General features: G+C 41.0%; 2 protein-coding genes, 1 long non-coding RNA gene, 1 other non-coding gene and 1 pseudogene across 8 annotated transcripts; 2 read left to right on the forward strand and 3 right to left on the reverse strand.

Moving 5' to 3' along the window:
* Positions 1–3,065: 3,065 nt before the first annotated feature.
* LOC114087744 (heterogeneous nuclear ribonucleoprotein M pseudogene) lies at positions 3,066–5,583 on the forward strand (annotated as a pseudogene).
* Positions 5,584–29,571: 23,988 nt separating this feature from the next.
* On the reverse strand, positions 29,572–56,641 carry Chaf1b (chromatin assembly factor 1 subunit B). 2 transcript variants are annotated; one of them, XM_027929256.2, is made up of 14 exons: positions 56,586–56,641; positions 55,812–55,984; positions 55,011–55,143; positions 53,195–53,312; positions 52,722–52,825; positions 48,988–49,084; positions 46,967–47,051; positions 45,443–45,536; positions 40,776–40,845; positions 40,590–40,681; positions 37,040–37,202; positions 35,237–35,668; positions 31,898–31,992; positions 29,572–31,398 (listed from the first exon to the last, which is right to left on the reverse strand). In XM_027929256.2, exons 2-14 carry the CDS (start codon positions 55,935–55,937, stop codon positions 31,304–31,306), a joined length of 1,704 nt encoding a protein of 567 aa, XP_027785057.1. In that variant the 5' UTR covers positions 55,938–55,984; positions 56,586–56,641; the 3' UTR covers positions 29,572–31,303. The 2 variants fall into 2 exon arrangements, with proteins under 2 accessions (XP_027785057.1, XP_071471155.1); XM_071615054.1 differs by lacking the exon at positions 56,586–56,641 and adding an exon at positions 56,085–56,148.
* Positions 50,520–50,591, reverse strand: LOC114087851 (small nucleolar RNA SNORD101). The gene has a single exon (XR_003581909.1). It is a non-coding gene; the product is annotated as a small nucleolar RNA SNORD101 (small nucleolar RNA).
* A 4,098-nt stretch (positions 56,642–60,739) lies between the features above and the next one.
* Morc3 (MORC family CW-type zinc finger 3) lies at positions 60,740–108,596 on the reverse strand. Its single transcript, XM_027929260.2, has 17 exons — positions 108,519–108,596; positions 90,515–90,587; positions 88,258–88,390; positions 87,283–87,497; positions 86,471–86,618; positions 84,895–85,042; positions 82,674–82,802; positions 82,348–82,467; positions 78,432–78,529; positions 73,726–73,830; positions 70,855–70,977; positions 70,676–70,750; positions 69,716–69,761; positions 68,072–68,235; positions 65,598–66,489; positions 64,212–64,369; positions 60,740–62,240 (listed from the first exon to the last, which is right to left on the reverse strand). The coding sequence occupies exons 1-17, from the start codon at positions 108,555–108,557 to the stop codon at positions 62,087–62,089; spliced, it is 2,820 nt and encodes a 939-aa protein (XP_027785061.1). The 5' UTR covers positions 108,558–108,596; the 3' UTR covers positions 60,740–62,086.
* Positions 108,597–108,693: 97 nt separating this feature from the next.
* Positions 108,694–117,583, forward strand: LOC139706762 (uncharacterized). 4 transcript variants are annotated; one of them, XR_011708410.1, is made up of 4 exons: positions 108,694–108,722; positions 108,861–110,417; positions 116,157–116,437; positions 116,768–117,583. It is a non-coding gene; the product is annotated as an uncharacterized lncRNA (long non-coding RNA). The 4 variants fall into 4 exon arrangements; XR_011708409.1 differs by having other exon boundaries at positions 108,700–108,994; positions 109,766–110,417; XR_011708408.1 differs by having other exon boundaries at positions 108,700–110,417.
* The last annotated feature ends 4,313 nt before the right edge of the window (positions 117,584–121,896 follow it).

Raw genomic sequence — 121,896 nt, forward strand, 5'->3', positions numbered from 1 at the left:
TAACTACTGTGCCGCTCCATTTATATAGAGCTCTAGACAACGCAAACAGGAGTGATTTCACTTTGTCACTTCTCATGTGTTATGCCTTGTGTTCATTTTTCTTGCCTATTGTGAGATCCATAACCCTTTAACCCTGCTGGATGGAAGTGTTGGAAGCGAGCATGTTTATTGCAAATCTGGGGGAACAACTTGGTCTTTCACCTTCTGCCTGATGTTCGTCAGTATCCTTAGAGAAGACCAAATGAAGGATGGAGGTCACCAATTCCTGGCTATACGATAATGTCTTTCTGTTGACTTGTCACATGAATAATAACTTGGCTGGGTATAGAAAGTTGGATGAGATAGCACCCCTCAATCAAAGCCCTCAACAGACATTGTCGCATTTTCTTCTTCCTTTTAAAATGGCTAAGAACTCTGAAGTCAGACTAATGTTTCCCTAGCAGACAATCAATTTCAACCATATTCCTTTTAACCTTGTCTTGCAATAATTTTACTCAGAGTTTATAGTTCCTTATTTTTGTCCTGAATAATAAAGGACTCCTTTGATGAACAAATATATGCCTTCCTTTATTTCCAGAAGTTCCATTTTTATTTTACAGTTTAACTTTTTTCCTATTCAATTTTCTCCACCATATTTTTTAGGGCTACAAACTAGCTGTACCTTAGTTATTTGGTCTGTCTATCCCCCATATTGAGAATTGCTCTTCCTTGGGTGGAAATGTTTGTTATCTTTATAGTAGTGATGGTTTCACAGGGGTGTGGCTCTGTGTGTGTGTGTGTGTGTGTGTGTGTCTACATAAACTTCCAAACTCCACATTTATATATGTGCAGCTGCAATATAATTAGAAAAATCTACTTGAAGATGGAATCTGTTTGAAATTAAAATAAATAACTCAGAAGTGAGGAAGTCATACAGTGAATAATCATCATTGAACATTGAACTTGTTACATAATAGTGACACCTAAATAATGCAGAAATTAAATTCTAAGGCTATAATCAATATGATTCCTGGGAAAGAGAGGAGTATTTAATTATTTTTAATTGGTAATGACATAGAGTAGGACAAAGCTCCAGGAGAAGCAAAGACAATCGAGGGAGAGAAAACAGAGAGGGCTAGTTATGCCCTCGAAATTGGTACACCGTGAGAGACACACTCAGCACACTACTGAAAGTTGCAGAGTAATTACTAGTCCAAGGCCGGGGGCTGCAGGTCTCCCTGACTCAAGGGAAAAGAAGTCAACATCAGAAAAGGGGGAAACCAAAGACATAGCAAGAACACCTTAAAAAGACAGACTCACCCCCCTTCCCTTCCCGATGAAGGCAGTCCAGTAATACAGTCAGACAGACTTAATAAAAGCCAAAAATATGCATAGTGAATTGAAAAAAACAAAATCTAAATGCATACTTATTTATTAAAAGCAAGTTAGAAAAGCTGAAAAAAACTTAGAAAAGCTGAAAGGCAAATTAAAGCAAAATTAGAGGCAAAATGATGGTACCTAAATCCAAAGATAAAGTAAGTGATATTCATCTCCAAGGAAGCTGGCTTCAAGGAAAACTCATCAGGTTATGTACAAGAGTCACTTGTTCTGATAAACTTTATCATTCACAGGAAAACACTATTTCTCAGGAACCAGAATAAATGACAGAAACACATTAACAGCAAGATATATAAACTCAATTCCTTCAGACCTAATCATCAAACAAGATGGTCTGAACAACAGGCTAACCAAGACTGAGCACCTACATGTATATCTAATCCTATGCCCTGAAAAGAGAGAGAAAATACAGTGCACTGTCTTTTTAAAAGCAGCAAAAGACTTACAGTTTTACGATATGTGGGATCGGGAGGAAAACCTCAGTGAATACTTAGAAGTGAAATACAAGCCACATTCTCAACCTGTAATAAAACTAAAATTAATAAAGTCGAAGCAAAAACATTAATAGTCAACCTATTGGAAATGTAAAAAAATCTTGTTTTTCCTTATTTTAAAGAGGAAATCCAAGGACGACTGCAACCCCTCTAGGAAATTACAATAATGAGGATATTACGTGTCAGAACCCCACGGGAGAGGGGCAGAGCTGAGGGCAAAATAATCATCACATCCTCGAACACTTGGTGGAATGCAAAAACTAATCAAGCATTTTGGGGGAAACTTGGAAAAATTAGTACAGAACTTAAAGAAGACAGAAAGGGGAAACACAGCAAGAACTGATAATGAATTCAGGATTTATTTTCTTATTGAAAAACCGGCCACAAATAAGCTTGATCTTTTTTCTAAAGGTAGGGAATGGGGGAGCACAAATACATAAAACTAGGATTAAGCACCGAAATAATCACAAGACAATGCTTAGGCAACTCTGCTAGTTAAGGATCTTGTAAGAAAGTCTCTCTTACTTACTAAAACTGCCGAGGAAGTGACAAAAAAAAAACTAGCAGGTCTTGGTAAACACTGGAAAAGGTGACAGTGACTATTCCCAAGCTGATTCGATGGCAAGTTTTTCAACTTTCAGAAGGCAGGTGCTACCAGATGCAGTAGCGCACATCTGTAACCCGACAGCTTGGGAGCCTGAGGCAGGAGCATCAAAAGTTTGAGGACAGCCTCAGCAACTGAGCAAGACCTTGTCTCAGGAATGTGGCTCAGTGGTGGAGGGCTTGCCCAGCATGTGCAAGGCCCTGGTTTCAATCTCCAATACTACCAAAAATAAAAATACATAAATAAAAATGTTTTAAAAACTGGAAAGATGCTTTTAAGTAGAATATAATGTGGTGAAATTTCTTTAAAATGATAACATACTGTATGGACATGTGTGGACACTTACACACACATTAAAACCAATCAAACACAAAGCCCAGACGGAGAAAATGGCAGCAGGGGTCGAAGTGGCAGCAGAGGTGGCAGTGAGGGAGCGCAAAATGCAGTAGGAGAGAGGTGGCCCAGCGTGCCCAGGGGCAACAGGGCTCCGGGCAGGAAAGGTGAAGGAGAACGACCTACTCAGAATGAAAGGAGAAGGGAGACAAACCTAAAAAGAGGAGGCAATCGCTTTGAGCCATATGCGAATCCAACTGAAAGATACAGAGCCTTCCTCACAATCGTACCTTTTGATGTGAAATGGCAGTCACTTAAAGACCTGGTTAAAGAAAAAGTTGGTGAGGTAACATAGGTGGAGCTCTTAATGGACGCTGAAGGAAAGTCAAGGGGATGTGCCATTGTTGAATTCAAGATGGAAGAGAGTATGGAAAAAGCTGCTGAAGTTCTAAACAAACACAGTCTGAGTGGAAGGCCACTGAAAGTCAAAGAAGATCCTGAGGCTGAACACGCCAGGGGAGCAATGCGAAAGGTGATGGCTACGACTGGTGGGATGGGTATGGGACCAGGTGGCCCAGGAATGACTAATATCCCACCCAATATCCTAAATAATCCTAACATCGCAAATGAGATGATCCACCCATTACAGGTGGAAGACTTGGAAGCACAGTATTTGTAGCAAATCTGGATTATAAAGTTGGCTGGAAGAAACTGAAGGAAGTTTTTAGTATGGCTGGGTGTACTGGTTGGAGCAGACATTCTGGAGGATAAAGATGGAAAAGTCGTGGAATAGGCACAGTGACGTTTGAGCAGTCCATCGAAGCTGTGCAAGCTATATCTATGTTTAACAGCCAACTACTATTTCTTTAAAGCTTTTTTTTTAACCTTTATTTTATTTATTTACTTTTATGTGGTGCTGAGGATGGAACCCAGTGCCTCATAAGAGCTAGGCAAGCGCTCTACCACTGAGCCACAACCCCAGCCCTCCAACTGCTATTTGATAGACCAATGCAGACAAAATGGATGAGAGGGCCTTACCAAAGGGAGACTTTTTCCCTCCTGAACGTCCACAGCAACTTCCCCATGGACTTGGTGGTATTGGCATGGGATTAGGACCAGGAGGGCAGCCTATGGATGCCAATCACCTGAACAAAGGCATTGGAATGGGAAACATAGGGCCTGCAGGAATGGGAATGGAAGGCATAGGATTTGGAATAAATAAAATGGGAGGCATGGAGGGACCCTTTGGTGGTGGTATGGAAAACATGGGGCGATTTGGATCTGGGATGAACATAGGCCGAATAAATGGTGGAGGTGGAGGCAGTATCCCTGGGATCAAAAGGATAGGCCCTGGCATTGACCGCATTGAGGGTGCTGGCATGGAGCGCATGGGTGCTGGCATGGAGCGCATGGGCACAGGCCTGGGTCATAGCATGGATCGAGTGGGCTCCGAAATCGAGCACATGGGCTCCGTTGAGCGCATGGGCTATAGCATCAAGCGTATGGGCCAGACCATGGAGCACACTGGCTCTGGTGTCGAGCACATGGGTGCCGGCACGGGTTTCGGCCTGGAGTGCATGGCCGCGCCCATCCACCGTGCAGGCCCCACAATTGAGCGCATGGGCCTGAGCATGGAGCGCAAGGTGCCCGCAGGTATGGGGGTGTGGCCTGGAGCGCATGGAAGCTAATAATCTAGAGCGCATGGGCCTGGAGAGAATGAGCCAACAGCCTGGAGCCCATGGGCCCAGCGATGGGCCCAGTCCTGGACGCTGGCATTGAGTGCATGGGCCTTGCCATGGGTGGTGGCGGTGGTGTCAGCTTCGATCGTGCCATTGAGATGGAATGTGGCAACTTTGGAGGAAGCATCGCAAGCCATGCTCCTGGGGTGGCCAGAAAGGCCTGCCAGATATTTGTGAGAAAACTCCCATTTGATTTTACATGGAAGATGCTAAAGGACAAAGTCAACGAATGTGGCCACGTGCTGTACGCCAACATCAAGATGGAGAATGGGAAGTCCAAGGGGTGCCGTGTGGTTAAGTTTGAGTCGCCAGGGGTGGCTGAGAGAGCCTGCCAGATGATGAATGGCATGAAGCTGAGTGGCTGAGAGATAGATGTTTCAATAGAAATGCTTAAGCAGTTGCCTTTTTTAAACATCAATTCCAGACCTGAATTTGTATTTCTTCTTGTTAACCATTTTAGTTTGTTGGCTAATTTAACAAATTTAATTTGTTGGCTAGGGACTAATGAATAATGTGTTGACAGTGATTTGATGTTTAAAAAATTCAGTTGCTTTTTGGGGTAATTTGAATTACTTTTTTTAATGACTGGGGTTCCATTTGACTGTTTGCATTGAGCCGCAATGTGCACAATTTTTTATGTAGTTGTGGCATCTTGTTGACATCGAATATGACTTTGATAATAAATACCAGTTCCTGAAAAAAATTAAAAAAATAAAACCAATCAAGAGCATGTCTACTCTGTTGTTGAGCAATATCCTGGAAGAGTCGGACTATAAAATGAACAAGATAAGGAAAATAAGTGGTTGAAATTAAGAGGGGAAATTATATTTATTTTCTCATTCTATGACTGCATGCCTAGAAAAATCTAGTTCAATAAAAATGACTGATTAAAGAATAGACAGATAAGCAGACAGACAAGATAGATAGATAGGAGAGATCATAGGTAGGTAAGGTAGACAGACAGGTGCTTAAAAAGCTTTCATATTGCCAGGTGCTATGGTGCACACCTGCCATTCCCAGAGACTTGGAAGGCTGAGGCAGGAGGATCATGAATTCAAGGCCAACCTCAGCAACTTATTGAGGCCCTCAGCAAGACCATGTCACAAAATAAAAAGGGTTAGAGGTGTAGCTCAGTGGTAAAGTGCCCTTAGTTAAATCCATGGTTAAAAAATAAACAAAAATGCTTTCATGTAATGCCGCAGTCTGGCTGGGCACAAATCACTAGCCACTGAAGCAGGAACAAACTTTATTTTTAAACTGTAGGAAAACACTTCACACAGCTCCCGGGGAATCGTCCTGAACGCCACGAGGCTTGTCCAGGAATCCCCAGCCGGAAATATCTCTCCCGCAAATCCCTCCTCCTGCACTTCCCCAACCAATGGGAACTCTCGGGGAATCCCCGGAAATCCCCACGAGAACTCCAAAATAGTGCGAGAACTCAAAAGTTGCGGCAGAGGCGGATAGTAATGCCTCGCCTGTCAGTCAATACTGTTGGCAAAATGCCAGGGGCCATACAGACTCAGCTGTGGCTCTCAGCATCTCCCCCTTTTTGTTTAATTAAACAACAAGCAATGTGGCTTAGGGACCGTGCCTGTTAGGCAGTCCAATTCAACATATGGTCCTTACCCATCATCGGATGAACTGACCTCTAGGCGTCAGCCTCCTGTCTTAGGTTGGTACCACTGCAATTGGATCATACCCGTCACTGACTACCGGTCCAGCATACAGCCATACTTGTGGAGAGGCCTTTGCACCAGTGGGGGGGTGAGGTTCTTCGCCTCACCTCTGTTGGCCCCCAAATTTTAGACCATCACTAGTAGAAGGGAGGAGGATGCAAAATGCCATGACACTAAGCCAATTGAGGGCTTCTTTGAAAAATTGTACCACCGGTGACACCATCAGCAAAAATACTCCAGCACTACCACAATTCGCTGTACCAACAGATAGTTCACAATGCATACAAGTGATACATAGTCCAGGCAAGGTCTGCAAGCAATTCAAAGCAGAGGAATCTGTCAATATGTCCATTTCCTCCCAAAGTAAATCGACTCCTTAATTGAGCATTACTTGTGGAGTTATTATTCATTGATGCATCAGTTTTTACAGTTTGTTGTGATAACTATCGAAGAAGCTGTAGTTTGGTTTTATCTTTGTCTTCACCGGCACTGGGATGAAGATAGGAATTCTGGCAATGATGCTAAGAAAAAAATTATGTAACATTCCAACAGGCACTAAGAAAACAATTTTTTGAACAATTTACATTATCCTGAACAGAATTATTAAATATAATGAGAAGGAAAGGTGAAAGTGAACAAACAGATCTGTTAACCTCCTTATTTGTTCACCTATTAAAACAATTTTCAACAGCTGTTTACCCAATCTAAATTAAACCATTAAAATCACGTGAATAAAAAAATTCGGATCCATTTATTCATGAGCGCTCCTCATATATGATATATGGACATACGCACATACAGACATACAACACAAAACAGAAGTGTGCACACATAACATACAACACTTAAGACAATAGTAAAGGCCTTGAAGCTTTACCTAGGTGAAATCTCCATTGCAATGCTTAAAAACTCCACAGTCAAAAAATAAAACTGATCAGAAAAACATTAACCTAGGTCTGTATGAGCTCAAAAATAAAATAGAACTTTATGATGTGGGAAAAGGCAAATAATAAAATAAATATTGAAAAAAGCATCCTGGTTAATCACTGTCGCAGATGTAAGAATAGCCAAACTGGAGTTCTGGATATCAGCTGTTATGGATTTGAGTCAAATCATCTTCCTTTTGGCCTGTAGAAATTGTTTTAGTTAATCTCTCTGGAATCCAAATCGGCTGCTGTTCTCCCTGTGGAAAAACACAAACAGAACCCCGACTCCAGACAATCACTGGGTCAGGACCTTTCCATTGTCCTGTTAGAATATCCTTCCAAAGTACCTTAGGCTTATGTACATTTTTTGGACACATATGCCTTTCCGCAGCACTAAGCCCTGAGGAATCCAAATTTAAAAAGTTTAGAGTAAAAAGGGTTATTTTAAGTTTATATTTGGGTGACATATACCCCTTTCCAATTCCCCCTTTTTGCTTTAGTAAGTACATTTTAATAGTTTGATGAGCTCTTTCAACTATGCCTTGTCCCTGTGGATTGTATGGAATTCCTGTTATATGAGTAATGCCAAATGATGAGCAAAATTGTTTAAAAGAGGTAGAAGTATAACCAGGACCATTATCTGTTTTTAACTGTTTTGGAACGCCCACAGTGGCAAAATTTTGTAAGCAATGAGCTATAACATCTTTAGTTTTTTCTCCGGAATGAAGGGAGCCCATCAAAAATCCGGAAGAAGTATCAACTGTAACATGCAAATATTTTAATTTTCCAAATTGTGGCAAGTGTGTGACGTCCATCTGCCAAATATGGTTAGGTATCAGTCCTCTAGGATTGACTCCAAGATTAACTTGTGGTAAAAAGGTCACACAATTTTGACATTGTTTTATTATTTGTCTAGCTTGTTCCTTAGTTATTTTAAAACGCTTTTGTAAAGTATTAGCATTGACATGGAACCTTTTATGAAAATGTGTAGCTTCTTCTAGTGTAGAGAAAATATGTATGTCATGTGTAGTTTTATCTGCTAAATCGTTGCCCAAACTAAGGGCTCCAGGCAATCCTGTATGTGCTCTGATATGTCCTATAAAGAATGGATCTTTTCTGTCCCAGATTAGACTTTGTATAGTGGAAAACAAAGAGAAAACAGTAGAGGAAGGGGAAATCCTGCCAGCATCTTCAAGGGATACTATAGCATTAACTACATACTGACTATCAGAGAATAAATTAAATACAGAATCTTTAAACATCACAAAAGCTTGTAAAACTGCATTAAGCTCTACCTTTTGAGCTGATTGTTTGGGTACTAAAAATGTAAAAGTTTGATCAGGGGTAACTACTGCTGCTGTACCATTATTTGACCCATCAGTGAATATATTTGGAGCATTCATGATAGGGGTTTTTCTGGTCATTTTTGGGAAAACTACAGGATGCGAAGACCAGAAAGACAATAAAGGGTTAGATGGTAAGTGGTTATCAAATGAAACATTAGATTTACACATGATTATTGCCCAAGTATTTAACTCATTAGCTAACTCATCAACTTGATCCATTGTATATGGAGTAATAATTTTATTGGGAGAAATTCCAAACACTCCCTTTGCTTTTATTCCTTTGAGTATTAATTGTCCTACAGCCTCAGGATACCTAGTAAGAATAGTGTTAGGAGAATAAGATAAATGTATCCACAATAATGGACCTTCTTGCCAAAATACTCCTGTAGGAATATTTTTTGTTGGTATTACAATAAATAATAAAGGCAAAGTTATATCAATTCTATCCAAATGCATATTTTCCATATATGTTTCAATAATTTTTAATGCCTTTCTTGCTTCAGGCGTTAACATGCGGGGTGAATTTGGATCTGATGGACCTTTTAGGATATCAAATAAAGGTCCCAACTCTCCTGTTGGTATGCCTAGATAAGGCCTTATCCAATTTATGTCTCCTAATAACTTTTGAAAGTCGTTAAGTGATTTGAGTTGATCTACTCGTATTTGAATTTTTGGTGGACGGACCATGGTTGAGGATAATAGAACTCCTAAATAATTAATTGGAAAATTTAATTGTACTTTATCTATTGCTATCTCTAGATTATAATTTTTTAATAAATTTGTAAGTGTGGCATAACATTCTAGCAATGTGTTTTTATCTTTGTGTGCTAACAATACATCATCCATATAGTGAAATATTTGTAGTTCAGGATTTTGATTTCTAAGTGGCTGGATTGCTTTGTTAACATAAATTTGACACATAGTTGGGCTGTTAGCCATCCCTTGAGGGAGTACTTTCCATTCATATCTCTGATCAGGACCTTCATGATTCAGTGCAGGGATAGTAAATGCAAAATGTGGACTATCCTCAGGATGAATTGGAATTGAAAAAAAACAATCTTTAATATCTATAGCTAAAACGTACCAGGTTTTTGGCAAAGCAGACAATTGAGGAATCCCTGATTGAGCAGGTCCCATAATAACCATCTCATTATTAATGGCTCTTAAATCTTGCAATAATCTCCATTTACCAGATTTCTTTTTAATGACAAAAATGGGAGTATTGTAAGGAGATACGGAAGGTTGTATATGTCCCTCCGCTAATTGTTGTTTGACCAGGTCATGGGCTGCTTGTATCTTTTCTTTAGTCAGGGGCCACTGAGGAACCCATACTGGTCTTTCTGATTTCCAAGTAATTTTTATTGTCTCAGTGACCCCTTCTGAAAACCCAGTCCATGTCTATTTATTCCCTGATCTATTTGAATTGGTGCTGCTATGCCTTGTTCTCCTAATCTTTTTTCTTTCCTGAAACCTTGTCTAGCCCTAATAGTGGGCACATTTGAATTGATGTTATTTGTTAATGTTAGTCCTAATTGATCTAGGACATCTCGTCCCCATAAATTTATAGGAAGATGATCCAATACATATGGCTGTATAGTTCCTTCACATCCTTCAGGATCCTTCCAATCTAATACCATTGCACTTCTATGGGGATTAGTTGCCACTCCTAGGCCTCGAAGCGTTTGAGTGGCTTGTTGTAATGGCCAATGTTGTGGCCATTCTTGACGAGATATGATGCTAAGGTCTGCACCTGTATCCAGTAGCCCATTAAATTCATGTCCTTGAATATTTAGTTTTAGCATGGGGCGAGAATCTAAATTTAAAGACAGCATAGCCCAATCTACACCTGTGGAGCCTAATCCCCTGGAACCTCTTTCTATAGTACTACTGGAAAATTTATCATGTAGGCTGGGTATTATTAATAACTGTGCTATTCTATCTCCTGGTGAAATTACTGATATACCCTTTGGAGAACTAGCTATAATTTTTATTTCACCTTCATAATCGGGATCAATTACCCCGGGACTTATCATAAGTCCTTTTAGCGTAGAAGAACTGCGTCCTAACAATAAGCCTACTGTTCCTTGGGGAAGAGGTCCTTTTACTCCTGTGGGAATGATTTGAACTCCCATCTCTGGAGTTAGTACTGCTCTGGCGGAGGCGCAGATGTCCAACCCTGCGCTCCCTCTGGTTCGTCTGATGAGAGATCTGATGGATAATGTGTCCTGGGCACTACCCTGATGGTGTTTCTGGGTTCCTCCAGTGCCCCGTACATTTGTGGTCGTGGGCCCCGGAGCATTGGGCCCCCCTGTCCGTTTTTTGGCAATGGAGCTCAATGCCTTTCTCCACGATATCGTGGGTAAACACTTGGTCCTTGTCTGTTTTTTGATAACGGAATACCCTCTATGGTGGTTTGAGAACGGCATTCATTAGCCCAATGTTTCCCTCTACGGCATCGTGGGCAAATACCCGGTATTCTATTCGTTTGATATCTAGCTTTGTTAAACCCTCCTCCTATGGGGCAACTCCTTTTAAAATGTCCTGTTTGATCACAATTATAGCATGTTTTTGGCCTGGCATCTAAAGCCTGTTGTACTGCTTCTAAGACTTGCCCTTGTTCATTAATGTCTCTACATAATTTAATATATGTGTTTAAATCTTCATGTCTCCATGGTCTAATGACCTCTCTGCAACAACGATTTGCTTGGTCATAAGCCAGTTGTTTTATAAATGGCATTGCCTGTTCTGTATCCCCAAAAATTCTAGAAGCTGCTTGAATAAGCCTATCTACAAATTCAGCGTAAGGTTCATTAGTTCCTTGTATTACCTTAGATAATTGACCTTGTAAACCTCCATGCCCCTGTAAAGTTTTCCATGCCCTAACCGCATCTACAGCAATTTGTGCGTATACACCAGGATCATATTCAATTTGTTGCCGTTGACCCTCATAAGGTCCTTTTCCTAACAACATATCTAGATTTCTTTGAGGGTAACCGGCTGCTGCATTTCGCCTAGCTGTCTCCCTGCAAAATTCCTCATTGGCAACCTTCCATAACAAATATTGTCCTCCATTTAGCACAGATTTACACATACTAGCCCAATCTGCTGGCGTCATGTCCAAGTTGGTAATGGATTCGACCATGCTTACAGTGAACGGTGCTTGAGGACCATAGGTTGTTACAGCCTCCTTTAACTGCTTCACTGTTTTGAAATCTAAAGCACGGTGAATTCGCTGCCCTCCTGCCTGCTCAAGTACAGGGCATGCTAATCTTTGAGGTCCTGTCTCAGGATCCCATCTATCAACTACGGGGTTTGAGGGCCACTCAGCTATCTCCATAGGGGGAGCTGTTGGTTGAATTACGCCCTCTGGTGATAGAATGGTGTTAGTAGCAGCCTCCTGTTGTAGCTTTTTCCCTAATAGCTGTTTCTCCTCTAAGCTTTCTTCCTTTAAATTTTCTTCCTCAGTCTGACTAGCTTGAGAGACCTTCTCTTTTGCTTGATCTAAAATGTCTTTCTCCATGGTCTGAACCTCTAACAATTTACTTAACACTCTTTCAGTTTGTTTTTTACTAATTTCTAATCTGTTATAAAGATAACGCAACCCAATAAGATAACACAAAACAAAACCGAAACAGAATGAAACAAAAACGGAACAAAAAATCGTTGTATCAATTTTCCTATTTTCTTGATATGTGCATTTGTGGTCTATTTCTATCTCTTCCTCAGGGGCGAACAACTTCAAACCTTGAGCCAACCATTTTTCCCAATCTGCCTGAGAAAATTCTAGGGATAGGCAGCTTGAAACAAACACAAAACAAATCAAAACAAGAACACATTGTTTTTTAAAATGGTCACCCACTCTCTCGCCTTCCCTTAGGGGCAAGTAATTTCACTTACCCCGAAGCTTCAGACGTTCCCCGTACGGGCCACCAAATGCCGCAGTCTGGCTGGGCACAAATCACTAGCCACTGAAGCAGAAACAAACTTTATTTTTAAACTGTAGGAAAACACTTCACACAGCTCCCGGGGAATCGTCCTGAACGCCACGAGGCTTGTCCAGGAATCCCCAGCCGGAAATATCTCTCCCGCAAATCCCTCCTCCTGCACTTCCCCAACCAATGGGAACTCTCGGGGAATCCCCGGAAATCCCCACGAGAACTCCAAAATAGTGCGAGAACTCAAAAGTTGCGGCAGAGGCGGATAGTAATGCCTCGCCTGTCAATCAATACTGTTGGCAAAATGCCAGGGGCCATACAGACTCAGCCATGGCTCTCAGCAATGTAACAAGCAATAACTACAGTATCAGGATCGGATGGGATCCAGTTAGGTAAACCGCGCTAGTCACAATGGAGAATAGTTAATACAGGGCATTCATGAAACAGAGTACAGGTGAGGAAAGGGGACTGTGACGGGCAAAAGAAAGACCCTCAAGGATGCCCACTAGTAGTGCCCAGAGCCCGTAAATAACATGAGGGTTCAGTCAGGGCATTGAGGTGGCAGGTAGAGTGAAGGAAATCATCAGTGGATCCTAAGGCCTCAAAAGGCAAGGAGATCTTATGGGTTACCCAAGTCCACCCATGTCACCACAAGGGTCCCAAGTGGAGGAAGGAGACAGGAGCAGCGGAACTAGACAGGGGCAGCTGAGAAGGCCTCCGCTGGTGTGGCTGGCCATGAAGGTGCAGCGAGGTCCAGGAACCAAGGACAGCATCTGGGAGACCCAAAGAGGCAGATCCTCCCTGCAGCCAGGGGGAGCGAAGGGCTGCCACTCCTTGATCTCAGTCCTGCGTTGGTGTTATTCATTAGTCCCTAGCCAACGTTGGACAGGGTTGGACTTCCAGCCTCCACCATGGTGAGAGAGTAGCGTGGTGCTGTTTGAAGCCACTCTATTTGTGGACATTTGTTAGCCCACAAAGGGAAATTCATAGAGGGCCACTCAGGCAGGAAGCAGTTGTCACCTGAAGGACGGGGAAGCAGAGGAAGAGGTGGGAAGCTTAGCGCCAGGTCTGTGGAGCTGGGCCACACCTGAGAGGAAGATGTGTCTGGAGCTGGGACCCCTGGCACCTCGAGGCACCAGGAGGTTCGGGGAGTGTGGCAGTCACCTGAGTGGTATGGGTGGAGCCTAACGCATAGCCAGCTTCCCAAAGAGCAAGGTGGCTTGGAGCGGCAGCCTTGGCATCCCAGATATAGAAGTGTGAGTCTGGAACTACGAGACAACAGTGAACAAGTAGCACACGGCAACTTAAAAATCATTGCTGAAAATGTATTTTATATCAACTCAAAATACATTTTAAAATCCCCAAAAATACATTTTAAATCCCATTCAGATGCACAGATGGAATATTATTCAGTGATAAAAAGAAATGACCTGTCAAACCACAAAAAGAAGGAAGGACATATAAATGCAAACTGCTAAGTGAAAGAGGACAATCTGAAAAGGCCACATACTGTCCGATTCCAACCACGTGATATGCTAGAAAAGGGAAAAGTACGGAGATAGCCACAAGACCAGTGGGTCCGTGGGTCAGCAGATCAGTGGAAGGAAGGACAAACAAATGGAGTCAGGGATTTGGGGGGCTGAGAAACAATTCCAACTCTTCCGCCCGACCCTGCAGCGGTGGCTCCCTGCCATCACACATGTCAAAGCCCCTAGGATGTACAACACAGAATGAACCCTAGTGTAAACTAGGCACTAATGAATAATGTGCTGACGTTGATTTGATTGTAACCAATGCACCACATCAACGCAAGAGGTCATTGACAGGGAAACTGGGCAGGAGGGGACAGGCGAGGAGTTACGGGAACTCTGTGCTTTCTGCTCAAATATTCCGTAAACCTAAAACTGCTCTAGTAAACACAGCCTATTAAATTTTTTAAAGCCCAAGGAAGGGTCTGGGGGTGTGACTCAGTGCTGGAGTGCTTGCCTAGCATCCACCAGGCGCTGGGTTCAACCACCAGCACCACAATCAATCAATCAATCGCCCAAGGAATAAGCTTGAGGAATACACAGGACCTTCATGAAGACTCTTCAGTGCTCCTGAGAGGAACCAGTAAAGCCGGAGGGAAGGGAAGCACCCCTGGGCTCACCTAGGACACCTCAGGGTGCTGAGTGTCCCTTCTCCCCAGAGACACCTAAAGTCCAGTGCAATCTAATAAAAGCTTTAACCTATTTTGGGAGGATGGGGAGAGCTTAAAAATATTATTTTTGAAATTCAAACATAAGAATCAACATATTAGGGGCTGGGGTTGTGGCTCGGCGGTAGAGCACTCGTCTAGCACATGCAAGGCCCTGGGTTCGATCCTCAGCACCACATAAAAATAAATAAAGGTATTGTGTCCAACTACAACTAAAAAATAAATATTTAAAGAAAAAAAAAAGAACCAACATATTAGCCAGGGAATTTCAGGAAATGAAGAGAAACATTAGGTGACATGTGGCACTCTGGGTCTTAAGCCGGCTTGTGGCTCAAGTGCAGGAGACAGCTTGTGTTCTGGCCACCAGCCCCACTCACCCTGACTTGCCCCTCTGTTCTGGTGACATTCCCACATTTCCTCTGTGGAACCTTATCCTCCCCTCTCCCAGCCCAAGAACCCTAGGTGCAGTGACCCCACCACCACATTGACCAGGCTGTGCCTGAGGCCCCATCAGTGAGAGGTGACTGGGCTTGTGCAGGAGTCAGAGAAGCCTGAGACAAACCTGGGAGAGACAGGCCTGGCGACTTTGGCCCAGGTGAGAGTAAGGTCCAAAGAGGGAAAAAGAAATCGTCCTGGGCAGTGCTAGCATTGACCCCCTCCCCGGGCTCCTCATTCAATACATCCCAGCACCCGAGCCAGGGTAGATGGATCCTCCCCGGTGGCTGGCAGAAAGGCACAGAAACCTGCAGTGATTCAAACAGCGGCACTGCCACAGTGTTGGGGAATTCACAGATGGTTCATGGAACAAGTGAATATAAAAACAGACTCCCCAATATATGGAAATGTAGCAAATAATGGAGATGGCATCTTGAATTAACTAGAGGAATAAATTGCTCAAGAAATGGTGTTGAAACAGCTGGCTAACCATTTGGAAAATGAAGCTTGGGTTTCAGCCTCACTCCTGCACCTAAAGAATTCCACATACATCAGTGATTGGCTCTTATAAAGAAACTGTAAAACCTAGAAGAAAAGGAGTGAATATTTTTATAATGGGGGTGGCAATGTAGGCCTTTCTAAGCAGAAAGGGAAAAAAAACAAGAAATTTAGTTTTGTACTAAATACGGACTTTAAAGTTGGGGTGGGGGGAAAGTGCAAACCCCCAAAATAATCCATATACTAAGAAAACAATTATAGCACATATATACAGGAGCGCTGATGAATCAACAAGAGAATAGAACAACTGAAAAGAAAGTGGGCAAACAGCCAACAGGGACAGGAGGAATTCAAGAAATTCAAAGGAAAACAATAATATTTTTCAACTACCAGATTACCAAAGACTTAACTTTCTATTTAACTGACCTCACCTGTGCTGCTGGTGGGACTGTAAATCCCTGTCACAGTTTAGTAGGTGTTTGGTGACAACAGGATTACAACTTAACATCTGTGCACCTTCCGATGCCACAGTTCCTAGGCCTTGTCCAAAATACTTTGGCATGTTGGCAAAATAGTAGGCACAAGATATTTATGGCAGCATTGTCTTCACAGTTAAAAAAAAAAAAAAAAAAAGAGAGGGAGAGAGAGAAAGAAATGTGGCGTGTCATCTACTATTAAGGCTGGGGTTAAACAGCATGTGAAGTCCACTGGACAGCCTTCGGAAGCCATTACCAGGCTCACAAGTGGCCCATCCTTGGCCAACGGTCGGTTTTCTGGCCTCTCCAGGCATGCCATGCACCGACCTCCTTCATCTTGGAGAGCTTCCAGCCCAGAGACACTGCGTGCTATGGTGCAGTCTCCCATCTTCTCCCCTTCAGACCCAGGCCTCTGTTCTGGACTTTCTTCTCTTCTCTGCCTGGTGGTTTCAACCAGCCCATAAATTTAAATTCTCATTCACGTGCTGCTGGAGCTCTCGTTCTGCTATTCCACTGCCTCCTTGATTGCTCTACTCCAACTGAACAGAGCTTAAAGTTCAGATCCCTCACCCCGACGTCTCCCCAAACTCAGCAGATGTTGTCTCTCCCCAGGCGCTCGGGCCTAGAACCCAGGTGTTCCTCGTTTCCCTCTTCCCCTCACTTCTTAGAAGAATGGCTCAGTTACCTTTCCATTACTATAACAAAACACCTGAGGTGATTTACAAAGAGAGGTTTGTTCTGGCTCAGTTTCAAACATTTCTGTCCATAGTGTGTTGGCCCCATTGCTTTTGGGCCTGCAGCAAAGCAGCATGTCAGAGCAGGGGGTGCATGGTGCAGCAGAGCTGCTCACCTCAAAAAAAGACAGAGGGACAGGAAGAAGGAGGTTGGGTCACACAATCTTCTTTGAGTGCACACTCCCAGTGAGCTAAAATCTCTCAGCAAGCCCTACGTCAAAGCGGCCACCTCACCATAGCACCACCCTGGGAACTAGGCCTTTAAGACTTGGGCCTGTGGGGACATTCTAGCTCCAAAGTATAGCAGACACTAATAATCATGTACCTGTTGTTCCTTCTCATTCTTTCTGCCACACCTCCAATTTTGTTTCAGGGTAGCCATCCATGTTTGGAGGCAGATAAAGGCATTTATATTTCTTTAGTCTTTCTGACAAGTAGATTTTGGCTAATGGACTTGCTAAGGCTTCCAGAAATTTATTTGGCAGCTTTTAAAAAATGCCTGAAACACATTTGTGATGCTGGAAGTGTGTGATCACCTTGTGACTATGAGGCAACACATATGAAGTGGTTTGTTAAGTTTGGTTTTCATTTGTTTTTTTTATGGTGCTGGGGGTCAAATCCTGGGCCTCACACATGCTGGTCAAGTGCTGTACTACTGAGCTACACTCCTAGTCCTATTTTTATGTTTAAATCCTTCAACTCTTTGGAATGTAGCAGGGCACCTTTTTTTATGTATCTATTTTTTTTATTAATTGTTCAAAACATTACAAAGCTCTTGACATAGTTCATACATTTGATTCAAGTGGGTTATGAACTCCCATTTTTACCCCTTATACAGATTGCAGAATCACATCGGTTACACATCCACGTTTTTACATACTGCCATACTAGTGTCTGTTGTATTCTGCTGCCCTTCCTATCCTCTACTATCCCCCTCCCCTCCCCTCCCCTCCCATCTTCTCTCTCTACCCCATCTACTGTAATTAATTTCTCTCTCATTTTTTTCCCTTTCCCCTCACTTCCTCTTGTATGTAATTTTGTATAACCATGAGGGTCTCCTTCCATTTCCATGCAATTTCCCTTCTCTCTCCCTTTCCCTCCCATCTCTCATCCCTGTTTAACAGTGATCTTCTTCTCATGCTCTTCCTCCCTGCTCTGTTACAGGGCACCTTTTTTTGAGGCACAATTTGACATTTACCTGATCATTTACCACTTGTCAAGAGATCCACACTAGCTTTCCTCACGTTACAGTTTCAGCTCTACTTTCCAGCTCCTCCTAAATTAGAATTTACCTGCAGACTTCTAAAAGCTCCCTGAGTTCAGCAAGCTGGAGGGAACCTCTTGTTCCTTTAACCTGGGAGAGCAATTTTATTTATTTATTTATTTATTTTATTTTATTTTTTTTTTGTACTAGGGATTGAACCCAGGGCCTGTGCACACAAGGCAAGCACTCTACCAACTGCGCTATATCCCCAGCCCCCCGAAGAGTGAATTTTAAAAGGAAAAAAGAAAATTCATCAGTCTCACCATCCAACAATTGATTCTGCCTCTGCCCCCAGGCTGGAGAATGAGGCACCAAGGGCAGACAAAGAGAGGGGACCCTCAGTAGCGGCTGGACCAGAAACTCCAGGTACCTGGGAGAGCAGCAGCCTTCCGCAGATGGTTGCAAACAGGGCCCACTTGGAACAACACTTTTCCCACTGAGCATTAGCACTGCCAAGAGGGCTTCTCAATCCATTACAAGGAAAACAAAAGGAGAAACCTTTCGAATAGCCATTTTATTGACTTTTAGTGCTGCCTTTTGGTTTTTTGTATTTCCACTGTTATTTCCTTTCTTTGCCCCCCTTTTTATCTCCAAAGGTACAATTTTTCTAAATGGACTAAATAAATACTCCTGTGAAAGGCCAAATCCATAGCAGGATATGGGAGACATGGCAGGGGTCTGGGGCAGGAAATGCTCTTGCCAGGGAGTCAATAAAGTAATCTCTCTTTTGAGGTGCACTTTTGAACTGGGAAAGAGTGAGTCTTTCAGGCAAGAAGAGGAACAGCATGCACAGCCCCAGCTCTCTGCAAGCACAAGTCTCTACAGGACACCCTGGAAGGTGCTAGTGAGCTGCTAGGGACCCAGGGCTACTTTCTGTTAGTAGCCCTTAAACCATCTGTCTTACTCTTGAAAACCTCTTTTCCCTGGACCAGAGCTCTGGACCCATTTAAGCATAGACTGTTCCAGAAGAGGTTACCCAGGGATAAGATGGAAGCCAGTGGAAGCTTGCTGAGGCCAGCCTGCGGCAGAAGCTGAAACCACAGACGGCATTCACATGCCATGGGCTCTGATGGGTGGTGTGGGCACCATGGAGGGTTGGCAGGCACTGACGGACTCACTCCCAAGATGTCCACATCCCTGCCTTACAGACTAAAGGCCACAACCCTGCCTACTTCCAGCCAAATGGCAAGGAGGCATGGCACTCTCTCTGGTCTGAAAGAGTGGTACCAGGAACGGGAAGGCTCACAAGGCAGCAGTTCACGTCCCCTCTGTTGGTCCCCGAGTCTTGGGCTGGATGCTGGCAACAGCAATACGCTCAGGTCAGCAGGCCAGGCTCAGGTCTCCTCCTCTGTAAACGAGGCACTGGCCAGAGCAGCTGGGAAGTCCTGGCCAGCTCTCACGCTCCAAATGCTTCCTATTTCATCCTCTGGTGGCCAGAAGAGAAGCAAGGTTGGGTGGGCAGCTTCAAGCACCCTTTCAGACATCTGCCGGCTCTCCCCTTGGCGGAGGATATTTGAAGCACAGATCTCTGGGTCAGATATTTGAAGCACCTGATCTCTGAATAGCCACGCCCGCCCCTGTGCCTGGGCCTTTTTGCATCCCTACATCAGCAGGATGTGGTGGACTCACTCAGAGCCACATTTTGAACACACGCGACCTTCATTTTAGGACATCTCAAATGGGAACTGCCCGGAGCAAACTGCGGATCCCACAACACTGTTCAGTTCCACAGGGGCCCAGGTCCACACCAAGCAGCAGATGCACGCATAGGAGAAGGATGGTTGGTGGGTGGATGGTGACTTCCTGGATAGGCTGGTGGTAGTCCAAGGGTGGGTGGGCAGATGGCAGGGCCAAAAGTGAGTGCCTGTTCCTGGAATGGTGGATGGTGGGTAATGGGCATGCAGGAATGTAGTGGGCGGGTGCGGAGCCAAGGTGAACGGGTAGGTGCACCAGTATGTGGCTATAGTAAGGAAGTACAAACACCCCTTCATAACAGCTTTAGAAGGAAACAGCTGGGTTCACAACAATTCCAACAAAACTCCGAAAGGGCAATTTGAGAAACACGCACGCACTTGGTGCGTGGTGTGACGACGCACCTGAGTCCACGCTTCACAGAAGCACGCCTTCCACCAGGTTTTTATTATTTCCCACCTGTCGTTTCACAGTCGCACCACAGAGCTTTTCTTAACAGCTAACTCATTCATCCAGCAGCTAGCCATTCACTGTCTGGATTTTGCAGGGCATCGTGCAACAGGTTGGTTCTATTTCTTTTCAAATAAAAAAATAAACACAGTCTAGAGTAAGGCATGCAAGGAAATGAATTTATAAGTGCAAGTTGTGATCAATGCTGTGAAGAAAATGATCCCGTAGTAGTGGAGAGATCCTTGATGGAGAGGGAGATACTGAGCTGAGAGCGGAAGGCCAGGAAGAGCTCGTCAGGAGGAAAGCAAGAGAAAAGGGACCCAGGTGTGGGCACCAGCCTGTGCAAAGACCCATGTGGGGACAGAGTTGGCATCCCAGGGCACACAAGAGGCCAGCGAGGCTGACGGAATGGAGCAGGGTGACCTCTACGCTGGTGTGCCTAGGACAGTCCCCCAGGCGATCCTGTTGTCCCAGCATATCTCTCAAAGACATCCTGGTTTGGATAATACATTGATGGCCACTCTGAATGTGAGCAAGAAGCAAATGGTAAGAAATGAGGTGGAAGGGACTGTGGGAGCCGACCACAAAGGCCGCACAAGGAATTCTAAGCTCACTGAGAAACCACTGGATGGGGCTTCTGTGATGTCCCCAAGGAACTGGTGTACACAGCAAACGCAGGTGGGAAGTTCCAGAGCCGAAATTCCCATTCACTCATAAATCCAAATGTATTTAATGAGCACACCAGAAGTTGCAATGTGCACGTGAAAAGATCCTCCTTAGGGAAATGCAAACCAAGATCCCCGTGAGGTACCACTGTGCAAACCATCGTGGTTTGAAAAAAGAAAGAGCAGAAGTGTTTACAAGTCAGCTGAGAGGCTGGAGTTCCCCGATGCTGCTGGAGGGATGGAAAGTGGTGCAGCCACTGAGGACAACAGCTTGGCTCAACACAGAATCACAGCACGTACTGGCTTCTCAGGTCTGCCACAACTAACTACCACAAACTGGTGGCTCCTTATCTCACAGCTCTGGAGGCTGAAAGTCCCAATCAAGCTGTTGGCAGCCTGGGTCCTTCTATGGGGGAAGGGTCAGTTTGGGCCTCTCTCCCAGCTTCTGGGAACACAAGTATTCCCTGGTTGTAGATGGCCATCTCCTTGCGTTCACCCTGTCCTTCCTCTATGCCTACTGTCTCTGTCCAGGTTTCACTTTTCTATAAAGATAGTAGTTACACTGCATTAGGGTCCACCCTCTGAGCCTTGTTTTACTTCAGCCCTTCTATACAGACCCTATTTCTAAATAATGTTACAGATTAAAGTACTGGCTGGGGTCTCAATGTATCATTTTTTTTTTTGGGGGGGGGGGTACATAATTCAACCCCTAAGCCAACTGTCACAGCAAACCCTTCAGAACTGAAAACAGGAATTCAAACAGACACTTGTACAACACTGTTCACAATAGCCCCAGTGGATACCACCCAGTGCCCATCAACGTGAATGAGTACACAGAGTGTGGTGTAGCCACACAGGGCAGTTACTTGTCCAGAGAAATGGTGCCAATACAAGCCTCCATGTTGAGGGAAACAAGGCAGATAAAGGACTGATAACATACGATTCCACTTAAAGGAAGTATCTAGAACAGGCAAACTCATCAAGACCCAGAGAGAGAGGATGCCCATGACGGAAGGGAACCACAGCTTCATGGACACAGAGCTTCTATTGGGGATGAGGATGAAGATCTGGAGATGGACAGTGGCAGTGCCACAACATCGTACCATGAATGCCATTGTTTATATACTTAAAATGGTTTAAGATGGCCAGATTTTGTCATATACGTGTTACCACAATAAAGAAGAATGAGGTCCAGTCCCTGCCCAAGTTCACAGGCTGGTGCTGGTGGTGATGCCCTGCTGGGAGGGGAGTGCCTTATGCTCTAGAAACGCCCTTGGGGATGGCATCCATCAGCGGGGGGGGGGCTGGGAGGGGAAGGCTTGAAGCCATCCCTGGAGACTGTGGCTGGTGACCTGTGGAGTCCCAAGCTAGGGCAGGGACACCTAAGGATGCCTCTAGGACTTCCACCCTCCGCAGGTCAACAGCCAGCTCAAACAGATACCAAGAGGGGCTGGGGATGTGGCTCAAGTGGTAGCGTGCTTGCCTGGCATGCACGGGGCGCTGGGTTCGGTCCTCAGCACCACATAAAAAATACAATAAAGATGTTGTGTCCACCGAAAACTAAAAAATAAATATTAAAAAATTCTCTCTCTCTCTTTTAAAAAAGAGAGAGAGAGAGAGAGAGAGAGATACCAAGATGATGCCTGGATTTCCTATCAATGTTTTCAATTTTAGAAGTAAAACAAAGTGCTGATTAGCTTGGAGCAGTAAGAAGCACTTACTGCAGAGACAGGTGGTGCTGGGTTGGAATGTTCCCTCCCAATCTCAGGCTGAAATGTCCTCTCCATCATGATGGTGTTGGGAGGGGACCTTTAAGAGGTGTTCCACATGGAGGGTCAGGGAAGGGGTCCGCAGTAAACTCTGGGGAGCTCAGGCTCCTTCTGCTCCCATCTTTCTCTTGTGCACTTTCTCACCACATGATGCCCTGTGCCATGTCATGATGCAGCAAGCAGGCCCTCACCAGGGGAGGACACTCCCCCTTGGAGTTCCCAGCCTCCAGAACAGTAAGAAAGTAATCAATCAACCACCCTATCCTAGTAGGAAAGCAAGCCAACTAAGACAGCTGAGTACCATGTCACTTCACCCTCACGGAACACGAGGAAGGAAAGGCTATTCTTACCCTGATCTCTCCCCAGAAAGCTAAGCCACACAGAGGCATGGGACATCTCAGGCATCACTTGTTCAGTGACAGTCCAGTGCTCAGGGCCCTGAGACTACTCCCTTTCTGCCAATGGCAGCCAGAGTACTTCTCGGACAAAGCCAGGCAAGGAGTTGGCAAGCTCAGTCTCCTCTTGTTGTACTACCAGCTATAGCTGAAGTCCTCCATGGAACACTCTGGATTCTGCACAGGTCACCCAAGAATCTCCACTGAACCATTCCTCAGCACTAAGACCTGAGCCCTGAAACAAGACTGAGAACACACCCAGAGAAACTGCCTTCCCATCCAAAGGCTGGTGGGGCACCGTGACCCCGCTCCACTTCCAATCCTTCCATTCAGCTAAGCACACAGAATGAATGCCCCATGTTACTCTGGAACACAGGACTCCGACTGCACAGCTCCGCTTCTGAGCAGAAGAGCACCAGAAGACAGGCAGAGGGTGAGGCCAGGGCTCTGCCAAGCCTGGGACTCGGGAGAACCAGAGGTGGTTTCTGGCCCCACCCGGCAGAGCTTGGGTCCATGCCCAGCAGACCCTGTGTCTTACACAGGCCTCTGGACGGCAGGGTTGTATTTCTTCCATCTGTTCATCAGCCAGGAAACAGGAGCCCCCGATTAATCCACAGCTCTGGCTTGAGAAGAAAAAATAGCCAGTGACTCAGGGGCCAGAGCTGAGACCAGACAGACCCTGTTCTGTTGCTGAGGCCAGGCTGCTCCATGGAGCTGTTGTGTTCTCTGCCACTGAAGTGGTTTCTTCCACTGGGGAAGTGCAGTGGTTTGGCAGATTGTGTGTTTGGAGGTCCCCCTCTTCCTGAGGGGTGTGCATCCTGGAAAAGAAAGTCCCAAACGGAAAGTGACATTATCTTAAATACTGAGAGGAGGGAGCAGCCTGTGGTGTGGCTCAGAGCACACAGGGAGAGCCAGGATTTGACTCCCTACAGAGAGGAACTGCTTGCTGAGGGCTGAGTGGAAATGGAGCTGGCTTCCCACCTGGTGGTGAGCTCCTGGTCACTGGGAGGATTCAAGAGAGGATAAGTGAGACAAAGCAACAGAGATGGAACAGTACTCCTGCATTAGAAAAAGGATTTGTTGGTGGCAGAGAACCTATGCACCTTCCCCCGTCCCTTCTTCAGGGAGACTGGGCAGACATGCTTGGTCCCATTGGCTTGGCTGCTTCTGGCCCTGAACCTCAAACTCTAAGGCTCTCCTAATAAGAGCTCTAGAAGTTCACATCACTAGCAAAATAACCACACTCTGTTGTCCTGATCATCAAAAATGCCCCTCAAATGTGCCCATCCCTCTGCCCCCAAGCTGGCACTGGTCCAGGTCCATCCCTGCCTGGACCATAAGGGTAGCCTCCTGACCAGGGTTCCCTCTACAAGCCTTTGTTCTCACAGGCTCCAGAGAGCTCCTTCTAAAACAAAGATGTGGACTTCCCTTTGCACTATGATTACCGCCAGGCTTCCTTCCCGGTCCCCACCCTCTTCCGTCCTTATCACACATCACCTGCCTGCTGGCTCCCCAGGCTCCCCAGCTCTAGGCACACAGGTGTATGCCTGTCCATTCCCCAGACAGGCCAGGCCTTCCCACCTCAGGGTTTCCGGTTGTTTCTCCTGCCTGAAATGCCCACCTTCATCTCTCCTCATAGTCAAGTCTCAGTTTAAATGTGCCCTCTCAAGTTGGCCACTTTTAAAAATAGGCCCACCTCCCTCTACCCTATGCCCATTCTCCAACACTGTCCTTTGGGACCACCAGCTGCATGGGCTGGAGCCAGTCAAGGGGGAGAGCCTTTTCTCCAGACACCCAGCTCACACCCACTTAGCTTCTGGTCTTCATCCGGATCTTCTCACAGGCTGTGTCTCGAGCGCCCCCTGGGGGTTAGGCGACCCAGTCCCACCTCTCTCTGACTACTGAAGGGAAAACAGGATGGATGTGGCAAGGATTTGGACTGGCTTCCCTTGATGGCCTGGGGGTTTTCCTTCATGCAGGTACACTCAGGTTCAGGCTGGCTATGTGGTCTCATTCCCTGTATGATGATGCATTCTGGTAGTACAGTATGTAAGAGCAGGCTTCAGAGCCAGGGACTCACAGCTAGGTTCTAGCTATAACTTTAAGAAACTGAACATGCTTCTTAAGCACTCTCTGCTTCAGTTTCCTCACGCCCCCAGGACCTGCTGAGGTTCCAGCAAGCTAGTACAGGTGGCAATTAGCTGACTTCACCAGTCTCTCTGAGGGCTATCACCGTCTCTTCCAACCAGCACTAGCCAAGGCACCGGGAACTTGGAGGGCCTTGCCCAGCCAGCTGGGGACAGCTCAGAGGACTTGTTGCATTGTAGCAATTAAGTACTTTTTTCCTGGTTTGGGTTTAGCCATGTGACACTGGCTCCTACTTTCCAGACAACCTTTCCCACAGGTCTGTCTTCTGGCCTTCCAAATTTCCACTCACCTGAGAGTTGCCTTATTTGGAAATAGGGTCTTTGTATGCATAATTAGTTAAGGACCTTGAGAATAGATTGCCTGGATTAAAGTGGACCCTGAAACTAAAGGCAAGTGTCCTTTTAAGAGAAGGGAGAAGACAAGAGGGCAAAAATCATGTGGAGACAGAAGCAGAGGCTGGAGCAATGTAGCCACAGGCCAAGGAAGACTAGGAGCCACCAGAAGTGGGAAGAGGCAAGAAGAGTCTTCCCCTAGAGCCTCTAGAGGAGCACAGCCCTGCTGATAACCTACAGAATCCAGAGAGTGAGCTTTTGTTAAGCCACTTGAGATTAATTACATGGACTAGGATGTAGCTCAGTGGTAGGGCATGTATGTGCAAAGCCCTGGGTCAGTCCCCAGTGCTACAAAAAAAAAAAAAGAAAAAAAAAATCCATTATGGCAGCTCTAGGAAATTAAGACAGAGGCTCCCATACTTCGTTTCACACCAGCATGGTACATGATGTTTTGTGTTACTTCCTAAGCACTGGCTATTTAAAACACCCTTTTGGGGCTGGGATTGTGGCTCAGCAGTAGAGCACTTGTCTAGCATGCACGAGGCTCTGGGTTCCATTCTCAGCACCACATAAATGTAAAATAAAGATACTGTGTCCATCTAAAACTAAAAAATATTACACACACACACACACATACCCTTTTGCAACTGTGAGTATGAGAGCCTCACTCAGCATTCAGCCATCACCAGAGATGCTAAAACTGGAGCCCTGTCAACCTGAAGAAGTGAACAAATTGTCATTTCAAGTTCCTGCAGCTGTCACAGGCTCCCACCTCCTGCCTAAGGTTGGCTCCTCCAGAGGCCGTTCTGGTTTGGCCTTCTCTAGTGGGCATCCCCAGAGCTAGCCTCCTGCAGGCATCATGACTGCTCATCTCCCATCCCTCAGGATGCTCCAGGACCCTGCCTGCCTGCCACAGGCAGGTCTTTCCTTGCCTTGAACAGTGTGAATCCTGTCATGCCCCAACATGGCCCCAAAGCTGGGATCTCCCCATTTAATGAGTTCTGTTGATATCTCTCAGTGACAAAGAATGCAATTACCCAGTAGGACTTTTGTGGAGTTAATTTTACAGCTTCTGGCAGAGCAAAGGTCATCTAGGAGGAGCAATGTGAGATGGGGCCCAAAAGCATTGTTTTTTAATCCAAACACCTGCAGCACGTGCTCCCATAAAGGAGGGGGTCATGTTCAGTGGCAAAGGAGGTCAGAAAGGGGGCAAGAATGGCTGATAGGTCAGAAGCTCATTCAGGGGTCACCTGCACCAGGTTCCCTACTCTTCCATGTAAATCCATAATGAGGGTCTTTCTGTTACATTTTAGACAAGAAAGGCAAAGCTCAGAAAGATTAAGCAACATCATCCTTGGTCACACAGCAAATGGCAGAATCCCCGTTCAAGCCAGGCACAAGGGCTCAGTCTGCAACTTTAAAATCACTGTGATTGTTTAAGACCTGTTACAAGTTAACTCACAAGCACTTTTGGTTGTTTCTTCTATAGGAAAGAGACTGCTTTTAATGCTGTTTCAATATTCCTAAACTGCTCTTTTGGAGGTTCTCAGAGTATCATGTATTCTCATTTTGTAGATGAGGCAATCTGGATGGAGAGGAGTTATCTCTAAATGTCTGGGAGGCCAGATTAGCCACGGCTTTGGGATCCAGACCAACTGCTGCTCAGAGTCTAGACTGTTGGTCAGCTCACCAAGCCACGTGCATGCATCTCAGTTCCCAGGGTTGGCCTGAGTTAGTGGTTAACTTTGTGTGTCAACTTGGCAAGTATTTTGGGGTGAGACTCACATTTAAATCAGAGAACTTTGACTAAACAGACTGCCTTCTATAAAGCAGTAGGCCTCCCCTAGTGAACTGGAGGCCTGAAAAGAACAAAGACTGCCCCCCCTGAGTCCCAAGCAAGAGAGACTCCTGCAGAGAATCCTCAGGCTCCTCTGAACCACCATCAGCCCTGCTGGGTGCCCAGAATACCAGTACACAGTGGGGATACTGGACTCACCTGCCTCCATAATCACATGAGCAAATTCCTTATACCAAAATCTCCCTACATACTCATATCCTGTCAGTTCTGTCCTCTGGGGAATCCTAATACAGTGGTTAACCTCCGAGAAATCACTGAGAAAATACAACTCAACTTAAGGAGGAGGTACCTGCCTCTCTTAATCCTTTAAACATACAAGGAAAATGCTGCATTTCCATTTTATAGATGAGGAAACTGTGGCCTGGGCAGGTGAACTAAAACATGCAGTCACACAGCAACTTAGTGACTGATACAGAAATAACTTCACCCCTCTAGCTCCAAAGTCCCATGCTCCTTCTACTGCCTTGGCTCCCACACTCAACAGCCACATTTTGGGGAGAAGTCCACAAACACTTGACCACTGGCCTAAGATCCCTGCCACCATCGTCCCTCACCAGTCCCTGTGTGCCAGCTTGTAGGTCTAAAATTCATGTCATGTGCTGCCTAGATTCCAAAAACTGGAACAACCTCTAATGGCCTAACTGCAGGTGCCTTCCCCACTCTGCCCCTGCGAGGGGTCCCCAGTCAGACCACCCTCCTATTCACAGGGCTAAGTGTACTGGGTACCTGAGAGGACAAAGACGTCCCACTCCTGGATGAACCCAGGACACCTGATTGATCTGACCACCTCCTTCTTCACCCTTCCTGAGTCTCAAGCCAGGCTGTAACCAGCTCTTCTGAGACCCCTCACCCTGTTTTCCCATGGTCATCTCCTAATGCAAACCTACTTATGTTATTGTTGGTCCCCCAATCACATCAGTTCCATGAGGGCAGAGATGAATTTCTGCTGTCCTCTGATATGTCCTCCAGAGACGAGAAAGTACTTGATAAACATTTCTTGAATGAACAAAAAAAGCAATGAGCAGTCATGTATTACTTTCATTATCCTCTCACCCCAGCTGCTGAGCAGTGCTCTACTCCAGGTCTGGTCACCATGGGCCAAAGCTAGTATAGGTATCTGGCCCTACTTGCCCTCGCTCTCATCGAGGGGCAGTGGGCCTGAAGTGACAGTGCCTTCCCGCCTAGGAAACACAATTGCTGAGTAGATTCATAGTGGGAACAGTGACCTCTAGTGGCCATGAGAAGGGGTGTGTGAACAGTGTCTGGAGCTTGGATACACAGGGGAAGCCTGTGATTTTGGCCACTCATTCATTTGTGCACTCTCACTAAGTTGCTGAAGCTGGCTTTGAACTTGCTATCCTCCTAGCTCAGCCTCCTGTGTTGTTGGGATTGCAGGCCTAGCCACCATGTCCCTGGCTCTGTATGCTGTTTTCGCTCAATTTCTCATTTCAACATGGATGGCTCTCCTGTCTTTGCTCCTATTCCCCTCCTCTACCAAGAAGGTAAAATCCAGGCTTTCAGAACTGTAAAGGACCCTGTGGGAGTACATGAGACTCCAAAGTGGGAACAGGAGTAGACCAGTCCATCTTCTAGCACCCAGGATATCCCCAGCGCTAAGGCCTCAGGGCCACAAAGTTGCTTAAAATGGACACTGATAACTATTTTGGTTACAAGGGTCAGGGCATTAGCAAAGTGGCAAGTGGTGCTTTCAGCAAAGACAACAGGGGCAAAACTGAGCAAAGGAGGACTAAAAAAGACCTGACTGGCTGCTACCCACTGTGGCATCCAGACTGCCAGGGAGCCTTGCCTGTGGGCGCCTCCTTAAGGCTGGTCAGCCTGGTTATCACTGCAGGCCCAGAGGCCCCTGCACCCTGGTGCAATGGAGGCTCTGCCTCTACTGCCTCTCTCCTCAGTGCTATCCAGGCCACCCATCAGCATCCCTCCTGAAACACCCAGGCAGAGGCAGACCCTGCCCTTGTCACACTTGTTCTCCCAGGCAGTTTCCTGGGCCTCATTCCCTTCCAGCCATCTAGCAGCAGGGACTAATATTTAACAGCAGACTTACTGGAGACATCTGGAAACAACAAAAACCCCATATGAACCCCACCCAGAGTGGTAGACCGTTTGTAAGAGAACAGCACCTGGCCTGCAGGTGGGCTCCTGTGCAAAAGGCATCCCCAATGAATTATGCAGACAGACCCCAACGAATTATGCAGACAGAGACGGGCTGGGTTTTAGACCACAATAAAGTGACATCACTGTCATTTATTGCCAATTTTATCATTTATATTCAAGAGTGACAGCTGATGAACAGGCAGTTAGTAGTCTGGCTGAAGGTGTGTCCCTGCCTCCCCCTTAGTTCCCCCATTTTAGTTGTACAAGAGACAGATTTTTTTAAACCTGACACTGTCCCTGCCTTGAGTGTGGCTGGGAAACAGGCTGCTCACTGAGATCAGGAACATGTGATCAAAATGATCAACAACCACCAGCTACATGTGTGGTTTGTAGCTGTTTCTCTGGCGGGGGCCCCAGGCCTAGGGGTGATGTCAGTTCTTGGTGTGACCTCAGTGCACAGCTATAACTTAGAACCACTGGTCAAAAGGGACAGTACATGACAAGTTAAACCTTTTCCTTCTTGATGTAACCCACACCTGCATTATAACAAGTGCATACACATTCACCTGTCAGTTCTCCATGCCATGAGTCATCCTGACTTTACACCTTCTTATCTAAAGAATGGCAAACTCCTTCTGGTTTACCCAGATGTGGATTAAGCAACAAACTGATGCTTCTTCCCATTTTCTTTGTTGTTACAGACAAAGCTAAGAAGAATGTTCTTCCTCTCCTCAGCCCACTCCATCCTTCACTCTGTGGTCTGTTCCAGCCTGGGAAGGAAGCCCTGGGCTCACCACCCTTATCTGCATGGCTTGTCCAGGCCATGTGTGAAAGCAGCAGACATCATGCAACTCTTGTCAGCACAGTAGCTGCATGAGCTTCTAAAGTGAGCCTAGCCCATGTGCCATCAGGTAACTAACCACCTCTCAACCACATCACCCAGGAAGCACGTCCTGAGCTGAGAGGCTCCAAACTCCCGAGATGGCCGCCCTCAGACGACAACAGCCCCTCCTACACCCAGTGCCAACTCTCACATTTATTCCTAATAGAAAAAGAGAACATATGATTTTCCTGGGTCCCAGGGAAAGCAAGAGACATAAACTGCTGTTTTGGGGTTTTTTTTTTTTTTTGGCTTTGAAAAGCCAATCTAAAAAGTAAACCTATTCAGATACAAATTGTATCTGAAGTAAAATCTCAGCTGTCTTTAAAAAGAAAAATCCATAAAAATGCTAAGAAGAAAATATGCTTAGAAATCAACAAGAGTTTCTTCTAATAGTGAGATAATGAGGGAGTCTCACCTCCAGCCCCATTTATTTTTTTTCTTCACTGTAGTTTACTAACTTTCCAGAATGAGCATTATTACCTTTAAAATCAGGGAAAAAACATAACTTCTAAAATTTGAATAATCAACTAATTAGAAGCTAAATCTAATAATCACTTCTAACATTCTAAAAATCAACAATATAAACCTCCTCAAATCACTTTCTCTTCTCTCTGCTCCTGTGTTGCAAGTCCCCCACAGCACAGCTGTACTTTCCTGACAGTTTCAAGGAAGGATTTACTGATTTTCACCTCAAATAATGTTGAATGCTCCAGTTTCAGAAACTCACCAAAAAGAGGATTTAGTCTATTACAACAGTCACATCCCCATGGTAAAGATGGATACCAAATACAAAAGTATGCGTATTTCTGGAGAAAAATCAGTACATGTGCTTTTTCTGTTACAGAAATCAACTTCTGAATGTCTATTTGGCTCCGATGCCACTGGCCTGGGCGTCTCCCTCCTCACTGCCTTGCTACATGCCCAGGCACTGCCCAGCAGGCCCACGGGCAGCAGTCAAGGTCCTAGCAAGGGTCCAGGCTTTGGGGGCTTCCTCGGTCCTCGTCAAGTCTGGGCTGCTTGAGCTCTGGAGGACTGCCCTGAGGGTCTCCAGGCATCTCTGAAATATCAATAAACACAAAATAGGCAAGTGAATGAGGACTTCTGTAGGCTTAAAGCTGACATAACAAAACACAGAGCCAAGATGAGGAATGGAACTGCCAGCAAGAGCCTGTGTTGCTAAGATGGGATCTATACCACGGTTCTCCATCAGGGGCAACTGTCTGTCAAGGGAAGTGGGCAATGTTTGGTGACATTTGAAAATGTCACAGAGCAGGGGTACAATCTGAGGATGCTGATAATACCCCACAATAGAACAAAATTATCCTGCCCAATCATGAAGTCATCAGGTCAAGAAACCCAATCTAGACCACTCTTCCTGAACTCAAGACAGATCACAGGGATTGCCTTATTTTAAGATAAACATCCAGGCAGGGATTCTTAGAAGACAGTTGCATCAGGATGCATCCTTACTCTCTTAGAAGTGATATAAAATTGGGTGGTGCTAATTTCCAAAAGAACAAAAGAGAAGCATTAAAACCATTAACAACATCACTTACCTAACTGAATTTCTTCTGTGGAAGAGGTAGAAATTATACTGGTTGGTACAGAATTTGGTGGTGTATCTGACTTTAAGGGTGTTAAATTTATTCTCCTTGATTAAAAAAATAAAAGGAAAGAATGGCTCATTAGTATTACAAAACTTATTTATGTATGATATTAAATATCAAAACTACCAAAGTTCACCTGAGCCAGGCACAGTGGTCCAACGCCTGTAATCCCAGTGACTTGGAGGCTGAGGCAGAAGGACTACAAGTTCAAAGCCAGCCTTAGCAATTTAGCAAGGCACTGTCTCAAAAATAAAAAAAAAAAAATTAAAATAAAAAAGGGTAGGGATGTGGCTCAGTAGTTAAGTGCCCCCTAGGTTCAATCCCTAGTTCCCAAAAAAAGTTCAGACGATCATATAGTGCCCAGTTATTTAGAAAGGATTACATCCACCTACTAAGTTTAACTATCACACTTATAATGGTCAACTCAAACCATAACCAGTCATCTAAAAGCTTTAAACAAAAGCTGAGTTCTGTTAATTAACAATGGTCCAGTGAGCACCTTACTGAATACTGTATACATAAGGTTATCAAAATTTCTACATATGGAAAGCACCAAACATAGATAATCCTTTTTTTAAAATCCAGAGCCTTAATTTTTCAATGACTATTTTTCTCTTTTTAATTACAAATGCAAGAAACTTGGTAAATAGTTTAGAAGAAATCAGAAGAGGAAAGCAATTTAATACCAAAAATATTTCAAAGAATGCCTTCCACTATCTAAAAACATACAGAAAAACAAAAAACAAAACAAAACAAAAAAAAAACCCATACTGCTATTCTGTAGAAATGAGAGATTTAGAAAGAGCTGAGCACTACACCTGAACCACACTGTGACTAAGCCAATAAAGACATTAGAGCACAGCGGGGAATGGGGGCAGAGAGTGCTCGTACTGTGCCTCACTTCCCATTCCTGCCCTGTCATCTCCCTCTCCACCTAGTCCATCTGGAACATGAGGAGGTAGAGGGATTGGTGGAGAGGAAGTGCAGAGTCACAGGGGATAACTGGGCATCAGAGGTAAAAAGAAAGGAAAACCAAAGGCCAGCACTGCTTGGCATCAGTAGGACATGCAAAGCGTTCTGTGGCAGGGGCAGCAACATGGATGAAGTCAGCTGACTGGTGAGAAGGGGGAGAAATAGCCATAGCATCATAGGGAGCCCTTTGTTCCTGGTGACCAGGTAGCTCAAGAAGACATTCCTTATAAACAACAGAGCACTACTCTGCCACAGAAAGGAGGGTATCTGGGCATTTGCAACAACATGGATAAACCTGGAGGACATTATGGTAGGAAACCAGGAACAGAAGACAAGAACAACATAGTTGCACCATCTAGAATCTAAAAAAGCTGATCTCGTAGAAGTCAAGACTAGGAAAGTGGCCACCAGAAACTGGAGGGCAGGGTGGCAAGAGGAGGAGGGATGGGGAAAGGCTGGCCAATGGGTCCAAGGTCAGCTAGATAGGAGGAATGGATTCTACTGCACAGCAGGGTGATGTGGTTACAACAAGTGGTGTGCATTTAACACAGGATCCTGAATGTTCCCACCATGCAAATGGTAAGTATTTAAGATGATCTGATCAGGACATGAGGTATACATGTATCAAAATACTGCTGTGTATGGGGCTGGGGTTGTGCCTAAGTGGTAGAGCACTCACCTAGCATGTGTGCGGCCTGCGTTTGCTCCTCAGCGCCAAATAAAGAAAAACAAATAAATGTATTGTGTCCATCTACAACTAAAAATATTTAAATAAAAAAAATATTGCTGTGTACCCCACATTAACATACAGTTATTATGTGCTAATCAAGAATAAAACAAAACAGCCAGACATGGTAGTGCATGCCTGTAATCCCCAGCAACTGGCAGACTGAGGCAGGGGGATTATAAATTCAAGACTAGCCTCAGCAACTTAATGAGGCCTTAAGCAATTTAGCAAGATCCTGTGTATCAAAATTTTTAAAAAAGGGTTAAGTGCTCCTGGGATCAATCCCCAGTACCAATAAAAAAAAAAAAAAAAAGAAGAAGAAGAACAAAATAAGGGGCTGGGGCTCAGAGGCAGAGAGCTCGCCTAGCATGTGTGTCGATTCTTAGCACCGCATATCAATAAATAAAGGTCCGTTGACAACTAAAAAAAAAAGAAAAGAAAAGAACCAAATAAAATGGTTAAAGGTATACTGTAAGTCCAGTTACTTAGGGGACTGAGGCAGGAGGATCTCAAGTTCAAGGTCAGTCTAGGCAACTTAGCAAGAACCTATCAGAAAATACAATAAAAAGGGCTGGAATATAGCTCAGTACTGGCTTAACATGTGCAAGGTTACAGGTTCAATTCCCAGTATCTCAAAAAAAAGAAGGCACTTGGCTATAGCTTGACTGAGTGTTGCCCAAAGGCCCACATCTAAAGGTTTGCTCCCAAGACTATGACACTACTGGGAGGAAGAGCCATTGTGAAGTGGTACCGGTGGAATTAAGATGCTGGCAGACATGCTCTTGAAGGGGATTTGGGTTCCCTGGCCTTTTCCTCCCTACCTTTGATTCCCAGACTCCATGAGTGAGCAGGCTACCCCACCACTGTTCCTGCCACAATGCACTGGGCTACCACAGGCCCAGAGCAACAGGACCAAGTGACTATGGACTAAAACCTCTGAAACCATGAGCCAAAGAAAGACATTCATTCCTCCTTCTAGGCTGACTTGTCTCAGACATTTATCTCAGTGACAGAAAGCTAACACAGCACTCCCTTTTATTTCCCACCTGTCATGAAGCACCTGGTACCATCTTAGGAAAAAGAGCACAGGTACAAAATGAGGACATATTTCCAGGCTCATAATCTAACAGAGGAAACCGAGGCCTAAACCAAACATCTGCTATTGAATGTGATGGGTGGTGACAGAGTAAAGGGCTGAAGGGCCACAAAGTCCTTAAACAATGAAGACACACTCAGATGGGTCTTTCAGGAGGACTTTGGTGTTACCAAGGGGACAGACAATACAATGAACCCAAAAGAGGCTGACACAGAGGCTGCAAAGGCAGAGTGTCTGGGAACACAGATTAACCACAGCGAGTGGTTATGGTCCTGGATGGCAGGCTGTGACCAAATCTCAGTCCGGGTGCCTACACAGCAGCTAGGAATGAAGGAACTGGCAGAGGCCTGTGAGCCAGAACATGACGCCCTCAGATTTAATGTCAAGCAACCTCTCATAATAGCGGGAAGGACTCACTGCAGACTTCTACCTTGAACAGACGGGGAGTGTTCACTTTACAATGTCAACTTCTTGTTTTGTCAAATGTGCTTACCGGGGGGTGGTCTTGCTCCAGGCTTGTAATGTGTTCAGAGTGACCCTCCGGGATGGGTGCGCTTTCGTGTTTTGACTACTGGGCTGTAGGGTCTTCTCCTCTGAAGGCCCTGGCAAGGAGTTTTTGATGCCAGGAGTTACTGAAGGAGTGTCCTTGAGGGCTGCTGGGGCTGGAGGCTGTCCAGATGACGAGGGACTTGTAGAGGGACTGCTGGAGTCGTGGATTCTGCTGCTGGGGGTCCCCTCTCCCAATCTGGGTCCTGGTAAAGATCCTTGGTGCATCTGACTTTTAGTTTTCTTTGCTTTATCAAGAGTTCTCATGCTCAAAACAGGCTTCTCTTTCAACGGAATGCCAAGTTCATCTTTCTCAAATGTCACAAATGAGCAATAACCATCTGTGGAAGAAATGGCCAGGAAAGCCCCATCGCTGGACCTTTGTTCCCAAAGCAGAGAAAAAAGTTAAAGACTTTAGTGACATCTACAACCCATATTTAACACTCTCATGACTAATCAGAAAATAAAGTCTGATGAACTGGGTGCAGCAGCCTGTGACTACATACTACTCAGAAGCCTGATGCAGGAGGACCACTTGAGCTCAGGTGCTAAGAGTCCAGCCTGGGCAACAGGACAAGAACCTGTCTCAAAAATAAATAAATAATGGGTTGGGTTATGGCTCAGTGGTAGAATGCTTGCCTAGTACATGTGAGGTCCTGGGTTCAATCCTCAGCACCACATAAAAATAAACAAAATAAAGATATTGTGTCCAACTACAACTAAAAAAAAAAGAAAAAAAAAAAAGACCCAGATCCCAGTGGGTGGCACTACTGGGAGGTAGTGGAACCTTTAGAAGGTGGGGCCTGCTTGGAAGAGGGGAGTCACCCGGCATACCTAGGAAGGGTATATCCTGTCCCTGGTCCCTGGTACACTCTCCCTTTCTGCTTCCTGGGTGCCAGGAGGTGAGAGGCTTTGCTCTGTACACACCTCCACTCTGTTGTTCTGCCTCACCTTTGGCCGAAAGTTGACCAGGAACTGAAGCCTCTGAGACCAAATAAATCTTTCCTCCTTAAGTTGTTTTTCTCAGGTATCTCACAGCAACAGAAAGCTGATAAACACAGCATGTAGCTTCCCTCCCCAATCCTATCTCAGCTAAGTCACCACAACTCATCTGCACTATTATTAACTTTCATATAAATAACAATGAGATAGATGATCTTTTCCTTTCTCAAGATAAAAAAAAAATTTTTTAAAAGAACAGAGAAATAAAAAAGAGCAATAAAGAGTAAGAAATAGATGGTGGGTGGCCAGGCCCCAGCTAAAGCACATGCAGGTCCAGGCAGGCAGCAGAGGCCAAATCAGGAGGACTGGGGATCTAGCTCAGTTGGTAGAGTGCTTGCCTCACATGCACAAGGCCCTGGGTTCAATCCCCAGCACCACAAAAAAAAAAAAAATTAGGGACCAAAAAGTGGCCGAGGGAGAGCAGAGCGCCAAGTGACACCACTCCCAATGGCTTATCAGTGAGTTTCCTTCAGAGAACCTAACAAGATCCCAAATGATGAGGAAGTCCCTGGGGCCTCCCTGCAGTTTATGAGAGCTCCACTAGTCCCATAGGGCAACCTGAATGACATCAAACCTACAACTGTTAAACCAGGAAGCAAGCTTCGCAGCAAACCAGAACTTTTTCCTTTTAATGTGACTGGCAAATGGGGCCAAAAGGGCCATTTTTAGTATTGACATATCTCCTAGCCCAAGGTGTACCCAGGTCACAGGACTCTATCTCCTCCTTTGCTCATTGGCAAGCACTCACCACGAAATATCACTCAGGGTGTGGTAATGTATGTTAGACACGAAGCCAAAGGGGAAAGGCTGCTGGGTGTCATAGAGCAGCACGGAATCCTCAGAAGCCACTGCAAACACCACGCGGTAGGGCAGGCTCAACAGTTCCATGGCTGGCTCATGTGATCCCTGATCTGCAGAGGAGATGGGCAGAACAGAGGACAAAATCAAGTTCCCAAAGGAAATAACCAATTCCCTCAAAAAGCCCTGTCTCAGGGAAATGTAAATGAGAGCTTTACTAAAAACCAGTTTGCTGTTCTTTACAAAGAATTCTTTATATATGAATAAAATAAATGTACAAAGGAACACAACAGTAAGGACAGTATGCCATGGGCACCGAGGTCCGAAAAAGACAAGAAAAGGGAAGAAGTCATTCTGAGTGGTCACGTTCTGATAAGAAAACACATGGTATATTTAGAAACATTCCACCAGGAGATGCTATAATGCTCTGTCAATCTGGCTATATTCATTTACATTAAGAGTTAAAAAGTCGGGCTGCGGATGTGGCTCAAGCGGTAGCACGCTCGCCTGGCATGCGTGCGGCCCGGGTTCGATCCTCAGCACCACATACAAACAAAGATGTTGTGTCCACTGAAAACTAAAAAAATAAATAAATATTTAAAAAAAAAAAAAAGAGTTAAAAAGTCAAAAACAGCTTCTGCTTCCAGCAGAATAACAGGAATAACAGAGACCAACCCTTCACTTGAAAACCACTAAAATACCAGGTAAAATATATAAAGCACGTTTTCAAGACACTAGCCATCAGGCAACAAAGGATGATCTCTGAGAAATGCAGCAAGTGAGTTAAGTCCTACAATTGCCTCAAATTACTGCCTGGTGTGCTTCCAGGTGCCAAAAAGGTAGCGAGAACCTAGATCAGGCCTCTCAGACCCCTAGTCGAGAAGACAGAGCAGGCAGCTGGGAAAGGCCAAGGCAGCCAGTGCTCACAGGCAGGGACACAAAAGCTATAGAAAGAGTTGCAAAGAGCTTTGAGTCATCACCTGAGTACTGAGCAGTGCATACCTGTGAGGACAGTACCTGAGGCTGAGCAAGATCTATCAGAAAGAAAGAGCAATCCCTGAAGCTCACAGCAGGCCAGGAATCCAGCCAGCATGGATGCTACAACTTGGATCTGGAATGTCCCCCATAAGCTCATGTTTTGAAAGCAAGGTCTCCAAATGCAGCAAGTTTCTGAGGTAGGGCTTTTAGATGATGATTGAATTTTGAGGGCTATGTCTTCATGAGTGGATTAATCCATTTGATGGATATGACAGATTAATCCATTAGCTGAATGAACTACTGGGAGGTGGGACCTAGTTGGAGGAAGTAAAAGTCACTGAGGGCAGCCCCTAAGAAGGGTTTATATTGTTCCTGGCCCCTTCAATGCCCTCTTCAGCTTCCTGGCTACCATAAGCAGCTTTCTTCTGCCACACCTTTATAACATGTTTTTGCCTTGGAGCTAACCAACTGAAACCATAACCAAAATAAACCTTTCCTCCTTTAAGTTGTTTATGTCAGGAATTTTGGTCATAGTGACAAAAAACCAACTCAGTGAGAAGCTTCATATTTCACAGGGCATAGATTATTCAGAATGATTTGCCTCAAGAATAGGGAAAATTGGCCCAAGACCAAATGCTACTGTGACGGCATCTAACAAAGCTTAAAACCAAGACCCAAAAGAATCAAAATGTTTTTAAGTAACTTCCCTACATCCCAGAGTAAACCTCAAGAAAACTTATAGGAATGAAACTATCCAGCACATCCACTAAGGTAAATTTCACAATGCTTGCATAAGTTCAAAGCATGTGAGGAGCCAGGAAAATATTACCCACAATTAGGAGGAAATAAAAAAATAACCTTATATACAAAAACATCAAAAGTTATTGTAACTGTACTCTATAAGCTCAAGAAGCAAGAGAAAAGAAGCAACATATTAAAAGACATGGGTTGCCAGGCACAGTGGCGCACACCTGTAATCCCAGAGCTTTGGGAGCCTGAGGTAGGAGGATCAAGAGTTCAAAGCCAGCCTCAGCAAAGAGTGAGGCACTAAGCAACTCAGGGAGGTGCTGTCTCTAAATAAAATACAAAATAGGGCTGGGGATGTGGTTCAGTGGTTACATGCCCCTGAGTTCAACCCCCGGTACCCTCCACACACACACACACACAGAGACAAGAATATACAGGAAAGACTCAAACTGAAACTAAACTTCAAGAGATGAAAACTGCATGTCACAGATGAAAAATACACTGGACAGGACCACAGGTAGATCATACAGAAGAAAAAATTAATGAGCTCAAAACACAGCTGTCAAAACTTCTAAATCAAAGCACAGAGAGGGAAAAAAACCTGAAAAAGGAAACTGTCATCAATAAGCCATGGGATAACTTCAAACAGCTTAATACATCATCAAAGTCCCTGATGAATAGGACAACAATCACTTGCAAGAACACCCTAATTTGATAAAAACTATAAACTGATTGACTTAAGAAATTCAATGAACCCCCAAGCACAAGAAATATGAATAAAACTACATCTAGGCACATCATATTTATATTGCCTAAAGTCATTGATAAAAAGAAAAATTTTAAAAGCAGCTGGGGGAGGGAGTTAAAAACAAAAACCTAATTTACACATAATTTTACTGCCTAGAAAATCAATAATGAATGACATTCAATCAGCAGAAACACAAAACTAGCACTTATTATTCTCTAAAGTTGTGGTAAGCAAGAAAATGTATTCTGGACAATGGGGAAAAAAAGCTGACATACATGTTGATAACATCAGTCCTTGCTCCAACTTTTAAGGGTAACAAACTGATGATCTCATAAAAGGCGAGAATAGAATATCAATTACCAGATATGAGGGAGAAAAGAGGGAGAGGGAGGAATTAGGAAAGGTTGGTCAATAGGTACTAAGTTACAGAACAGGAGATAGAAATTCTGCTGTGGATGATGAATATAGATGACACAACTATCCTGTATATTTCAGAAAGCCTACAAGAAAAAATTTTCAATGTTTTCACAACAAAAAAATGATAGCTGGGCAGAGCAGTGGTGTATGCCTGTAATCCCAGTAGCTCAGGAGGCTGAGGCAGGAGGACTGTAAATTCAAAGCCAGCCTCAGAAATTTAGTGAGGCATTTAGCAACTCAGCAAGACCCTGTCTCTAAATAAAATATATGAAAGGGCTGGTGATATGGCTCAGAGGTTAAGCACTCCTGGGTTTAATCCCTGGTACAAAATAAAGAAATGATAAATGTTTGAGACAGATATGTCCTGATTTGAACGTTACATAATACATACATGTATCAAAACATCATATTGCACATTAACATAAATAGGTTCAATTTTTAAGTATCAATAAAAAAATAGGTACAATTTTTAAGTATCAATAATAAAAAAAAAAAAAAAAGAGTGAATCAAACCCACATACACACCTTTTCCCAAAACACATGCAATCCCCACCCGACCAGTGACCTGCCTCAGAAAGAACACAGCACAGCACTATGGCCCTAAGGGTACCTGTTTCCATCAACGGCCTCAATTCGAAGTAGACAGGGCAGCAGCGAACAGCGAGCGTGGCTTTGCTAGGACATGGAAGATGGGCAATAGGCCTAAAAAATTAAACATAGTTTAGAAATAGACACTGCCGCTCAGCAAAAGCACAAAGAGAGGGCAAGCATCTCAAATACTCCCTCTATTGTATACCTTTTGAGATTTTTCCTGGAGAAAACATAAGTTGTATTCATTACATTTTCACCGGATTCCACACATCCAGCTGTGGAACAGAAGGAAAAGAGAGGTAAGTCAGTGTTAGGTTAGACTGTTCTCCAGCAAAAGTTTAAGAGCCTTCAATTCTGGCTTGTCAAGTTTTCCCCCATAATGGTATTCTCTGGACAATGTTATTTTATTATTGAAGACAAGTACAAATATTCCATCACTATCTGTTTTTGCTCTTTACTCCAGTTCTACCTATCTGCATCTTCACCTGAGGGTCTGGCAGCTCCCTGGGAACTGGATCATAAAGTAGGGAACCCTTGCTATATAAAACATTTTTGAAAATCCAGGCAAATCAAGCTGATGAAGCCTGAAACTAGATCCAGCTGCCCAGGATCCGCCTAGGAGCCGACTCTCTGTCCCTGGATTTAGTCCTTGGTTGTCATCCAGAGACTGAGACCCGGGCTTTTCCCCATCTGCCTGATCCAGACTTGACTATGCAAGGAGAGCCAGCCAGTGCAGCAATCCCCAGCCTCAAGCAGAGCCTGACTGCTCTGGGGAACAGTTCTGACAGCTTGTCCTCACTTACTCTAGATGTACAGAAAGCCAGGGCAAAGCCTACCAGGGAGAGGCTGTGACATTAAAGTGCTCTTATAAACTCCTCCCTACTCCATGTTCGTATCTCTTGACACATACACATATCATTTTATATATGACCATTTCATATCTATCAGAAAGAGCAGTCAGCAGTACCAGCAGTCTATTTACTATTTCTTGCTTTGCCAACCCTCTACCCATCTTGTCTATCTTTCCACCTCCAAGTAATCCATTTTAATAAACCATTATGTCACTTTTATATTTCTTCTATTCTCATATAATCAATGCAGACAGCTGTAACTCAACCACATGTATACCCATATGATAGATTCTTTTTAGAATCTTAAGAAATGAGATATTATTTAAACTTTTCCTTATTTTGCTTTTCTCAGCCAACTACTCATGAAGGTCAATTTGTATCTACTTATTTTTGGCAACTGGGAATTGAACCCAGGGCCTGACTTACACTAGGCGAATGCTCTACTAAGAGCTGCATCCCTAGCCCTAATGCATTTTTTTTCTTAGTAGCTGCATACTATTTACTAGTATAAAACTACCTCCTCTGTTAATGAGTATTGCTTTGTGTGTGTGTGTGTGTTTTTTTTTTAACCACTACAATGCTTGCAGTAAACATCTTTGAAACACACCTTACATACTATGCATTTACTTTTTTTTTTTTAAATGATTAAGGTGGTAAATTTTGTTGTGTATCTTTTACTACTATATTTAAATTAAAATGCTTATCCCCATATCACCATGCCCCAAACTATTAGCCTTCTGGCAAGTGTTTATTCATTTTTCAGCACATTTCTAAAATGTTTTCTCCTCTGGTGAGATCTTCCCCACCCAGATAATGGGCAAGGTCTCTGGGCTCAAGGTCTTGGCTGATGCCAAACCCTGGGAGGCCTCCATGACTCTCAGGTTAGATTCCAGGTTGCATTCACTTCTTAAGGAACTGGCTCTCAGATGTGGACAGATGGACTGGATGGCACATACATTTAAATGTTACCAGACTGCTTTCCAAAATGGTGACCCACTCTCCCAGCAACAATACCCACATTCTGCATGCAATAGTATTATTTTTCCAGTCTGATGGAAATAAAGAGACATCTAGTTGTTATGATACTTCAATCTGTACTTTCCTACTGAGTTTTAGAATCTTTTCCTGTGGTCCACTCAATATGTAGCTTTGCTCTGCTACAAACTGCCATTTTTCTTCTGAGATTTTCTTCCTCTGTGTATTAGGATTGTTGAATACAATATATAGCAGCCCTTTCTTCCTTATACCACAAACACAAATATTATTTTCCAGTTCCACCATCCATCCACTAGTTCAACCTGCTGCATCTTTTGCCATTATCAAAGTTTTATATTAAAATGCAAACAGACCTGTTGTTTCTTTAGGAGTTCTATATTTTTGTATTTATAGTTAAATATTATATTTACCTGAAAATTGTTTTCTTTTTTTCCCTTCTTTTTTTGGTATTGGGGTATTGCTTTACCACTGAGCTACAACCCCATTTTATTTTTTGAGACACAGTCTTGCAAAATTGCTGAAGGTCTCTCTAAGTTGCTGAGAATGGCCTGGAACTTGGAACTTGTGATCCTCCTACCTCAGCCTCCCAGAACCTTGGGATTACAGGTGTACACCACAGTGCCTGGCTTAGAATTAATTTTTTATCTTCTTTCATACAGTTTTTCAGTACCATTCACTGGATAACCTATTTTCCCCACTAAAATTCCACCTATGATCATATGTTAAATTCCCTTATATCCCTATTTCTCGTTTCTCAGTCTAGTTCACTAGTTTTTTAGTGTAGTCCTATATCAATACCATATTGATTTGACAACAGTAGTGTCAGAGTGTTTTTTGGTATCTGATGAGGCAAACACTCAACTCTTTTTCCTTTTTTTTTTTTTTTTTTTCATATTTCCTCGGATACTTGTCAGCATTTGTTCTACTAAAGAAAACTGAGATTTAAAAAAAAATAGGGGCTAGGGTTGTGGCTCAGCAGTAGAGCGCTCACCTAGCAAGTGCAAGACCCTGGGTTCAATCCTCATCACCACATAATTTTTAAAAAGTATTGTATCCAACTACAACTAAAAAAAAACAAACAAACAAAAAAAAACAGGGAGCTGGGGATATAGCTTGCTTAGTAGAATGCTTGCCTTGTACGCACAAGGCTGTGGGTTCAAGCCTCAGCACCACAAAAAGAAAAAGAAAAAAAAATACCTGTAGATTCAATGGCACCCAACCATAATCCCCGCTACTCAGGAGGCTGACGTAGGCAGATGCCAAGTTCAAGGCCGGCCTGGGAAACTTAGCAAGGCCTTGCTAAAACAAAAAAGAAAAAGGGCTGGGGGATGTGGCTCAGTGGTGAAGTACCTCTGGGTTCAATCCCCAGTACTACAAATCAAAACAGAACAAAAAAACCCTCTAATAGGACTTAAATTGAAAATTAAACTGGTGATAATTTTCAGAACACAATATATTTCCATTTATACAGAACTTGTTTTATGGGGCCGGTTGTGGCTCAGTGGTAGTGTGCTTGCTGAGCATGTGTAAGGCACTGGGTTTGATTCTCAGCACCACATATAAATAAATAAAATAAAGGTCTGTCAACAGCTAATAAAAAAATATATTAAAAAAAAAGAACTTGTTTTACAATCTTTAATAATAGAATCTAGAATTTTTCATAAACATTCTGTGCCTTTTTTTATTAAATTCACTTTCATGTATTTTATGGGTTTTTCACTAATATAAATGGATTCTTCCTCAGTGCTGGGATTGAACCCAGAGCCTCATTCATGCTAAGCATGCACTCCACCACCAGGCTACACCTGCAGCTCCTACTGGGATACTTTTCCTCTTTCCATTTCTTAGACTTACTGCAGTATAGAAGATACAGATTTTTATGTATTTACCCAATACTGGCCACCTTATCAAATTCTTTTTTTGTAATGCTTATATTATATTTTAAATCCCTTAGATTTTTCTATAAATACAATCCTATCAAAGGCATAAAAAGTTGTTTATCTCTTTCAATCTGGGTAATTTCATTTTCCTATATTTATTAACCTCACAAAAAACAATAATGGTGATAGCAAACTCCGATCTGGTACCTTATCTTAACTAAAGATATTTTGGGAGTTGCCATTTAATAAAGGATTTTTTATTAAGTTTAGTAAATAAATTTGCATAAAAATATTTTTGTGAGTAACTTTAATAAACAACATTAGCAACTACTACTTCTTGGTCCTGAATCTTCTTGCATCGAAGTGTCCCCAAAATGCTCTCAAAGTTCCTTAAAGCCTCACCCATATATATGCATGAATGACTCATGCCCAGCCTGACTGGGACTCTTGGTGGCAAACCTGACCTGGGCAATACTGTCATCTTCATGCTAAGGATGTTCGTCAAGCCATATAAATTAGCTGACATCTCTGTGGACAATCTAGCCACAACACTGCTCTGCCTGATCATGTTGGGCTTAACCTTCTGCCTTCCTGTAGCCAATAAATCTATTTTTCCCTTGCTGATTTTGCTGACTTTTCAGATTTGACAACTAAACTCCCACAGGTTAGTTCAACCAAACTTGTCCCTCTCCAATGAAGGTGGCTTCATTCTTGAGAATAATAAAAATAATAGGCACTTTATTTTTGGCTTTAGAACTATGACTTCCACATACATGTCTAATAAAAAAAAAATCACTCAGTAAAAGGTTTTATTGGTAATTTTTTTTACTGAAAAATTTATCTAAAATAAACTGTTTACCACTCTAGTTTCATCATTCCCAAACTTACCTGAATATCAAAATCACTTGGAAATGTTTTTAAAATTCCAAAAGCCAGGTAATACACCCCATACCAATAAACTCCCATCTCTAGAGTGGGACACAGCACTATCTTTTGGAAGCTCCCTTGGAGGTTTCAATGTGGAGACAAGTTGGAGACCAATGCTCTGATCAGACTTCACTGAGTTGAAAAGAAGCATTACAAAAGGGCAGCACAGGCACCCCTGTTCTGTCATCACACCCTTAGATCAAAAGCTGTCAACACACCTGGGGCGAGGAGCAAAGATCCATCCGGAGTAAAACTGAGTCTACGAAAGAAGGACTTCATACTGTCATCATGGAACATCCGGTAACTTCTCACCTGTAGCATACAAAGTTTAAACATTACTCTAAATCTTTAAATAAAGATTTACACACTAAATCTTTACCATTTATTAACGATGTAATAATAAATAAAATTAAAACATATTACAAATCAAATAATCATGAGAACTGAATATCTCTTTCTGTTAAGTTATATATGTGCATCTGTGTCTCCATATGTGTATGTGTGTTTGTATAATAATTTTTTAAAACTCTGTATACACCCCACCCCACCACAGTGGTTTGTCTGGAGAGTAAGACTGGAGAGAAGCAGGAAGACAACCAGGAGACCTTTGCTCTTTACCGGGTTTTTACAACATTTCTTGAACATCTGTGTGGGACAGCCTCTGCCACCATTTATTAATACCTTATAACTGTTAGCATTCCATTCTGAACACCTGAAGGAAGCAGGCATTACTATCCTTCCTTTATAGACATGATCTCTCAGTGCCAGTCAGTTTATACCCACAGGGCCTTCCCCTGGCCCCTTGGGCTGGGTTTGCACCAAGTCCCCTTGCTGCTCCAAAAACTGACTTGCTCCCCCTCACCTAAGTGTCTGCCTCGAAAGTCATGACTGCTTAGGAACAGAGTCCTACTCGTTGTTCTTTCAGATCCTTCCTACTCCTAACTACCAGCCCTGTGATCTATGCTGGCTCTGTCAGAGCTCTCCACTGACCTGCAAGATGGTATACTGTCTGCTACCGCTGAGGCAACATTCAACCCACCTGCCTTTATTTTTGGTACTGGAAACTGAACTCAGGGGTGCTTTACCACTGAACCACATCTCCAGCCCTTTTAATATTTGAGAGAGGGCCTTGCTAAGTTGCTTAGTGCCTCACCAATTGCTGAGACTGGCCTCAAATTTACAGTCCTCCTACCTCAGCCTCCCAAATTCCTGAGATTACAGGTGTGCACCATCATAACCAACTTTTTTTTTTTTTTTTTGGCACTGAGAATTGAACCCAGGGATACTTTAAATTTTGAGATCAAGTCCAAGTTGTTTAGACTGGTTTTGAATTTGCAATCCTCCTGCTTCAGCCTCAGGAATTATATGCATGCACTACCACACCCAACTTGCCTTCTGCTGCCTAATACAAGAATCTTCCCAGATCAGTTGTGATACACTCTAGCTAGACCTGAGAATCATGGAGACCCTGCTACCTCAAGCCAAGGGAACACTCACTTTTAATGCCTCCCAGGTGATTTGCTAGGTTGCAAACCACGATCATCCACCACTGGCTCTCTCCTGTCCCCAGATGTCCCCATTTCCATACAGACCAGTCCCCTTCCATTCCAAGAGGAAACCTTATGGTATACTTAGTCCAGGTGTCCAGTCCCGAGGCCAGTGATTTAGCTACAAGGGAGGACCTCCTGACTTCCTAAGTCTCAATTAACAGACTTCTGAAAGGATGTCATGATATTTCATACCTCTCCTTCGGCCCCAATTCCAGACAGCATCTTTGAAACATTAAAAGCCACACGCTTCTTCTGTGTGCTGTACACCCTCAATACCCTGAAGAAAGAATAGATTTTCCTCTTCTAGCAAATGAATTATGATTCATACAGAAGCAATCTATTACCAATCTATGACTGCCCCAAGGACTCCGAGTCTGCAGACCAGTACTACTGACATTTAGACTTAATTGAAGAATTATGACAGAGGCAAATATTAACCACCTTAAGGAAACGGCAGTGGTAAAAATGTCACAATTTTATTTTCAGTGCATGTTTCAACTTCTCAAGTGAGACACACTTCAGGCCCAGTCTTGTGTTTCAGATCTTAGACATTTGTCCCAGTGGCAATTTGTATGACTATAGTGAAGTTTGTTTTGTGTTAAAAGAGTCTCACTCTTGGAGATTTAGAACATTAAGGGAACTCCAGCAGAAAATCTGGTTGTTAACTCATATTATTCTTACTAACCAATCAAACTGGTTACTCCTGATTGCCTGAACAAAACACAAATATCATAAAATAAATGGCATCCAGAATACAACAGGAGAGTCTATGAAAAATAAACACTAACTCTTACATGTTGCTTTTAGGCCAGGGTTATATTAAATTCAATTTTTTAGTTAAAAGTAGTTGGATGAATATTTAAAAGGACTATTATGTTAAACTACTTTGTTCTATGTTCCCAGATATTAAAGCTTAAATACACTACATATAATAAGAAGAATCTAATTGTATTAATTATAATATTACTAAATAATAATTTACATAATATATAAGCTCTAGGTTATGATTTCTAATCTATTTAAATGCGCTTATATCAATTTTATTAAAATATTCAGAATTAAAAACTTGGAACTTAATGGGTTAAATAATACACCTGGAACCCCAGAGCTTAAATGCAATAGTACCAATAAATACAGCAACAAGGCTTCTTTTCAAGAAGGACAAAATATTTAATTTCTATTAAATTTAAATGCAGTCATTAAAAATTTAAATGGGGTCATTAAAATCACTATACTAGTAACTATCATCAAAAAGTAAAACATAGGGGTTGGGGTTGTGGCTCAGTGGTGGAGCACTTGCCTCACACGTATGAGACACTGGGTTCGATCCTCAGCAATACATAAAAATAGGTAAATAAAATAAAGGTATTGTGTCCATCTACAACAAATACAAATTTTAAAAAAAGTCAAATATAGGAGTTATAGATATGGCTCAGTGATAGAGCACTGACATAACATGCATGAGACCCCAAATCCAATCTCCATCACCACAAAAAAAAGAGAGAGAGAGAAAGAGAGAGCGCTAAATAAATACTCCAACTAGCATTTTTTGTTTAAGTCATATTCATGAAAGACTTTTTTTTGGGGGGGGGGGGGGGGGGTACTGGGAACTGAACTCAAGAGCACTCAACCACCGAGCCACATCTCCAATACTTTTTTTGTATTTTATTTAGAAACAGGATCTCACTGAGTTGCTCAGCACCTCTCTGTTGCTGAGGCTGGCTTTGAACTTAAGATCCTCCTGCCTCAGGCTCTCTAACCACTCGGATTACAGGCCTGCACCACTGCGCCCCACTCATAAAAGACTTTTTAATTCTCCTGAGAAATCAAATATAATAGTTCTTCCTACATTAATTCACCCTTCAATAAAGATTTACCAAGTGCTAAATCTGTGTAAGGTACCTGCCCTAATCAGTTTCCACTTATTATAAGAGTATGAAAAAAAGAACAAAAAAATCAGAGCTAGACTATTATTGATCTTGGTTGTAATAAAAATACCTCTGCAGGGTTGGGACTGTGATTTAGCGGCAGAGTGCTTGCCTAGCTTGCGTGAGGCACTGGGTTTGATCCTCAGCACCACATAAAAATAAACAAATAAAAGAAAGGCATTCTATCCATCTATGACTACCAAAAAAAAAAAAAAATTAAAAAAAAAAAAAAAACCATTTTGCAGAAAATACCAAGCAAAGACAACTTGCCAAATACTAACATACCTGTCACAGCTTAGAGTAGCAACATATTGACCCAAAGGATCCCAGGTTACTCCTTGTACATAGCTTTTATGTTCATTAAAAATTGAAATCTTTTGTCCTACAAAAAAAGCAACAGCATTACCAAAACCTCCTTGGGAACAAATTATATAAACTATGACATAAATATTATTCCCTTTATTCCACTGCATCATTCAGCAGACAGCAAGAGACAGGCTCTGTTCCAAACCTGTGACAGCCGATTCCACACAACCCCTACACTCAAGCTCATAGAATAATGGAAAGCCAGGGCAGCTACAGACAGGTACAACACAACACAGATCAGAGGAGAAGCAGGAGTAAGCATCAGAGAAGACCCGATGTCTTCACATCCAGCAGGATGTAGGGGGAATGAAAGGGAACAGGAAGGGTATTCTACAACAGATGAGCTAAGCATAGATGGTGTAGTGACAAGTAACTGAGAACTGCTACTGGGTAAGGTGAGAGCCAAATCGTGAGGAAAAGAGATATAATCCAGATTCCCTGTGGGTGAGGAAAAGGCACAGGCATGAGCAAAGAACACTCAACTGGGAAGTGACCATGTTTTAAAGATGAAACTGAGGCTCAGGAGAGTTGGCAAAAATAATCACTAGTTAGGAGATCAGCTAAGAAGGGCCTGAACTGGAGCAATGTTAATAGGGATGGTGAAGAGACTTTGAGGAAAATACTCGGAAAATAAAGCCAGCAGCACAGAGAGGTTCCCTGGATAAAAAGGAGTTATGGAGCCTTAACCATTTTTTTCATCAGCCAATTTTTTATTTGTTCAATTCTTACATTTTAAGTATTGCCGCAGTCTGGCTGGGCACAAAATCACGAGCCACTCAAGCAGGAACAAACTTTATTTCCAAAAGTCCCACGAATGCCACGCACGCGGCCTTCTCCCAGGACACACTACACCAACAGGAAATCCCTCCTCTGGAATTCCCTCCTACCGCACTTCCCCAACCAATGGGAACTCTCCAGGAGTCCCGCTAGAGCTCCAAAGTAGCAGGCCAAGGCGGACAGCAGGGGTCTAATATCCAATTGAATGCAGATCTTAACATAATCATATCATCTCAATGGCTTGCTGGCATCACCTTTCAACCAAAAATGCCATGCATCATTCCTACTTGGCTACGGCTCTCAGCAAAGTATTCTCTGTTGACATCCATCTGATACCAAATCCTTAACCATGGCAGACTGCAACCAACTAATTGATGAGGTTCCCTGTGTCATTTTACAACGCCCTACCCATTCCCCTCATCTCTTGTCATCAACCTCAATCAGACTGATTTGATGTTCACACAAAAGGCTTCCACCAACTCACACATACAAGCCTATCGCACAGGATGCAAGCCTACAAGGATGCTACATCCATCTGCAGGCCTAGATTCTTCTGCAACAAACATCAGCCTGAAATCCTACTAATTTAACTTCATACTCGTTCTGCTAACTTCTAAACAAAATGAGGCTCCCTATCTGCCCTTCAGAAAATGTGACTAGCCCCAAACTTACAGGTTTGCCAGACTGTTATACTTCACTCATAATAGGAGTGAAGAAGTATTGACACTTTAAATCATCATTCAAAAGCCTTAATCGTTCTTAAAAAAGGAACAAAGCAAGCAAGAAAAGCCCCTCAAAAGTGGTATGCAAGTCGCTTTCCCAGCACTTCACTTTGAAGTCGCTCCCCACCACCCACCGAAACTGTCAATCTTCAAGCTGCCAGTGACATACACACACAACATGCAACATACATGTTTCAGTCTAACTCCCTGCCCTTCTGCTCTACTTGATGGCACTTCTCTTTCTCTCTCTGAAACTCTTTTCTGGAAATCTGCTGGGATTGAGGTGCAGGGGTTGAGAAGAGGGATGCAGAAGACCTCTGAAGGTCTGAAATAGCTAGTAGGAGAAGGCAAATCAGTCTGACCCTAACAAGCAAAAGGAATGCAGGCTTGGAAGCAACTGCACTCAGCCCAAGCTGGGGTCTGTGAAGGTGGACATGGAGATGGAAAGACGGTCAGAGGGACTGACAGGCAGGTATATGATTCTGTTGGGGAGCAAGGGAGGGGAAATAACAGGCCAGAGGAGCTGAAAAACGGTAAGCAGAGGACTTAGGATTTGTGCACACTGAAAGACAAAGCTGAGGGTAAACACATTCAAAAACCTGAAGGAGATGAGGTTTTAGTGAAAGAGCAGGACACTTGGTTGACATTGGCAGAACAGTTAAGCAACAAGGGTCTAAGATGTATCCTTGACTTCAGCCACTCTGCCAAAACTATTTCTCCCCACAGAGTCCCTAATCTCAGGAAATGGCACCAATATCCACCTGGCTGCCAAAAGCTTAGAATTATAGCCAGTCCATCAGCAAGTATTGTCAAGTCCCATCCTCCCTCACATTTACTCCATCCTGTTCCTTGGATAGGGCAGGCGACTCCTGCCACAGGGCCTGTTCTTACAGTTCCCACAGGTGAAGCACTCTTTTCCTAAATAATGTACACAGTTTGCTCTCTCACTTCAGTCAGGCCTGTTTGTACAAGGGCCCAAAGCTCACGGCAGTTCTCCCAAACAGCCTTTCCTAGCACCTATTTTGACATTATACCAATCTGTGTATTTGTCCGCACCCCCCACCACTACCATGTAGCCATTTCAGACCCACTGTTGCCAGCAACTACAGTAGTGGCCAGCATACTCACAATGTTCAAGGTCATTACAACTAGCTTGAGGGGGTACTAGATGCACTGGCCTCACAGAACTGAAATCATTTAAAACAATGGCCAGATATGAAGAGGACAGAAGACAGTAACACTGGAGCTGGGGCCATAGATCAGTGGTAGAGTGCCTGCCTTGCACGTGTGAGGCCCTGGGTTTGATCCTCAGCACCATATAAAAATAAATAAATAAACAAAGATATTGTGTTCATCTACAACTTAAAAAAAAAAGACAGTGACACTGGTCCTTCATCATGCCAGAATACTGGGTATTGATTAGTGAGAGGATGACAGACATAGGCTGGAAAGAGGATGGCCCAAATGGCTGGATAGAACAGAGATTTTTAGAATAGCTGAAAACTGAACTGATATAGTACATAGTAACGGCCAATGCCAACTCCAATCCTGGACTCCCTAGCCAGGCACTTGGGTTGTGAGACAGTGAGTTGCCTGCACATTAGACAAGAGTACAGGAGGAGTCTGGGTGAGAACAAAAGGTCTGAATAAAGGACTGCAGGGGATAAAGATGACTGGGAATTAGCTACTATTGGCTTTGGAAACCACTGCAACTTCTCACATAGCTCCTGTCTCCCAGAACAGAGAACAAATGCTGTAAAGGCAGTGGAATGTCCTCAGCTTTCCTTGATTTCCTAAAATGGAAACCTGATCGCACCTACACCAACCAGGATGCAATGCCACATTAGTTACAAATGACCAAGTCCTCTGCTTGGTGCCTGTTCCCCTCATGTCTGCCTCTCAAGCACATGAGATTTGCCTCTCACAGGCACCAGTAATTCACAACACCACTGCAAAGCCTCCTACACTCTGAATGGAGCCCTAAAAACTGAGTTGGACCCATGGCATATGGGACTAATCCATCTTCTGCTAGTACAACCACCAATTTTAGTTCACTTCAGAAACTTTTCTTATGGCTTTTAAAGATAAAGCAGGCTACACTTTTTTAAATACTTAGAATATTCCATCCCCCACTAATAAAAAAACCTCTCTTACCTTTACTAACATCCCATATGATGGCTGTGTTATCCACAGAGGCAGAAGCCATTAAATTCCCATCAGTTGCCCAGCAAATATCATAAACATCTTCTAAGTGGCCCCTAGAACCCAAACAGGACAGAGAGGAAAAAAAAGTCATTATCCCAAAAAGGAAAAGGTTGCTAAAATTATAAACACAAACTCTGGAACCATGCATTAGAATGAGATTCTAGAAATTTCCACAAGAATTATATTAGCACTGGCTATAAACAACTGCTTTCAAAGATATTTGTATATTTGATGTTGATTACTTTCTACTAAGGAAAACTTTATAAAAGAAAATCCTCTTTAATCATGTTTTTATCTTTTATTGTCTTATGACTATCTCATATAAGTAAGTTTTAAGTTAGATATAAAGGGCAAAAGGCATGTTCCATTTAATGTGTCAGGTGATAAAGATAAATCACTCCCACAGTCCCTCCTTAGGTCACCTCAGGGTTTTTACAACAGTCCAGTTCTCCTTATTCAGCTGAGCCTCATCCTCATCCTGAAAAGCAATCTGTTCTGGCTCCTTGTTATCATTCACCTTCCACAACAGAATGACAGCATCTGTGGAGAGATTCAATTTCAGATAAGCCATGCTTCACTGCACACTCCTCCATTTCTGGATTTTTAGGGCATTAAACAACATTTTTTCTGTTCAGTGGACACTGTGGCCATGATGATTTACTTTTGTTAAGAAACTGGACAGGAAGAATAGGCGTGCCTTCTAAACTAACATTACAAAAAAATCAACCTCAGACCAGAGCTATACAAAGTCACCTTAAAGAAGGATCCCCATAGTCAGCAAAATGCCATTGCCTTAACAAATTAAGGCATAAGCTACATGTAGCTGAATAGGAAAAAAAAAAAGGGGGGGGGGGGAGACAAAGACCCACCAGTGCAAAAGTTTACAAATTGTTCCTCTGTAACGTTCAGCAAGTCACTGAATATCTTGATGACTCAGTTTCCTCAATATAAAATGAGGGGGTGGGGGCCTGTGGCTCAATGGTAGTGCACTTGCTCGGCATGTGTGAGGCACTGGGTTCAATTCTCAGTACCATAAAGGTGTATCGACAACTTAAATATATAATTTAAAAAAATATGTATACATATAAAATGAGGATAATAATAATAATAATAATATACCTACCTGATTGGGCTATTGTGAGGGCTAAGTGGGTCAATATGCATAAAGCATTTACAACATGGTGCCTGGTGCATGGAATGCTCCATTTAAGTGTCAACAATTCATTATGGATATACCAGTCATCTTAGCCTGATGCTAGCTAGCTATGTCTTGTGCCTGATGACTCCTCACATTTTGACTCTACACTTCCTACATAACCTTCTGACAATGATTTAGCTTCTTGTTTAAAAATGTTCATAGGAGCAAAGTAAATGGATTTTGCCAATGTATGAACATATGTGTCCCACTCAAACTTGACTAGAACCCTGGTTGCATGCATTAGTCTGGGAGTTTGGCTGACATGATTGGCTCTGACAGATGGATACTCTACATATACTGAAGAATAGCAGGTTTCTGGGTCTTCAAGGCCAAGAGGCTTTGCAAAACCAGAGCTGTCCTGTGCAACTTCACAGGAGACAGACTTTGGCCTCCCAGTGGTCTTCCACCCTCTACCTTTTCCTGTAAACACACACACAAACCACATACATATGACACACTCTGAGCCTCATAGCACTGAACTCAACTATTTCCCTTTCCTCTTGTTCCAAATAAAAACACACATTTACTTTATCTTATACATTTTCTATACTATTTGAAAGTATGGTAAAAGATTTACTTTTCTGTATAGTTTTAAGCAGACACAAAATCTGAATCCATCTGCTCTTACCAAACAATGACAAGTTAGAAGGCTATTCATTAAAGTAATTCCTGAAACCAATTAATTACACAGAGCCATGGAACCCACTCTAATCACCACAGATATTAAACAACCAAACAGAGCCAGAACTGTTGCAACACTGACAAAAGACAAGCACCCTTCCTGCCTGATTCCAACCATCTTCAAGGAGCAAGTGGAAAAGAACTGTTTTCAAGCAGGTCTTCTAAGTTTAATATTGTTATCCTCCATCTCCTCACTCTGACACACTTGCCCAAATAGTATTTTACTGAACTATCGAAATGCCAGATTGAGAAGATCAGTGATACCTGAAATAAAAAGGATATTTAGCTCAAATGTCACTAACTGACATGAGACAAGTAGGTATATAGATCCCAATGGATTTTTGAAGTACAATACTCACCATCTCCTCCTGATGCTAAAATTTCCCCAGTTGGAGAAAAACGCACCACATTGACAGCTTTGGTATGACGAGCAAGATTGGATAAAAATTCCACAATGGCTTTTCCATCTGGTCCTTTTTCTACCTTCCAGATCTGTTGATACCAAAACATTCACTTAAAAAAAAACAAAGAATGAGCATTCACTACCTTGCTTGTACTAAAACATTTCTATGCTTATTTTCAGCAAGAAAATTTAATTTTGCTTTTGAAACACAAAATGAAGGAATCTCTCCTATCAGACCATGAACAGTTCCATACCTGTGGTCCTCCCTCCCACAGCTTTCTAGAGCAAATTGTCACTCCAAAGGAACCCAGACCAGGATTCTAACATAATGGGCATCCAGTTGGAACAATGTAGACACTATTACTCAAATAAGAAAGCTACTCTCCCTGGTGATGGTAGTGCACACCTGTACCTGACTACTCAAGAGGTTGAGGCAGGAGAGTTACAAGTTTCCCATCAGCCTGGGGAACTTAGCAGACCCTGCCACAAAATAAAAGGGCTGAGAATGTAACTCAGTGATATAGTGCTTGCCTAACATGCAGGAGGCCCTGGGTTTCATTCCAAGTTAGATTTTAAAAAAAAAATAAAAAATTACAAACACTACTCTTACTTTCATTGCTCATTTCAGGTTCTAAGAATTTAGCATTCTGGGCTGACAGAGCAACCTGAGGAGGATGCCATAAATTTTAAATAAAAGAATGAAAACTGTGGCTCCAAGTGGGGCTTCCCTGGGTCTTCCGGTCTCTGCCCCCTTTACCCGGACAGCGGTGTCCACCCCCGCAGACGCCAGTCTGTGGACCCGGCCAGACGTGGCATGCTGGAAGTCCAGGCTGTACACAGGCTCCTTGTTGTGCCAGGCTATTTCACACGTGATGACTTTCATCCTCCCGAGTACTGAAGGGCGGTCCTTTTTCCGAAGGCAGAGGGAAGCTGGATCAACGGAATAAGTACCAGTGTTGGGCAGGAATCCCGCTACCCGCCTAAGTGCGCGCCGCCCGGGGAAAGGACGCCCCCTACCCCGACTTCCCACCTGCGCGCTCCACCTCCAGCCGCGCCTCCTCAGCTCAGCTTCCCACAGCGCAGGACTCTCGGGCAAAGCCGGAAAGGCACGGCGGCACGCCCGGGGAGGGCGACCGGGGGCTGCGGCCGCCGCAGGAGCCCCGCTGGGCGCAAGCCGGAGGCGAGGGAAGGGTCCACTGTGGGGCCGCTCGGGGAGGGCGCCGTCTCCGGAAAGGGCGCCGCAGGAGGCGGGGGAGGGAGCTCGCGGGCAGGGCCTCACGGGCGAGGGACGGCAGCGGGGTCCACCAGACCCCACCTCAGGCTCGGACGCTGGGCAGCGGGAGCCCGCCCGGGCCTGGCGGGAGGAGGCTGCGCTGGGCGGGGCCGGCTGCCCGCACAAGCGCCGCTCGGGAGCCACCCCGGCCCCAGCAGTCTGCCCGCCTACCCGCCAGTTCTCAGCGAGGCCCTCTCACCCCGGCGCGGCGAGCCCGGAAAACCTGCGGGGATGCGGGGTCAACCCCAGGAAGCATACCTGCAGGGAAGCTGCCAGTCCGCGGCGCCACAAGCTCCCGCCGTTGCGCGCGCCACTTCCCGCGCACCGCAGGCTCCACCTCCCTGGAGGCGGGGCTCCGGGCGCCTCACCTTGTGATGGGCGGGGCTACGGGGTGCCCCGCCTCCGGCGCCCTGTCTGGTCCACCGCCATCCCGCGGGTACGAAGGAGGGTTCCTCCAGCAGACTCGCTGGGACGAAAGAATGGATGAGACTATAAATTCTTTACTACGATCACTTATTCCCTTGGTTCGCTTTTTGTTTTTGGAGGGGCTACCAGGAATTGAACTCAGGGGCACTCGACCACGGAGCCCCATCCCCAGCTCTATTTTGTTTTTATTTAGAAACAGGGTGTCACTGAGTTGCTTAGCTCTTCGCTTTTGCTGAGCCTGCTTTGAACGTGCGATCCTCCTGCTTCAGCCTCCCGAGCACCTGAGATTACAGGCATGTGCTACCACGCCCAGCCCCTTGGTTCATTCTTGCAACAAACAGGTACTAAGCATCTGCTATATGCTGGCCCCTATGCTGGCACTGGATCCTCAGTAGTGTAAATACCCTTGGGGTATTTACAGTCTCATAAAAGATAGGTCAGGTGGGTAAACAGTTCTTGTGACCTGCCCAAAACGTCAAAATGTGTTCATGACTAGTTGAGAGTTATCACCCTGAAAAGAGGCCAGCCTAGTCACTGGAGTTTCAAATAACAATAAAATAGAGACCGTGTCTTCCAGGAGCAATGTACACAATTACAATTAAAAGGTAAAGTGAGGCCCGGCACAGTGGTGCACGGCGGCTCCGGAGGCTGCAATTCAAAGCCAGCTTAGCAATTTAGCAAGCCCCTAAGCAATTCACGGAGATCCTGTCTCTAAATTTTAAAATTTTAGAAGGGCAGGAGAGGTGGCTCAATGGTTAAGTGCCCCTCGGTTCAATTGCTGCTACCAAACAAACAAAAAGTACTGAGGAAATAGCTCAGTGGTAGAGTATCCTGGGTTCAATCACTAATGATACACACAAGTACAAACAAAAGAGCCACAATTAAGGACTAGGGTTGTGGTTCAGGGGTATAACGCTGGCCTCACATGTGAGAGGCCCTAGATTTGATCCTCAGCATCACATAAATAAATAAAATCGAGATATTGTGATCAGTTACAACCAAAAAATAAATATTAAAAAAAGAGCAATAATGTAACATTTTGAAGTTGTACACCAATCAGTAGGCAAAGACAAATACAGCAAGCCTTTTTAAGTGGGGTTAAGTTTCCAAAGGAGACTTAGCCCACCCCTGAGCTTCCTATTAGATCAGGAAACAAATGTCATGGGATGCTTTGCTTTTGCTTGATAAAAGAAATGCACAGGTTCATCTGAGGAGACTTTTCCTGGCATTTTTTGAAAGCTGGCTAACCGGGTATGGTGGCACACTTCTGTAATCCCATCTTCTTGAGAAGCTGAGGCAGGAGGATGGCAAGTTCCAGGCCAACCCCGGGGCAACTTAGTGAGACCCTCTCAAAATAAAACTAAGGGCTGGGGTTGTGGCTCAGTGGTAGAGCACTCACCTAGCACAGGCAAGGCCCTGGGTTCGATCCTCAGCATCACATATAAATAAATAAAATAAAGGTACTGTGTCCAGCTACAACTAAAAAATAAATATTTTTTTAAAAATTAACCCGGGTTCGATCCTCAGCACCACATACAAAGATGTTGTGTCCACCGAAAACTAAAAAATAAATATTAAAATTAAAAAAAAAATACACATTTCTTAAAAGAAAAAAAGTCTGTAGCTCAGTGGTAGAGAACTCCTGTGTTCAATCCCTAATACCATTAAAATAGATAAATAGGGACTGGGGTTGTAGCTCAGTGGCAGAGCGCTTGCCTAGCACATGTGAAGCACTGGTTCAATCCTCAGCACCACATTAAAAATAAATTTTATACATATATATATATATATATATATATATATATAATATTATATTAATGTATCTGTGTAGGTAGTCAATATTTTCTGAAAGAACATACAAAACTCTGATGGTTACCTGTCAAGAGGTATTGAGCAATGTTCCATTTACACTTCCTCCTTGACTGCCCCAAGGAGAAAATGGCCATGCTGATCCAGTTTGTTTCATAAACAACTTGAGTTCAGTATTTAAATATTCATGAGCAGAAGCGACAGAACAATAAGTCTCAGCTCTGATGGCACACTGGGGGTGGGAAGGCCTTAAAAAAATACTGTTATGGGGGGCTGGGGTTGTGGCTCAGTGGCAGAGCGCTTGCCTCACACCTATGAGGCACTGGGTTTGATCCTCAGCACCAAATAAAAATAAATAAATGAATGGAGGTGTTGTGTGAATCTACAACTAAAAATAAATACATAAAAATACTGTTATGGGGTTGGAGTTAGTGGTACACACCTGTAATCCCAGTGGCTCAGGAAGCTAAAGCAGGAGGATCACAAGCTCAAGGCCAGTCTCAGCAACTTATTGAGATCCTGTCTCAAATACAAAGAGTGGAGATATGGCTCAGTGGTTAAATGTTCCTGGATTAAATCTCCAGTAATAAAAGCAAAAAAAAGGAGGGGGGTGGGAGGGCTGAGGATGTGGTTCAGAAGTTAAGCACCCTTGTGTTTAATACCTGATACAAAAAAAAAAAAAAAAAAAAATCCAAAAATACTTATCTGGGTCCATCCCCCAAAACTGACTTAATAAGAATAGAGTGCAAGCAGGTATGCTGGCGCACGCCTATAATCCCAGCAGTTCAGGAGGCTGAGGCTGGAGGATCTTGAGTTCAAAGCCAACCTCAGCAAAAGTGAGGCACTTTATCAGCTCATTGGGACCCTGTCTCTAAATAAAATACAAAATAGAGCTGGGAATGTGTGGCTCAGTGATGCCCGAATTCAATCCCTGGTACCCCCCCCCCCCAAAAAAAGGAATGGGGTGCAGATTCACTAAGTGTGATAACACATACTTATAATCCATCACCATGTTCAAATCCAGCCTCAGTAACTTAGTGAGACTCTGTCTCAAAATGTAAAATTTAAAATAGGGGGAAGGGGAAGATGGAGATGTAGCTGCGTGGTAAAACACCCCTGGATTCAATTCTCAGTATAGTACTTTAAAAAAAAAAATCACTTAAATGATTCCTCAATGACCAGTATGACCTAAGTGTAAGAACCAAGCATCTGAGATCACAGGCAGTATGACCAGCAGGACCTCCCGCCACATTAGGACTTGAGGCCCAAAGGAAGGACACAGGACATGTTCATTGCGCTTAGTCTGTGCCATCCCTCCGCATTCACTACTCTGTAGACTCAGTTGACCAAAGCAGGTCTAGACTGTGATTTTTTGTCTTCCTCATACTTTGGTTTTTGCCATTGTTTTAAAAGAAAAAATTTTTAAGTAAGACTTCCCTCCAACACTAGATTTCTACAAACTCAACAACAAAGAAAACTGATAAGTCTTGCAAAAGCCCTCGATGTCTTAAGTTTGTTGTTAGCTACATTTTCAGCCTCATATCATGGCAATATTTCTTAAAGGAGTGAAAAATATAGAAGTACTTCTAAAGAACCAATTTAGAGCCAGATGGAAGTGGCACAGTCCTGTAATCTGAGCCTGAAGTAGGAGGATTGTAATTCAAGCCCAGCCTGGGCAATATAGACTGTCTCAAAATAAAAAGAACTAGGGTGTAGTTCAGGGGTAGAGTATCTCTGGGCTTAACATTCAGTACTGCCAAAAATAAAAATAAAAAATAAAATTTAGCAAGTTTCTCTTACTAATTCCACAATTATTTTTTCCAGATTAATTAAGATAGGTAATTCAAAAATATAAAAGCTGACCAGCAAGAAGGAAAAAATGGCAAATTCCAAAAAAACCCTATTACATCAACAAATATTCACAAACTTGTGTGATTTATACAGGTGTCATCATTTAGGCAAGTTTTCTCCAGATGAAATGCTTTTTTTTTTTTTAAACAAGAAAAAGTTTTCCTCTTGAATACAACAAACACACACATTCTCTCTAACGAACTCAGCCTCAAACACTTAGTCTAACAATTAATTTAGTAGAATGAGCTCAACCTGATAATCTAAAGGATACATTTTTAGTTTTAAAATAAATTGAAGTTAACATTAAATCTTTTAAAAAGGATATCTGAAGAGGCAGACATCATATATTTTATTACAATGTATTTTAAAAATGTGGGCAGTTACAATTGAGACAAAACCAGTTTCATACCAAAAATACACTTTCAATTACTTTATCAAGCAAATAAAAACAATCTTCATTTATTTGCTCTTTCCAGAAGGTAATATACAATAGAAATTCAATATTGTATGACAGACATGTAATTAAGCATACATACAAAATGAATATGTCTTGAATTTTCAGAAACAAAAGTAAAAATAAATAGCGATGATAAAACTTTGGAAAAAATAATGCCTATTTTAGTTGTTGAAAATATGATTTTTAATTATATACACATAGAGATATATACTTAATAAAAAGCTATTTCTTTAAGATTGCACAAAACATAAAACAATAAAGCATATATTATGGCATGTAATACTATAATCCTAGGGCAGTTTGTTCCTTAACTCCAGGATATAAAACACTTAGGTCTGTAATATAATAAAAGGTTTGCAGTATTGTCGAGAAAGATTGTCTTCCTCAACTCATATTAATCTGCAATAATCCTACAAAAGGCTGTACAGGAAATTTCACAAAAAGAAATATTAAATAATTATTGTGCCCACTCCATGCTGACTAAACAGCTAAAAATGGGCTTCAAAAGTAAACTTGGTGGTTATTTAATATTTTCAATACTTTATACTAACGATTGTTTCGTTTTATAAAAACACTTTGTGTTTGATCATGATTGGCAATCTCAGCACAAGAAAAACCCTGGCAAAATGCAGTCAGTTTTTGCTTACAATATTTTCATGAATAATGTGTGTCAAGAGATAGGAATTTATAGAAAAGAAACACTAATGCTCATTCCCTTATAACCAGACTGTAATCAGGAGTGCTCTTACATTATTTAAAAATTATTTAAACTCCTTTATAAGAAAATCAAAGGTAGTAGCATTTTCATTTATATCATGGTACAGCCCTCAATTCCAAGAAAAATACTCTTTTGGCAACCAGAAAAAATTGCACAAAGCTTAGGGGCAACCTGAAAAGCTCTTGGTGAAAATCACTTACATATTTTAGGAACAATAAAAAAATATGTATGGGCCTAATATTTACATTCAAATATATACATTCAAAACAGTCATAAGTTAGCTATTCAGCTGCTCAATACCAACAATTCACAGGCATTAAAAAAAGATGGAAATGTGCCCACAATATCTGTGACCACATCTGAATGCATAGAATACAGTAAAGATAATGGTTCTTCAGTCTGTTACCTATCAAAACTAAAGAACAAAACTGTTTATATTTTGAAAGCCATACAACAAAAAGGACTGGGCAAGTATTTTATTAATTCATGAGACATACTTTAAGTACTACTGATTTCACTCATTTGCTCAACAACTTGCCCTAAAATCTCATCAACTACATCAACATCATAATTCACTTGCTGAAGATCAAGATCAGGTACAATCATGGCCAGCAGTTGTCCTACATTAACTCGAAGAGATCGAAGTTTGAGGCTGCAAATACAAATAGGAGACTCATTAGATGAATATCAGTATGGATTACCCCACACACAGAATTTTAAAGTGAAAACGTTAGAATCAACTCTTTGCAAAATGAAACAGAGTTAAACAAAGGAAAAGCAAAACTTCACTTGAAGAACTGGATTTAATAATTCATTTTATCCATTAGATTAATTAGATTTTAATCTCCTTACCCATCAAATGCTAGCCCGGGTCAAAGCACAGCGTTTCTACAATTACTTGCTTGGTCTGGTCCCTATTTATACTTTTAATTTGCAGACTGAAGAAAACATGGACTAGCAAAATATCTAATTTAAGTATCATTATCACCTGGAAAATAGTGATATGCTAGACAGCTTAAGGAAACGATTAAGAGCATGAAGAGAGCATACAGAATGGAGAAGATCTTGGCCAGCTACTCCTCCAATAGGGGATTAATATCCAAATATACAAAGAACTAAAAATATTTAACACCAAAAAAAAAAAAAACCAAATCACCCAATCAATAAATGGGCAAAAGAACTAAACAGAAACTTCTTAATAGAAGAAACACAAAAGGCCAATAAATATATGATATAATGCTTAATACCTCTACCAGTCAGGGAAATGCAAATTAAAACCTCATTAAGATTCTATCTCACTCCAGTCAGAATGGCAATGATCAAGAATATAAACAACAGGCCAGGCTCAGTGGTGCATGTCTGTATCCCAGCAGCTCATGAGGCTGAGACAGGAGTTCAAAGCCAGCCTCAGCAATGGCAAGGTACTAGGCAATTCAGTGAGACCCTGCCTCTAAATAAAATAATGAAATACAAAATAGGGCTGGGGATGTGGTTCAGTGCTTGGGTGCTACTGAGTTCAATCCTCGGTACCGCCCCCACACCAAAAAAAATAAGAATGTAAACAACAAGCCAAGCATGATGACACACACCTGTAATCCCAGTGACTGGTGAGGCTGAGGCAAGAGGATCCCAAATTCAAACCCAGCCTCAGTAACTTAGCAAGACCCTGTCTCTAGATAAAATATAAATAAGAAGGGCTGGGGTTGTGGCTCAGTGGTAGCACACTCATCTGGCATGTGTGAGGCACTGGGTTGGATCCTCAGCACCACATAAAAAGAAATAAATAAAGGTTTTGTGTCCATCTATAACTTAAAAAAAAAAATTTAAACATATATATATATATATAAAAGCACGGGAGACATGGCTCGGTGGTTGAGCGCTCCTGGAGTCAATCCCTGGTACAAAAACAAACAAACAAAAAACAACAATAAATGCTGGACAGGTTGTGGGGAGAAAGGAACACTGATACATTGTTAGAGGACTGCAGAGTAGTACAACCACTCTCTCAAACATCACAAAAAAAATAATGTACATAAAATGGAAAGCAGTTGGAAATTCCTCAAAAAACTAGGCATGGAACTACCATATGTCCCAGCTATCCCACTCCTGAGTATTTTCTTAAAAAAAAAAAACTAAAATCAGCATACTAGGCAACACAGCCACATCAATGTTCATAGCAGCACCGCTCGTAAGAATCTAAAATTATGGAATCAACCCAGATGCCCATCAACAGATGAATGGTTTTAGCAAGTGTGGTGTGTGTGTGCATATATATATTTCTTTTTTATTTTGAGGCAGGGTCTCGCTAATTTGCTTAGAGCCTTGCTAAGTTGCTGAGGGTGACTCTGAACTTGTGATCTTCCTGCCTCAGTCCCCAAGCCACTGGGATTACCTGTCTCAAACCATTTTTTGTTCCTTCTAGGTTCTTTCACTTAAACAGAACATAACTGTTTGCAACTTGAAGGGATAATGATGTTACCTCTTTTGAATCTGTACAGAACACTGGGATGACAGCAGACATCAATGACTTCTTTTCATAGAACAATATTTAATGTGTGTTAATAGAAAAAAACAGCATTCTACTCTAACTGCAGCCCCAGCAAAATACCTCATTTAATATTACCTTTCCCCATCTGCATAATTTACAGACTCCTCAATGTTACTTGAAGTTGAAACATCTGTTCCTCTCTGAGGACTTGCAGATTTTAACTGTTCAATTTCAGTTTTGAGTTCTTCACACCGAGAACGAATCTGTGATTTTTCCATTTCCAATAATTCAACCTGACAAAAATATAAATTAACTTTATAACTAAAATTTTAAAATATTGTTAAAGTGCAAATTTAAAGTAAGAAATAGAGAACTGGCATGATAAAAATTACCAATTATCAAAAAATGTTAAATACACCCAATAATTTTACACAAAGTTTCATTTGTTTAGCTTTACTTCTACATCTTTTTATAGTAAAAGAAAACAAAACGTTAATAACTACATGAATGGTACCTAAAAATTGAAACTTTGAAAGACACTAATGCCTAAATTTTGTTGTCACTATGGTTTTCATTTCTTACACACTTAATACCAACTTATAATAAGCTTGTATTGACTGTTATATATTTTGTCATCTAGATCCTGACCTAACATATCATGAAGAATGTCTGAGTGAACAGTTATGTCAGCAATATTTCCAGGAAGGAGCAAGGAAACTCTCTCAAACTTTACAAAATATAATGTACATAAAATAGATTTAAAAGGAGCTTCTTGGATTTGAAGTGGAAGCTTATGCACAGGCTACCTACCAATTATTTCCTGGTAATTACTGTTTCTCTCTTTCTTCAGTAAAAGACCCCTTAGACTGATTCCATTTCCCTGACAGGCACCCACTAACCAGGTGAATTAAGTTCTGCAAGATGGACTACAAGCAACTGCAAGAAACTATACCCCTTCTCTTTCTTGCAGCTTGGAAAGCAGATATGATGGCTGGTCCTGAAGAGCCATCTGAGAACACAACTGCATAATGAGAAGCAAAGGAACAATGAAGAAGTCTGTTTTTGGTAATTTCGAGATATTGTGCCATTTGAGAACAAACCTAATCCTCAGAGAGTTCATCTATAAGATATGGATATCAACATCTAACTCATGATGGTTATTGAAAGGCATACTAATAATGGATGCAAAGTTCTGACTATATTGAGGAATTAAGTATCTAAAAGGGATGGTATCGGTATTCTGAACAAGATAATAATCTATCTTACAGCTATATCCTGTGCACTACAGAACTTAACTGTATCTAGATATATCCACTCTTTTCCAGCAATCTCCTCAAATACTGTAAGAACCAAATACACCTACATCAACTACATGCCCCCAATAGGCCCAACCCCCTTGTTAAGAACCAGGAGAGTAACAAACACTTATTTATTTATGAAATGAAAGTTTTCCAATCTAGCAGTTCCTTAAGTTTTAAATAGCCCTGGACTTTCAAGACTATGTGGAATGATACAACTCACCTCATTTTTGTACTGGTCCCTCTCAATACTGCATTTGTCCAGTTGTCTAAATACACTGTCAAGCTGCACAGCCATTTCATCCATCTCACTTTTACTCTCACTATTAGAACACTGGCTGCATTCAGCCTTTACATGTTGCAAAGCACTACACTGTTTTTTCAGCCTTTCTATTTCTTCCAAAGCTTGCCGATACTGAGAAACCACATGGTCTGGACTTTCAGATTTGCCATTAATACTCTCAAGTAAAAATACATCAGTTTCAGTAGATTGATGACAAGTTTCCTTCTTCACATATTTGTCATTCATTTCTAGTATTCTTTGTTGTAACACTTTGATTTGGTCTGTAAATGTATGACACTGTCTCTTATAATTATCTTTTTCTTGAATGACTAAAAGTAGTTCATTTCTCAGCTCCTGTAACTGGCAGCCAACATCATCTGCAGCCTTAGCAAAGGTTTCCTGGGCTTCCTGTATCTTTCCTTCAGCATCTACGCAGGAGGGCAGTATTGCTATATCATTTCTTACATCTATCTCATCTTCAATAATTTCTTCCTTTTTAATAACTAAACTTGGTGCTTCCGTCTGGGTGGCTGCAGTAGTACCCTGATCACACCTGGATGATGCAGTGCTTGTTGAGTTAGCCTGCCCACAAGGTTTAGCACTGCCCACAAGCTCAACTTGAACACTACTTTGTTCAATGTGACTCTGTTCTAGTTTAACTTCAACATCATGATCTACTGCAGGTTTGGGAGTACTGTTTTCTTCTAAGATGATCACATCTTCATCATCATCATTGTCATCTTTATGAGCTGAATTTTCAAATGTTTGATTACTTAATCTCCGATTCTTTGCATTCAAAATTGAGGAACGAGTAGAAAGCCTCCGTTTTAGGCTGGAAAAAAATTATATATAAAATGTAAGATTATAAATTACAAACAAAATGGATGACCATTAAGTAATGATTCTAACAAATGCACAATTATAAATTTTTTAAAATAATAAGAATTATTATTACTATTATTTTGGGGGTAGTGTGGGGTTGAACCCAGGGATGTTCTACCATTGAGCTATATTCCCAGCCATTTTAACGTTTTTATTTTTTTAAATATTTTGTTTTAGTTGTAGTTGGACACAATACCTTTATTTTATTTTTATGTGGTGCTGAGAATCGAACCCAGCACCCCTCACGTGCTTGGTGAGCACTGTACCACTGAGCCACAACCCCAGCCCCTTAACGTTTTTATTTTAAGACAGGGTCTCACTACTGAGGCTGGCTTCAAACTTGTGATCCTCCAGCCTCAGCCTCCTGAGGAGTGCCACTGTGCCCAGCATTATCTTAAACTTTTAGTAAATGCCCATGCTCAACAAATTAAAAAAAAAAAAAAGCCCATGTTCATTAAAAAAAACAAAACACAGATTTACAGAATTGATCATTGAATCAATGAAGTCATTATTTTCTCCTTTTACAGATCAGGAAATAGTTGACTACTGAGATCTCCTTCAAGCACTAGATCTGTATACTGTAAAAGATCTCTTCATCTGAGCTCTTCGAAGCATTCCAAGGAATACATACCCAAACCATAAGGTCCCTACCCCAGATCCTGTCTTTGTATTTTCTAGGGAATAGCACTTCCATTTTCATTTGTGCATCACAGTTTTTATCAGCATTCAATGACCAAAGATAAACCATAAAGCACACTAGTATTCCCTATCATTTCAAATCGAAGAGTTTCCCTGAATTAAACCTGCCTCATTTTTCATTTATATTTTGTGTAATTACTAATATATTTGAGGTTAAATACATACTTACATACTTTTATTTTTCCTTCCTAATATCTGTTTCTTTTTTCTTTTCTTTTTTGGTACCAGACATTGGACTCAGGGGCACTCAACCACTAAGCCACATCCCCAGCCCTTTTTTATTTTATTTAGAGACAGGGTCTCACAGAGTTGTTTAGCTCCTTGCTTTTGCTGAGGCTGGCTTTGAACTTGCGATCCTCCTGCCTCAGCCTCTCAAGAAGCTGTGATTACAGACATGAACTATCATGCTGGGCCTAAAACCTGCTTCATTTTTTTTTTTTTTTAAGTTGTAGACGGACACAATACCTCTATTTAATTAATTTATTTTTATGTGGTACTGAGGATCAAACCCAGTGCTTCACACATGCAAGGTGAGTGCTCTACCACTGAGCCACAACACCAGTCCTCATTTTCTTTATGTAGTTTCCTGTCAAATTATCACCAATGGATACTTTTTCCACACTTGGAGGGCTATCTATACTGGTTTGCTATTTGGGCAGTATGTTCGGCAACCTTGAGGATGGAGGAAAATTTAGACAATAAAAGCAAAGTAATTTGTCCTTAAGATATTTTACATTCATATAAACTGTAATTGCCTAGAATTGCATTATTGCCATAGGAATGTCACATAAAGGCTCAATTCAATATTCCACAAATAGAAAAACACAACAAACCTGTTGTTCTCAGGTTCAGACTGAGGTGAAACTCGATGATTATTTATAGGTCTTGTTGGATAGGAATTTGTCACTTCTGAATGATGTCCCCTTGAAATACTTTCCCTCACAGGAGAAAAACTCTGACTTGAAACAGGGGTTGTCCGAAACAGTTCAGCATTAATCTGTTGGAGGACAAAAACAGATCTTTAAAAAAACTATCTAAATGTTACGTACCTGAAACACAAGATACAAGCTTCTCTTTTCCCATTATCTCATGGGATATTGAGAACTATCCTAAATATACGCTAACCAGGGAGTAAAAATACACCAATAAGCCAAATGCAGCCTAGAAATGGGCTAAAAATGGTTTTACATTTTTAAAGGATGTAAACACAAGAAAAAATATGCAATAAAAACTCTGTGGGGGGCTGGGGTTGTGACTCAGTGGTAGAGTACTTGCCTAGCATGTTTGAGGTACTGGGTTCAATTCCCAGCACTGCATACAAATAAATAAAACCAAAGGTCCATTGACATCTTAAAAAAAAAAACACAATCTATGTGGGACTGGGGATATAGCTTAGTTGGTAGAGTGCTTGCCTCACATACACAAGGCCCCAGCTTCAATTCCCAGCACCAGATTAAAAAACAAAAAAAATACAAACAAACAAAAAAACATCCACGTGGCCCACAAAGCCAAAAAAAGATTTAGTAATGTGGTGACACTATAGTATAGGACTTACTGAGAGATGCTAAGAATATATTTTTTGAGAAAGGAATGGAAGATATACATAAACCAAAATAAACCCATTCTTCTTTTTCCTTCAAGATCTTTCACCCCTAAACCCTCTACACTAAAACATTTCAATGAAATTTTAAGCAAACATACACATCCCACAGCAGATTAAAACTCCTTATATAAGAAATTTAACTACTCAGCAAAATTCCTTAATATCAGTAAGCAGTAAGAAAGAAATGTGAAGAGCAGTCTGAGAAGTCAACAAAGGAGAAGAAAACACCAGCTTTGGATCAGGTTCTCTGGGTGGCCCTGCGACTCTTTCTTTCCTCAACTGCCTAATAGTAAGTTTTTTTTTTATTTTTTTAATTTTAAAGGTACTGGGGAACATTCCACCTCTGAGCTACATCTCCAGTCCTTTTTTAAAACTTTGAGACAAGATCTTATTAAATAGATGAGGCTGACCTTCTCCTGCCTCCGCCTCTGAGTAGCTGGGATTACAGTAAGATTCTTATAAATTATAAGACTTTGTTTTGCTTTTACTCAGATTATGCCCAACTAAATACAACTGAACAGTCTGAATGAGTTGCTTGGTTAAAAAGTTATAGAGTCAGAAAAGAGGGCACGGAGGGGTAGAAGGGGGAGGGGGAGGATTGTGAAATAAATAAACAATATTCCTTCAGTCTGTTACGAAAATCCAAAATTTAAAAGGCAATTATTGGGGCTGGGGTTGTGGCTCAGTGGTAGAACACTCGCCTAGCATGCGTGAGGCACTGAGTTCAATCCTCAGCACCACATAAAGTAAAATAAAGACATTGTGTCCACCTGTAACTAAAAAAGTTAAAATTAAAAAAAAAAAAGGCAATTATTGGTTAAAGCTATGTACTACCAAAATTAATCCACAGCTATGAAATAGAAAGCTTAATTACCCGTGGTATCACTTCTGGTTGTCTGATCCTGAATTTTTCTTTGTTGCTTTAAAAGAAAAGATGAAACATGAACATTTAAATTTACCTCATTATTACACCTCCATCCCATTTCCTAATGTTATACCTGCTCCTTCACTACCAATTACTCAGATATGTACACTAAACTTTGCTTTAATTTCATTATAATGAGCGGCAAACCCTTAGACAAGGGAATACTTTTTATATTTTTAATTAACTTTTAAACAAAACTTTGTATCCCTACAGACCTGAACTGCAAATCTTTAAACTAGAATATCACATAGGCTTCTAACTGGTTTCTTTAGTTCTAATACGGCTATTAAATTTAACTAAAGAACAGTACACCAGAAAGATTTTTAGTGAAGTCAGCTTCTGTGTACAGTAGTACATTAGCCTTAAGTTTTCCCATCTTATTTGCTCCACTTCCATTTTGCATTATTACCACTCACATATTTACTCTAATTAGGCTCTTACCCATCCTGCGAAGCCTATTATAAAAATGACCTTCTTCATGAAGTTTCATGACCTATTTCTACCCACCAGCTCTACAACCCCAGCTAGAAGACTCTCCTTAGGAGCTTCCTTACAATGTACCTTTCACAACACTCCCAAACTTCTAATTTGTAATACACACACATCACCTTCTCTGTTAAGACTGTTAGTTCCTAAGGGTAATGTGTTCACTTACAGTTCATGTACAATTCAAAATGATCAAAATACTTCATATAACTTATAAATAGGATAGCAATACCACCAAGTGATGAAGAAAAAGATGTTCACAGCACAAACTTAAGGAAAAAAAGTGCTTGATATTATGCATTCCATATCATCTTTTTTAGTTATACTAGCTTTGCCTTGGGGGAAACATCAATTAATGCTGCCAAACATTGCTACTTATGATTTAAGCATCATATCCTCACCAGACATGAATACAGCACTTACTTCTTTTTGTAGGTTTTTTCATAAGTGGGATGTACCAAATCTTCATCTTCAGGTTCTTCTGGAACGTCACAGTTTCTAGACAGAAATCAAATAAGAATAACATGTCACCAGTGCCTATTCATACATATTAAAAAGCACTTTCTGCCTTTTCAAAAAGGGTACTACCAACTATATGGTACCTGAACTGTGGGTCAGGGTTATTGGAGCAATACCATTTTTCTGGAAGTTGATCTATCCCATCTGGTAATTTTCGCCACTTCAGACAGGAATCACATTGAACCCACATTTGATCAGGACGTTTCCTATAACAAAACAAAACCAACACTGTAGGAATACAGACCCCTGGGCCGGGATTGTGGCTCAGTGGTAGACAACTTGCCTAGCATGTGTGAGGCCTTGGTTCAATCCTCAGCACCACATATAAATAATAAAAAGGCATTCTGTCCATCTACTACTAAAAAAACTTTTAGAATTTAAAAAATACAAAAAAGGAAAGAAATATAGACCCTTAAGGACTTCATTTGATTTTTATATTATTTCTAGCACAAAATGTCTAGTCACTGAACTCTTTTCCTGAAAAATCTGTGACACAGCTATTATTATTATACATATTTAAAAAAAAATAATGATATTGGCTATCTCCAAAAAGTTAATTTGAACAATTTGAACAAAACAATTTCACTATCTTGTTTAATAACAGTCTATTAAATTTGTTTGATGATAATACCAACTTAAAAAATTACAAATGCCTTGTGAAATTTACATTAAGTTAGCATCTAGGACTGAGGTTGTAGCTCTGTGGTAGAGCCCTTGCCTAGCATGTGTGAGGCCCTGGGTTTGAGTTTTAGCATCACATACAAATAAAGCAAAATAAAGTTCCATTGACAACTAAAAAGAATTAAAAAAAAAAGTTAACATCTACAGTATTGAATCTATCTATAGTTTATTTATTAGCACAGTAAAACTCCCAAGTATAAAAAACAAAGAAACTACATTTCTATAATTTAACCAATTTTATGTTGTGTGTTCTTTTGCTTTCTTATGTAATTATAGCATGTTTCTGAATTTGTCAAAATGTAAAAAAAATTGACATATAATATTGTACTTTTCTTTTTATGGAAGTTCATAAACTGCCTTTTTTTTTTATCTTTTTTTTTAAGAGCGAGAAAGAGAGAGAATTTTTTAATATTTATTTTTTAGTTTTTGGCGGACACAATATCTTTGTTTGTATGTGGTGCTGAGGATCGAACCCGGGCCGCACGCATGCCAGGCAAGCACGCTACCACTTGAGCCACATCTCCAGCCCCTTGCCTTTATATTTTTCTCATTGAAAATTGCAAGTTCTATAAATAAGTTACGCAGACCCAGCTATTGCCCTTCCCGGACTATTCCCTGAAGACCTTAAAAGAGCGTACTATAGGGATACTGCTACATCGATGTTCATAGCAGCACAATTCACAATAGCTAGACTGTGGAACCAACTTAGATGCCCTTCAATAGATGAATGGATTAAAAAATGTGGCATTTATACACAATGGAGTATTACTCAGCACTAAAAATTGACAAAATCATGGAATTTGCAGGGAAATGGATGGCATTAGAGCAGATTATGCTAAGTGAAGCTAGCCAATCCCTAAAAAACAAATGCCAAATGTCTTCTTTGATATAAGGAGAGCAACTAAAAACAGAGCAGGGAGGAAGAGCATGAGAAAAAGATTAACATTAAACAGGGATGAGAGGTGGGAGGGAAAGGGAGAGAGAAGGGAAATTGCATGGAAATGGAAGGAGACCCTCATTGTTATACAAAATTACATATAAGAGGATGTGAGGGGAAAGGGAAAAAAAATCAAGGGAGAGAAATGAATTACAATAGATGGGGTAGAGAGAGAAGATGGGAGGGGAGGGGAGGGGGGATAGCAGAGGATGGGAAAGATAGCAGAATACAATAGTCACTACTAGTATGGCAATACGTAAAAACGTGGATGTGTAACTGATGTGATTCTGCAATCTGTATATGGGGTAAAAATGGGAGTTCATAACCCACTTGAATCAAATGTATGAAATATGATATGTCAAGAGCTTTGTAATATTTTGAACAACCAATAAAAAAAAAAGTTATGCAGACCCATTTTAACATATTAAGACATCACCATAATGTCAATAACATTTTTAATCTAGTTTTTAAAAAACAGGATGGGGAGAGTCTGTGTTTGGCATACACAAGATCTTAGAGTAAATCCCTAGCACCAAAACCAAAGGATAAAAATTCATTTTATAGGGGCTGGGGATATAGCTCAGTTGGTAGAGTGCTTGCCTTGCATGCACAAGGTCCTGGGTTCGATCCCAGAACCACAAAAAAAAACCACCTCATTTATATTGGTATATAAAACTTCAAAATAGTCCAGAAGTTTATGAACTAAAAAGCTTTTCTTTCAGGAGATCACCTCTGTTAATTTTTTGAATCATGGAAAAAATTTTCCATGTTTATGAAAATAGAGATGTGTATATGTATGCTCAAAAAAAAAAAAAAAAGTGGGGAGGGAATTCATACACTGAGCTGCATCTTTATTGTTTTTCATTACATCTGGGATATCTTTCCTTATTGATACATATAGATATTACTCATTTGTTTATAGGATTATTAATATATGATATGTGTTATTAAGTGCTTGTCAGGCATCATACTGTTAATACTTTATACATAAGCAGAACCAGAATCTGTACTAGTTTGGGTTTAGATTCATACTCATAATGTTTACACTAGACCACTGTTTTTTCAAACTATAAAATGTAACTTGTTATGATTATGAAATCAATTTAATGTGTTGAGATTTGCATTTTAAAATGAAATAAGATATAAGCATGTATCATATAGATGGGTGAATACTGGTACGGGGTTCGATCTTAACACCACATAAAAAAAATAAAGGCGTTGAGTCTATATACAACTAAAAAATTTTTAAAAGAGTTTGTGAAACAGTACAATCACTTTATTCTCCAATACCACATCTTGACAACAGAGTGAGTTGGTACTTTTTAAATGTACTTACTGTATATCTTCAACTGGCAAATTTAAAGGATATTCTGAATTTTTCTTCACTTTCATTTCATTCCAGTAATCATTCAACTTTTCTCCTAGTGCTGTTATTGTAAGTCTTTAAAAAGCAAAATTATAAAATCAAGAAAAAGCATAATAAAGATTTAATTTTTTCAAATACAAGAGAAAATGTAAATGATCTAAAAATCATTACATGGCCACCGTGAAAAGAAAAGATGTCCAGAATATATGACTAATAAAGAACATTCAAAGTAATGCCAAGTTCCTATAAGAACTTTTTGTAAGTTCCTAGGAAAGAGAGAGGATCATCTTGGAAATAATACATAAAACAGTGGAAGAGCCCAGGGTACAATCCGTAGGAGAACATTTGCCTAGTAAGTGTGAGATTCTGGGCTGGATCCCCATTCATTATAAAAAATAATAAGCAAACAAACAAAATACTAGTGCACTAGGCCCTCCGTTCAGAGGTATATTGTAAAGTAATTACTGGGAGACTACCAGAGGCTCCCTTCATTTCAATCCCAACCAAATTCAATTCAAATTAGAACTCAAAACTTTTTTAAAAATCTTATTTTTGTTTATTTATTCATTTATTTATTTATGTGGTGCTAAGGATCAAGCCCAGGGCCTCATGCACGAGGGGCAAGCACTCCACCACTGAGCTACAACTCCAGCCCCTCTTTTCTTTTTTTGATACCAGGAATTGAACTCAAGGACACTGCACCACTAAGCCACATCCCTAGCCCTATTTTGTATTTTATTTAGAGATAGAGTCTCATTGAGTTGCTTAACACCTCACAGTTGCTAAGGCCAGATTTGAACTCAGGATCCTCCTGCCCTAGCCTCCCAAGCTGCTGTGATTACAGGCATGCGCCATGGCGCCTGGCAAAACTTTTGATTTATGAAAAGTACTCATCACTACCAGCAAAAAAAATATTAATACTTTAAAAGATCTTTTTTTTTAGTTGTAGATGGACACATGGTTTATTTTGTTTACTTATTTTATGTGGTATTGGGGATCAAACCCAGGGCCTCACACATACTAGACAAGTGCTCTACCAGTGAGCTATAATCCCAGCCCATCTTCAAAAGATCTTATACTTTACAATGAAGACTTTCACTTTTCCCACAATAAGACATTAATAAATTCATGAAACCAAGACAAAGGCCACAACTAAATAATTAATTATTCATTAAACAACTACTGTAAGAGAAACCACAAAGAACTTAGATACAAATAATACAACATTTTGAATTTTTTAAGTTTTTAAAAATCAGGATTTCATATTTTACACTCTGGCAGGTTAACATTAGGTAGAAACCACTTCGTAACCTACCCAACTCACCATGGCATCACATTCTAAGTCTAAATGAGAATGTATCACCCCTCCCAAACCTGCTCCTCTCCTCATATCCCTTGACTCAATCTCATCTTTTTCTCATTCCCTGTATTCCCCAGCCTGTGAGTCATTACTCATTTTTGCAAGGTCATAAGGTGTGCACTGATACTCACTTAATAGTTTAACAGCTTTCAAAAACAATTAAGGGTGGGGGGCATTGTGGCTCAGCAGTAGAGCACTGGGGCTGTGGCTCAGCGGTAGAGCACTCACCTAGCATGTGCGAGGCCCAGGGTTTGCTCCTCAGCACCACATAAATATAAATAAAATAAAGGTATTGTGTCCAACTACAAAAATAAACTAAAAAATAAATACTAAAAAATAAAATTAAAAAAAAAAAACAACAATAAACCATTTCCACAGATAGGATTTTTTTTTTTTTTTTGGGGGGGGGGGGGTGCTGTGTATTAAACCCAGAGGTGCCCTACCACTAAGCAATATCCCAGTCCTTTTAATTGTAAGACAGGACCTATGTTGCCCATATTGGCCTTGAATTTGCTGGGATTACAGATGTATGCCACCTTCTGCGTGGGACCGGTGATTTAACAGAGTTCTAACTGCTCTATATTTTGCCAACATTAGTTATGTCTTTTTCATTTTGCCCAAGAGGAGCAACACTTTTGGGGTTCTGATTTGAAAACATGCCTTACTGGGCATTCCTTACCCTAACCCTAACCCTAACCCTAACCCTAACCCAGTAAGGAAAACTGAGGGTATTCCTCAGTTGTAGAGCTCTTGTCTAGCATGAGTGAGGCCCTGGGTTCCATCCATAGCATCACTTACGCCTACGCCCCCCAAAAAACATCAAAACCCAAACAAAACCAAAAACCCACATGACATTTTTGTTTTTCTCATTCAGGTTGAAAAAATCATCCAGAATTGACTTTCATTTGAGTTAAGGTTCCTTTTGTCCATATGGAAGCCAAGTGACCCAGCAGTTTTTAGAAAGATGATCATTTTTCCATTACACAATGATGTAATCTTTGAGATAAATCAGGTCACAAGATGCATAGAAAATAAAAGTCCCTAAACTACCTATCCTATCACTAACACCAGACTTCCTTACTTACTACAACTTTGTAATAAATTAATATCTAGTAGCATTTAAGCACGTGTAAGTCCTCCTGCTTTGCTGTTCTTGAAATGACTGTCTTAGGTAGCTTTAATCCTCCCAAATTCTCACAAAGAATTTATAATAAGACTTTTAATATCAACACCATCACATATATGGCAAGATTAAAAAAAAATTAAATGGTTTAATTCATTTAATCATTTTAGAGAAAAACTTATTTTGTAATTTTCAGCCCTCCAATTTTTTTTTTTTTTATTTTTTAGTTGTAGATGATCACAATACCTTCAGTTATTTATTTTTATGTGGTCCTGGGGATTGAACCTAGTGCCTCACACATGCTAGGCGATTGCTCTATCACTGAGCTTCACAACTCCAGCCCTTCAGCCCTCCAATTTTTAACTCTGGTATACATACTTATTTACTTCTTAAATTTCTTTCTACATTATTTTACAGTTTGCAAGTCAAAGGTTTTTGCATGTTTTGAAATTTTTATATACTTGATACAATCAACACTAGATAATGAATTTACTTCTACCTTTTTAATCCTTTTAGTTTTAGTTTTCATTTATTCTTTCTACCTTGAACTAACTACTATTTCAAAAACAATGGTGAAGAGCTGATATCCTCATCCCATTCCCATTTTTTAGAAGAAAGTTGTCAATAACAATTCACCATTAGAAATAATGTTTGCTGCTGGGTGCACACCTGTAATCCCAGCAGCTGGGGAGGCTGAAGCAGAAGGATCATGAGTTCAAAGCCTCAACTTACCGAGGTACTAAGCAACTCAGTGAGACCCTGTCTCTAAATAAAATAAAAAATAGGGCTGGGGATGTGGCTCAGAGGTCGAGTACCCCTAAGTTCAATCCCCAGTACGAAAAAAAAAAAAAAAAAAAATCAAGGTGATGAATTATACTGATTCTTGAATATTAAAACTGCACATGCTGGGCTGGGGTTGTGGCTCAGTGGTAGAATGCTCGCCTAGCATGCACGAGCACTGGGTTCGATCCTCAGCACCAATAAATGTAAAATAAAGATACTGTGTCCACCTACAACCAAAAAATAAATATTAAAAAATAATACACATGCTATCTTCAGATACAGCTCACTTGGTATTAATGGTATCTTTTTTACATGTCACTGGATTGTATGCTATTATTTTCAGATTTTATAACTAATTATAATTGACTAATTTTAATTAAGATGAGAGATTGATATACATTTCCTTTCTTATAATGTCTTGAGCTTATTGTCCAGATTATGTGACCTCAGGATATCTTTAGAAGAGTTTGTGTATGACTGATACTACTTCTTCCTTAAATGTTTGAATTTAATATATGGGAAGTTTTCTAAGCAATGATTCAATTTCAAAGGAGTATGTCCATAAAAATAGTGAAAACTTGTTCAAGCTATCCTTTCAATGTTTTTATGCCTATAGGACCTACAGTGTCTTCCTTTTCACTTCCCATACTGATGATTCATATGTTCTTATTTTTTTCCCTTAGTCTTGCCAGATACTTATAGATTCTGTTAATCTTATTAAACAACAATCATTTGACTTTTTGATTATAACATTATTTGTTTATTGTTTTTCAGCTCCAAATCCCATCCATGTTCTGTACTCTGCTGTTGTTTGGGTGGAGCACTGTACTCACAGAGGAGCTAGAGCTGTGGCTTCAGGCCATGCTTCTCCCACTAACAGCCCACTCCAGCAACACCAGGCACCTTCTAGAGATCAGGAATGGCCAGGCCTTCTTGCTACCTACTTAAAATTATTGAATTCTTATTTTGACTGTGGTGGTGTTGTTAATTTTTGATTTTTGGGTTTTTTTGGGGGGTGGTGCTGGGGATTGAATCCAGGGCCTTAGGCATGCTAGGCAAATACTCTACCAACTGAGCTATATCCCCAGCCCCTCACTTATTTTGTAAATATTTTCAAAACTTTCTCCTCATCTAAATTTCTTGCCATAACATGGATATTTTTAGATTTCATTTTACAAAATTAATACTACATTATAGAACTTTCAGGTAAATGGGTGGGTGAGGTGCTTACACAGAAAAGGCATTTAGCTATTTTCTTCCATCCTATAAATTCTAATCCATTCCAAGTGTATTCTACTATCTTTACTGATGAGATCTACTTCTGTGATTCATAAAAAATAAAGAAAATCCCGGATTTCTTAGTAATCCATTTCCAAAAATCTCAGTCAATAATTTAAATATGTAACATACCTGTACTCATTAGTATAGTCAAAATCTTGCTTATTATGAGTTGGCTTAAGGAAGTTACATTCTATAATTCCAACTACTCCAACACCCATGTTGTTTGCCTGAAAATAATAAAATAAAATCAGCACATTAAGCATAACACATTGTGCTCAAAGTACTCTTAAAGATTCAAAATTTGTTTTTAAAAAATCATTAATCTATACTCACATGAGTCTCATGAAATTTAGACTGAATATTTTCATTTTTATTTTATTTTTCTGGGAGTTAATTACTAAATGTATTAAAGCTTTTCTCTAAATGCATTCCAACTATACATTTATACAAGTATTATCATCGCCAAATTTATACAAGGAAAAAAGAACTACCACAACCAGGATGCAATTTCTTTTTCTTTTCCTTTTTTTTTTTTAAGAGAGAGAGAGAGAGAGAGAGAGAGAGAGAGAGAGAGAGAGAGAGAATCTTTAATATTTATTTATTTATTTATTTTTATTTTTCGGCGGACACAACATCTTTGTTTGTATGTGGTGCTGAGGATCGAACCCGGGCTGCATGCATGCCAGGCGAGCATGCTACCGCTTGAGCCACATCTCCAGCCCAGGATGCAATTTCTTAAGACAGGAGAAACAAGAGGTAACTCATTAAAAAAAAAAAAAAGAAGAAGAAGAAGAAGAAGCATCTCATCTCAGTATCTGCAATGCCTAGCAAAAATTCTGGCATATATAGTCTGTGAAGTCCTCAGTCCCAGCATTTGGGAGACTGAGACAGGAGGATAACAGAGAAACCCCATGTCAAACAAAAACAAAAATAAAAATGTAACCAGTTGCCAATATGATGAAATAAAAACTTAGGTCACTTGCACCAGTTATTTGGGGCAGACGGGGGTGTAACCAGGGATTGAACTCAGGGGCACTCAACTACTGAGCCACATCTCCATCCCTATTTTGTATTTTCTTTAGAGACAGGGTCTGAGTTTCTTAATGCCTTGCTTTTGCTGAGGCTGGCTTTGAACTCATAATCCTCCTGCCTCAGCCTCCCGAGCTGCTGGGATTACAGGCGCACATCACCACGCCCAGCACACCAGTTATTTTTTGAAACTATACTAGCTAAAATTAATCAATTCAAATTAACTGTTGAATTCTGATATTTACATGCTATTAACAAGTATATTTTGTTCACAATTATAGCTTATTTCTGAGTCTACTTACAAATGGAAATGGAAGAATATGTAACTTATAAAATAAAAATTTTTGTAAAGTTATTCATTAAACCATGTAAATCTAATCACAATTCTGCTCTGTTCAGAGCCATCAGTGGGGTCTAAGGATGTGGCTCAGTGATTTGCCTAGCATGCATGAGACCCTGGATTTGAGCCCTAGTACAGTCAATAGTGGAGACAGGCAAGGTATTGCATGCCTGTAATCCTAGCTTTGAGAATTAAAGCAGGAAGATCACAACTTCAAAGGTCAGCCTAGGCAACTTAGCGAGACCCTTTCTCAAAAATAAATTTTTTTAAAAAGTGGTGAGGGAAGGGGGTTTGGAGAAAGGGTTCTGTGGTAGAGAACTTGCCTAACATGTATAAAACCCTGGGTTCAATCCCTAGTGCCACAAAAAATCCAAACAACAACAAAAAACATCAATGGTTCTTCATTTCAGACCACCAGTAAACCACGGTCATAACAAGACCCCTTTCATTTGTAGTTCTTGTCATCCTTCTTTCCAGCTTCATCTTCCTGTCTTTCCAATTACTTTGTTCCCCAATTACAATATGGTTCAGCCACACAAGTTGTTCTTCATGATGTTACACTCTCAGAAACTTCTTCCCCTTCCTTTGCAGAAGCTTGCTCTGCCTGGAGAGCCCTTCCCAGACTTTATAAGGCAGTGAAGTCAATGGAGACATCTCATCATCAGTCTTCAGAAAGACTTTTTGATGGTCTAAGGATATTCCTCAAACTGAGCTGAGGGCATGCTCTGTGCCTCATCATAATTTTCTGCTGAACACCTAGCATGGTAAGTCTGAGCATCTGCATTTTGGCCCACTCCACCATCTGGTAAAGACAAACATTAAATGTTTGTTCTAAAAGCCTAATTTTACAAGGTAAAACTGAACGCTGAACTAGAAACTAGAAACTGTACATGATGCAAAAAAAATTTATTTTTGTGGTGTTGGGGACTGAACCTTGTACATGCGAGGCAAGCACTGTACCAACTTGAGCTATATCCCCAGCCTCCATGATGCAAATTTAACTGTGTTTGCAAAATGGGCCCTGTATCCTATGAAGTAAAATTCATAAATGACAAAAGAAAAAGAATTTATATTCTATAGCAGATAGATTATTTTTTTTGAATCCCAAAGCACTAGAGAAATAAGGCATATTATCAAAAATGCATTTCTAACTACCAATGAAATTTATTAACTTAAATAGCACATTATAGAATATTCCTAGCAACTAGTATTTTAATTGCAAATGAAAATTAGCATTTTAAGTAAATGTCATTTATATCTCATATCACAATTGCCAGATTTTTGCATTAATTTTCAAATGAAATTAACAATTACAAAGAAAAGCCCAACAAAGTTTTCACATACTTCTGCAAAAATGCTACTATTCTGGGCTCATGCCATGAAAATAGGTGAAGCAGAGTTCCAACCTATTCAAATAGCATTCAAGATAAATCCACATGATTATACTGTGTAGAGCTTACAACATTCTACAAAGGATTTAGAATAAAGATGAACAGAAAACAAAAAACAGAGAACTAAAAAAAAAAAAAAAAGAGGGGCTGGGGATGTGGCTCAAGCGGTAGCGCGGTCGTCTGGCATGCGTGCGGCCCGGGTTCGATCCTCAGCACCACATACCAACAAAGATGTTGTGTATGCCGATAACTAAATAAATAAATATTTTTAAAAAGTAAAAAATAAAAAAAGAGCTAGCCTTTTTGTGTATAAGGCAGACTCTCACTAATTTGCTTAGGCTGGCCTAAAACTTGTGATCCTCCCGTCTCAGCCTCTTGAGTTGCTGGGATTACAGGGGTGCAGCACCACCCCAGCAAAATATACACCTAGCCTGAAAAACTTTTTTCCCCGGGTGCGGAGGTGCATGCCTGTAATCCCAGCAGCTCGGGAGGCAGCATCAGCAAAAGCAAGGCACTAAGCAACCCAGTGAGACTCTGTCTCTAAATAAAATACAAAATAGGGCTGGGGGGATGTGGCTCAGTGGCCAAGTGCCCCTGAGTTCAATCCCCAGTACCCCACCCCCCAAATATTTTTTTAACAAAGTTGATTTTTAGAATTATTTTCATTATTGAGTTTCTACAAACCTCAAATTATTGAATTCGTAGAAAATGCTACACACACACCCTAAAAAATGCCTATGTAAATATGTACAGGACAGACAGACATAGTGAACTAGCTCATCATCTTAACGTGAATTCTACAACAATGGAAAGTTTTTAAGAGGACAGTCCCAATATATTTAGGAATTATCTCCTAAAAAGATATAGCCTATCAGATACTATTTTTCAGGCTATTTCAGTCAACATTAATAAAATCTAACCAGTGTCATTCCAGTAAGAATAAAATCACTGATCCCATATCAAATGCAGGCAAAAGAAGAGCATCTATGGCTGAGATCCACACTCACTGTTAGATCTTGGGCAAACTGCACATCCTATTTATTAGCCCCAATTTTCTTATCTATAAAGTAGGAGCAAAATAAATATCCTAACTCCCCTTACAGGACTGTTCAGGATCAAATGAGAAATTAATACAAAATTAAAATGTAATACTAATATTATTTTTAAGAGACTGGCATCTAAAAATCATGAGCAAAACCACTATAAAATAATTTTGCCTTTATCCCAATAACATTATTCTAATTTTTATTAAAAATAGACCATTCTTTTAAAATATAAAGCTTACCCTTAGCTGACATCCAACTTTTTCATAAGCTTTGATGAGTCTATTTCTGTGATACATCATTATGCCATAATGATCTTTATTTCTGCAGTTGAATCCAAAAGTAATTCTCACTGTTTTAGTCTTAAAATGTTAAGGAAAATTCTGAGAAGAAAAAAAACACACCTCACTCTCCTCAAATCACTGTTTCATTTTAATGAACTCTGAAGTGCATAAAGAAGGGAAAAGTTGAAAAGAATTAGAATCCCTATCAAGGAAAAAAGGAAAAAGGGGCAAAGGAGTGCATGCTTGATTGACATGCCTATACAGCGTCAAACAATAAAGGATACTAAAAATTTAGGTCGATAAACATCACGTTCAATGTAGGCAAGACTCTTCGAAACTAGCTGTGTCTTCACTTTCTGTCCACGTAAGATTATCTGCATTCTTGGCTTTAAATATAATATACTGCAGTAAGCCTTAAAAGAAACATAACAATATTGATACTTTCTAAATAATTATCTACAGGTTTATTCAACATTATTTTGATGTAGCTTTAAACAGAAAGTTATCGCCTTGCTTTAAGAACAGACATACATATTGTAAAATAATACATATTGTAGAGCTGGAGGTATATAACTCAATGGTAAACCATGTATTTATCAGCATATACAAGGCCCCTGAATTAAGTCCCCAGAGTCAAAAAATAGTAACAGCAATAACATAGATTTCAAAGCGGTACAATTATTCTAATTTGATTACTTTCACTAAACTGTGGTCAGAAAAAATGATACGGAGATAACAATCTAATGACCTAAAATTCAAAAATAAAATAATGAGCAGGATCTAATACAATTCAGAGAAAATTATATAGGCTTGACAAGTAAAAAATTCTAAATAATGCACCAATGCGTAAGCAGAACAGAGAAATATGGCGCTTTTTCAAAACTGAGCTATGGTCAAAGTATGTTTTCAGTTCTTAATATATAAATGTTGAGATACTTAATAAATCTGACCAAACTTCAGACCTAAAACATGTTACAACATGATCTATATTTTTTTTATTCTTAAGTTTTAGGTAGACACAATATCTTTATTTTATGTTTATGTGGTGCTGAGGATCGAACCCATGTGCCTAGCGCATGCTAGGCAAGCACTCTACCACTGAGCCACAACCCCAGCCCCTACAACATGATCTTCTGAAACCTGTAACAGAAACCTCAGATGGAAATACATGAGTAACTCACAAAGAAAAGACGAAAGCTTCAATACAAACCTAACTGACCATTTCTTTTTTTCCCTAATTCCCAAGTTCAAAAGAAGTGGTGTTTGTCATTTATAAAATTCATTAATAGCTCAGTTAGTAGAATGTTTGCCTCTTACACAAGACCCTGGGTTCAATCCCCAATACACACACAAACATACACATACACACACACACACAATTAACATCTTAAAATACTGTACGTCTAGTGTATTCAAATCAAATCCCCTGGCTGCCTCTGGATCTGGTTCATATTTGAGAAAGATTTTTTAAACAGCTATGGCATCCCACAGCAACAGGAATAATACATTTCAGATTACAGTAATTGATAGGATTATAATTATGAAACCACATGGTAAAACATGTAAATGTCGAACAGATTCTCAGCTTCTAGTTACTACATAATTTTAACACATAAAATTTTAGCACATAAAAATGTACCAAAAACATTATTATCATGTCTTATACTAAGAAATTTAATATTCTTATATCAACACTGTTAAATTGAGATTTTCATTTCTTCAGTCTAGAAACATACCCATTTGTGGGCTGATGCTTGCCTTGCACGTGCTGGATTTTATCCCCAGCAACAAAACAAAACAAAAAAAAAATCAAAGCCAGTTCTAAGGTCAAATCTCAAGAGATATTTATCATAAAACTATATTAATATATACTCTCTTCAGGATGATAATTAAGGTATAGTGAGTATTCTATAGTATTATAAAAATTGGTTTAGGGGCTGGGGTTGTGGCTCAGTGGTAGACTACTTGTCTCGCACATGCGAGGCCCTGGGTTCGATCCTCAGCACCACATAAAAATAAATAAATAAAATAAAGGTATTGTGTCCAACTACAACAAAAAAAATATTTTAAAAAAATGGTTTAAAACATTTTGGTATTTTTTGATAAAATAATCAGTACAGGCCTGGGGATATAGCTCAGTAGATAGAGTGCTTGCCTAGCATGCACAAGGCCCTGGGTTCAATCCCCAGCACCACGAAAAAAAAATTAAAAAATCAGTACAGCCATCATAAAATATGCTGATTCCAACAACGTCAATTCAAAGAATCTAAGCACATAGTAAAAACTATTAAGCACTGTTAGATCTGATGATTTTGCAATTACAAGGTTTTCTAAGCAAATGAAACAACCAGTGGGCCAATGAAAACTTATATATCAGTTCTTTCTGCAATGCTTTCCTATAGACATCACTGCCAACCTTTAGAAAAACAGGGGGTACTGTAAGTCTGCTAATAATTCCTTTACTCCGTGACTTTCTGATTTCCATGAAGAGAGCTGCATACATACCCTCAAGGAATAGTCACTCTCAGGGGCAATTTGGTCCATTCTTTCTTGCTTCTTGTACCCTTTCTTCCCCGATGCCTCATCTAAATCCTCAGGAATTCTGATGTCATATTTATCCTTTTCAAAATCAAACTCCGTCGCATTTTTGTAGCTGTAAAAGTAATTTTCAGAAAGCAGCAAAATTTAACTTTAGACAAGATAAGCATCAAATACTATCCTTAGGAAAAAAACAAAATAAACTCACACCCAGTAGACTTCATGAGAGGGACAAGTATAAAAGAAAAGGAATTCCAAAGATTAGGGAAACTCTACCACTCACACATTGCTGGTGGCAATGTAAAACGATAAGAGAATTACGTTAGTGAAAAAAGCCAAAAGGTTTCACATTGTATGATTTCATTTATATAACACTATGTGAAATGAAAAAAAAATTATAGAAAGGGGACAGAACAAGATTGACAGTTATTAAGAAAATGTAGGTGTGGCTATAAAAAGGCAACATGAGGGATTCTGGTGATGATGAAAGTGTCCTCTACTTAGACTGCATCAATGACAATATCCTGCCACGATCAACAGCACTACTGTGAGATGTTACCATTAGGAAAACTGGATATATGAGCTCTATTATTTCTTAGAACTGCACATGAAAATCTACAATGATCTTCTGAAACCTCTAACAGAAACCTCAGATGGAAATACATCTGAAAAAAGAAAAAAAAAATCCAGGAGGAAGGACGAGGAAGTAAAAGCAAGAAGAAAAAAAAAAGAAAAATGAAATTCAATAAGTCAGAAAAGCACAAATTTTATTATTTATGACCCCCCCACACCATCAAAAAGCACACTTTTTTTTTTCCTCTCAGTACTGGGGACTGAACCCAGGGGTGCTCTACCACTGAGCTACACCCCCGTCCTTTTTATTTTTTATTTTGAGACAGGGTCTTGCTGAGTTTGCTTAGGCTAGCCGGAACTTGTGATCCTACTGCCTCAGCCTCCCAAGTCACTGGTAGTTCAGGTGTGCACCACCATGCCTGGCTCAAAGCAGTTTTAAAGTTCTTTAGACTTACTGCTATTTGTGCTTTATTCCTATGGTTCAGTATATCTTTAGATATCCCAATGAAACAAATTGTTCTTAAATTTTAAAGCTTTTATTTACAAATATTTTTATCCTTGAATGGATAAAGAATCATAAAGTTTAGCAACACACACAAAAAAATCTCATCTATGATGCTAGATCATGCTTAGCTTTAATGGACAAAAATGGAAGATTTCTATAAGCTGAACTTGTTCCTGGGACTTTTGTCTTCTTCTTCTTTTTTTTTGAGAAGAGAGGCAGAATGATTGAAAATAGAGTGCTAATGGAGATTGAGTGGCATAAACAGGAATTCTTTTCTAGTATTTCAAATTTGAAGCCAAAGTGACTTCAGTAAAATATCCTGAGAAAGATAAATCATTGACTATACCAAAATTACCTTTCCATGTATTTCTTCTTTGTGTAATAATGAATGTACTTAATGAAACCAACCCTAAACATGTACTTTACTTCCCAAATGGTCACCAACTAGCTGGGGTCTACATTTACCTTCTAAGATTCCAAATGATGATCCTTGTCCCCTTCTTACCCATAATAGCATCAAGTTCTGCCAGTAATTTCTGTTCCGTAGAAAACAGAGAATGTTCCAGAATCGCAGCAAGGCTTGCTTTTGATTCTGCTAAATTAATCATCTGACGTATGTCCTTGGTTAAAGACTCAGATCACCAACATGCTTTTCACAAATATAGTATGTAAACTAACTTTAATAAATAGCAGAAAAATATTTTCTCAAGTATTTTCAAAATTTTAAAATGACAGTTTGATTTCAAATGAATATCAGAAAGGATAAAAATTAAGTTTATTAATATTATTACTAATTTAATTTAATGCCTTCCAATATTTCAATGTGTCAGAAAATTGTTCTAAAGTTATCTTGCTTTTCATAATCATTAGCAAAATTTTCAAGTCATACCACAGAAGTCTTTACTAATCCATAATAAACCTAAAATAAAAAGGAGAGCTATGGAAAAAGTTGTTTATTTATTTTTATGGTGCTGGGGATCAAACCCAGGGTCTCGCTCATGTTAGGTTCACAATAACCACTAAGCTATCCCCCCAGCCCTTGAAAATAATTTAACGTTAAATGTAACTACCTTAACATTCAGGATTTCCATAGCACAATTCCAATAAAGAGAACAAACCCTGAGCTTCAGGTATAGGGTTAAAGGCAGTTGACACAGACAAAAACTGGAATAGGTGTGATTAAAAAACAAGAATCTGAAGAAAGGCAAAAGGGTAGAATGCTTCCCAATATTTTTTTCAGTTTCACCACAGCTTCTATTTCAAAATCAAAAGGATATGGTGTTTGTTGAATGCCACTATTGGAACAACAACATGTTCTGCTTTTATGACTTCCAAGTAGGTCTGAGACAAGAAGCCCACACTCATGGTTTCTCCATTTTTGGTAAAAACTATTGCATCTTTACCCAAACGCATAGAACCTGACTTGAAGCCATTCCCATACAATCCAACCGGGACATGACCATTCATGGTGACTTTGTCACTGAAGCCAAAGCTAAAAGAAAAAGAAAAAATTTAAAAAATAAACACTCATAATCTTCAATTTTTTCAAATTCAGCAAGTATAATACCAAGTTAAAAAAGCCTGGGTCCAAATGCTGGCCTCACCTTCCTGACTATATCATCTTGAGCAAATTACTTTTAATCTATCTTGATGTATCTTCCCATCTCTGAAGCAAAGGAAACCAAATCTATATCACAGGGGTGTAAGAATTACAGGTACTAATACAGGAGCTCGCTGCCGGCACATCTGGTCAATTAGTTGGCCGAGTTATAATCTGGGGTCCTGGGACTTAAGATTTTACCCCATGAATCTCTTCCTCTAAGTGTTCATGATTCTCTTGTTCTCAGCAAGCCTACTGTGATATGATTAATGATGGGATCAACTAAACCTTTTGGCAGCATAACATTTAAGGGATAACAAAAGGCCTATGCTTCTAAATTTTTCTTCTACCCTGTATCTATACTACAGTCTGTTTCCATTTCAGACACATTTGATTCACACTGGCATCCTATTCTCTGATCCTATAGCCCAAGACCTTAGGACTACTTTATGCTGCTTTCTCAATCTCTCAATCTATTTAAAGTTAGCCCAGGGTAAGTTTTAATAGAAATATGGTCAGAAGGCAATCACTCACACTGAGTGTATGAAATTTCATGTTTAAAAAAACCAAAACAGGATACAAAGTATGACACATTGAATTTTTTAACTACTTAAAGCCTTGATCTTCAGATGTGTGGCACATTTTTACATACCTTAGCATTTTGTGTAATTTATCTGATGTCATACCGTTCCCATTATCAGTGAATGTCAAGCATATACAGTCATTTATCACTGTTTTGTCAATCCATATCTGTTTAGCATTCACATCAGGATCATAAGCATTATCTGGGACACAAAAGGTTTTGAGAAATTTTGAGTTTGCATTTTAAAGAACAATTAGAACAATCCTTTAACAAGCAACAGATTACCACATTTAGGACTACTTTAAAAGCTACAATTTTTAGGAATTCATAAGGTTTGGAAACAGGAAACTATATTCATTGTCTACTGCAGAATTAATCCTTTCTACAGCTCTTCATATTAAGTATAGAGCAAAGACTGGTACCTGTCACACTAAATTAGTGTAAAACATCACTGAACCCAGAGAAGATTAAGAGAAGGATCAGCCTGGCTATCATAAGGGAAACTGAGAATTGAGTGTCAACTAGCACTATGAATTGACATGGAAGGTACATAACATTTATTAAATAAATGAAAAGTCAATTTCATTTTCTGTTAAGCTACATATTCATATATATAAGCTACAGTCATAGCCCTTGTCAGTTTAACAAAAGTTTCTTTGGCTTTTATTTCTATTATTGTATATTTAACATCCTTGTTTAGCTCAACTCATTTCTCTTAGACCATGTAAGTATAAAGGAATACATTTAAAAACAAAAGTTTTTTTTAATATTTATTTTTTAGTTACAGGTGGACACAACATCTTTATTTTATTTTTATGTGGTGCTGAGGAACGGACCCAGTGCCTCATGTATAGTAGGCAAGCACTCTACCTCTGAGCCACGGCCCCAACCCAAGATTTTTTAATGGTACCAGAAATTAAATCAACTGGTGATTCATCTGAATATTCCTTAACCAATCAAAATATATTTTGAAGACCTTATTATAGGTATTATAGATATTTTCAATTATCTGCCTACAAAGCAGCCTAGAATTAAATAATCTTTTTACTCCCAACCCCTTCAAGATACTATTTTATTAAAAACTTAAAATGCTGGGCTGGGGATGTGGCTCAAGCGGTAGTGCACTCGCCTGGCATGCATGCGGCCCAGGTTCGATCCTCAGCACCACATACAAACAAAAATGTTGTGTCCGCCGAAAACTAAAAAATAAATATTAAAATTCTCTCTCTCTCTCTCTCTCTAAAAAAAATTTAAAAAAAAAACTTAAAATGGGGTATACCCCAAACAGTGCCATGAAAGTCATGGGAAGCAGGATGCCATAAAAATAAGAACTACAATGTTAAAGCAAACCCACTCCAAGAATTGGGGAAGCGGGGGGGATCACCCAAATACATGTGTTAGTTGGAATACTTGGAAAAACCTAACTATAACAAAGAAAAGTGCTTGTTCAAAAAGTCCTTCTTTTCCTTGCACATGGATCCTTCCTTGATAAGAAATTTAATTATACCTAAGAATAAAGTGTCCTTTTACTATATTTTTAAAACATATACTAAAATCCTAAAAAATATTCATCTGCATGAATCATGACCCCATAATGCAAATCTGACTGCAACCCTGCCTCTTTTAATATTCATTACAACACTATTAAAATAAAATCCTAGCTGGATGTGGTAGTTCACGTCTATAATCCAGTGACTAGGAAGGCTGAGGCAGAAGGACTGCAGGTTCGAGGCCAGTCTCAACAATTTAGTGAGACCTTTTCTCAAAACAAAAACAGAGGGCCAAGAATGTAGCTTTGGGGTAGAGTGCTTGCTTGGCATGTACAAGGTTCTTGGTTCAAGCCCCATATAGCAAAACATACATACGTACATACATACATATATAAAAATCCTTGACCCTGCTCATCCTATCTTTTGGATGAAGCAAGAATTTATTATCACAAATCTAACATATTAATCTTCGTAACACCAGAAAAATGAATCCATTCTATATATTATATACATTCTCTATTATATACTCAGTATATATTGAGAAGCATAATTCTCATTTTTAACTTTGATAATCAGAATGAAAATGTTTTCAATATAAACACTGTACAAACTTAGCAAATTGAATCCTAAATGTTATGAAATACTTGGGTAATATTATAAGGAAAATTAAACAGTGATTTTGACTCCCTTTTGCATAATTGTTATGCTAGGTAAGCCTTACTACTAATATTTTAAAGATAAAAATTTTTGAAGTACACTCGTATATTATTATTCAATAAAGTTTTAAAACTGTAAGTGCAAGCAACAGATAATATATGAAATGTCAATTTACATACCTATTAATTCAGCAACTGCACTGAATGGCCAAGTATGACTAGTAGAATTTGTATGTAAAAACTTCGGGCAAAGCTGAAACAAACCAATGATTCATGTAAATTAATTTAGATCTTACTTTTAAAAGAGAACAAAATCCAATATAATTTATTTGTCCTAGTGTTAAACAAACTGAGGCTGTACAAAAATGACTTAGCTCCAAGATATATCTGGGAAATACAACACAGAAGATTCTTGGAAACCAACTAAACAACTTACATATCAAGACTTGTTTCAAAACCCTTGCCTTCTTGTATACATCCACAATGGCCCAATCCCCAACGGCTACCTGCCTTGCAAGACCTACCTTAAAATGACTCAGCCAAGGTCCTAAAATCCTATAAACATCCTAATCGTTCTACTCTGAAACACAATTGTGTGGGAGAGGGTCTCCTTAGTGTACTGGATCTAATGAACTTGCTTCATGACAGGTTTTTCTGATGGTCTCTTGAACAGTCACTACTGGACCCTTTGACTTGGTTTATAACTCTTAGGTTCATTACAATTGTGTGACATTGGCACAGTATGCATCTAGAAATTCTTCGAACAATATCAAATATTAGTTCCAATGCAACAGACCATTCTTATTCCAAGGCTTTTAAGTCTGATTTTATTCACAACTCCCAACCCCTTCAAGATACTATTTTATTAAAGAATATGTCGATTAACCTCATACTATAGGAACTCTCTTAATTTCCTGAATGATGTAGACAGCAAATGTATAAAAATGTACATATGGTTTTAAAAGGTTGAGGTTAAGGGGCTGGGATTGTGGTTCAGTGGGAGAGAGCTTGCCTCGCATGTGTGAGGCACAGGATTTGATCCGCAGCACCACATAAAATAAATAAATAAAGGTATTGTGTCCATCTACAACAACAACAAAAAATTTTTAAATCTTTTTAAAAAAAAATAAAAGATCGAGGGGCTAGGGTTGTGGCTCAGTGGTACAGTGCTCACCTAGCATGCACGAGGCACTGGGTTTGAGCCTCAGCACCACATAAATGTAAAATAAAGATATTGTGTCTACCCAAAACTTAACAATAAATATTTTTAAATTTTTTTAAATAAATAAATAAATAATAAAAGGTTGAGGGTTGAAAATTTTACTATGCAAAGAATTTCCATACAATCTTTTTTGTGTTCGTTTTGAACAAATTTACTCATATTTGAAGAAGAAAAACAAAAAGAATAGGGAGCACTATGGTAAGTGTTAAGAGTTCCCCAAACTAGATTAAATCTAAAGCAAGCCAAGGACATTTACAATGCTCAGTTGCTGCCACCAGGTGTCAGAAAAAGGTCAATTTTTCCTTTGTCCACACTTGCTTTCAGATGATCCACAAAGTCCTCAGTACCACTCATTAGGTGAAATACTACACATTTGAAAAATCATATCCTGTAAAGACTGCTTTTCAAATTAGAAAATATGCACTTCGGACTTTCTACGGTATATGTTTATAAAATATGGAATATATATAATTAAGACTTTCTTAAGAACAATACCATAAATTTCTAAAGAAAATCAATTTCCAGATTTATATCTTGTACAAGAAGCTTTTTCTCAAATTAATCTACATGAGAACATGCCAGTGCTTAGATCTTTCAGTCCCAATTCTACCATTTATATAAGAATGAAACAACCTTCACCTATTCTAAATTTTACCCTGAGGCATGGCCTTGGGGTATAAAACTTCTGGATACCAAACAAAGAGACAAAGACTAGTTCAACCACCATAACCACCATGAGATCAGTCCTTCTATTTTTGCTCCATTTCATATATTCATAAGAAGTGAGGTCTAGAGTTAAAAAAGGTATTCAGAGCCAGGCGAGGGGGCACAGATGCCTGTAATCCCAGCAGCTGGGGAGGCACTTAGCAACTCAGCTAGACCCTGTTTCTAATATAATATATTTTTTTAAAAGGGCTGGGGATGTAGCTCAGCTAAGCACCCCTGGGGTTCAATCCCCAGTACCAAAAAAAAAAGGTATTCTGGTCCATGCTACTATACTAGGAATTTAAATGTAAGGTAGAGTGTGATGGTAGGAATGTCAATTCTCACTTAATTCTTAAGAGATTCATATAAGCAAAGAGGACAGCAGTAAAAAATGAATTCTACCTGGCATGGTGGCGCACACCTGTAATCCCAGCAGCTCGGGAGGCTGAGGCAGGAGGATCACTAGTTCAAAGCCAGCCTTAGGTTGCTAAAAGCAGTACATAAATTAAATATTTGTTTAAAAATATAAGTGATTAGAATAATGCCTGGAAGACAACAAATATTTTAAGTGTCTATTTAAAAACTATCTCTTTAGAAAGGAAAGTTACTAGCCAGGCCTGGTGGTATACACCTGTAATCCCATGGGCTCAGAATGTTGAAGGAGGACCTTAAGTTCAAAGCCAGCCCCAACAATTTAGCGAGGGCTAAGCAACTTAGTGAGATCCTGTCTCAAAATAAAAAATTTTTTAAAGGGTTGAGGATGTGACTCAGTGGTTAAGTGCCCTAAGGAAGGAAGGAAAGAAGGAATGGAGGGAGGGGAAGGAAAAGTACTAGGGAATGAGACTGATCAAATTATGCTATTCACATGTACAAGTACAGCATAATGAACTCTATTATTATGCATAATTATAATGTACCAATAAAAATATATCCTTTTGGACTGGGGTTGTGGCTCAGATGCAGACCACTTGCCTCACACATGAGAAGCATCAGGTTCAATCCTCAGCACCACATAAAAATAAATAAGCAATATAAAAATATTGTGTCCATGTATAACTAAAAAATATTTTTTAAAAAATATATCCTTTGAGAGCCACCGCCCGCACCTGCAAGGAAGGCAGACCTGCGACTGACCGGCAGAACAGGCCCAGCGGCCCGCCGGCGTGGTAGACACATCATCCCAATTGGAGGAGGGGCAGAGTCCCCGCCCGCGCCTGAAAGGTAGGCAGACCTGCGACCGACCGGGAGAACAGGCCCAGCAGCCCGCCAGCGTGGTAGACACATCACCCCAATTGGAGGAAGGGCCCAGCTGCCACCCGCAAGGTAGGCAGACCGCACGTCCTGAAGAAGGGGCCCAACGGCCTGCCGGCCTAGTTGAAAGATCACCCCAATTGGAGGAGGGGCACAGCCGCCGCCTGCGCCTGCAAGGTAGGCAGACCTGCAACCTGGAGAACATGCCCAGCGGCCTGCCAGCGTGGTAGTCAGATCACCCCTATTGGAGGAGGGGCCCAGCCGTTGCCCGCAAGGTAGGCAGACCACGCAAACCGGAGAAGGGGCCCAGCGGCCCGCTGGCGTGATAGACAGATCACCCCAATTGGAGGAGGAGCACAGCCGCCACCCGCGCCTTCAGGGGAGACTTTGCAACTATACAAGAGCAATATAAATATATAGGGGGAAAATTCAATAACACAACAGTTTCAACAAGCAGAAAGAAACGCGAGCAGTATGAAAAGACAAGGAAAGAAAGGACCACAAGCAATGCAGGTCAACTCAACTTCAGAAGAGGTAATATCTGCAGCAGATGGAATGTCAGATAAAGAATTCAGGATATACATGCTTCAGATGATCTAGAGTCTCAAGGAAGACATTAGACAGCAAAATCAGACAATGAAAGATCACTTCGACAATGAATTACATAAACAAATCCAAGAAGCAAAAGATCAACTATATAGGGAAATAGAGGTTATAAAAAACAAACAAACAGAAATCCTAGAAATGCAGGAAGCAATAAACCAAATTAAAAACTCAAATGAGAATACTACCAGCAGAGTAGAACACTTAGAAGATAGAACATCAGACAATGAAGACAAAGTATTTCAACTTGAAAAGAACAGACAGCTCAGCGAGACTCTTAAGAAACCATGAGCAGAACATCCAAGAAATATGGGATAACATAAAGAGACCAAACTTAAGAGTCACTGGGATACAGGAAGGTATAGAGGTCCAAACCAAAGGAATGAGCAATCTGTTCAACAAAATAATGCGAGAAAACTTCCCAGACTTGAAGAATGAGACAGAATCCCAAATCCTAGAAGCCTGCAGGACACCAAATGTGCAAAATCATAAGAGATCCACACCTAGACACATTATAATGAAGATGCCCAACAAACAGAATAAGGAGAGAATCTTAAAAGCTACAAGAGAAAGGAAGCAGATTACATTTAGGGGTAAACCAATCAGGATAACAGCTGATCTTTCAAAACAGACTCTGAAAGCTAGAAGATCCTGGAACAACATATTTCAAATGCTGAAAGAAAATGGGTTCCAACCAAGAATTGTGTATCCAGCGAAATTAAGCTTCAGGATGGAAGATGAAATTAAAAACTTCCACGATAAACAAAAGTTAAAAGAATTTGCAGCTAGAAAACTCTCTTCAAAACATCCTTGGAAAAACATTACAGGAAGAGGAAATGGAAAATAACAATGAAAAACAACAGTGGGAGGTAGTACAGTAAAGGGAAAAAATAATCAAAGAGGAAAAACAAACCATGTTAAGTAACATAAATAAACAAATATGGCTGGAAGAACAATCCATATCTCAATAATAACCCTAAATGTTAATGGCTTAAACTCACCAATTAAGAGACACAGGCTAGTAGAATGGATCAAAAAAAAAGATCCAACAATATGCTGCCTACAGGAGATGCATTTGATAGGAAAAGACATACATAGACTGAAGGTGAAAGGTTGGGAAAAATCATATCACTCATATGGACTTCGGAAACAAGCAGGAGTGTCCATACTCATATAAAATAAAATAGATTTCAAGCCAAAGTTAATCAAAAGGGATAAAGAGGGACACTACATACTGCTCAAGGGAACCATACACCAACAAGACATAACAATCATAAATATATATGCCCCAAACAATGGTGCGGCTATGTTCATCAAACAAACTCTTCTCAAGTTCAAGAGTCTAATAGACCACCGTACAATAATTATGGGAGACTTCAACACACCTCTCTCACCACTGGACAGATCTTCCAAACAAAAGTTGAATAAAGAAACTATAGAACTCAATAATACAATTAATAACCTAGACTTAATTGACATATATAGAATATACCACCCAACATCAAGCAGTTACACTTTTTTCTCAGCAGCACATGGATCCTTCTCAAAAATAGATCATATATTATGTCACAGGGCAACTCTTAGACATTATAAAGGAGTAGAGATAATACCATGCATCTTGTCTGATCATAATGGAATGAAACTGGAAATCAACGACAAAAGAAGGAAGGAAAAATCATGCATCACTTCGAGAATGAACAATAGGTTACTGAATGATCAATGGGTTATAGAAGACATCAAGGAGGAAATTTAAAAAATCTAAGAGATAAATGAAAACACAGACACAACATATCGGAATCTATGGGACACAATGAAAGCAGTTCTAAGAGGAAAATTCATTGCTTGGAGTTCATTCCTTAAAAAAAGAAAAAACCAACAATAAATGATCTCACACTTCATCTCAAAATCCTAGAAAAAGAAGAGCAAAACAACAGCAAAAGAAGTAGAAGGCAAGAAATAATTAAAATCAGAGCTGAAATTAATAAAATAGAAACAAAAGAAACAATTGAAAAAATTGACAAAACTAAAAGTTGGTTCTTTGAAAAAATAAATAAGATCGACAGACCCTTAGCCATGCTAACGAAGAGAAGAAGAGAGAGAACTCAAATTACTAGCATACGGGATGAAAAAGGCAATATCACAACAGACACTTCAGAAATACAGAAGATAATTAGAAATTATTTTGAATCCTTATACTCCAATAAAATAGAAGATAGTGAAGGCATCGATAAATTTCTTAAGTCATATGATCTGCCCAGATTGAGTCAGGAGGATATAGACAACCTAAACAGACCAATATCAATTGAGGAAATAGAAGAAGCCATCAAAAGACAACCAACTAAGAAAAGCCCAGGACCGGATGGGTATACAGCAGAGTTTTACAAAACCTTTAAAGAAGAACTAATACCAATACTTTTCAAGCTATTTCAGGAAATAGAAAAAGAGGGAGAACTTCCAAATTCATTCTACGAGGCCAACATCACCCTGATTCCTAAACCAGACAAAGACACTTCAAAGAAAGAAAACTACAGACCAATATCTCTAATGAACCTAGATGCAAAAATCCTCAATAAAATTCTGGCGAATCGGATACAAAAACATATCAAAAAAATTGTGCACCATGATCAAGTAGGATTCATCCCTGGGATGCAAGGCTGGTTCAATATACGGAAATCAATAAATGTTATTCACCACATCAATAGACTTAAAGATAAGAACCATATGATCATCTCGATAGATGCAGAAAAAGCATTCGACAAAGTACAGCATCCCTTTATGTTCAAAACTCTAGAAAAACTAGGGATAACAGGAACACACCTCAATATTGTAAAAGCTATCTATGCTAAGCCTCAGGCTAGCATCATTCTGAATGGAGAAAAATTGAAGGCATTCCCTCTAAAATCTGGAACAAGACAGGGATGCCCTCTCTCACCACTTCTCTTCAACATAGTTCTCGAAACACTGGCCAGAGCAATTAGACAGACGAAAGAAATTAAAGGCATAAAAATAGGAAAAGAAGAACTTAAATTATCACTATTTGCAGATGACATGATTCTATACCTAGCAGACCCAAAAGGGTCTACAAAGAAACTATTATTGCTAATAAATGAATTCAGCAAAGTGGCAGGATATAAAATCAACACGCATAAATCAAAGGCATTCCTGTATATCAGCAATAAATCTTCTGAAATGGAAATGAGGACAACCACTCCATTCACAATATCCTCAAAAAAAAAAATAAAATACTTGGGAATCAACCTAACAAAAGAGGTGAAAGACTTATACAATGAAAACTACAGAACCCTAAAGAGAGAAATAGAAGAAGATCTTAGAAGATGGAAAAATATACCCTGTTCACGGATAGGCAGTACTAACATCATCAAAATGGCGATATTACCAAAAGTTCTCTATAGGCTTAATGCAATGCCAATCAAAATCCCAATGGCATTTCTTGTAGAAATAGAGAAAGCAATCATGAAATTCATATGGAAAAATAAAAGACCCAGAATAGCAAAAACAACTCTAAGCAGGAAGTGTGAATCAGGCGGTATAACGATATCAGACTTCAAACTATACTACAGAGCAATAGTAACAAAAACAGCATGGTACTGGTACCAAAACAGGCGGGTGGACCAATGGTACAGAATAGAGGACACAGAAACCAATCCACAAAATTACAACTATCGTATATTTGATAAAGGGGCTAAAAGCATGCAATGGAGGAAGGATAGCATCTTCAACAAATGGTGCTGGGAAAACTGGAAATCCATATGCAACAAAATGAAACTGAATCCCTTTCTCTCGCCATGCACAAAAGTTAACTCAAAATGGATCAAGAAGCTTGATATCAAATCAGAGACACAGCGTCTGATAGAAGAAAAAGTTGGCTACGATCTACATACTGTGGGGTCGGGCTCCAAATTCCTCAATAGGACACCCATAGCACAAGAGTTAATAACTAGAATCAACAAATGGGACTTACTCAAACTAAAAAGTTTTTTCTCAGCAAAAGAAACAATAAGAGAGGTAAATAGGGAGCCTACATCCTGGGAACAAATCTTTACTCCTCACACTTCAGATAGAGCCCTAATATCCAGAGTATACAAAGAACTCAAAAAATTAAACAATAAGAAAACAAATAGGGCTGGGGATGTGGCTCAAGCGGTGGCGCACTCGCCTGTCATGCATGCGGCCCGGGTTCAATCCTCAGCACCACATACAAACAAAGATGTTGTGTCCGCCGAGAACTAAAAAAATAAATAAATATTTAAAAAAAAAAAGTATTAAAAAAAAAGAAAACAAATAACCCAATCAACAAATGGGCCAAGGACCTGAACAGACACTTCTCAGAGGAGGACATACAATCAATCAACAAGTACATGAAAAAATGCTCACCATCTCTAGCAGTCAGAGAAATGCAAATCAAAACCACCCTAAGATACCATCTCATTCCAGTAAGATTGGCAGCCATTATGAAGTCAAACAACAACAAGTGCTGGCGAGGATGTGGGGAAAAGGGTACACTTGTACATTACTGGTGGGACTGCAAATTGGTGCAGCCAATTTGGAAAGCAGTATGGAGATTTCTTGGAAATCTGGGAATGGAACCACCATTTGACCCAGCTATTCCCCTTCTCGGTCTATTCCCTAAAGACCTAAAAAGAGCATACTACAGGGACACTGCTACATCGATGTTCATAGCAGCACAATTCACAATAGCAAGACTGTGGAACCAACCTAGATGCCCTTCAATGGACGAATGGATTAAAAAAAATGTGGCATTTATACACAATGGAGTATTACTCTGCATTAAAAAATGACAAAATCATGGAATTTGCAGGGAAATGGATGGCATTAGAGCAGATTATGCTAAGTGAAGCTAGCCAATCCCTAAAAAACAAATGCCAAATGTCTTCTTTGATATAAGGAGAGTAACTAAGAACAGAGTAGGGAGGAAGAGCATGAGAAGAAGATTAACATTAAACAGGGACGAGAGGTGGGAGGGAAAGGGAGAGAGAAGGGAAATTGCATGGAAATGGAAGGAGACCCTCATGGTTATACAAAATTACATACAAGAGGAAGTGAGGGGAAACGGAAAAAAAAAAAAAACAAGGGGAAGAAATGAATTACAGTAGATGGGGTAGAGAGAGAAGATGGGAGGGGAGGGGAGGGGGGATAGTAGAGGATATGAAAGGCAGCAGAATACAACAGACACTAGTATGGCAATATGTAAATCAGTGGATGTGTAACTGATGTGATTCTGCAATCTGTATATTGGGTAAAAATGGAAGTTCATAACCCACTTGAATCAAAGTGTGAAATATGATATGTCAAGAACTATGTAATGTTTTGAACAACCAACAATAAAAATTAAAAAAAAAAATAAAATAAAATAAACCTTGTCTGAGTGGGGGGGAAAAAATTATATATATATAAATATATATATATATATATATATATATATATATATATATATATATCTCCTTTAAAGAAAGAACTGAGCTCATATAAAATAAGGAAAATCTGAGATGTAACTCAATGGTAAGAGTGCTTCCCTAGCATGCACCAGGCCCTGGGTTTGATTCCCAGAACCACAAAATAAATAAATAATAGGGGAAATCCTCAAGGGTCTCAGGTAATAAAGATTTGAATGGAAGCCAGGCGTGGTAGTGCACGCCTATAATTCCAGTAGCTCCGGAGGCTGAGGCATGAGATCAAGAGTTCAAAGCCAGCCTCATAACTTATGGAGGCGCTAGGCAACTCAGTGAGACCTTGTGTCTAAATAAAATACAAAACAGAGCTGGGGGGGGTGCTGGGGATGTGGCTCAAGTGGTAGCGCGCTTGCCTGGCATGCGTGCGGCCCGGGTTCGATCCTCATGCACCACATACAAACAAAGATGTTGTGTCCGCTGATACTTGAAAAATAAATATTAAAAAATTTAAAAACAGAGCTGGGGATGTGGCTCAGTGGTCAAGTGGCCCTGAGTTCAATCCCCAGTACCAACAACAACAACAACAAAAAAGATTTGAATGGAGATGCACTTGATATGAGAGTAGTGATATTTAACTGGATATACAAAGCTTCAGCTAGGACAGGAGAATTGTGAGTTCAAAGCCAGCCTCAGCAACTATGAGGCACTAAGCAATTTAGTGAGACCCTGTCTCTTAAAAATATATATACAAAATAGGGCTGGGAATGTGGCTCAATGATTGAGTGCCTGAGTTCAATCCCCAATATCAAAAAAGAAAAAAAGATATACCAGATCCTTCCTCACCCTGAGTAGCCTTGAAATTGCCTTAGGTAATCCTATACAAGAATGAAGGTCTGTTCTCTGGAGAAACTGATGGTGGTAAGCTCTAGATTCCTGTGACAATGGAAAACTAGTGGACTAAGATCAAGACAGTGAAGAGTCCACATACATATAAACCTTCATGTATATGGTGCCAAGATCATTTAATGGGAAAAAAGGCCAGTCTTTGACATAAGATCCTGGGAAAACTGGATATGCACATTATCTTAACACATACAAAAATTAGATCAAAATGAATCAAAGAGGGGCTGGGGATGTGGCTCAAGCGGTAGCGCGCTCGCCTGGCATGCGTGCGGCCCGGGTTCGATCCTCAGCACCACATACAAAGATGTTGTGTCCACCAATAACTAAAAAATAAGTATTAAAATTCTCTCTATATATAAAAAAAAAAAATGAATCAAAGAGCTAAAACTATTAAAAAAAAAAAAAAAAACTTTAGGAGAAAGCACAGGAGAAAAGCTTCATGACACTGGATTTGAGAATGATTTCTCAAATATAACTATGTCATAAATTTAAATTATGCATCAAAAGACACATATAGTGAAAAGACAATTTACAGAATGGGAAAAATATCTGCAAATCAAATATCTGACAAGGGATTAATATCCAGAATATATAAAGAACTCCTACAATTTAACAATATGAGCAAAGGACTCCAAGGTGTATAAATGGCCACTAAACAAAACACATGAAAAGATGTTCAACATCATTAACAATTAGGGAAATACAAATCAAAACCACACTTAGATGCTATCTCACTCATTAGATTGGCTACTATTTAGAAAACAAAAACAGAAAACAACAAGTGTTGTCAAGGATATACAGAAACTGGAATTTTTTTTTTTCTGTTGTATGAAAGTTGTCACTACCAAAATGGAGTCAACTTGTGTCAAACCCTAAAAAAATAGAACCCAGGAAGGCCATAAAGGAAGGGTCCTCACAAATATCTGCCTAACAGCACACGTTTCCTATGTCCATACTTACTCTGCCACCATATTCTGTATTGCCAACAGCTTGCTTTTCCCAATTAACTCTTCATTTTGAAGAGCTATTCTCTATGTTGTTATTTAGGTTAACAGTTGCTAGGAATGTATGGTGCAGCTGCTATGAAAAAACAGAATGGTGGCTCCTCAAAAATTTAAATATAAGCCAGGTGTGGTGGCACCTGTGCCTGTGACTGCCTGAGGCTGAGCAAGGACTGTTTCAGCCTGGGCAACATAATAAGACTCCATCTCGAAAATAAATAAATAAGTTTGTTTGTTTGTTTGTTTTTTAAAGGGAATCATCATATAGTCTAGTAATTCTACTTCTAGGTTTAGACCCAAAGGAACTGAAAGAGATATCTGTATGTCCAAATTCAAAGAGCATTATTCACAAAAGCCAAATGGGAGAAACAACCCAAATGCCCATTAATGGATTAATGAACAAACCAAATGTGAGGTTTTAGGGGGAAAAGTTTTTCTATACTCTCATAATAGTTCTGATTAAAAAAAAAAAAAATGTGTGGATTTTTCCCACACCAGCAAAAAAATTCTCCAACTCTTAATTCCAACACTAAATACCTGGAGTTAATGCAGACACAAGACAGACCCCACTTCAGTTGCCAATTTCAAGTTCAGATCTCCTATACTTCACAGGTTGGGGGTTCACACCATCCCTACCTATATGATAATTTGTTAAAATAGCTAACAAAACTCAAAGAAAGAATTAATTATGTTTATTGGTTCATTGTAAAGGATAACACACACACAAAAGAGATGAACAGCCAGATGAAAATCACATTGGGCAAAGTATGGGGAAGGAGATGGAAGCCATCAGGATCTTTTTTTATTGCTGGGGGGGAGGGGGACCTTACTAGGGATTGAACTCAGGGGCACTTGAACACTGAGCCACAACCCAGCCCTATTTTGTATTTTATTTAGAGACAGAGTCTCACCAAGTTGCTAAGCGCCTCGCTAAATTGCTGAGGCTGGCTTTGAACTCAGGATCCTCCTGCCTCTGCTTCCCAAGCACCTGGGATTACAGGCATGGGCCACTGCGGCCGGCCTCTTTACCTCTTTTTTTCAGGACTGGGGATCAAACCCAGGGTCTCACATGTGCAAGGCAAGTCCCCCCCCCCCCACCCGCCCGCCTTTTTTTAAATTTTGAGACAAAATCTAAATTGCCCAGGCTGGCTTTAAACTTTCAATCCTCCTGCCTCAGCCTCCCGAGTAGCTGGGAGAACAGGCAGGCAGCAAGCTCTGCATTATAAGAACTTCTACAGATCCCATTTACTATGCTGACAGGATAAAGATAACTGTGGGTTACTTCTGTGACTATTACACACATGGATTTGCCCCTCAAAATCTGGAATTTGCCCCTTATCGTGTGGGAAAGTCTCTAATGTTATTTTTTAGAACATTGCAGACTATTGTCCTGTCCCAGCGGCCTTGTCTTGGTGATTTTGCTTTGTCTGGCTCTAGCTTCTTGGCATTTCTGCTGACCACAAAACCCCAGAAGGCTGAGCTAACTTCTTGCCTGCCATCCATCTCCTGGCATGATATCATACTCCCATAGCTTTAAGGACTGGTGCACTTTTTAACTCCTAATTTTCTGGTACGGCTGTTAACCCCATAAGACTGAGAGCTAGCTTGGTCATCCTACTTCCCCTGAGAAGTCTTAATCCTAAGGATTCCTGTTTTGGGGGGAGGCCCCTGACTGTTTCAAAAACATGTGAGCAAAGGCAACAACTTGATACTCCTACCTCCCTCTCTCATGCCAAACTACCAGAATAGCTAGCAGCCAGGATTCTACATGTCATGGCAGATGACTAGGTGTGGAACTCCTCTCTAGAAACTGACTTCTAAAAGTTCTATTTGGTTCTTTTATAATTCTACCTAGCCCTCTAGATAGCTATTTTTATTTGAAAATAACTGTAAATTCACATACAATTGTAAGAAATAAGACATCCCATTTACCTTCTTTTACCATCTTACCCAATATGATTAACATCTTATAAAACTGTTACTACTGATAGCATCTCCTTTTGTTGTTCTCATTTTTTAAAAAAATTCAATTCTTTTGGTTGTTTTAAATAGACTTTCCCATTCTTTAGGGTCTACCACATACTTATGTGCAGTGGTCTCAATAAAATGGCTGTTTCCTACTTGATTAACCCAACAGTGAAGCCCATCAGTAGGACTAGCCCTACTCACGCAGGAACATCTAACAGCTTTTAGTATCTCACTTGAAAATGTAAACTGAAAGCTAACTATCTCCACACATCTGAAAATGCATAAAATTAGAAACCAAAAATACACAGGAAAAGAAACAAAAAATAAATAAAGACAATGCAGTATGCAAAAGAAAATCTCTAAAACGTTACAGTTAATATATCCGGCAATAGGCCAGGCACGGTGGCATATGCCTGTAATCCCAGCAACTCAGGAGGCTGAAGAGGAGGACTGCTGAGGACTCCATCCTCAGCAATTTAGTGTGGCCCTAAGCAACGTAGTGGGACCCTGTCTCAAAATAAAAATAAAAAGGGTTGGGGATGTGACTCAGTAGTAAAGCACCCTGGGCTTAATCCCTGTACCAAAAAAAGTTAGGTGACATCCAGTTACCTATCAATCAGAATCTGAACCCAGGAGGGCAGGCTCCAGAGCCTGTGTTGTCAGTCACTAAACTATAATGCTTGCAAAGAGTAAATCCCAAAAGAAAAATATCTGGGATGGAGAGACAGAAAAAGGAGAAGGAATTTGAGAAAAACATTAAAGGGAAGTCCTCAACAATGACTCTCAACTTGTAACAGGAACTTAAAGAGGGTGCCTTTGCCTAAAAAGCAGACTCTTGGGCCTGGGATTGAAGCTCAGTGTTAGCGCGCTTGCCTCGCATGCGTGAGGCACTGGGTTCGATTCTCAGCACCGCATATAAACAAATAAATAAATAAAGGTCCATTAATAACTAATACAATATTTTTTAAAAAAGCAGACTCTTCACGAGGACCTGTAGTTACCCTTCACAATTGGTAACTAAAAGCAGAATAAAATTTGGCATCTCTGACTGCATTTTTTTGTGTGTATGTGTGGTACTGGGGATTGAACCCAGAACTTTGTACATGTGAGGGAAGCACTTTACCAACTGAGCTATATCCCCAGCCCTCTGACTTCAATTTTTATCTGTCTACTTTTTTATCTTAAATTTTGGGGAGACAGATTCCCACTCAACTCTGCACCTACACACGTAATCACTTAAGAAGTAGATCCCAAAACTGGTAATTCAAAGTTTATTAGCACTAAATTTACCTAAGCAGTCTCATCCTGTTTCAAGACCAAGGCTGCCAAGATGGGAATAACTAAGGTATCTGCAACGCTTGCAGGAACATTCATCTGCCAGCTTTTACAACATCCTGTTCCAGATCCCCTACAGAATGCTAGAAATGTCTAGTACTTGGGAGCCTTGCAGGCAGATCACCCCATGATGAGACTGCCCCCTAAGCAGAAGCAATCATCTTATAGGAACCAAATGACCCCTCTCCAGGATCACAGGTCTGACAGATAAAAATCCTACAAAGCAAATAGAGATTATCCCCTGAACAAGGGCAATTTCCTTTACAAAGATAAATTGTGAGACCAAAACTGATATAAGGATCAATCAGATCACATTTTGACCAAATCTACTTAATTATGCATAACTCTTGTCTGCCCCAATTCCTCCTCTACTTAAACCTAAAGCTCATCTCAGAACCTCTGAAACCAAAGCTAAGGAGATCTGGCACCCCTTTCCTTCCCTATGGAAGGAAATTAAGTCGGTTTCCTGTTTCGCAATTACTTTTTCCATTTGCCCCACCTGCTTTGTTGGGGTCCCTATAGCTGGGCCTCTGGCCAGACTCCAGTAACAAACTGACAAAATATTGGGTGTATCTGAACACATATGGAAAAGATTTCCCAGTTCCTCTGAAAATCTGGATTACTGAGTGATCAGCACAGAGAAATAAAGCAAATAAAATGTAAGTTAATTATTAACTTCAGGGAAAATAAAAAGCCATATAGAAAAGAAAATGCAATTATAGTACACTGGCACATGAGCATAAAGTTAAGAGTAAGAACAAACCATATTAATAATCGAAACCCCCAAAAGTGACATATGCATTGAGAGAAGAGGAGGCAGTGAAGAGTGCTTGTGTAGGCTAAACCCAGAGAGGATTTCTGAAAGGGTGTGAGGAATCAACAACAAAGAAATGGTATAAGCATTTTACTTAAAAAAGGAGAGAGAGAAAAAAAAAAAAAAAAAGCACAAATATTTTTAAAGTCTTGTCACTTTCATCCCATCCTGGGATCTCGGACTTCCTAAATAATTTTTTTTTTTAATTAATATATAGTGGGCTGTGGATGTAGCTTAGTGTTAACAGCATTTGCCTATGGTATCCAGGGCCCTGCATTCCAATACCCATCTCCAGCACAGCACAGAGAGAAAGAGAGAGATCTTTTCCTGATTAAAATTTGTACATACTAAGGAGGTTCCCTTTGACACTTGAATTCTATGGTTTTTATTAAACATTTTTCTTTAGTTTTTTGATTTTTTTTTAGTTATTGATAGACCTTTATTTATTTATACATGGCGCTGAGAACCGGACCCAGTGCCTCACACATGCCAGGCAAATGCGCTACTGCTGAGCCACAACCCCAGCCCAAATTCTATGGTTTCTGACAAATGCAAAAGCTCATTAATTTTTATACCCTCTCTTAATAGAAGCATCTGACAGCTGTAGGCAAATGAATGGGTATGGGTGTGCTCCAATAAAACTATGCAAACTGAAACTGTATTTCATATAATTTTTGTTATGTCACAAAATATTCTTTGATTTTTTTTCCCCCAACCATTTACAACTGTATAAATTGTCCTGATCTCACATGCTATACAAAAACAGGTGCTAGGCTGATTTGGCCCACAAGCTTGCCAACTCCTATCCTGAAGCAAAAGCAGAGACTGGTAGAGATACTGTCCAGAAGCTGCAGATGGGAAACCTCTTGTCAATTAGGTTCCAAACAGATCATATTACCCACAAAAGAAAGACCTAGCACACTGACAGCTGCTGCATGGAGCCAGCCAGCTAACAAAACTGCTTTCTTTCTTTTTTTTTTAATTTTTTTTTTTTTTTAGTTGTTGATGTACCTTCATTTTATTTATTTATATGCAATGCTGAGAATTGAACCCAGTGCCTCACACATGCTAGGCAAGTGCTCTACCATTGAGCCACAACTCCAGCCCAAAACTGCCTTCTTGAAGACTGTTTTGTTTGTTTTGTGTTGCAGTAATGAGCATGGAACCCAAGGCCTCAAGCATGCTAGCCAAAGCACAATTTAGACAGTTTTGACCCTTGATTTTGTTTGATTTCTCACTTAAATATTTGGGGGTTGGGGTATAACTGGCACTTGAACTCTGGGGCATTTTACCACTTGGGTTACATCCCCAATCCTTCTATTTTGAAACAGGATCTTGATAAATTGCCCAAACTGGCCTCAAATTTACAATCCTCCTGCTTCAATTTCCAGAATAGCCGAGATTAACAGGCCAGTGCCACATCAGGCTTCCCACTTCAATCTTAAAGAGGCAGAGACAGCAAGTGCAAGGAGGCCAGGAAGATAAAACAACCAAATTGCAGAACCAGTTAAAAAACCAAGTCACTCCTATTGTCCACTACAGGTTTCTGGGCTTGACTGAAAATGACTCAAACTGGTCATGTTCTGCAAAACTTTTAAAAAGTCGTCTTTTGATACAGGGTCTCCTAAAATTGCTGAGGACCTCACTAAATTGCTGTGGCTGGCCTCAAATTTGTGATCCTCCTGTCTCAGCCTCCAGAATTGCTGGGATTACAGGCCTGCGCCACCACACCAAGCTAAAATAAGAAATTTCATTTTTATTTATTATTTCTGGTGTTAGGGACTGAATCTAGGGCCTCACACCCCCCACACCTCTGAATAGGTATTTTAAACTGGACATGATCAGACTCATATCTGAAGCCAAGGAAAACGTTAGAGTGCCCAGATGCACACAGGTGAGAGGAAGAAATTAATAAAATTTAAAGGCAGTAATAAGAATAAAGCTGATCTCTATACTCCCAACTACTAAAGACTACCTCTTTCAATAAGCCAGTTATGTAACCAAAGGACCTTTTTCCGGAATGTGTAAACAACTCTCATAAATCAATAAAGATCCCGCCCTCAAACCCAAGAAAAAGGAATTTAGAAAAATGGGCAAATGATTTAAACAGGGAGTTCAAAACAATAATAATGCGAAAAAAATGATCAACTTCACAAATAATCAAGGGAATGAAACCAGATTTTTAACACACAGGATTGGGGAAATGTTAAATTGGAACTCTACCAGGTGTTGGTCCGTGTCAGGCTAAATGAATGAAACAAGTGTCAAACACGCAGCATTTCAGTGCCAGCAGATACATTTTTACCTAAGAATGCCAATAGTGTCAAATAAACTTTTCCTGGATAATCAGGTGAGAAAGCCACACCCACATTTTCAGATCGTGACATTCTAAGTCCGTGGGACCACTCCCTAAGGTTCCAGATACTAGAAATGCTAGAAGGATTTCCAAGAGCTCCCAGGGACCCGAAACAGAGCGTCCGAAGGGCAAGAGGAGAGCCCGGTGACCCAGAGCCGGGGCCTCGGTGCCAGGGAGGCGCAGGACCCGCAAAGGGCCCAAGGCTGGCCCCGGCTCTGCCCGCGGAGTCCCGCGGCCCGCCCGGGCCCGGCGTCCCTGCTGCGTACTGCGTTCCCGCCCCGCCGCCCGCCGCTGAGAAGGGGCCTCGCCCTCCGACAACAGCTGCTAGGCGGCGGAGACTGGACAAGAGGAGGGGCCGCGAGGGCAAAACGAAAGCCCGCGCGGAGGCCAGGGACGGAGGCCAGGGACGCAGCCCAGCCCGCCTCGGAGCCGCTCCGCGCAAAGCGAGATGGCGACCCCTTCCCCAGCCCCGCCGCGGCCCCGGCCGCCGCGCCGGGCCCTCAAGTCGCCACCGCCCACTGCCGGCCCCCCCTCGCTTGCCCGCCTGCCCGCCCTCCTGGGACACGGCCCGCTCCACCCCTCGCGGCTGCTCACCGCGCTGAGGCGGATCCCGCTGGGTGGCTGCGCCGCCATCTTGAGCGAGCTACAAAGCCAGGACCGGCCTCGGCCGCGACCCGACTCGGGTGTGCGACGTTCCACCCACTTCCGGGGCGGGTCCCAAACAAGCCCCGCCCTCACTTCCGCCTCCAGGCAAAGCCGAACTAGCAGTCTTGCTGGGCTTGTTAACCGCGGGCTGTGGTAGGCGTCAGGCCGGGCGTAGGGCGCTTGTGCGCCAGCCCGAAATTCCTGGGTCCGGTTGCGGTCCGGGTGCTTGACCTGGCATGTTGAATTGCGCTGGAGAAAAGCTTCCAGTGCTCACTGCTGTCGATATTTTAGGAACCTCAGCGACGAGATGAAGTCAGGCCCGGCGCGGTGGCGCACGTCTGTAATCCCAGCAATTTGGGAGGCTGAGGCAGGAAGATCGCGAGTTCAGAACCAGCCTCAGCAACCACGAGGCGCTAAGCAACTCAGTGAGCCTCTGTCTCTAAATAAAATACAAAATAGGGCTGGGGAGGTGGCTCAGTGGTTGAGTGCCCTGAGTTCAGTCCCCAGTATCCCGGTATTCCCCGCCCACCCACCACCACCAAAGAAAAGAAATTAAGACAGAACATAGTTCATTCTTTGGGAAGTTACCAGAAGATAATCAGCCTTCAACCCGATAAACGCCTTTAGCTGAACGCCCTGGTTCATGTCTGTAATCCCAGCGACTCCGAGGCTTTGGCAGAAGGATCCAAAGTTCCAGATCAGCCTGGGCGACGTAGCAAGAACCTGTCTCAAAATTTTAGAAAGACTGGGGATGTAGTTCAGGGGAAGTGCTACCCTAGCATGCTTGAAGCCTAGGTTCAATCTCCAGCACGGAAAATAAATTAATAAAAGCAATATAGAAATAAAAAGGCTTACTCCAGATTTACTACTTAGTAAATATTGTTTGCATAATGGGACTCCATTGAAGCAAGGTTAAAGACAGGCAGTCAATATAGATAGGTAATCAGACAGAGGATGGTTTGGGTCTGGGAAGTTGAAGGCTGCCTCTGGGGCATTGAAATGTTAATGCCTGCAGAGTCCTTCCTCTACCAAGATAACTTTCTCCTGCTCCAACCTGTAGCTAAGGTAACCTGTTGTAGGAATTGTTCCTTCCTGAAGGGAATTGTAAAAGTTGTTAAAGAATGCCTTCTGGGCTGCTCCTTCCTGCCTGGATCACTCCACCTTTGGCCATTCTCCCTTGTACATTTGCTTCTCAGCTTTTGGCCATCCCAAGGCATCTCCTGGACCAAGTCAAGTGCGTCTGGGAAAACAGAACTCAGCATTGGTAATCAGCAAAGGTAACTCAGCAAAAGTATCACTACCTTTACTACTCTTCTGCAATTTGCATCTTATCATGTATTTTAACTTGAGACTCGTAAATGTTAAGTATTTTTAAATTAATGAATGTCAGGGACTAGAAGGAAATTCTCCTTCAAAGATTAGCCTGACAGCCCCCTGGGAGACATCCTGCCTGGGAGGCATCCTGCAGCTACCTATCTCCCTGGAATATCCTGCGGTTATCAGGATCATCAGACATCTTGCAGCTGGCAGTTTTACCACCCACATCCAGCAATTGTTGATTAGAGAGCTTCCCCATCCCCAGCATATAAATACCCTGTGTGAAAAATAAAAGTTTGCAGCTTGATCAGAATTTTTGTCTTGCTGTCGCCTTCCGTGTCTCTTGTCCCTTCATTCCTCCCCATCTAGGTTCGCTGCCCACGTTGATGTGTCCTGCCGGACGGGACAAATAAAAGAATAAGGAAATATAAAACCAAACAACCCTGTGATCTCTTGTCATCTTTGTCACTGAAGAATAAAGTAAATCACCTAGAAGTGCTACTTATTACCATTTGCGAAGCTCTGAACCAGGCAAGTCTCCGGTTTCCTGGGGCTTTCAGATATTTTTGTTAGGTGCGAATCTCTTTCATCAACTGTGTATTAAGAGCCTTCTTGGTGTCTGGCAAAGTGAGAGTGCTGAAGGGTACACTGGTAAGCAAAATAGAGAAAGTTTCAAGACTCTTAAATGAGAGGTGGCAGTAATGACAGTGAGTTGTGAAATCAATGGTGAGTCTTAGCCGCACTTGGTTAAAAGAAAAAGCATTTTAATATAATGGCAAAGTGCAAGGCCTGTCTGAGCTTCCATGTGTACTTACTAGCTGTGTGACATTCAGCATGTTACTTTATCTTGTTGTCTCGGTATCCTTACCTGTAAAATGGGAGAAATTATAGTACTTTCCTTGTAGGGCTATATGAGAATTTAATTATTTGGAGGGGGCTGGGGGTTTTGAACTCAGGGGCACTTAACCACTGAGCCACATCCCCAGGCCTTTTTTGTATTTTATTTAGAGATAGGGTCTCATTAAGTTGCTAGGGCTTCGCTAAATTGCTGAGGTGAATTAGTATTTTTTTTAATATTTTTTATTTTTTAGTTGCCAATGGACCCTTATTTTTTTTTTTAAAGAGAGAGGGAGAGGGAGAGAGAGAATTTTAATATTTATTTTTTAGTTATCGGCGGACACAACATCTTTGTTTGTATGTGGTGCTGAGGATCGAACCCGGGACGCACGCATGCCAGGCGAGCGCGCTACCACTTGAGCCACATCCCCAGCCCCATGGACCCTTATTTTTTAATTTACTTATATGTGGTGCTGAGAATCGAACCCAGTGCCTCACACATGCTAGGCAGGCGCTCTACCACTGAGCCACCACCCCAGCCTCATGAATTAATATTTTTAAAAGAGCTTTGAAGCTTACCTGGCACATGGAAAGTGCTGGATCAGGCTTGGTGGTGGTGCATGTCTGTAATCCCAGCAGCTTGGGAGGCTGAGGCAGGAGGATCACCAGTTCAGAGCCAGCCTCAGCAACACCAAGTTACTAAGCAACTCAGTAAGACTCAAAGGAAAGCGAGGACCAGAAGACGGGCAAGCGAGAAATGAAACACAGAGACCAGGCAGAGATGCACAGGAAAGTTTATTTGTCAGAGCTAACAAATAAAGGCCATCTCTCCATAGATGGAGATAGGCAATACAGGCTTGAGTTCCTCAACTCTTATGGGGCAGGCTCAGGGATTAGAGCAGGGCAGGTCCTAATGTGGGCAGTTAAGGATGGGGTTGGTATGGTCCTTTGTTATGCTCGAATTCGGGACCCCCAAAAGACCACCAGAGACCAAGATCGACATAAACAGCAAAGAGGTGTTTATTGCGAGCTAGCTCGGTCCTCCGCTCGCACACACAGCAACTGGTGATGCTGACAGGCCCCAAGCCCAGGGTTTGCAGTAGTTTTATACATTCTTTGGAGAAGGCATACATACATCATAGCATCTCTTAGCAAATCATCACACACCACGGGAAAATCAAATAACAACTCTAAAACATGATGAGCACATTCACTGGCGGGAACAAGTTGGGTAGGGGTGATTGGTCAGTACAAAAGGGGTATTCATTTGAACTGATTTGTTTAAGCCAAGAGGGGTGTTCATGCTGAACTACATGGTTTCCCAATACGTTATCAACCACCATAAACTACTGGGAGGGTCATCTGGCATCCCAGGTATTTCCCTGTCTCATGCTGATTGGTGGCTGCTAGGGGGTTGCTATGGATCCCCACCTAGCCTGACTGAGTCAGGGACACCTGGGGCAGCAGATCTCTCCTGTTATTTGTAGATAAACAATTTAGCAGGGTGGGAATGTGCCTAGGAGTGCTCTGTGGGTCTTTCCAAGGACAAAGGTCATGTCCCTTCCTTGGACAGGCTTTGCTCTGAGGTAGAGGCTGGTTTTTCACCTTTCTCAGAAAGGTTCTTGGGTGAGAAATCAAAACTTTTTCCTTAAGATGGTGCTGTCACTTACAAGAACTTACAAGACCCTGTCTGTAACTAAAATACAAAATAGGGCTGGGGATATGGCTCAGTGGTAGAGTGCCCCTGAGTTCAATCCCCTTGACCAAAAAAAAAAAAAAAGAGAAAGAAAAGAAAGTGCTATATCAATGTTAAATGAACACTTACAAATTTGAGGTCTACTTTAGATACAGTGGCAAGGGGAAGGCCGACCTAATGAGCCAAATGGGGATAGAGAGGAGTTTCCACAGCCTCCTGTGGAGGCATTTCAGGGAGATATGACTGCAATTCCAAGGACAGAGCAACTGCAAAGCCTAGAAGATTGGAGAAGGCCACTCACTAAAGCTGAGCTATTGCCTTGGCCTGTGACTGTCTCTTTGGCTGTATTTTTTGTTAACTGTCACTTGGGTCCACCCCCATTTCCATCCACCCCCACCCCGACTCTGGAGACAAAGGAGTGGACCCGAATGCTAGCCTCACAGGGTCGCCTTTACATTTGAAAAAACCTTATCTGGGGTGCTTTACATTCATGTATGGCCCATCACATCATGTTAATCACGATGATTAATTTGCCTATCTCACTGGGGGGTAAAAAATAAAAGCTGCTAGTCACAAGAAATGGGGCAATAGGTTCCACTACTATTAAATAAAATTATAACCTGGGGACAAAATAGTCTCCACTTTTTAAGATCTAACAGGATGCCCTGTTTGGCCAGAGTGCAGCCCTTCCTGTTGCCCAAAAAGCTAAAATACAAGGGCCTCCCTGAGTCTCCATGAATTCAAGCACCTATATCTTGGCTTCACTGATTTCTACAGAGAGGGGTCCCTAACAATCTTTGTATGGTCGATGTGACCTTCATCCGACAGAATGAAGGTCTTCATGTATGTATGTATCTGGGACCTTCGTTTTCCCGCCCTAGGGAAATGAAGGCCCTAGATACATACATATTAAAAAGAGAATCTCTGGGTACAATTGACAGTGGGAAATTTACTTAAAGTTGATGGCATTATGATGATTATGATAGGCAGACTAGTCAAACAACAATAACCTGTGTTCCAACCTCATGAGTGCAAACTGGAAGGGAAAAAGATTTAAGGCACAGTTGTTTTTAATATGCTAGACTGTCTGATAGCTCTCCTGGGATAAAATTTGTTATGTAAATTAAATGTACAAATAACATGCTCTCCCAAAAAGTAACAAATTCATTTGCAAGTGCCTTCCTGGAAAACGAAACAGAATCTGTTCTGCTGGAGGTCTCCAGAAGAGAATAAGGCCTTAGGCCAAAGGGACTCTAAGAAAATGATCAATGTTATCTTAACCAAGATTTTATTTTAGGAGGAAATAACTTGCTCCCAACTGCTTAAGAAACATTAATGGGAATTCTGGGGATTCATTCTCTTCTGAACAGTTGTTTAAAATGTGAATTGAGTCAGCCTTTCCAGATATCTTACTCTGCCTATTCTTCCCGTTTTAAAAAAACCTCACACTGATGAGTAACAATTGGTGCAAAGCTTCAGAGCTATAAAATATTAAAGTTTAGTGTCCATTACTTTTAGGATTTTTGTTGTTGTTGTTGTTGTTAGGGAAACAGCCAACTTACAATTTTAACCAGGCTTGATTTTTCATAAATAACCTAAATATATGTGTCTAGAGATATGTATATATCTGAAACTAAATATATTTGTCTGAATCTTATCTCAATGTTCTGTAAAATTTATAAAATGAAAGTTCATATAGATTTAAACAATAAGTGCTGTCTTTTATATTTTGCAACTGGCATAAAAGGGCCACACTGCCATTTGAGAAACTGACTTATATCTGTCTGCTTTAACTAAGTCTAGTTCTGATCATTAACACAGTTCCCTAAATGTATAAGAGATTTAAGTCTATCCTTGATTTTTGCTAGTACCACTAAACTCTGCAAGCCTATAATGATCAACAGATTCTAAATTTTACTATGAAAAATTAAACCTAAAATTTAATTGGAGATTTATTTATGTCATTTAATGTTCTGTAACAGGACCTATTATCAATAAGATGTATGTAAAATTTTGGTACTTTTTACACTGGGGTAGAAATTTAAATGTATTTTTAAAAGATAATGAGAGCCTGATCTCTTTAAAGCTAAATATTATAAAACATAAAAACATTTTACCATTTTCCCACACAAAAAAGATTAAAAGCTCTCTAAACAATTTTTTATTCATATTTCAGATGTAAAGATGTATTATGTTATTTGTGAAAAGCCCTGCCATTTCTGAGATAAGGCTCTGCCTCCCACCTTACCCCATGTTAGAATGGCTCCAAAATAGGCTAAACTTCAGCTCAATTAAAGTTGGGTTCAAGGGGCTGGGGCTGTAGCTCAGTGGTAGAGCGCTTTCCTAGCATGCATGAGGCACTGGGTTTGATCCTCAGCACCACATGAAAATAAATAAAATAAAGGCATTCTGTCCATCTACAACTCCAAAAGAAAACTTTTTAAAATAAAATAAGTTGTGTTCAAAAGATTATTTTTATTTTAAAGATTACTGTGATCGCAAACAGGGGATATAATGTGTAAGTAAAGGTTCAAGATTATAAAAATCATTTTTCTTGATTCATAACTATTATATAAGCTAAATGTTTTTGCTCTGTTCATTTCACTTCGTATATTCCTTTTAGACTTTATAACTATTGCCTGTTAGTGTTTTACAAAGGTTCTGCTTCTAAAAACAAAACTCTCAGGTTAATTTGAGAGCATAAACCATCACCTACAGGACAAATAGTATATAATGGTGATTTCCAGCCCTAATACTAACCCGATTAAATAAAAGGGATAACTATAAAATTAAAGTTGTAACCTGTTACTCCCTCTTTAAGACTGGTGAAACTAGCTTGCTGGGTGTTAAAACTGGGAGACCAAAGTCAAAGAAGTAAAAGGGTCAAGGAAAAAGCAGCCAATATTTGGCCTTTGCCCTCTAATGTCAGCCAGCACACAGAGAAGGATGGGACCCCTCTGAGGGCTCCTATACTCTGGTGAGTCACCTGATCTGCCAATCAGGGAGATGGAGAGGACAGAAAGTCAACTGGTGATACACATTCTGCAAAGAGGAGGGTCACTGGAGAATGAAGTGCCTGAAGTTTCCTGGAGAAGCTGTAGTGGCACCCCCTCCTTCACAGAAGATCTTAATTAAGCTCTCCAGAAATCTTCACCATGATTGATTTTAGGACTATAAGTAAAAGAGTCTCTACAAAAGAGTTCAATGTAGTTAAACTTCCTATTTTTCTGTTGCTCTATTTTACTTGGCCACAGGCCTAAAAGAGATCACTCCAGGTGCTGAACGCCCCTTTACTAGTTTTTCACAAACATTTATCCAGTATAGTAGTTTGCAGAAGTGTGTTTGCAAATGCAAAATGTATAAAGGAATTGTCTTTTTTTTTTAAACAAGGCCTCTGGCCTTGAGCTGGGCTTCTCAGAGATGTCTACATTTCTAAGATAAGACAAGTTACTAATTGACTCCATGGTAATAGCTGGCAGGGGGAGGGAAGAAGGTGGGGGAAGAAGCTCTCCCCTTCTCAGGAGCTGTCCTTGAAGGGTTAACTTGCCAGAACAGTGAAAGGAAAAGCTGCTTTTGTGTGAACTTCTGAGCCCCTCCCCTTACATGCTGGGTATAAAGTTCTGAAACTACCTGAACAAGGGGTTCAGGGGATTAATTGATTACAATGAAAGGAAGCTGTGCCCTCTGAACCTGACTGCAACCAAATAAAAATCTTTCCTACTATCTTCTTTTTTCAGTGGTGCTGGGAATTGAACCCATAGCCTTGGTACATGCAATGCAGACACTCTACCAAGTGAGCCATATCCCCAGCCCCTGTCTCTTGCTATCTTCAGTGCCCTGCCTGTCTGTCCTCCACAACAAAGCCACATATGTGGTCATCAAGATCCTGACTTGACCCATCCTGGCACATGATACGACTGATAAATGAAACCCAAAGGAGCCAGGAGGCTTCACACAGGTCCCCAAGAGTGATCTCAGAGGAAATCTCAGCTGGCTCTTAAGAATAGATAAGAACAAGGTCAGTTTTTACCAGCTTGGTCTTAAACACCTGGCAGGAGAGTATAATAGCCTGAGCACAGTCCTATATGGACACTTAAAACAATGCTTTTTTTTTTTTTTAAATTTAACTTAAGATGTACACTTGTGTCAGCCCTAAGAAAAGTAAGTAAAACTGGAGGCTGTAAAGGAAGGGTTCTTATAAGAGTGACCAATAGTTCATTATCACAAAGGACTCTAGAGACACAAGCTTGTCTTGCATTCCAGAGACTGGCTGAAATACTAATTGTTTTCATATTAATTGTTTACCAAAAAAGTAATGCTTTTGCTATCTTGTTTATTGTTGTTCTAGCATAAACCTTGCCCTATGGATACCTTGTGCAGTCACCTGCCAATTGCCACCATGGACCTTTGGACTGCTGTGATGCCTAATACCCTTAACTCTCCATGCCCCACCTGACAGAAAACAAGGACTTTGGGCTACTCCCCCCAACTTCAGCTTCTCAGCAGGAAATCACCTGCAGATGTTGTTGCCCACTTTTCATTTTTTAGTTATAGGTGGATGCAATATTCCCATTTTATTTTTATGTGATGCTGAGGATGGAACCCAGTGCCTCATGCATGGGGCGAGCGCTCCACCTCTGAGCCACAACCCCAGCCCTATTGCCCACTTTTCCATAGAAATGGAAGGTAGAAATTGACAGTGGGGAAATGTAACAGTGGTAATGAAGCCAGATTTAAAGTTAGGTAGTCAGTGTAGTTAGGTAAATCGGGTCTAATATCCAGTAAAATCGAAAACGGAGGCCATGTTGAGAATGAATTCCGGGAAAAGCTGAAGGACTCTTGGAATGTTAATGAAGTCCGGAAAGGAAGGACAACTCATGGAATGTTAATGTCCCCAAGGCCCAGAGCCCATCATAAAGAAGTGCTAATGAAACAGCTCCCAGCAAACTTGAAGATGCTGACTCAAAAGTCCTTCCTGCCCAGATTACTTCTTTGGCCCACCTGTGCCCCACACTTCGGGCCTTCCCACCTACATTCCATCACTGAAGGAACTATAAAATGGGGAGACAACCGCACTTCCACTGATTCCACCTTTTGGGTCCCCTCTTCCTCCGGGAGAAGTCGTTTCTGCTGTCCTTTAATAAACTTCTACTTTCCACTCTTACCTTGCCTCTGCATGCTTCTCTGGTGTTATACTTCAACATAGGGGAAGCAAGGACTCCTCAACAGCGGTAACAGTAACAACCTTCTGAATGTAGCTCTCATTGTTCTAAGACTTTTTTTTTTTAAGTACTTTAATTTTTTTTTTTTTTAGTTGTAGATAAACACAGTACCTTTATTTTATTTTATTTATTTGTGGTGCTGCAGATCGAATCCAAGGCCTCACATATGCTAGGTGAGCACTCTACTGTAGAGTCGAAACCCCAGCCCCAGGCTTTATTATTATTTTTTAATTTTTTTTCCTCTCTTCTCCCCTCTCCCCCTCCCTAACAAAATTGGCGAGAGGGTGTTATCTTTTCTTCCCTAGTTAATTGCCCTTGAACACACCCACTATGGAAAGCAGGTGACTGCTGAGGATCTGGAAGTAAACAACTCCCAAATTAACAAGTGAATCGTAACACGCTGAGGTCAGCGCATGCCCTGGGCCCCCTACCAGAGCGCACCTGGAAAGTAACCCTTGAATTTCCTTTAAAACTCGCTGTCCCTCCTGATCTGGAGAGTCACAGACTTTGGGAGTCTCCTGTGTTTCTCCTTTGCTAGCAAAGGAACAAATCTTCTTTTTCTCAAAACCATGTCCTCATTAAATTGGCATTGATTGACACTGGGGACAGGGACCAAGCTTTTGGTTACAGAATGAAATCGGATGAGTGCATTAAGAGTCTGGCAGTTGAAGCAGAGTGTGTCTCCCCTGTTAGGCAGCTAGTCGGCCAGGAATGGGCTAGCAGGGAAAAGACCACGCAGGGCGGCTGAAACCACAGGGAGATGTACCTGACAAATAAGCACCGGGAAGATGGGGCTCCGTATGTGACAACCTCCCCTGTAATTACATTCCCGTAAGACAACATTGTTTCCAGGTCCTGCAGCACCCCACCAGCTGGCCCTGACCCTACCTCGTCCCAGAAACATCAGAACCCTCAACCACCCTAACCACCAAAATATCAGGACCACCACAGAGAAAGCTTGTGGAGGGCTACTCCAGGGTAATAAGCTGATTAAAGGGGCAGGACATTGAGGAAAACAAGGGGACTCAAATTCCTTTAAAATTCCCACTCTGTGAGCACTCCACCCTCCTCTCCTGGAGGGAGTCCTTGCAGTTCCTATGATGTCCATTAAAGTCAAAAGGAGGGGCTGGGATGTGGCTCCTTGGCAGAGCGCTTGCCTCACACATACCAGGCCCTGGGTTCAATCCTCAGCACCACATAAAAATAAATAAATAAAATAAAGGCATTGTGTCCATCTACCAAAAAAAAAAAAAAAAAGTCAAAAGGATGACCTGGGCAGTTCTTTCTGGAAGCTTCCTTGGACTCCACCAATAAAGCTGGAGGACAGGAGAGACATATTGTCCCTTTCCTCTCTGACAGGACACATTCTCTCCCTTGAGAGTATCCCCTTTCTGAGGAGCATGTCTGAAAATTTTCTGACTTGGTCACAAGAATCAGGGTTTGATTTTGTTTAGTTTTAGAGGTGCTGAAGATTGAACCCAGGGCCTTTTGCATGAGAGGCAAGCACTCTACCAGCTGAGCTATACCCCAGCCCCATGAATCATGGCTTTGAAAGGGGGTCTTTGCACTGCCTCAGTTTCCTGGAAGGCCTCAGCCAGGCAAGAATTTCATATAAAATAAGCCATAAGAGGCTGGGGTTGTGGCTCAGAGGTAGAGTGCTCGATCAGCACGCGAGGCACGGGGTTTGATCCTCAGCCACACATAAAAATGAAATAAAGATATTGTGTCCACCTCCAACTAAAAAAAAAAAAAAAATTATTAAAAAAGTAAGCTGCTGGGCTGGGGGTGTGGCTCAAGCGGTAGCACGCTCGCCTGGCATGCACAGGCCGCTGGGTTCGATCCTCAGCACCACATACAAATAAAATAAAGATGTTGTGTCCACGAAAACTAAAAAAAAAATTAAAAAAAAACAAAAAAGTAAGCTACTTAGGAGTTGTGCCATAAGCTGGGGTAGGGTCAGTCGATCGTTTAGCAGGCCAGTGTTCTTACGGGAAGTTAAGCAGCTTTGCCTCAGAATCGAAACTTGGGAGCCTCTTGATAAAATGGCAAATCTAATATTGATCTGGTGCCAATGTTGATGTGAAGCCAATAAGCACTACAAAAGAATCAAAAGAAGCCAAGTTAGGCTGGGTGTGTATGTCAAAGAAAACCTGTCTTCTTTGGGGCAGGAATTTAAAAATCCCATACAAGGGTCAAATAGACTTATTTATTCAAATCAAGACATGATGTGAAATCTAGGTGCTTTCAAAATAGTCTATGAAGCTTTCCATCTTTATTCTTATTTTATATTTGACACTGGGGATTGAGCCCAGGGATGCTCTATTACTGACTTACACCCCCAGTCCTTTTTATTTTTTGAGACAGGTTCTCCCTAAATTGCCCATGCTGATCTCAAACCTGCAATCCTCCTGCCTCAAGTCTCCTGAGTAGCTGGAATTGCAGGCACACACTCCCACACCTGTTTGTAACTTGATTTGTTTTGGCAGGGGGCTACTGGAGATTTAACCCAGGGGCACTTTACCATACTGCCCTACATCCCCAACACTTTTTGAGACAGGGCCTCATTAAGTTGCTGAGGGCCTCATTAAATTGCTGAGGCTGGCCTCAAGGATGCCAGCCTCTTGCCTTGAACTAAGGAGAGCACCACCGTACCCGGGTTGCAACTTGATTTTTACATTGATCAATATGTCTTGGAGATCCTCTGCGTCAGTATTTTGCGCTTCAGTAATATTCCCTTATATCAATGTATTGTAATTTATTTAGCCAATCTCTCCCTGGAGGACACTTAGGTTGTCTCCAAATTTTTGCTATTACTATTAATACTATAATGCATAATGTGTACATAAATAATTTGCACATATGCACGAATATCATAAATTCTTGGAAGTGAACTTGTAAGGTCAAAAATATGTCCATTTGTACTTTTGATAGAAACTGCCATTTCCTCCATCAATCAATTTATATTTCTACCAACAATGTTTACGGGACTACTCTATTTTTGATTCCACAGAGTTAGTGAATGCAGAGCAATTTTCTTTCTCATCTTGTAAGCTTGGGCATCTGGTCGTAACAGAGCAAGGCGGTGTTGAAACAGTCTCTTCCTTGGTGATGGCCGGCAGCAGCTGCCTAATTCCAGTTTCACTTTCCCCGGTACTGGGCTGATAGGAAGAACTCTCCAGTGAAAGGGCCCTAGGTTTCGATTCCTGGCCCTGAATCTCTGAAATTCAGTTCTTTTTTTTTTTAAATATTTCTTTGTTTTTTTTTTTTTAATGTTTATTTTTTAGTTTTCGGCGGACACAACATCTTTGTTTGTATGTGGTGCTGAGGATCGAACCCGGGCCGCGCGCATGCCAGGCGAGCGCGCTACCGGCTTGAGCCCAATTTCTTTGTTTTCAATGGACCTTTATTTTATTTATTTACATGTGGTGCTGAGAACCGAACCCAGTGCCTCACACTGTTAGGCAAGTGCTCTCCCTCCCGCTAAGCCATCACCCCAATCCCCTCAGTTCTGTTCTGCTGGTTTGCAGAATGGGTAACAGCCCTCACCTCCCAGGGTGGTGAGAAATGAAGCCCTGCACGTGAGGCACTGTGCCCTGCCTGGCCCCTGCAGCAGGGATCCTTCATGCCCACAAAGGAGCTGAGCTATACTCCCACCAACGCCCCCAGAGCTCCATACATCTAAAAGTAGAACACAGCATGTGCTCCCACAAGCCCTGGCAAGCACCTCTCCTCCAACACACTGCCTGCCCTCAGTATGGTGATCCTTTTCTCCTTGGGCTACATAAGCATGGAACTTAGAGCAGGTAGCTCTCCTGTTGAGTGGAAAGAAGAAAGTATCAGAAATGCTCATTTTGTTTTCCCTCACACTTTGACAATTGTTTATAAAGGCCACAGAGATGGCATGGAGTAGCCTAGCTGCTACCTCTTGGGGTGGTAGCATCTTTTGGATCAGAACTGACGTCCCATTTTATGGATGAGAAAACTGAGGCACAAAGCATCTGCCCAGGCAAGTAGGAAGGGAAGCTGAGAGTCAAGCTCAGCCATGTGGACAAGAGCGCTAGCACTCTCAGCTACAGCAAACAGCTTTGAGGAAAAAGAGATTTGGGCGTTATCACTTTAGGAATTCTTTCTTGTCAGGAGTGGTGGTACATGGCCTGTAATCTCAGAGACTGGGGAGGCTGAGACAGGAGGATCATAGACAACCTCACTAATTTAGCAAGGCTCTAAGCAACTTAGCAAGACCCTGTCTCAAAAT

Source organism: Marmota flaviventris, chromosome 8, assembly GCF_047511675.1.
Source record: "Marmota flaviventris isolate mMarFla1 chromosome 8, mMarFla1.hap1, whole genome shotgun sequence".
Taxonomy (NCBI): domain Eukaryota; kingdom Metazoa; phylum Chordata; class Mammalia; order Rodentia; family Sciuridae; genus Marmota; species Marmota flaviventris.

What these genes read in the sequence shown, in the direction of transcription:
- Chaf1b (XM_027929256.2), bottom strand. Translation starts at nt 55,937, where the DNA reads ATGAAAGTCATCACGTGTGAAATAGCCTGGCACAACAAGGAGCCTGTG. An exon ending in GGGTGGACACCGCTGTCCGG is followed by an intron (nt 55,144 to 55,811) that starts GTAAAGGGGGCA and finishes TGGTATCAACAG; the next exon opens with ATCTGGAAGGTAGAAAAAGG. An exon ending in ACTGTTGTAAAAACCCTGAG is followed by an intron (nt 52,826 to 53,194) that starts GTGACCTAAGGA and finishes TTTGGGTTCTAG; the next exon opens with GGGCCACTTAGAAGATGTTT.
- Morc3 (XM_027929260.2), bottom strand. Translation starts at nt 108,557, where the DNA reads ATGGCGGCGCAGCCACCCAGCGGGATCCGCCTCAGCGCG. An exon ending in TGCAGTTGCTGAATTAATAG is followed by an intron (nt 88,391 to 90,514) that starts GTATGTAAATTG and finishes TTTGTGTCCCAG; the next exon opens with ATAATGCTTATGATCCTGAT. An exon ending in TCTGAACCTGAGAACAACAG is followed by an intron (nt 66,490 to 68,071) that starts GTTTGTTGTGTT and finishes ATTTTTTTCCAG; the next exon opens with CCTAAAACGGAGGCTTTCTA.